Below are 144179 nucleotides of genomic sequence, written 5' to 3'. Positions count from 1 at the left end.
GAAACACCCTTTATGAGATGTTCTAGGTATCTGGGTTAAGGTTTTAATTTTGACTTTCTTAGAAATTTAAACAAACTGAAATATTCCAAGAAATATTAAAGGTGCAAAGACTCTGAAGACACTTTTAAAATATAAGTCGACCTCGCTAATAGCGAAAATGGGGTTAAATTTCTCCTAAAACTGATATTACAAAGTTGGACAATTTCAGATTTCGAAATTTTATGGATTTTTCAAGCATGCTTGGACCTGCGCCTTAAAATTGTGTCTGATTCGATGGGCAACTATATTATCTTACTCTCAATTATCAGTTCATTGTTGAACGGGTTTTGAATTATTGAAATTTTAAAAAAATTAAAGGACACATACTTTTGAAAATGAGTGTACATTTATTTTAGTGAAAGTTAAACAATGATCGAATTGACTGCCCAAGCTGACCTTATATTTGTATAAAATGTTCTCATATTACAAAATCTGTTTTTTTTCTGAGAGATATTTCAAGATGAACGAGAAAGATTTTGGAAGAAAGTAAGATTGTGAATTTGAAGAAGTTACGCAAAAATCTGCTCTAGGAAACGAATATCTGCGAGTGCCGAGAAGGAGCTAGAAAACAAAAGGATTGAAGAGGTGATAAGGTCCGGGAAAGAGGAGGGATTCGAGGTAAGATATAGTTTGAATTCATTGAGACGCGAATTTAGAAATGTCTAGCTTAACTGTTCTGCCGCAATCGCGGAATTCAACTGAATTCCCTGGAGCTAAATATTATTTACATTTTATACATTAGCTAATCTGGCAGTGTATACCCCTGTGAAAGAAAAACGAATTGTTTAAATTCCATTAACCTAGGGCCTTAAAATTTATCCGGTTGTTACGCGCGAGAAATCCTTGTTGCCATTAAACTTTGAACAAAAAGCGAAGGTTTTCGCTCGTCAAATAAGCAGTTTACCCTTCTTAATTATAACTCGCATGATAATTTAACAAAAATTGGTAAAATGACATTGACAAATTAGATAATTAACAAGACGACCGAAGGGCTCGTAATAGCAGCCACATCGTACCATACTTAACAGAAGTACAGAAAATTTGAGAGATTAGCCCCTCGATGCGCTACTGTTTTAAAATTATTTCTGAAATTTTTTTACTTCAGTTATAATTATAGTGTGAGTGAGTACCCCCAGGATGGGCATCCTTTAACAGTGGTAAAACGAAATACCCATTAAAAGAAGTACAGATAATCACAGTGAATAACCCCTCGATGCCCTAACAAAAAATGATAACCCCCTAATCCTTACTTCAATAAATGTAATTATGTTTCTTTCTTTTAAAATTCTTCTCGATTTGAGGAGAAAGACACGTAAATTCTAATAATAAACCACCACCACCACTCCTACCACAGGCTCACGGGAAAAACTATTTGCCTAAAAAGGTAAAATTTAAATCTGACTTGCTATTTGCTTAAATCGCACAAGTGGAATCGAGACGTAATAACGACCGCTTTTTCTTCGAGGTTCAATGATAACTAAGACATTTTTTTATTAAAAATTCGAATCTCGCACTCTCGCAGAATCGCACGTTTGACGCCAACGCTTTAATCTTTAGTTATCGCTTAAGTTAGGGAGGAGTAGAAAAGGAGAAGAGTTATGTTGTGAATTAGTCAACTTCAACAAGTCTGACAGTGGGAGAAAGAGCGCCACTAAAAAGTCAGGGTACTTCGGTTCCTTCTTCAATAAAAAGTAGTATTTCCAAACTAACCACGCGCCTGCGTTAGTTTCGTCAGGGATCCATGTAATTTTAGAATCAGGAATGGAGAACAAGGTAATATAGGCGCGTCAAAGGCCACGACCCCTTTTCCCTGGACGGGGCGGGGGGTATGAAAGAAGAGGCGGTCATGTTGGAGGGAGGGCTCTATGCTGGGCTATGAGTCGGACTGAAATAAAGGCTAACCGTTCTCCATTCCTGCTTCAAAAATTACATGGATCCCTGGTTTCGTGAACTCACCTAGCTAGCCAGTCAGATTATGCCGAGAGGGCTGTTCCTAGTGCCCGCATGCGGAAAAACCTGATGTCTCTGAACGTGATAAGTTCTAGCCAAGTTTTTCCGCCATCCCCATGTCTCCCTTTGTGGGGGACTTAATATTTTATCTTACTCTATGTTTTCAACCATCTATTTCTTTTACCTTTTCGTTAAAATTCTATCAAGATAGGTTAAAGACCATTAACTAAGTTGTTCCTGGCAATTAAAACAACAGTCGCACCGCGGGAAGCCTCCATTTTCTGTTTTCTTTGCTCGAGGTTTGTTTTTTTCTCTAGTTGGAATACGTCATTCGCGTCTGTATGACCTATCCCCACGGGATCCAATAGGACAGCGCAGAACATTGACGGATATGAAAGGGGTGAGGCTTATTTGTCCGCTGACACCGGCGTAAGAGTAGAAGCGTAAAATCTCGCGACTTAGGTCTTCTTATGTATATCCCTTCTTGCTCTATTCCTTTCTTTGGGAAAACTCAGGGCCAACATTACGTGAAACAAATTAAACGTTAATCTAGGATCTAAGCGGCTAAACACTTATGATGCTTTTAGGTTCGTTGGACGGAGGAAAAGGGTAGAATATTGATGACATCAAAATCAATTACAAAGGGTCAATTCGTAATTGAGTACGCGGGAGACCTTTTGACTAAGAAGGAAGCCGACGCCCGAGAATCGAAATACAGCGAAGAGGGACTAGGCTGTTACATGTACCATTTTAGGTACAACGAAAAGCCCTACTGGTGAGTGTATTCTTTCTTGTTACGTTAAACACTACTAACTAGTGGTGTGCGAGTACTCGATAAGAAATTTTCTGAGATTCGAAAAAGTTCCGAGCATGAAACCTAGGCTCAATAAATACCCGAACCTGCTTTTGGAAGGCCTATAACTCTGAAAAAGGAATGAACTAGTTATAAAAACTACTAGGAAGTCATTGTTATTAGTTAGCAGACAAAAGTTGGTGCTGATTTGCAAGTTTAAATCATAATGTCAATGTATTGTAGTCGATTGTAGTAGAGTAGTAGCTCCTAGCGGTTTCAATATTGGCAATCAAGTTTTTTTGGAAGTTAAGCTTAGAAATTTTCGTTTGGGTTTTAGATGTAAAATAGGTCAAATAAACACCCCCATAAATAGCAAATGTGTAAATGTAGTGTAAAATATCCATTAGGGTTCCCTAAATAATAAGTAGGTCAGGCACAATAATTTGTGACCTAGATTTGATTTCAAAATGTTTGGCAGTCTATTGAACCTTCAAAAAGTTAAATTTAAACTTCTATATAATTTTTGAACCATAAATGACCCATTTAAGCAAAAATAGGCCAAAGTTGTATGCAATAGGCCCAAAAAATTGGCTTCATGTATTCTTTGGTAATTTGTCGGTTTTAGCCCTTCACAACCTCTTAGGATCGATCATAGTTTTCCTTGAAAACAGGTTTTAAGGTGTCTTTAATTGTTGATTTAGAAATGACCCCAAAAGTGCCCAAAAAATGTTAGGTCGGTAGGGAACACAGTTGGCCATTCTATATTGCTTTGAAAATAGTTCCTAATAAGTTGAATCCACTGCATCATGGAGCTTTGTGACCATGACCTTGAACTTTAAATGTGTCATAGTAATAGGCCAAATTTAGGTCTCCTACCACCTAAAGTTTTGTTAGTATTAACCACCTCCCATTCTGACTTTATTGACCATAGGTCATTTTGGGTGTTAAAGACTAGAGTAGAACCATTGTCCTGATTTTTCAGCACATGTTAATTACCACTGTTCTGCTTGTACGACATGTGGATGTGGTCATGACCATTCTTTTTTGCCATTGAGTCATTGACCCCCATTTGACCTTCAGTCAGAAATGTCAGTATTGTTGATTATTGGTATTTTATTGAGGGTGTCCTTGTATGACCTCGATGACCTTTTCTCGTGGGTACAATTCCTCTGACCTGGAACATATACCTATACCACATTTTTGTGTCCTTCAACCCAATGTAAACTCAGAATATAAACAGGGAACAATTGGCATGATCCTGTTAGGGTCATAGCCCTAGCAGTAGTAGTAGGCTGTAGGCAAGGTTCCTAAAGAATAAAATAGCAGTATGGGCTTTAGGTAATTTCACACGTATTTGAAACTAAGGCCTAGAGGTCCGTGCACTCGAGCTAAAAAACTCGCGGATATTTTAAATCCTGAAGATCCTGAAGTTTTTTGTCTCTTGACAGCACGTACAAAGCTACGTTACTTAGAGACCTAGGTTTGCGCGTGCTGACAACCGATATTGTAACAGAGTATATACAGAATAAGCTGTCGTTCGAGATAGGTAGTTGCCGATCCTATAGCGTGAAAACAAATTTCCTCACGCGCAATCTTTATCCATGTTGAAACTTTAAAGTCGCACGTGCTGGCGCGTGATGCTAGGCTTCTAGCCCGTGGTTTAAAAATAACTTTTTTAAAATCTAAACAAGAAGGTTAACTTGTAGCGGATGCGCTACTGAGCCTTCACAATCACACTTAGCTAAGCTTATGTCCGGCTCCCCTTGCTCTCTAATCTTAAGTTTTTATATTAAGACTTTTTTAACCTCATCATAGATTAGTTGAACATGAGTGGGATAGGTGGCGTCTCATATTGCACCTTTGGTGCTCGCCCCCTATATTGAGCCAGGCCTATTGCTAGGGCTATATAAAGTCGGGTCAGCTGTGTATTGGAGTCAGTGTACAGTTTCATCTTGGTGCAGTCTGTTAAGCAGTCTGTTTCATTAGTCATCATGATAGTATCCTGATAGAGTGGCAGTTTATCATGGATAGTTGTTGGTGTTAGTTGAGAGTTAGTTAGCTAGTGCGGTAGGCCCTAGGCCGTATTCACCTTCTAAGCTAAGACCTGTTTAGATGTAGGGTAGATTGACCTTCTACGAGGCAATCCAGTGATATAGTCCGTTATGACTAGTCTTCACGCGTTAACTCTCTCAGTTCGTGCCATCACTCCAGTAGACCTACTTTGGGACACAAATGGCTCTACTTTAACCCTAGTAAGTGATGCTTTTAATTTAGCTACCTCCGAAAGGCACACCCCTAGTCTGGCGCTCTCACTTCCCATCCTATCACATACATTGTAAATAGCCATTATCATTTATTTCTTTAATTATCTTATGTTACAATTACTAACCCTTAATAAAGAGTTCAAACATATTATTTATTGGTTTTGAGCTCATTGTTTCACTCTGTAACCTCGCTTTTTCAGCAAATCGGTTACAAACTTAACTTAACACTATGCGTAATGAGATACTATACTGATGTAAGCGTTGTTTATGCGTTTGTCACGATTCATATTTAAATGAATGGAAGAGCGACAAGATGAATAGTTTAAGAAAGAAATTAAGTTTAATAGTTATCGAATTCAGGTTACATTGGTAAACGCGACTGCATCGTTGCAGAGTCCGGGAGCGAGGGTCCCAAAAATATACGTGAGCAAAAAAAGGTCATCCCCGCTCAGCCAAAAAAAAGGGGGAAAGGAATGAAAATACACCAAGAGGTTATCGGCCCTTTGACCAAAGGGGAATTGGCGCGGCGACTATGTCGCCATCTAGCACACACAAAAATTTTAAAGCTAACAATGGCAGAAGGTCATTTAACAACGGTGTGATGGACACACGTCGAAAATGTCAAGTTTACAGTTACAAAACCAGGCAACAACAGAGACGAAGGCTCTAAAGGTGTAATTAAAAACGTTCCACAACAACAAAGTTTCTTTCGTCCTCTGGTTCGTCTACTGGTCGCCCCAGTCGCCCCACTTGAGGACGTTCGTTGCCCTCAACTCGTCCTGCCCGACCGCGTCTCGGCCGCCGTACTTGAGGCTGGGCGGCGGGTTCTTCTCTTAAATCATCTCGGGCGGCGTGATGGTGACACATTTCTTCCGGAGTTAGCTCCTATTGGTTGAAATCGTCATCATCATGGCCTTGAAATATCGGTCGATGACCTCGTACCTGCCCAGGTACTTCGCATTATATATTTAATGTTACATGGCAATTATCCGAGATAGAAAAAATTCTCTCCATATTGTTGACTAGATTTTGAAATAAAGACATTTAATATATTGATATTAACCTTTGTTTTACTTAAGGACTATTTTCACATTAATGGAGGCTGATTTTAATAGAAAAAATATTAAAGGGACTGAAAAACAGGCTGAAGAAAAGGGTAAGACTATGGTAAATTTCATCCTGTATTGCTTACATACCTAGGAGGATTCATACCATTTACATAAGAAGGCCTGGTTTTAGACTCATTCAGTGAGTCAGGCCTCCTTGCGTAACACCTTAAGCCGGGCCTCCCGTGTAAATGGTATGAATCGTCCTAGTCTGTAAACTATGTATAAACTGAGACTGCACTATCCCTTTAAATTTTAGGCGGTGCAAAAATTGGAAAAATTTGGGTGCCATAGCCGAGGGTAGAGTATGGAATTGGCTAGACCGAGTATGGATAACTCATAAGTGAGCTTAAAATTTTACAACTCAAATTAGGTTAATGCAATGTAAAAAGCTCGTTAGGTTGCGTTATAAATTTACTTACAAATTGCGCCCTCAACTCGTCACTTTTCAGTTTTTCTTCAAGTTCCTGAAGGTCATCATTTGATGTTAAAGGAAATGAGAAGTCAAATTCCACCGCAGGTGCTTCAGACGTCAAGACATTTTTATCATTTTGAATGTGCCTCATTAAACTTTCCAACATGGACAACATTTCGTTAGAGTTTACTTTTAAAATTTCAAAATTTCGGTTCACATTTCGATACCAATCTTGATCGAATAATAAAAAATTAAATATTTTTAGCCTTGTGGAGACTTAGTTAAAACTTCTTATGTTTACCTTCTTTAACCAAAACCATGCCAGGTGTCAAATCTCGAGAACAGGATTTTTCCTTTTCGTTGCTATCTTCAGTGGGTCTTTTCATTCCAGGGTTTCGTCGCAGGTGACCTGTATAAAATTAAATATATTCTCAATCAACAAAGGTAAACAAAAAATAAATGAGTAAGAAAACTCGTTTTTGCATGATTTTCACTCACTATTTTTACTTCCTGAGCCAAACTCTTGATTATTGACGCACGTCACTCCTAAAAACGAAAGTGCATTAGTTAATTGTTTAAATTCAACATTACTTGAACCTTCAATTTGCCGTACTTTATGGAGACAAGTTGGAGTCTTTGCTAAGGGCTAATCGATCATCACAGGCTGAAGTTCTGGACATTTCAGATATGGTCTTATTAAGTAGAGTACCTTGCAGGTACATTGTCAGAATTTTTTTTTGAAGAGTTATGCAGATCGACATTAAGTTCATTTTCAGATACACTTCCTCCTTTTTGACTTGAATGCGTTGGTGAATTGACTTATAAATTAAAATAAAACTCATTATGAAAATGATTTGCAGGGTAAAACAATGAAAACTCACCAAGATTTAGGTTCTTAGTGTGAGAAGAAAATACAGGCACTTCAGGAATGGGTGAACAATGCGTTTGGTCATCGCTTTCGGATTCCTCAGAACTTGAATAGGCTTGAGAAAAACGTTTTGATGGCTTCTTTTTTCTTAAGCCTCTACCCTTATCTACACCGCTGTTTGATTCATTATTCTCAACGCATTTAATTTTCTTTACAGCAACCTCGTATGTATCTGTATTTAACCAGAATGAAAAGAACATTTAATAGGCCAGGACAGATAGGCCAAAAAAGGGCTTGACCTAGAACATTTGAACATAAAGATGAAAATTGGTACATGTGTTGTTTTTGACCCAACAAAAAATATACTAAAAGTCCCCTGCTGTAGAGCGCGAACTTTCGCCGCCATCTTGGAAAATGGCCGCCGGGAATGCCAGCTACAATGTATTCCACGTTCTTCTTCAAAAATTATGAAAATTGGTACACATAATTATTGGAAACACATGAACATCATGGCAAACTTTTACAGCTCTGTGTTCATAGTTTGGTCGCCATATTGGAAAATGGCCGCCGTGAATGCTAGGTACAGTATATTTCACCATGTTGTTGGAAAACTATGAAAATTGATAGGTATTATAATCAGAGCTGTGTGAACCTCATAGTAAAATATTGAAGCCATTAGTCAGATATTTTGGCCACCATGTTGGAAAATGGCCGCCAGCAATGCCATTTAGATAAAGTATATGGTTCAAAAATTATGAAAATTGGTAATTATTATGTTGAAGACCATATAAATATCATACTTGAATATTGAAGACGTGCTACTGATAGTTTGGGCGCCATCTTCGAAAATGACTGCTCGAAATGCCAAATATATTACTGATATATAAATTTTTTCGATATTTGTTTATTGAGTAGATGATTTTCATTAACGTAATGAACAACAAAAAATGGATATCTCGAAGTCGAAATTATCGACGCCATCTTTTAAAATGGCCACACGAAAATCATTGCCCTAAATTCTGAAAGAAAGTTATTCTAAGCTGTTATTCTCAACATGTTGATTAGAGAATATGATTTAATATGGGGTTTATACATTCTAGTGTTGTTTAAGATTAGAATCTAGACAAATATCTAACATTTCATACATATTCATCGTCATCCTGAAGATTTTTCATAATAATTGCATGTCAGAGCCCTTGATTAGGCGCTACACCTAGCTGGTGGCCTTATCAGCGCCCCTCCCTATCATATTCCAAATTTAACCTGCGGAACCGCCGTCATGGCACACGGGATCGGCCAGCGGGCCCGACAAACGCCACTTGAGCAGGTGACTGAAGCTGGACACCGTCAGCGGCGAGCCCAGTCAGGAGGTGGTCAGTGACAGGGAAGGATTAAGGCAGCAGAAGACTCGACGGGACGGGGGGGTTCTCTCCAAGCACAACAGTGCCATAAGGCCCAAATTAATAGTGTATTCGCGACCCCTAGAGGGTGGCCAATAGCGGGGGCAAAAGCGGCCCAGCAAAACCTTCACGGAATGGGGCAAGGAACGGTCTGAACCAAGGGCGAACCCAAGGAACTCCCGAAACGTCACACCGAACTCGGGCCCCTCCGCCACGACAAGTCCTTTGAGTTAAAAGAGAACACTTCTTTCATTTACATGCTGTAACTTGGTGTGGTTATGATAAGGCGTGGTTTAAAGTAATGACAGATAATCAACATCTTACAAATTTGTTGCCCTTTTTTAATGACCATATTGCATCTAAGGGAGCCATAGCTGCTGCCGAAGAGATTTCTTTTCGCTTTTTTAGGGTGATAATTGACACATACTTTCAAGTCATCATTTGATCTCGCCAAGCTTCATCCAACAACCGACGCCCCAAAACTACATTTTTGCCAAGCGTATCTTCAATTCCAACAATAGCTAGGAAACGATTTAATCCCGAACAGTGGGGATTGGTTCGCGATCGGGAAAGTCGAAGACCCATCCACACCATTCTCCTTCCGGCATCAGATGAACTTATAACACTCATTATTTGTACCTGCAGCCTGCAGAACATCTTGTGTCAAGAACTGTGAATGTAGACGATCTGGATTAGCTTGCTGGGCAATGTGTGGTCATTGTCAAGGTATAAGCCATAATAAAAAATCTTCAGGATGACGAGAAATATGAAGGAAATGTTAAAAATGTGTCTTAAATCTAATCCTTAACGACACTAGAATGTATGTACCCCATATAAAACGGTTTTTCCTAACCAAAATCCGAGTGATATGGCTTTCGTTTTCTTTTTTCCAGATTTTAGGATAGTAATATTTCAGCGAGCATTTTTCAAGATGGGTCGATAATTTAGACTCGAAAATAGTTATTTTTATGGCGTTTTATACGTTCATGAAAATCATCTACTCAATAAACAAATATCGAAAAATTTTATATATTAGTAATATATTTGGCACTTCGAGCAGTCATTTTCGAAGATGGCGCCCAAACTATCAGTAGCACGTCTTCAAAATTCAAGTATGATATTTAGATGGTCTTTAACATAATAATTACCAATTTTCATAATTTTTGAACCATATACTGTTTCTAAATGGCATTGATGGCGGCCATTTTCCAACATGGTGGCCAAAATATCTGACTAATGGCTTCAATATTTTACTATGAGGTTCACACAGCTCTGATTATAATACCTATCAATTTTCATAATTTTCCAACAACATGGTGATATATACTGTACCTAGCATTCACGGCGGCCATTTTCCAATATGGCGACCGAACTATTGAACACAGAGCTGTAAAATTTTGCCATGATGTTGAAGTGGTTCCAATTATTATGTGTACCAATTTTCATAATTTTTGAAGAAGAACGTGGAATACATTGTAGCTGGCATTCCCGGCGGCCATTTTCCAGGATGGCGGCGAAAGCTCGCGCTCTACTGCAGGGGACTTTTAGTATATTTTTTGTTGGGTCAAAAACAACACATGTACCAATTTTCATCTTTATGTTCAAATGTTCTAGGTCAAGCCCTTTTTTGGCCTATCTGTCCTGGCCTAGTTGGCCAATTTTCATTTGGCGATGCGTTTCGCTTTGCCAATTTTGATCCGTTACTTTTTGGAAACGAACAAACTTCGCCTTCTTCATCAACCCAAGCCTTTGGTACAACAGCAACACTAGCCGTTCCCAAGAAATCCACAACAAGAAATTTGTCACCTGTATTAGTCATTTTCCTGGAAAGAATTGCGAAAAATGACTTTAAATAGTGGAAACAGAAGCATAAATATAGAATAATAAAAGCAAATTAATTTAGGTGGGAAAAGCTATAATGGTTTGCAGGAATAAATGCATGCTTCAAACCCATAGCTATATCCCTACCATTCTGATGCAAAAGATCGATGAGGAGCCACTCCTCAGCAGCACCGATAATTTGGTACTTCTGGACTTTTCGCAATACGTTGGAAACTTTCCACGGCTTTAAACTTGATGAAAGACCACTAGCCTTCACAACACCAACAAGAGATGAGGCGCAAGGTTTTGAATAAAAGTCCTCAATTTTTTTTCAAATGTTCGGCCAATAATAACACTGACACCATCTTCATTCTTAGCAATGTTCTCTACTACAACATATGACTTATCTTCCACAACGCAACAGTTATCACATTCACGCACGCCTATGACAAAGCCTTTCAATTCGACTTTTTTAAATTGTGGACCACCACACCCAGGGAGAAGGGGACCAATACTGTGTGGCATTTTAAAAGCTGGACTTGCATCTTTAGGGACGTTGTGCTTCTCTATGTTTCTTTCTTCGTGTATTCGGTTAATTATTTGTTTTAAAGGTCGACCTGAATTGCTCATTTTCTTTTTGATCGTTTTTATATAGTTCTCAAATACGAAGGTGCTAAACGTGTCTAGTGAGCCGTAAGTTTCAACATCATTTGTTATGTGAGTAAGGCAATGAACGTTGTAGGAAACTAAATGTCTGCCATAGATGACTCCAAAGCTTTTGACAAAGTAATCCAACAGTTTTCTAGCGAAGTTTATCATATCAACTGATAACGTTGCAGATGCTAAAATACGAATTCCAACATGGAGACAAATATAGTGCTCATAGTATTTTTTCGCAAGTATATCTGCTAGAACAAAGGTCCTGAGTACAGCAAGAACTGTCTGAATTCGGTGGCTTTCCAATAATTAATCTCCGTTAAAGACCTAGGCTTTCTAACGAACTCTGAACAAGTTATTCCAGAAAGTGACAGAAGCCGTAAAGATACCTCCGATATCTGTGCAGGCCTCAATTTAAAGATGCTACTTATTCCTTAAATCCATAAGGTTAGCAACTTACGCTAACCCCAAGTCAAACCAAATGCATATAGTCTAACGGAAATCCTGATATCATTTTCAAGTCTGGTATTTCTTCTAATATTGAATAACCTATATGGTGTTCCTCCTCACAGTAAAAAAAGAACATTCGAAATTGAATGTTTCAGCGTTCAATACCTTGCCACTGTGGTGGTACGCCTTAGCAATCAAATATTAACGCATAAAGTGGTATTCAATTGTACACGTTAACGAAATGTTCATATTTGAACGCTAATTTTGATATTCAAAAATTCACGCTAACGAAGCATTCAGATTAGGTCAATTTGGCATTCAAATATGATTGCACTAGCATTTAAACGAGAGCGTTTTGGCGTTCAAACGAGATCGTGTTTGGCGTTCAAACGAGGTCGTGTTTGGCGTTCAATCGAGGTCGTGTTTGGCGTTCAAACGAGATCGTGTTTGGCGTTCAAACGAGATCGTGTTTGGCGTTCAAACGAGATCGTGTTTGGCGTTCAAACGAGGTCGTGTTTGGCGTTAAAACGAGATCGTGTTTGGCGTTCAAACGAGATCGTGTTTGGCGTTCAAACGAGATCGTGTTTGGCGTTCAAACGAGGTCGTGTTTGGCGTTCAAACGAGATCGTGTTTGGCGTTCAAACGAGATCGTGTTTGGCGTTCAAACGAGATCGTGTTTGGCGTTCAAACGAGATCGTGTTTGGCGTTCAAACGAGATCGTGTTTGGCGTTCAAACGAGATCGTGTTTGGCGTTCAAACGAGATCGTGTTTGGCGTTCAAACGAGATCGTGTTTGGCGTTCAAACGAGATCGTGTTTGGCGTTCAAAGGTAAGCGATTTTGGCGTCCACATGTAAGCGATTTTGGCGTCCACATGTAAGCGATTTTGGCGTCCACATGTAAGCACTTTTGGCGTTCAAACGAGAACGAATTGGCATTCATACGTAACTGTTTCGCGTTATAATAGGATTGCATTAACAATTTAACGAGAACGATTTTGGTGTGATCAATTCACGTCATGGTCAAATATTATTTTCCCGTATTAATACCCTAATTTAAGCCTCTATTCACCTAATTTACCTCATTTTAGTACCCTATTTACTGCATTTTAAGTTGATTTGACTATAGTAGTTAACCGTTGGAAAAACCAAAATATTAAGCGGCCGTTACACGCTCAATGTTTTTCGCAAATAAAGTGGGGGACATTTATAAAATTCAACATGTTATAAATTATTCGAAAGACTTTTAACTGATTGTGCAAATAAAATCTATCATGATATTCAAAGCTCAATATATAGAACAAAAATTTGAATTTTATTGGACAAATATATTGTTCATATTGCACACGCGTTCGTTCTTCGATGATTAGTACCCTTTTTGAGTGAACATACACTCGTTCTAAATAACATTCTCCTTCATTCTAGTTACAATAGTGCTCTGTTCTTGATTGACCACCCATATGGTCAAGCTAGCACAATAGTTTATTTGCCTTGGAACACTTTTTTGTTTGGTTTGGAGCGATGCGTTATTCACTTCTGAATAATGATCTGTTCGATTTACCACACCCCTTTCTTCAAGTTATAACGCCGACTTGTTCACGATTGAACTACGGTTTGCTCAATTCAGAATGCGTATTTGTCAGACTTAGAACAACAGTTTTTATATTTTTAGAACATGCAATTGTTCCTTTTAGAATCCCCACTGAGAGAAAAATGCACTGTCAAATTTACAGAAACTTACTGGAAGCATTGGATGCCAGACGTATTCAGTAATTTTTCCAGAAAAATTATGGTATTTTCAATTCCAGAATTATTTCTGTATATTTTACTGATGGTAGGTTTTGTAAAAAGTACAGAAAGTTATCCTGCAAATTTCCCATGGTTTAGTGTTATATCCAGGACAGTTTAAGTAATTTTTGTAGTAACGTTTACGTAAATGTCACTGGAAAAGGTTTGTAGATATCGCAAAAACAGTTAGGTAATTTATACATGATAATGTATTTAATTTCTATGCAAACCGCGCAGCATATTTTACAGTAAAATTTCTGCCAGTTTTGAAGGGAAACTTGGGTAATTCGGACATAATAATTTCTACAGTTTTCGCAGGAAGTTCTATGTAATTTGGACCAATTAGTTTCTATAGTTTCCGCAGAAAGTCCAATGTAGTTTGGACAAGATAATTTCCACAGTTTCCGCAGCAAGCCCTATGTAATTTGGACATATAATTTCGACAGTTTTCGCAGAATGCTCTATGAAAAAAAAGTATCTCTAGAACGTTTTTTTACTTTTTACAACATAATATTTGTGGATTGCGCAAATTAAGTTTCGTTGTAATTCCCAAGGGACTATTTCTAAAAATTTCACAGGAATTGCACTTTCCTGAAGTCCTATTTTTTACAATGTGTTGAGTAGATTAAACCTTTTTTAAATTTAATTTAATTATGAACGGTTTGAAGTGCTATTTAGGTACTATTTGGCAATAAACCACGAAATTTCATGGAAAACACAAGCATTTTATATGCAAGTTCTGTTTTCAATGCAAGGCATAAAAAACGCGCTTAATATACATGTATTAGGAGCTACTTAGTACTTATTTGCTGATGAATTATAGTCGAGCATGCAACACTTTTCATCTGTGGATAGGTGAGGGTGTGTGTTTTTTAAAATAGCATTTTATTTGCATCAAAACAACTTATTTAATTTCAAAATCCACGAACTGTATCTTAAACAATTAATATTCATTTGTGGAACCCAATAAAAAGAAGTAAAGAAAAATTCACGCTCCAAGACAACAATTAACCAAAGAAATTAAGTGCTTATCCCGCCAAAATCTTTTACACAACAGTTCTTATTTTAAATTTCATGACTAAAAATTAAAAAATAAAAATAATAAACAGTCCTTTAGAGACTAGTAAATTGTTCATCCGTTTTCGTGACACTTTTGATCTCGCATTTAAAGTACATTGTTAAATATGCTCAGATACCTAACAAGAAAAAGCCACTGTCCATAGGCACCTATTCCATCCAATCAAATTCGAAGAACTTATTTAGCAAGTGTAAAACTTTTGAATTTATTTCTTTGCCTTTCTTAGGGTTGAGCCTGGCAATGCCCGTGAAAGGATTAAATTATTTTTATGTGAATCTACACAAATTCCTTTATTAATTTCTTTATACCTTTGAAAGAATTCCAGAGTAGCCACACATTCTTCAGGGTATTCGACATTGAACATATAGTACATGGCAAAGAACATGGCTAATGCGCCAATGATTTCTTGTCCTCCGAAGTGGTCATTCACTATAATTTTATCTACCGTCACCCAGAAAGTAGAAGCACTAGCCATATTATCACCTTTCGATTAAATATCGTTATGTTTTGCTAAATCGAACGACATAGTCTTGTCAACTATATCTTACCAAATATGACCAGACAGGGATGTAATGGAATCTTCTTAATTACCTCGCTCTGAGGAGTACCAGGCTGCAAATTTTGTTGTTTTAGTTATGATTAACTCCGAGAACTTTTATCTTAATTCTGATTCACCTTACCTCGATAACTGGAAAAATAGCATCGTATTTTTCACCAAAGTGGTTCAATACCAAGGACACCACCCCCGCAACCAAAGCCTGTTTTACAGGGCTACTATCTTGAATTTTGCCCGCCGATTTTATTTCAGCCAAAATTGCTTGAGTTGAGGTCTTTTTGCTTCTGGAGAAATACTGGCACGGGAGATTACTTTTTTTCTCGAAAAAGTTAATAAATAGTTCAGGAATGTTTTTCATTGTTAACAACTCAAGGTGGATTGCCAAACCACGTAGCTCGAAGAGGAAAGGCCATTTTTCTTTAAAAGCCGAAGTTACGATCCCCTCGCTAATTTGTTTCCTTTGAAGTTTAAAACACATCTTTAGCTTAAGATCAACTTCAGCCATATTTGGATCAGCTTACATCCAGAGTTTTCTAAGCTCTACTTCCTCATAAACTTGCCGTTCCAAGTCTATTTCGTTAATTTCCACAGTTTCAAGGCGTGGACTTTTAGATAATTTAGGAGAGCATTTTGGAGACCTCTCCACTGGCGGCATCGCTCCTTCCGTTCTGCGCGACAGGTGATCTAGCCTTCCATAAAGTTGCACAACTAGGCTTTGATAGCCAGACCCAATAACTTCACCATCTATCTCGTCTTTTACTGCATTTGGAAACCTTTTGGTGAATAGTTCAGCAACTACGCGCATGTCACCCCTACTTGGCCTGCGGCATTTTTTTAAGGTATCATCGACTAATGCACGAACTAGTCGCCTTCGGGTTTTGGCATCCAGTTTTGTATTTCTTCCCAGTTTTTCTTGCGTTTGTTTGTTGAATATATTTGCCGAGATTTTGTACTTCTGTACCCATGTCTCCTACGTAGAAATAATAACCCCTTTTTTACTCTCTGTAGATACGAGAAGCAAATATTTTAAAATCTTTAAATCGCTTTAAACCGTAAAAGTGGTTTCGTGACAATTTTAAATTCAGATTTGGATATACTATCTAAATTAATGGGCATGTTCTTTGGGCGATTTCGTGTCCAAACTTTTCTTTGACATTTTACCATCCGGGCCACTGTTTTCGAGTTAAGAATGAAGTATTTTACGGATGACCCGTTAAATATAACTAAGAAATGTTAATTAAATTTAAGGGGTCATCCGTAAAATAATCCAATCTTTACTTGAGAACAATCAAACCCGAACGGTAAAATGTCATAGAACATTTTCGACTAAAAATCGCCCAAAGAACATCCCCTTTATTCTATGAACGGCTTATCAGATACACTCTGAATATAATAGGCCTAGTAAAACAATCCTTTAATATTTACACGAAAATACAACAGTTTCGACTTGAAAACAACCAATTTCAAGTATTCTTACCGGGGTAATTTGAGAAGCCTTTTCAGAATTTCCAGAGGGAGTTTCCCTCGAGTGCATAGATAAGTCAAACGAATCTACGTCAATGAGTGTCATTGCTTTATCCATGGATAATGACGAAGCTTTGGATAAATCCAAAAACATAAACGTTTGTATGCCATTTCTCAAAATTTGGTTTGTGTACTAGCAAAGGAATCGAGCCTTTTACCTTTTGTCAAACATTCTTCCCGCTGTTTTTTGGCATAAGTACAAATTTTTCTAGCTTGGACTGGTTTTAAAAACGAACATTTTAACATATTCTCATCTACTAGTTCCATGTCATTCAAGTTTTCAACTCCGAGCTCGATTAAATGATTAACAATCTGATCAACTAGGTTTGAAGGTGCTGATGGCAACCCACCTATAACCAAATGTTTAAGGCCAACATAGCTATTGTTTTCAGATGTCACAGGATTGATCGCTGTCAGATCGTGAACCAACTGAGTAAAGGGTTGAGAAGTTATAGATCCTTCCATAGTTTGAGCTGCTTCAAATTCAGCCATCTGAAAGAAATTAGTTAATCTATGGCGTGTGCGTATACTTGCAACATAACTATTTGCATGAATTTTTCCATGTATGTACATGAGAAAAGATCCTTCTGCTTTGGCAATGGTAACCGCACTGTCATAAATTGGTTGGCATTAATTCCGTTGAATCCCGATTTTTAGGGGCTCAACCTTTTATGGACAGATACAGCAACCAAGATAAGTATTTTTTTTAAATAATTGATGTTTTATAATCATGTCTTTAAACTGAAAAAATTTAATATCTGTTACTGCGGTCATTCCATTTTGTTCTCTTATCATTTACTTTTTCTAGTCTTTGTCCACGAAGACATTATTTATTAATATCTGTTCCTTCAGTCTTCATTTTAATTAAGATTGTTAAGAAACTGTTGCATTTTTAAAATCTGCACTAAGCACAAACATAAATATAGGGGAGCTTAAGCATAAGGGACCTATTATTGCTAGTTAGTGACTAATGCTTTCAGGTACCAGTTAATCAGTTATCACCAATGAGATTATTTTATCACTGAAAACATCAAATTTCCATACTAAAATTATTTTGGCCTTTCTTTATCCCCAGACTTTGAGTACTAAAATATTTAAAATAACTCTGAGGATTATCTAGAAACATTTCTACTGATATTTCAAATTCAGAAGAATCAGTCATCGTTTTGAGTCTTTCAGATGATGGCTTGGACTTATGTTACTGGTTTTCGGTTTTCGTTGTAGCAGTCTATCTGAGACAGTTTCTGCCTGACAGCATAGCCCACTCGATCCGCGCTCATGGACGCAAGCTGCTCGCGCTATAGAGAGCTTTCAGTTGGAGAAGGGCATGAGCCTCGTGACATCATTTACGCTGGGTTTAAAGCAGGAATGAAGCTGAGCCCACCCAATATGGCTACCAGAACAGCGGTAAGACTTGGGAGGGTGTGACGTACTACAATCCCATCTGAAAGCTCTCTATTTAATAATAATTGACCAGGTCACGTCGTCTGCTAAACTTAGGAATTGGACAATTATACTTTTTGAGTTAATGTCTGGACTCTGGTTACCCTTGAATTTTCTTAGTGGTCCCGTGGTTTAATTTTTAAACTGGTCATTTGCCCTGTGCCACCGCCTTATTTCCCCAACTGGACAAGGAAGCATTTCTCATAAAGGCTAATGGCCATCATTGTTGTGTAAGAGACAGCCTGGCAGCCCCGTATTTGTTTACCCTGCCCATAGCCCATCCGATCACGCGTAACACGACGCAAGTTGCAGAGGGCAGAGCAGCGTCCGTGAGCATGGATCGAGTGGGCTATGCCCTGCCTGGCCAAGTCAGCTGACTTAGGTGAAATATTCATTACTTCTTTGCGACTTAATTCTAGACATTCTTGAACGAATCATCTTGTGAACATTTTATAATACAGGCTTCTGCCGCTGGGTTTTTTTCTGAGCCAAATTTGCTTTTTAAATTTAAAAAAATTAATTTCAACCTTTTATTCCTCTCTTCCGAAATTTAAGAATGATAGTGTGTTACATATTTATCCAAAATTTATATTTATTAATTAACACACTGTACATCGCCTTAATTTGTAATTTCGCGCTTGGAAGAGGCTGAATTAAAAATATTGATTTGGTGACAGGGTTTAGTGATCGTGTGATTTAATTATTCAATTATATTACCATTAATTTAAACCAACATAGTGGTTATCGGTGGCACCAAATATAATCTGCACAGTTATCGTTGGAAAAATGGCCGTTGTTTACTGTTTTGAGGTTATGTTAGAATAAGCACTAAATAATTAAAATTTAAATTGTTAACCTATAAGAATTATTGGAAAAGCGTCATTTAAAAATATTGTATGATTTGGTGACAGGGTTTAGTGATAGTGTGATTGAATCCATCATTTATTTTACCAGTAAAAAACGTATTTTCGTAGCGGTAACTGTTGGCAACAGTCGAGAAACCAGGGAACGAACCCTTGTGCGTATTTTGCATTAATCTACTTTAAACAACAAAAATTGATTTAATTTTACCAAATTACCTAATTAGCGGCTATCGTTGGCCGATGGCACCAGGTGAAACACCTTAAAACATACACTACACGGCCAATTGGTCTCTAGTCTCTACATACAATCAGCTGTATTTAAATTTTGACCGAGGCTTAGTGAAATCAGTGAATTTAAAAATTATCGGCTAAATCCTAAATTTAAATTCTTTTGTATTAAATTATAATAAGGTTTAACTTACGAAATTAAAATAAAATGAGGACGAATTAACCCCTTCTTTTATGTGAAAAGTTAAAAAATTCGTCTTAAGCTCGACATAGCCACACGCGTTGTCTAAACAAAAATCTTCGCTTAGTCGCTCTATTAGCGGTAAAACCGCGGAAGTCCAACAGTACGTTTCTCTATGATTTTAGCTAGGATTAAACCACGTAAGTCCAACAGAATAAAAGGTCGTAAGTTTAAGTATGTGCTTAAAAGGACAAAAAGTAATACTTAATATTAATTGTTTTCAATAAAACTTCGAAAGGCACCAGTTTAATGTTCAACCTTTCATTTAAAACCATTTTCAGACCTATCGAATAAATACTCTTCAAAAAATGGTCGAGACCATTTGGCTATCACAGCAAACATTTCCCATGTTATTCCTATGGGAAAATTTCCCTTTTTTTGCCAAAATGTCTTAATTTTTTTATGGAAATGAAAACCACCCTTAGCAACTTTATTTTGTATGAAAAAAACTAATGGAGGGATCTCTTTGAAATATTAACCACATATTAAGGGTCCGAAGTTTAGTTCAGTGGAATGTTTTCAAAACAATTAATACAATACAAAAAAAGTACATCCAAAGAAAAAACCCTCCTTATACATTAAGAGCAGTATGAAGTCTTATCTAAGAGAGCGACCGCTCTCTCAGAATTTAGACCACCGTCGTATAGTTGATAGGCTTATTATTTTTTATAACATAAATACATAATTGACCCAATTTTAAACAGAATGTTTTCAGTCAAATATCGTTCACTATGGATTGCTGGACTACGCCAAATCGCATTCCATTTATGGGCGTAACGGCGCATTGGATCTCGGACATATGGACTCTGCATAACATACTTCTTGGATTTATTTATTTTCCCACGCGCCATACGGGGTTAAACATGTGTGACAGATTTTTAGAACTAGTCAATGATCGAAAGGTTACAAGGGTACGAATATTGTTTGATATTGTCTTTTAAACCTACGTACAAATTGCAGAGATCTAAGTTCCGTTAGACTGGAAACATTTAAGCAGAGTTTTCTGTGCTTGTCATGCGCAGAAAACGCGCACCGAAGTCTTTCCTTTACACATCAATATAATTTGTCGCTTACGGTAAAGGAAAACGTGTAAATAAGGTTTTTTTATACATTCGATGAAGCTTATAAAATTCTGAGCATTTCAAATTTACACCATTTGCCCTAATCACCAAGCTATAATATTAAATAATATTAGATGAAATAGGTTTCCTTAGCGGCCACTGCGCTATAAGAGTCTGTGAACTCAACGGCAAACCGGGGTCTATCTCTATTGTACGAATCCGTCCAGGGATAATAGTCGTCCAACAGGGATAGTCTACTGAGAGGTCAATAAACTGTACCTCCACAACTTCCGTCGTAAGGTACTAGAAACCACCTCGTGTTATCGGGTTCTAATCCAACAACGCGTCGCAGAGAAGGCCATTTCAGACCAACCCTAGGTTAGATTAGGACCAGGCAAGACAATTGTGTTTTTGGGTACTCCTTAGATGAAGGAATTTTCTTTTTCACACCTTTCATTGTACGACTATCTCACGTAATGTGACTAACATTATGTATGAACCACACTTCAAAAGGAAGAAAGTAGCACCAATGTTTCGTCATATGAGCATGAATAACCTTTAACACCAAATGTTATTCCGTCCATTTGGATCTAAATGAACACTGGCACGCAATAAGCACATTCTTAAAATGCTTCCATAATGTTCCGCCAACCATTGAATTCAATAATAGAAATGCGAAGAGGCAATGTAGGAAAAGCTTCATTCTCCTAATCTCTCATTCGGGAAACTCAAGCTTCATCAAACATTGCTGACTGGGCATGTCTATCATTATCCTCAATGGCCAACGAACATGTTTCTCTGTATAATCGTACATAGGTTTGCTCATTGTGTGACGTTACATGGACATCCGGTTTATTGAATTAATTTACTGACGTCGCACCGTATAGATATTGGCAATTACAATGGATAATGCCTCGAACAACGAGACATTCACCAAAGAGCTAGAAAAACGAAGTGACACTTTAGGGCTCAGATTCAACGGCGGACATCGCATTCGGTGCGTGGCGCATGTTATACAATAATCTGTAGGTGCTATACTTGATCATCTTAAAACAACACCAAAGCACGATAGCGAAGTCGATTATGGACCGGATGACGAATCCCTTATCAGCACTAATGCTAATACAATTGGTACCAGTGTTGCAAAGGTAAATACAGGTGCCAATCGTTTAGGCTTAATGAACTGTCATGGAATTTATTGTGAATGAACAAGTGCCCTTCTTGAAAGGAGTAGCCTACTATTGCATTGTCTCTTGTACAATGAAGGTCTCAAGACAGATGTTTTGTTGTGGAATTGATTTATTAAGGTCTTTTCCATTTGAAAATGCACTTAGTTAGGACATTTTATCCATTAATTCTACCATCGTTCTAATGGTCTGTTGGTTTGAGACCAAATGGACAAAATTTTGAAACCGTGCATATTTGGTCTATGGTAAATTGAAATTAGATATTTATGTAACATATTACTATATGTTACGTAGATATTAACATTATTCAATTTAGGCCAAATATACAGGGATTTAAAAAATATGTCCAACACTACCCATTAAGTCGTTTTTATAAATAGATTCGAGCTACGGTTTTGAAGATTCGATTATCCAATCTTAAAGAGGAATCATTACGTCAGTTGAATATTAATAATGGTTTGGGTGATGTTAAAATAGTACTTGACGTCAAAACAAGGTGGAATTCAACTGCTTTCATGCAAGAAAGGCACTACGTTTAAAAGCAGTAACTTGAAATGTTATGGTCTAGTCCTGCTTTCAACTAGACAAATGTTATTTTTTTCTATTTCAGTCGCTTCAGACGCTAACACAAACTGACAACGACCTCGAAACGTTTCATATGACAGAAACGGAATGGGAAAACATTGAATGTGTTAAAAGTAACATACATGACTTTTATACATTACTGCGAGAAATAATTGGTTTTAAAAACAATGAATTTTTTTGATCTTAAAGAATTTCACAGAAGCAACTCAGCGAATATCTGCAGCGAAATATCCAACCATTTCACTCCTCATGCCAATATATCACTGGCTATTGAAGAAACTGGAGTCGGCAATTGAGGATAGTAATGGTCCTCTAAAAGAAGCTTGTATATTGGCCCAAAAAAATTATTGAATTACGAAGAGTTGTCGAATACGGCAGCGACCTGGATCGCAGTAGGTGAGAAATGAAGCTGCTTGTTCGACCACTTATGGGTTCATAAAGCTTATACATATTCTACTGCCTATATACGTCTTTATTATTTGAGATCAATAGTTTCATAACGTTTCTGCAATTATTTATCATGAAAAAAAGTTCATGGCGCAATATTAATCTTCTTCATGTTGTGTCTACCTAAAATAAAATTGTAATTTGCTATAGTTTTAGATCCAACGTTAAAGCTGGATTTCTTCAAAGCCAATTACAATAAGACCAAATTAAAACAAATTAAAGATACTGTACTAAACGTTTACAACGAGTATTATGACTCGAGGAGCGAACCAATGGAGAGCGCGGTGACAGAGGGCATGGATGATTTATATTCCGTGTATCCGAAACGTCCCAAGAGACTCGTACAAGGGGCGGAGCTACTTAAATATTTTAAAGACGACCTTCTCCCACCTCAAACAAACATTCTTCAATGGTGGAAGGTATGTGGTATGTTTTTCAACCTTCAATTATAAGTACAGGGGAACTTGGGTGGTGAAATACTACAGACTTGTAATTGCGACAAAGCTAGTTTCTGGTAATTTCAGGTGAAATTGGCTTGTAGTGACCATTAAACAAATGTATATTTTCATATTTCATCTAGGCAAATGAAATGAACTACCCCACCGTCAGTAAAATGGCCAGAGATTATCTTTGTATTCAAGGCTCATCGGTTGCCGCCGAAAGAATTTTTTTTGGAGGAACAAATCTAGTTGCTCCAAAACGAGGTTCATTGAAACCTGACACTATTTCCGCAATGATGTGTCTGAAATCGTGGTGGATGTAATTATGTATGTTTAATCTTAATATTATGTACCGGCAAATAAATTGTTGTATTGGCAAAGGATGTTCCGGTGTAGTAACGTTTTTACATAGTATATTACGCAACATTGAGGAATCTATCGGATCGGTATGCTGGGACACCTATAGTTTTGAAGACTGTTTTGATCCATTAAATATAAGAAAACAAGCAGCGCATACTCAATATTTGGGCAGGTACTTGCGATAAAGGCACCAATTCTTAAAGGGATAGTGAAGGAAGACAATGAGTTATTTTGAAAAACGGTTAAAATGTGCGTCATATACATTACAACTCGCGGAAACGTACTCGTTACCTTAAAATTAGTGTTTACCTTTGCTGTTCTGCGCGTTAAGCCCAACTCTATTTTGCATGTAAGTAGCAGCAAAGGACCGAGCATTGACGTCAGTACATTTTTGTTAGGTTTCAGCCCTCCATTTTGAAAAGATGGTGGTAAATTGAACCACAAAGACCATAAAGCGCGTCTATAGGACGTAGGTAACCAGTTGGCTAAATACTAGTGAAATATTTAAAATTTAAAAAAATAATATGTTTTACATCAATGGCCGCCATTGTCAAGATTACCACGGATCAAAGAAACATATCTTAGTGCGTGCCTACTATTTAAGAGTAACCCCTTTCAAAATTTCAGCCTTTTGGTTAAAGTGGTTGGGACTGGGCGTTGATCATCTGAATTTTCACTTATATAGATATAGATTTCGCTAGAGAAATGCTTTTTCTACAAGCAATCAGTCAACCTTCTAGCAAAAGCGATAAAACTTCATCGTCCACTGATTGGTGACTGCACTCCTGTGTGTCGAGCAATTATATATACGGCAACTTCTTTACAAAATGGTACTAGGCTTAACGAGCTGAAATGGTGACCTTTACAATTAATTACAAATGAACATGAACGTTTTAGTGAGTTATCCTAATGTTTTCACCCATACTTTGGCGGCTTTATTCGACCAAAAATAACGTGTTGTCCTTCTTCCTACACGGAGCCGAAGTATATACACCAAATATTAGAAGTTTTTTTTCACATTTAATGAAATGGGTGATCAACATTGCGAATAATTTCGTGATTAATTTTCCCAAAGCGTTCTAATAAAACCTAACTGTTTATTGTTCAATAAAATAGGCCTTATTTACAAATAAATACTTAATCCAGGTAAATCTGTTACAGGAGCTCATGTTTTTATTTCTTGTTTGTTTATGAAGCACAAGGAATTAAATATTGAAAGGAACCTTATGTTTACTCCTAAATAAGATAAGGGTTGGTCGTGTTTATCCAAATAAATATTGTTTATGAACATAGTGGGATAGAACCGTTTTCTACATTGTCGATATATGTGAAAATTCTTGCTAATAGCGAGGGTAGTTCATTTATGTCTATCTATATGTTCATATATATTGTCCTCGTTATTCTATGAACAATCTTAGATAATGTATATCCGATTCCGAGCACTAGCTCTGAGGGTGTCGAGAAAAATGCGAATGTAATCCAGTTGAAAAACAATCTGGATTTCATGAGAAAGATAATTAAGCGCTACATAATAGAGCACTTTATTCAAGACCCGGTAGAGGAGAAAGAAACATATTGTCACGCTCTACTGATCCTCTTCAAACCGTGCGTGCTGAAACTGAGCTATTGGGCGATTTTGAAACATACGCCGATGCTTTCGAAAACTCGCTTTCGGTGTTGAAGGACATGAGAGAATATCACGAGAAACTCTCGGTTTCCAAAGAAGTTGAAAAGAAACGGAAGGCTTCTAAAAAGGCGAAAGAGCCAGAAACCATAATTTCGGAGGCAGAAAGTGAAGACGATGAAAATGCGCTGCAAGGGAAAGAAATTGTTATCGAAACCGAACACGCGATGGCTGATGCGGAAGCTGCCATTATAACCATCATAACTCAAAAATCGAATTAAATTTACAATTAATCATTAAAATAACAACGAAATACCTTAAATTAACATTATAAAGATATTACTAGCCCTTTATACTTAAACCTATCCCTTTAAAATAAACTAAAAAGAAATTCTTTCGTACAATAGATGAGGAACTAGCCTATCAATGTTGACACAAAACTTTCTAGAACGATCCTATACCCCTATATCCATAGTGCAAAATGAAATACCTAGCAACTAAAATACTTTCCAAGAACCCAGAGAAATGTCACGCTGATTTAGACCCCAAGCAACAAGACCTTGAGTCACTATCCTGGTACCTGGCCCGAGAAACTTCTAGAACATTTTTTTAACCCTTAAACTGACCAATCCGTATTGGGTCCCAGATTTAAAAGTTTTGCCTATTCGTTCATAACATGAATCCGCCCGGCCTCGTAATAAATATGGTCCACTATTCGCCAAACCGAAGTCAATCAACAAACGTCATTGTCCCAGAAAGCCTTGCGAGAAACTAGAAGTTATATATACGAAGTCCCTCTTGGATTTTTATTCATTTAGTTACCTTTATTTTTCGTCAATTTGAATCCCTAATTTTTGGAAGAGAATCGGAGATATTTTTTATTCATTTTGATACCTTTATTTTTCATTAATTTGAATCCCTAATTTTTCGGAAAAGAAACTCGGAGATATTTTTTTAACCCCTAAGTTGACGAAGAGAAGGAGCGCGAGTGCTCGAAATATTAAAAGAAAAAAAAAATAATAATTAACCCTTAAATCGCGAGAAAAGAAAAAAATCATAATTATCTCTTAACACGAGAAAGAAGAAAAAAGAACCCTTAACCCTTGAGAAAAATATGGAAGATTAGCAACTTGCCGTAAGAAATTAAAAACTTGAAACTATTTTGATAAACTAACTTGAAACTATGATTAAAGAACTTAGATTATGGTTAACGGATTGGTTCATTTTTAAAATCTTAATTTTCTATTTTTGAACATTATTGTCTTTATTGCATAACTGCACGATTTTAACCCAAACACCCCTAAAAATTTAAATTTGAAACTTAAAGGAGACATTCCATAGAGGTTATAAATTACAAACCTCCCTTTTGATTTTTGTTTAATTTTTTTTATTTTGACCCCTATAAAAGTGTGTGAAAATTTATGAATAAGATTGAATATTATGTTGAATATTAAAAATTGGATTAGAATTTATTTTGACTCTCAATTGACACATACCATCAAACGCGGTCACTTTTGATTCAGAAATTTTATGAGCCCCTCGTTCCCGTTAAAAGGCCTTAACTCTCCACAACTGACTGCATTCTAACATCTTGTCTAGCGTTAGCGAGGTTGAATCATAAGTGAAAAGAGGTAGGTGTTTTTGTTGCATCCTCACCCCTCTCGTAAGATGTCGAACACCCATAAACAACAAATGAAGAAAGGCGATGAATAAAAGCTTATAAATTGGCTCAGTCGGCAGGATACGATCCTTCGGAATCTTATCAATATGATGGATTTTGACATGTCTTGAAGAGAGTCAAAGTTGGTTCAATTATTAAAACCCTATATTATTTTGAGAAAATATTGAGAAAAATCGAGCAATCAAAATGACGGACATTACCCTTAACTCGTCAGATCTAGTATTATATATCGCCATTAACATAATGAAATGAAATGAAATGAAATAGAGGTTTATTGTCCATACAAAAAACTACAATGAGTTCACTGGAGTATAGACATAAAATTGAACATTTGTTTCAAGTGATTGGTAAATAGGAGACATTGGTAATTTCCGTGATTATACATATATGTAATGGATATTGTAAATGGTTTAATGCACTGAATAAAATAGAGAAAGTTAAAATCAATTAATTGAAATTAAAGCTAAATAACCTCGAATGAAGAGGATTTCGTAATGAATAGTGGTTTAATCTATAGTTTTATATCTTTTATTTTAGTGGTGTAAATATCAAACCTATCCTGAAAGATATTGCATGTTTTCTGCATCCTATAAATGGGATTTAGCCTTAGGGGTGAGGGGTAAAAAGTGAAAGATCTGCGTAGATTGGAAGGTACTAGAAAAGCCAGCTTAGACAGAAGTTCCGGTGACGAAAAATTACCTTGGACAAGTTTAGCTACAAACTGTACGTCTGCTAATTTCCAATGATATTCTAGTGTTCTTAAGCCCAAAGTATCTAATAATAAATCGTAGTTATAGACATGGTCCCTCAGGTAAAATGTACTGCAATAAGCTATGAATTTCCGTTGCACGCCTTCCAATCTATCCAGTAAATAGGCGCTGCAGCCGCTCCATACCGAGCAGCCATAAAGGATACGAGACCGGACTAAACTCAGGTAAAGTAACCGGAAGTGTTTTAGGGAGTGAAGCTTTCGAGTAAGTTTACATATAACAGCTAGTGTTCGACGGTTACGATTAACCGTGTTATTTATATGTTCCCGAAAATACAGTTCTCTATCAAAAGTGACACCAAGGTCTTTCATCGTGCTTTTTTGAGGAACTAACAAGTTATTTAGGTAAAATCTCGATTTGACCTCTCGACAAACACGTCGGGTATACGTCACGTGAACTGATTTAGCCGGATTAATCGGTATATTGTTACTATCACACCAACTAGAGATGGCATCAAGGTCGCACTGTAATAGGAAGCTATCGTGGCGGGAACTGACAACTTTACAAATTTTAATATCATCGGCGAATTGAAAAATTTTAGCGTTCTTTATGGCAAATTGTAAATCGTAGGCATATAAATTAAACATCAGAGGACCGAGTGACGAGCCTTGCGGAACACCGCAAGAAACTACATAAGAGGTAGTAGTCATAGCCCCATTACACTTAACGACGTTGACGCGATCCGATAAGTAATTAGCCATCCAACGCAATAACTTGCCATCCACACCTAGGTGTTGCAATTTATTTAATAAGAGACCATGAGACACCCGGTCGAAAGCCTTGGCCAGGTCAAGGTAAACAACATCAACCTGACCACGGCTTTCAACCTGCGGTGCCACGAAATCCAGAAAGGATGTGTGGTTCGTTGCGACACTCTTGCCTGGTAGAAACCCATGTTGGCAATCATTGGGGAAGCGTTTGAACCAGCTTTGAAAGTGCGAGTGCATTATTTTGTCAAATAATTTGGCGAATACGCACAGTAAAGAAATTGGTCGGTAGTTCTTCACATCCTGGACAGGCCCGTTCTTGTAAATGGGAACTAAAACGGCTTTTTTCCATAGAGTTGGAAATGCGCCTAGCTCTAGAGATAGGTTGAATATATGGGTGAGGACGGGAAGCAGGGGAGCTGTACAACCCTTAATAATGAAGGCCGGAATATCATCGCAGCCAGTTGAGAATTTCAAAGGTAGTGCCTTAATGGCCGCATAGATCTCAGTAGGGGATATAGTTTGACAATGGTACCCGTAGGGAACAACATTAGTAAGTTGAGAAGCAACAGCGGGATATTGTTTTGTAGCATCAACTGAAATCTTTGAAAAATGTTGGCTGAAATGTTGGCCTAAGACCTCTGCATCGGTGATATTTTCACCATTGACCTTAAGAGATATTGGCGTAGAAGCCGGTTTTAAATTCCCATTAACGTAACTCCAAAATTTTTTGGGATGGGCTCTTGCATCCGCACATATTCTAAGTGTTTCCGAGTGGCGGTCCCTAACAGTCAACCGTCGAACTACAGCCCTTAGTCTCTTAAATTCAATAAAGTCCTTTATATCCCCAGTGCGGTTTTTCTTGGTAAAGTAGTACTTTTTCCTTTTAATGGCTAATTGGAGGGCTCGAGAATACCATGGAGGAAATTTAGGGCAGAAACGGGCCTTGCTCTTAGGTATTGTAGATGCCATAGCATAATGAACTCGGTTGGTTAAATAGGTCACACAAAAATCAAGGTCTCGTGAAAGAAGAACTGCTGACCAATTTGTATCTCTAACCATTTTGTAAAGTAGTTCGTAGTCACCATTTTGAAATTTGAACCGAGAGGGAATGGCAGTATGCGATGGTGAGGCCTTTGTGTTATAAGTAAGTTGAAAGGGTGGGTGAAATTTATCTATTTTAACTAGAGGGGATGACAGAGGGACAACATTTAAACCGTTAACATTGGTTAAACAGAGATCCAATAGGTTTAAATCGCCAAGTTTAGGGGTAATTTGATTTAAATTTAAAGAAAAACAAAGTTCAAAAATATGGAGTGCTTTGGATTTTGTCACTGAGGAACAGCCCTGAGTGCCGTAATTCTCCCAGTCTACTTTTGGGAGATTGAAGTCGCCGATTATTATTATATCATTTTCAAAGTTCCTTAATTCCTGAATTAATCGATCACTATAAACTTTGTACTGCACATCATTGTTGGCTGGTTTAAAATAACCCGACCCTAGCAATAGAGAGTCGCTAGCTCCGGTTAAGATCTCTAGAAAGACGCATTCCTCACTGGCTTCTAGATCATGACGGCGAATACATTTTAGGGACTTTTTTACGGCAATCAGTGCCCCTCCTCCCCTGACGCTTACTAATTTAGGATCAGGCCGATCTGCTCTATAAACTAAATATGTACAAGGAAAATAGTCGTTAATAAATTGCGCATCCCCAAACCAAGTTTCAGTGATACAAATAACATCCAAATCCAGCCCTATGACATTATCCAAAAATTCCTGAGATTTAGTTCTTAATCCTCTAACGTTCTGGTATCCTATTGTTAGCGGTACTGTCATTAGTCAGAATTGGTAGCAGAGTTGGTTGTGAGACCGTCCTTTAGAAATTCCGACTCGTGTTTGTGATCATCACGCGGAACACCTGTAAAGTTCGCAATAATGCAGTCAGCTGGCCATATAGCAGTGTCATCGAGTGCATCAAATTCTTCTGGATTAGTACAAGTCACGTAAAAGGATGAGTGTCGCGCCTTAGGATTTTTTGGACGCAAACGGATACATTGCGCCGATGTTATCCCGTGATCTTCCACAAGGGCAGCCTGAAGATCTCCAGATAGCAGCGATTCATCCAAGAGGCTTACAAATAAAGCCTTAGGCGCCGGTTTTGGGCCACGAATCGCAACTTTCAACCGTGAAGCTGTGGCCGAACCCTTTTTTACAGGCTGCATAGGACGGGTCTGTTGAGTCGGGCGTGGTGGTTGAAGCGGCAGACCATTGCGGCTAGCCATCGCAGCAAAGGAACCCGGAGTTGGTAGAATCGGTAACTGGGCGAAGGGAAGAGCCCGTGGGTTCAACGGCTCGCTCCGTGAATCAGTGGGTTTGCCATTGGTAGTGTTGCAAGACGGTCCAGAGGCAGAAAGTGCCGTTCGTAATTCGGAGTTTTCCCGACGCAGCGTCTCCTTTTCTCGCTCAGCAATCGCAAGTTTAGTTTCCAATGCATCGACCGTAGAAGAAAGATTCACCAATTGGACTTGCATTTGGTCCAGTTTAGAACAAAGGAGATCCAGCATCGAGTCACCATCCCTAGTAAGGCTATTCACCTTCATAAGCTCATTGAAGGCCAGGTGCACCTCATTCAGCGTGACTGGTCTGGAGTCATTATCAGCAACTGGCCCCGTACCATTGGTGCTTGTCCTACGAATGGGACTTCTAGAATTCCTTGTGGTAAGTCTACAGTGCGAGCACGTATAGGAGGATTTGCTACTGCAACTCTCGTGTATTCTGCGTTTGCAATTTCCAGAGCAAAGTAAACTCTTTTGTTTCCCAAAAAACTGCCCGTCGCAGGCCTCGCAGCGATCGCTAGAGCCCGCCATCCTGTAGCAGACGACTCAACCGAAAAGCCGCTGCGGTGAGAAGTAAATGACACGAAAAATTTAAAAAATAGCAGACCGGAGGTAAACTGGAGGTATTTTTAGTAAGGTCTCAAATACAGTTACAGAAAACGTCCCGTCATGAGTCCCGCGGAACAAACAACACGAACTATCCGCAACTATGGCAAACCGCTGCCAGAATGTAGCACCAAAAATACAACAAAAACGCGAAAAATAATCCAAATTAGTGGAAATTAGGTTTAAATACCGTTTACGGAAGACGTTAGATGTCGAAATGTGGAAAAACCGGACACATAACGGAGAAAAAACCAAAAATCGGAAGCAAAAACCGGAGCGCGATCGAAGCAGTGAACTAAGACTCCACGCGTCGTCTGCTAATTGAATGTTGTTATTGGTAGTGATCCTATATAATAAGATATTGAACTTCCTGAGAAATATTATTATGAATATCGGTATGTTATTTCGACGTACAAACAATGATAAATCTATCCATACCCATTATTTAACACAATTAATTCCACAAAATGTTGAATCCCAAAAAGTATTAGCTGAGACTATTGCTGCTTTACGAGATAGCCTGAAAGACTCATTAGAAGCCCATAGAGGTTACCCTCTCCAATCTTTGAGTTCTAATGCGAGTTCGAGTTCGGAATCTGAGACCCATCAAATTAATAAGAAACGTACCCAAATGAAAGATATGCAAAAATTCCCCGAAGAAAAGGTTATTGATAGGGATGAAAACCTTAGAAGAGTCGAAAAGACTAGAAAAGAGGAAGGTAGATTAAATCCTATGTTTACATCAACCCCTTATGTCTGAATGGAAACAGGAAAGAAAGTATCCCTCCCCTCCACTATGCGTGAAGAAAAACATTTGGAAGACCCTTTTGCGACGCGAATAAAATAATTTTTCAACCCCCCTACTAACGTTACCTTGAGACCAGAGAGAGAGAAACTTTTTCCAAGAAACGAACCTATAGAGGAACCTGTACTAAATCAGACTACTTTTTTCAAGAAAAGTTGAAAAGTCCTATATTTCCTGTATATGAGAAAGAACAAGAGACGTCAAACATTCCTGATATTACTCAAATCCCTCGCGGAAAAAATTTACAAAATTCAACCCCTTAAAATAGAACTTTACCAATTCCTCAATTTACGGCAAGATTTAATGGAGAATCAAATCCTATAGAATTCCTATATAGCGCGTACGAGTATGGGATGATAACAGGTGTAACACTTAAAGAATTATTGATCCACATACCCCTAGCATTCGAAGGACAAGCAAAGAAATGGTTTTGGAAAAATATTAATCTTTTTCATACCTGGACTGAATTTGAGAATAAGTTTAAAGAAAAATATTTGGGAGATGGTTATTTCAAAATAATCAAGAGAAAAATTCAAACAAGAAGGCAAAGACCCAATGAGAGCCCTGAAGTTTATGTTCAGGATATGATAAATATTTATGATGAATTACCATCTATCCCCTCTGAGCAAAATCGATTAGACCATATAATTTTTGGATTAATGCCCGAATATGAAGCACTATTGAACTTAATACATGTACCACAGTTGATGAACTTTTAGAGGTAGTGAAGCAACTTCAACCAGTGATGGGAGTTTTACACCCTAGAAATCAAGGAACAAACGAACCCCGAAACCCCTTAATTAAAAAATTTTGCAACTATTGCAAAGAATACGGACATTTTGTTTATAACTGCCCAAATAAAAGAAGTAGACCACAAGAAGTAACATTACCCCTTGAATCGTATCTTCAATCAGCTAGGCCTAAATGCTTTGTATGCAATTCTACGAATCTCCAATCATAAAGGAAAAAAACGGAAACATTACTCAAAAGTTATTTATTTCAATAACAATTTTTACTTTAATATTTATAATCTACCAGTGGTAAGTTGTGATGAATAAAAAAAAGCATATAGTGACACGATCTACTCGCAAATGAATCAAAAACCTAAAGACGCTATAGATGGGTCCTATAGTGTGAAAGAGAGCGCGTTAAAAAATAGTAACTTCCCCCTTTCCATTCCCTCCTTCCCGAGTTTATCACCAACGTTGAAAGCTTCCGCGCAGGCGCGCTGTAGCAGATGCGGTAGAGAGCGGATCTAAACAGTGTATCCCTCTCTCTGCTTGCGCGCCAATATTGCGCAGAGCAGTAATCGCGTTACAGCTAATGCCGAGAGGAGAGGAGAGTTTTCCCACGTGACCCTACATTTCGCGTAGCCGTCTGCCTATTCACCTCACCATTCCATACCCTTCTTCTTCCATGATGAGACCTGTCCCATTGCGGTCCGTGCGGGGGATGTACGTATTTCGCGGAACGGGTTACAGCTCATAACCAGTTTCGCGCGAGTTGCACATGTCTCACGCCCGAATATTCGGTGCTTCGGCCCAGAGCATGGCCGAATATTCAGTATTCGGCAAAATCAATATTCGCGCCATCACTAATTCAAACCCCTAAAGCAACCCCTACTACTACAATCGTGACAAATGAAATAACTATGCCAGAAGATATAGAAGCAGAGAAAAAAACAAGAATTGCAAAACCTTTTTATCGAAGTGAAGAGAATGAATGAAAATTCCCGTACGGAGGATGAAACAGACGAAGAGAAAGAAGAATTGATACATAAAACCCCTACCTTTTACCCCTACGACTGGTTTTCTAATAGAAACAAGTTGATGAAGTCTTCAAGTACTCAAACCCCTATTACGGAACCGCAACGTGTAACCACGATTAAAGTAGAGGAGAAGAGACTACGACGTTGTCGACGTAACAGAAGACGTACTTCATTCATGGACCCTCAATTGCTTGCAAAGGACTCGAACCCTCCCTCATCCTTAGATAATAATCAAACGCTAGTTTTTGTCAACATTAGACATACCCCTATCCTTCGAAGACAACGACCATATGAGACAAAAACCAACGATAATGACAATCGTTTCTTCATTTTAAAACCTTCCTATACAAATTATAGAAACCGTTTTAATTACCCTCGCAATATTTTTAAAACCTTCCTATACAAATTATAGAAACCGTTTTAATTACCCTCGCAATATTTATGTCGCCAAAAATTCATCATCTGGATATCCTCGGAACAATGACCCTTATCATAAAGACAGAAGTTCTGCTACACCCCAGAAATATACAGAAATGGAATTGAGAGTTGACGCTGGAATATTCCCTACACCTACCATTGTGTAACTTGTCATACCGATGGACATCAAGAAAATGAATGCCTTAAAAATATCCCCTTAACCCTAATGAGAAATCGGAAGATACCCAGGATATTGAAATAGTTCTAATATTACTAGCCCCCATTATCAAACCCCTCATAGACGCTGGGTGAAACCGGAATTCTATTCCTTAAAGGAAAATACCTCCAGCAGGTATAGAAGATAAACATTTATTAACTCATTCATCCCTATTTTATTTTCAATCATTTAAATGATGATGATGGTAAGATGGATATGTCAAGTTCGGGGACAAACTTTTAAGACGAGGTGGGGATATATAACCATCTTAACACAAAAATCAAATTAAATTTACCATTAATCATTAAATTATTAAAAAAATACCTTAAATTAACACTATAAAGATAATACTAGCCCTTTAAACTTAAACCTATCCCTTTAAAATAAACTAAAATGAAATTCTTTCGTACAATAGATGAGGAACTAGCCCATCAATGTTGACACAAAACTTTCTAGAACTATCCTATACCACAGTATCCACAGTGCAAAATAAAATACCTAAAACGAAAACTTTTTCCAAGAACCCAGAGAAATGTCACGCTGATTTAGACCCCAAGCATCAAGACCTTGAGTCACTATCCTGGTACCTGGCCCGAGAAACTTGAAGAACATTTTTTTAACCCTTAAACTGACCAATCCGTATTTGGTCCCAAAACATAAAAGTTTTGCCTATTCACTGTTACCATGAATCCGCCCGGCTACGTCATAAATATGGTCCACTATTCGCCAAACCAAAGTCAATCAACAAACGTCATTGTCCCAGAGATCCTCGTGAAAACTAGAAGTTATATACGAAGTCCCTCCTGTCCCACCCTCAGTCGATAGCTGAACTGCTTAACGAAACTCTGTCGGCTCACCCTTAAGAAATCCTAAGACATACGGAGGAAATTTTAAATCGAAACTTTTATTTTATTCATTTTGATACCTTTCAAATTCAGGTTAGGTTAGTAATATTTTATAAATCATTTAACATTGTTAAGCCTTTTCCAAAATATTGATGTTTATCTTGATTGACTTCTCAAATAATATGCCTTTTCCAAAAGTTGCTGTTCGGTTAGGTTTGGTTTTGTTAGGAGGACGTCTCGTCCTCTTTGGGGCGGTTATACACTTCTAGTACAGTAAAACGGCTGGCTTAAAGTATTTTCATAATGAATATAACATAAAAAATAAATAAATATTAGCAATTGATTTTATTATGTCATATATTGCTGATTTATTACTATTTTGTTCTTATAATCCTTATTTCTAAAATAATAATTTAGAAAATGTTTGGATCTAGTGTTCATTTTACGTAGGTCGTAAATTGTTGTAAGTTAAATTAATTTGAATTCCAATGGGATTGTCCCATTGGACAGCATCGTAAATCCGCCGAAAGCTGTTTCGGTCGCGTTCTGCGGAAGATGTTTTACCGCAGAGGTGATAACGCAATGTTTCCGTCGTGTTTTCGGTCAAGTGGGAACTAATAGTACTGGCACTTTAGAGTTAAATCCCGACAATTTTAGGTACAAGCTGAAGTTTCGCACACAGGTAGTATTTGACTTAAAAAAAATACACTAAAAGTCCGCACCTCTAGGATTCTTGCGTCTTCGCCATTTTCTAAAAGGGCTGCCAAAAAGGAAAAAAATCCAAAAATTAAAAAAAAAATTTAAAACGGAAGTTCCTGAAAATAAATTTCCAGAGGCAAATTTATTAATGAATTCGACGTCTAAAATATTATGAACGAAAAACAAATATAGGAAACCATCTTAAAATATGGCTGGCAATTCACAAAAAGTCTTACAACTAATCTTATCATCGGTTTAGAATTTAAAATACATTACAACGATATAAAGCATATCAAAATAAGGTTTAATGGACATTTAAGTAAAGTTTTGTGAAAATGATTTACAGATAATTTTAAGTACTAAAAATTTGCTTCGATATACAGAATATAAAATGTAACAATTCCACCTAAAAACTTTTAAACATCTCTTCATCCTCTTCATTTAAAGTGATTGAATCACCGTTATCACATCTGTTTCCCCGACAGTGTGCGCACATGGCTGAGCACACAAGTCCCGCCTTTTTGCATTCGCATTTCCTTTTGAAAGATGCTTTGCACGCACAAGTTACCAGTTTTAAGAGATTATCTGGAGCTGGTGGAAGTGTTGATACAATTGGTTTTAAACCACCAATTGAGTTTCGTTGCCACACCCATTCTTCGGGATTTAAATCAATTCCTAACCATTGCTGTACTTGTAAGTACACCCTGTAGGAATGCTGTATTGCTGCCGCACATGTTGGTGTAAATTTTGTCAACTCGAACGCTGATTTGACTGATAGACGTGCCACAAACCGATTATACATGTAATGGAAGCCATTGCTCTCATTCCAGCCTGCTTAGCATGATGGCAGTTTATAGTTTTCATCAGCCACCACTCCACTGAATAAAGACACAAGATTTTTAGACTGTTTGAATGGATCGTGATCTTTTAGCCAATTAACAAGCCTTTTGGTGTCAGCCTTGTCACGTGTCTGTCTACTGTCACGAAGCTCGACATGTTGCTTAGAGGTGTTACTTGAAACCCCACTTAAATCCTCAACCGCATCAGTAATTTGAATACAAGCTGGCATGGCCTGTACCCATGTTGCTAATGTACTCTCTGTTAAACCTCTTCCTTGAGTAAGGCCACCCGTGACTTTCATGGATCGCATTAAAACCTGCTATATAGTCATTTCTGTCCAAACACCACTCCAAAAGCGATTCGAGCGCCGAACAGTGAAGAAACCGTCTCTAGTGAAGTTTTGAATTCAGGAGAAGGCATGATGTCTTTTAGGTTTTCCATCTGATGAAGATATATTTGAGCAGCTTGGCTTATAGTAAATGAGCTGCTGCATGAAAAAAAGGTAGCATTTGACGTACAGAATGAAGGTGAAGCTCCCAATCTCCAGTTCTTTCGGCTCGCACAAACATTCTCATCAATGCAACTTGTTCGTAATACTGAAGCCAGAGCATAGACGTTTCGCTTTTTTTAAGCGCCGTGATCAAGTTCGCTAGCTGATGTTGAATGTGGCAAAGTGAGGTTGAATTTTCAACATTCACAACTAACTCATCATTTTGAAGAACCTTTCAGTATAGTTCACAAACGTCTTTAAGCTCATCTTCACTATTTTCAATATCCTCTAAAAGGATCGATGTGAGTGCAAGTTGGGTGAGGTAGTGTGCTCGAAGAGCCCAAGCATAAGCGTGTCCTGTAATCATACGTTCCACGGAGGACTTGGAATAAATTATGGACCATAGTTCTAGTAAGCCACAATCGGCCATGATGTTTCCTACAGCTCCCATGAAAGACATCAGCAAATGAAATCATCCCAGTCGTGGAATAATCACGGAGAGTGGGCTCTCTTTTTCCGCTGCCATAACGATCTCTACTGATTTCATGTACAATGGCTGATCGAATGTGACGAGACAACACGTTTGACCACGAATTCGCGCTTCTTTAGCAGCAAACATTAGAGCAGTGTAAATGGTCGTTGGATTGCTTGGATCCATCGTAATGAATGCTGCAGGAATGACCTTCGATATCTGGTAAGGTGTTTCATTTGTTGAAAACGACCTTTGCATATATCCGTTCCAGCCTGGAGTGTTATTTTCTTCCTGCGTGGATCCGATAGCCCATAAATAAATCAAGTAGAGTTTTAGAAGTAACAACTTCTGCACTTGGTTCCTCATCAGTGAATTGGGCTTTCGCTTCAATTTTCGTTAGGCCTTTGACTTTTGGGTGCTTGTCGGCTTTGGGAGTTATCTTTTCTGCCTCGTTCAACATTATGTCTGTGGTTTCTGTCAGAATTCTTGGTACTGCTGTAGAAACACTGACAGCAGTTGAAGGTGTAACACACTTGATCCCGCCCATGCAATGAAATGTACCATGTCCATCGAGTGTACGAATGTTAAAATCCGTGTTGTCAAATACGAATTGCAAGTAGGCATTTTCGTCAACTATTGTGGAACCAGGGTTTCGTACCACTGCCCTTTCAAATCGAAGAACCTCTTTGTAGGTTGAGCACAATCCAAGATTTGATAAAATATCTATGACATGTCTAGATCCATAATTGCGGTGAAGATGAACCCCCAGACCAATTTGTACAGAAGAAACAAAGGACCGAGGACGAACCGCGCATATAATTGCTTGCTCCAGGGAGATAGACTTTTTCAGGCTACCTTTTCTATAAATAGGCGAAGGGAATTTGGAATTAGTTCTGGATTGCTCCTTCTAATTTCATTTTCGCTGGGATAGATAGCAGTGTCGTAAACTTTTAACCTAATGTTTTCACGAATAATATTAGCGGCAGCTTAAACAATTCTAAGGCGTTCTTCGTGATCATTCTCTGATCTTTGGCTGTGCCAAATATCTAGTAAAATGTGGTTGACCTTTTCTTTGTATGTTACTATGGTTGGTTTTGGTGGCTGGTCAGTAATATAAATTCTATCTTCAAATGCTTCAGACAGTTTTCGTCTAAAATGTGCCTCGGTGTAACATAACTCTTCGTGGCAATTTTCTTGCAATTTGTCAAAGAGCTCTTTAAGAGTATATATTGACATTCGTTATTATTGGAAATATAATCGCAAATTTTGGAAAATGCATTCGCAGCAGCTGAGTATTGAGGCCTAGTGCATGTAGATTCTTTTGATGCCTGACGTGTACTTCTACCAAAATTTCTGTGACAAGCGGAGTGGTAGCGAGCTTCGGCAGCTACCAGGTCTATTTTGTCACCGATTCTACCGAGAACTTGAGCTCCCCATTCGTCGTTGCGATTCAAGGCAATTAACTTAATCGTGCCAATAATTTCAAGGGTACTCGATTACTTCGCTAATTTTGCTTCTGTATTTTGCTGGTTTCTTGATTTCTTCACTTAGGTCAGCGTTCCTTCACAAAAAATGCACAGTTTTTAAAATCGAAAGTGTTGATCGTTGACCTTAGACATGGAGCTGAACTTGTTACAGATTTTGAAGTTGATGGTAGAGAAGTTTTTGCAATCGAGGTAGAAGGCGTATATTCTTTTGTGTAAAGTCACATTTTCCAAATTAACTATCTTCTGGTCGAGTTCATCTTGTCTTTTAACGCTGGCTTCAATGATCGTACTTAAGCCTCGAAAGACGCAAACTGTTTCCCCTATATCCAAGCTTGAGCCACAAATTAGGCAGTCCATTGCAGCTGGTCGGACTAGCCAAGTTAGTAGGTTGGCAAAATCCCCGGAGCCGTTAGCAAATCAAGCTTTCGGGGTCGCAAGCCACGGTGAAAGTGGCCGGTCGCAAAATATTTCTTAAAAATAGATCTGAGACACTAAAGTGGTGAAACTAGTACATAGCAATAAAACTAGGCATAAACGTTGAATTTCGGGCTTTAAATTTCGTCTCTAGTGCTTAACAAAAACCGTTTGTTCCCACGCTATGCAATAGACCAATTATTAAATTCCTCCAGAGAAGCAAACACAGGAAGAGAAGGTTTTTTATCTCGTTCCAAGAGGCAACGCCAGACGGAACCAAAGTTCACTATACGCGGGAGGCTATAGCCAACTCGCACTGCCTCTAACGGCGCTTCATGGTGCGAGAAAAGAAAACAAACTGTCACTGTGTGTTCGTTTCACTGGATGTAATTTATGGATTGGTCCATAAAGTCTTTATGTGACTCAGAGTAATAAAAACGGTTTATAGGCACAATAAATCAATTCAAACTAAAATTCTTATACAAAGAATACAAAGAAACGTCGAACACGCATGCGTTGAAGTTTCGATGCCAATTTGCAAATGAACTCTGCAGCCTCATTTAATTTTTTACACGTTAAAATCATTAAAAAATTGTATTTGCCTCTGGAAATTTATTTTAAGGAACTTTCGTTTTAAAAATATATATATTTTTTTAAATTTTTGGATATTTTTACCTTTTGGCAGCCATTTTAGAAAATGGCGACGACGCAAGCATCCTAGAGGTAGGGACTTTTAATATATTTTTTGCTACGTCAAATACTACCTGTGTGCCAAATTTGAGCTTGCACCTAAAATTGTTTGGGTTCGGGCCATTTTTAATTTATCGGTCCTGAGCTATAAGCTTTAGTACAAAATTCATGAGCCGGGAAAATGCTGCCTAAACTACAGTTAACAATTTTATCCACAGTTCAATTTTTTGCCTACATGAATATGCCAGAATTAACCCATAATAAACCATAAGTAACATTTCGCAATTCTAAGGGAGCGGTAGCTCCCTTAGATAAGGCCTGATGACGGCTTTAATGTATAAGGAAGGTTTTTGGATTGGTTTTAACTTTTTTCGTATTAAGTTTATTGTTTCGAAATTTTTCTACTGAACTAAAATCCGGGCCCTTAATATGTGGTAAAAATTTCAAGATGATCCACCTAATAGTTTATTTTATAAAGCATAAAGTTGCTAAGGGTGGTTTTCATTTCCATAAAATTAATCACAGATTTTGGCGAAAAACTAGAGAATCTCCATAGAAATAACATGGGAAATTTTCCAAACTTACCCATTTTGTAACTACCCTTACAAAAATAACTATACGTTTGATAGATTTGAAAACGGTCTTAAATGAAAGCCCCATTTTTAAAGTGGGCGCCAATTTTTGTTTCATTAAGAAAAACAAAGTTTAAGTATTGTTTTTAATAGTTTTAAGTGCCTGCTCCGAATTACGTGGTTTACCTTTAAACTGTGGAACTTAAGACTTTTTTGCTTGGGTTAAGTAATAAGGAAAGTCATTCTAGGACTTACGTCGTTTTACTTCGGATAATCAAATTTGTAGGGCAATTAGCTAGCTTAATTGCCATTATAACTATTGCGCGTCCAACTAATTTAGTTGCGAAGTACAGATTAAACTTAATTGAACAAAATAAGCAATTAAAGATAATTACCAATTATAGGTAATTAAATTTTTACACGAGTCTAAACTATAACATCTGTTTGTGTACAAGTCTACGGAATCTGTTTAAGCGCAGACCTACAGAATATTTTTGTGCAAAGGAGTATAAATTCTCTTTGTGCAGAGGCCTATGCAATCATTTCGTGCACAGACCTATGCAATCATTTCGTGCACAGGCCTATGGAATATTGTTTTACACAGCCTCTGGAATATTGTTTTACACAGGCCTATGGAATATTGTTTTACACAGCCTCTGGAATATTCCTTTACACAGGCCTATGGAATATTGTTTTACACAGGTCTACGGAATGTTTTTGTGCAAATCTGCATGGAATCCTTTTGAGTATAGGAGTATGGAATCTTCTGTGCACAGGTCTATGGAATTTTTTGTTCATGGGTCTATGGTATATTTATGTGTACTAGTTTGAAGAATCTTTATGTGCACACAAGTCTGAAGAATCATTATGTGCACACAAGTCTGAAGAATCTATGTGCACACAAGTCTGAAGAATCATTAAGTGCACACAAGTCTGAAGAATCTTTATGTGCACACAAGTCTGAAGAATCTTTATGTGCACACAAGTCTGAAGAATCTTTATGTGTCCAAGTGAAAAATCTTTATTTGCACAGGTCTACGACTTCTGTTTGTGCACAGGTCTACGACATCTGTTTGTTCACAGGTCTACGACCTCTGTTTGTGCAAAGGTCTATGGAATCTGATTTTCTCATTTCTATGACATCTGATTTGCTCATTTCTATGACATCTCTTTTTGCGCAAGTCAATAACATTTGTTTATGCTTAAGTCTAAAACATCTGTTTGTACACAAGCCTAAAACATCTGTTTGTACACAAGCCTAAAACATCTGTTTGTGCACAAGTCTAAAACATCTGTTTGTACACAAGACTAAAACATCTGTTTGTGCACAAGTCTATTCCATTTGTTTGTGCACAAGTCTAAAGCATCTGTTTGTGCACAAGTCTAAAGCATCTGTTTGTGCACAAGTCTAAATCATCTGTTTGTGAACAAGTCTATAACACCTGTTTGTGATCAATTCTATAACACCTGCTTGGGAACAAGTCTATAACACCTGTGTGTGAACAAGTCTATAACATCTCTTTGTGCACAAGTCTATAAAATGTGTTTATTCACAAGTCTATGACACCTGTTTGTGCACACGCGAGTGACTTCTGTCTGAGCAAAGGTCTACGGAATATTTTTGAGCACGGGTCTACGTATTATTTTTGTGCAAATGGGTATGGAATCTTTTTGAGCATAAGGGTTTGAAATCTGTTTGAGCATAGGGGCATTGAAAATGTTTGTGCATAACTCTATGGAATCTGATGTGCACATGTCTATAACATCCCTTTTTGGGCAAGTCTGCGACGTTTCTTTGTACACAAGTCTGTGATATTTTTATGCATTGGTGTACGGAATATTTTTATGCACAATTGTACGGAAATTTTTGTGCACAGGTGTACGAACTGTTTTTGTTCACAGGTGTACGGAATATTTTTGTGCATAGGTGTATGGACAATTATGGTGAAAATGGATTTGGAATATTTTTGTGCACAGGTGTACGGAATATTTTTGTGAAAATGGATACCGAATAATTTTATGCACAGGTGTACGTAATAGTTTTGTGCACAGGTGAACGTGATATTTTTGTGCAAATGGGTAAGGAACATTTTTGAGCATAGGGATATGGAATGTTTTTGTGCAGAGGTCCATGGATTATTTTTGTGTACAGGTATATGGAATGTTTTTGTGCAGAAGTCCGTGGAATATTTTTGTGTACAGGTATATGACTCATGTTTGTGCACAAATCTATAGAATGTTTTGTACACCGGTCTAGGACATATGATTGTGCACAAGTCTATCGCATCAGTTTGTGCAAAAGTCTAAGGTATGTGTTTTTGCACAAATATTTGACATCTATTTTTGCACAAGTCTATGGTATCTGTGTGTACAGGTCTACAAAATATGTTTGTGCACAAGTCTGAAGAATCTTTATGTGCACAAGTCTACGGAATCTCTTGTGCAAATGTCGATGACATCTCTTTTTGAGGAAGTATGAAATCAGTTTTTTACACAAGCATATGACATCTGTTTGTGCACAAGTCTATAACATCGGATTGTGCAAAAACGTGTGACTTCTGTTTGTGTACAAGTCTGTGGAATCTATTTGTGCACGAGTCTACGTAATATATTTGTGCGCAAATCTATGGAATCTGTTTATGCGCTAGTCTACGGCATCTGTTTGTGCACGGGTCTACGGAAAATGTTTGTGCAAATGGGTGTGGAATATTTTTGAGCATATATGGGTATGGAATGTTTCTGAACAGGTCCAAGGCATGTTTTTGTGCACAGGTCCATGGAATATTTTTGTACACAGGTCTATGTCACATGTTTATACAAAAGCCAATAGAATATTTTGTGCATAGGTCAATGGAATCGTTTTGTGCACAGCACAGTTTTATGAAATATTTTGTGCGCAGGTCTAGGGAATATTTCTGTGCAAATGGTTATGGAATAGTTTTGTGCTATGGGTATGAAATCTTTATGTACACAGGTCTATGGAATCTTTATGTACACAGGTCTATGGAATCTTTATGTACACAAGCATATATAATGTTTTGTGCACAGTTCCATGAAATATTTTGTGCAAATCTCCATGAAATCTTTTGTGCACAGGTCTATGGAAACTTGATGTGCACAAGTCTATAGAATGTTTTTTGTGCACATGTCTATGACTTCTGTTTGTGCACAAAACTATGGAATCTGGTTTGAACATGTCTATGACATCTGTTGTGCACAAGCCTGTGACTTCCACTTGTGTACAAGTCTACGCAATTTGTTTGTGCACATGGCTACGGAATCTGTGCACAGATCTCCGGAATCTGTTTGTACACAGGCCTACGGCATCTGTTTGTGCACAGGTTTACGGAATCTGTTTCTTTACAGGTGTACGGCATCTGTTTGTGCACAGGCCTACGGCATATTTTTTTGAGCACAGGTCTAGGGAATCTTTTGTGCACTGTTTTATGGAATCTCTTTGGGCACAGGTCTATGGAATCGTTTTGTTCAAATGGGTATGGAATCGTTTCGTGCAAATGGGTATGAAATTGTTTTCTGCAAATGGGTATGGAATCTTTATGGAAACAGGTCTATGACTTCTGTTTGTAAACAAGTCTAAGACTTCTGTTTTTGCACTAGTCCGTGGATTCTGATGTGCACATATCCTTGACATCTCTTATTGCGCAAGTCTATGATGTATTTTTTTGTGCAAGTCTATGACATCTGTTTGTGCACAACCCTGTGACTTCCGTTTGTGTCCAAGTATCCGGAATGTTTGTGCACATGTCTACGGTATCTGTTTGTGCACATGTCTACGGTATCTGTTTGTGCACAGGTCTACGGAATATTTTTGTGCACAGGTCTACGGAATATTTTGTGCACAAGCCTACTGAATCGGTTTGTGCAGAGGGCCAAGGAATCTGTCTTTGCAAAGGCCACTGCATCTGTTTGTGCACAGGTCTAAAGAATCTTTATGTGCACAAGCCTACGGAATCTCTTGTGCAAATGTCGATGACATCTCTTTTTGAGGAAGTATGAAATCAGTTTTTTACACAAGCATCTGTTGTGCACAAGTCTATAACATCGGATTGTGCAAAACCGTGTGACTTCTGTTTGTGTACAAGTCTGTGGAATCTATTTGTGCACGAGTCTACGTAATATATTTGTGCGCAAATCTATGGAATCTGTTTATGCGCTAGTCTACGGCATCGGTTTGTGCACGGGTCTACGGAAAATGTTTGTGCAAATGGTTGTGGAATATTTTTGAGCATATAGGGGTATGGAATGTTTCTGAACAGGTCCAAGGCATGTTTTTGTGCACAGGTCCATATGGAATATTTTTGTACACAGGTCTATGTCACATGTTTATACAAAAGCCAATAGAATATTTTGTGCATAGGTCAATGGAATCTTTTTGTGCACAGTTTTATGAAATATTTTTGTGCGCAGGTCTAGGGAATATGTCTGTGCAAATGGTTATGGAATAGTTTTGTGCTATGGGTATGAAATCTTTATGTACACAGGTCTATGGAATCTTTATGTACACAGGTCTATGGAATCTTTATGTACACAAGCATATATAATGTTTTGTGCACAGTTCCATGAAATATTTTGTGCAAATCTCCATGAAATCTTTTGTGCACAGGTCTATGGAAACTTGATGTGCACAAGTCTATAGAATGTTTTTTGTGCACATGTCTATGACTTCTGTTTGTGCACAAAACTATGGAATCTGGTTTGAACATGTCTATGACATCTGTTGTGCACAAGCCTGTGACTTCCACTTGTGTACAAGTCTACGCAATTTGTTTGTGCACATGGCTACGGAATCTGTGCACAGATCTCCGGAATCTGTTTGTACACAGGCCTACGGCATCTGTTTGTGCACAGGTTTACGGAATCTGTTTCTTTACAGGTGTACGGCATCTGTTTGTGCACAGGCCTACGGCATATTTTTTTGAGCACAGGTCTAGGGAATCTTTTGTGCACTGTTTTATGGAATCTCTTTGGGCACAGGTCTATGGAATCGTTTTGTTCAAATGGGTATGGAATCGTTTCGTGCAAATCTGTATGAAATGGTTTTGTGCAAATGGGTATGGAATCTTTATGGAAACAGGTCTATGACTTCTGTTTGTAAACAAGTCTATGACTTCTGTTTGTAAACAAGTCTAAGACTTCTGTTTTTGCACTAGTCCGTGGATTCTGATGTGCACATATCCTTGACATCTCTTATTGCGCAAGTCTATGATGTATTTTTTTGTGCAAGTCTATGACATCTGTTTGTGCACAACCCTGTGTCTTCCGTTTGTGTCCAAGTATCCGGAATCTGTTTGTGCACATGTCTACGGTATCTGTTTGTGCACATGTCTACGGTATCTGTTTGTGCATAGGTCTACGGAATATTTTTGTGCACAGGTCTACGGAATATTTTTGTGCACAAGCCTACTGAATCGGTTTGTGCAGAGGGCCAAGGAATCTGTCTTTGCAAAGGCCACTGCATCTGTTTGTGCACAGGTCTAAAGAACATTTTTCTGCAAATGGATACGGGATATTTTTGTGCAAATGGATATGCAGTACTTTTGTGCACTGGTGTACGAGATATTCTTGAGCATATTTTTGAGCATAGGGGTATGGAATATTTTTGTGCAGAGGTCCATGGAATCTTTTTGTGTACAGGTATATAACATCTCTTTTTGCACAAGTTTATGACATCTGTTTGTGCGTAAGTCTATGACATCATTTTGTGCGCAAGTCTATGACATCAGTTTGTGCTCAATTCTAAGGGATCTGTTTGTGCACAATTCTAAGGGATCTGTTTGTGTATAATTCTAAGGGATCAGTTTGTACACAATTATATGACATGTGTTTTCACAAGTCTATGTTATCTACGAAATATGTTTGTGCACTCAGGGTGACCACAAATAACCTTGTAATAGTTATAGGAAAATAGGAAATTTACAATTGATTTACAGGAAATTATAGGAGACTAGCTGTTACCCGCGGAATCGCTTGAGTGTAGTAAGAACTTCCATCAAGTATGGGTACATTTTACTGATTCGACTAATATTTTTGTAGCATCCTAGGAGCGAAGGCACTCGGCGTCGCCCATCAGCTCGTCGGGACATTTTTTATTACTTTACACGCAGACATTCTATAAAGAAAGGTTTTTAAATATCTGGCCGCCATTTAAAATGATGGCAACAAATCGATCCCGAAAGACCAAGACCCGTCTATAGGTTAAAGGAATCCAGTGTACTAAATATTTGTGAAATCGGTTGAAACTCACGGACTTTCTTACAAAGAGAAGATTTGTTACATTTCTGGGCGCCATTTATGAAGATGGCGGCGGATTGGAAAAATCTTTCTTAGTACGCGCCTACTACTTACGAGTAACGTTCCTCCAAATTTTCAGCCTACTGGGGCCAGCGGTTTGGGCTGGGCGATGATTATCAGTCAGTCTGTCAGTCAGTCAGGACTTTGATTTATATAGATATAGATGTATAATTAAAAAAACAGGAAAAGACAAGAGAACTACTCTTGAAAAAATAGCAAAATATATGTTGCAAATGCTTTGAAAGTAATAAGACAAGATTTACAAAGGAGCTTTGGTTTAATTATAACCATAATTTCGTAAGATATGTTACATAAATTTGTCACTGGAAACTGAGAGCTTGTCTCGAAGTGACGTAAATGAAACGTCATAGATTCTCGTAAAGCGACGCCTGATGAGGCCCTGTCAAAGGCTTAGTACAGACTAAATAGGAAGATGGAGTAGAGAATCGCGTGTAGTCAATTCTCGCGTCGTTATCGAACTAGCTCTCATTAAGTCTCTAGCATTTCGAAATATAGGAAGTGTCATACTTATGGAACGTAATCTTAGAAACATATGCTATAACTTTAAAACATCACAGACTTCCCTGACAAATATTTTTAGAGGCTTCCATAGCTTTGGTGATATATAACAAAACCAAAAGTGAGAGCGCACAAAATATCTACAATTTCAAAAAATAGGAAAATATAGGAAAATTATCGAAATTATAGGAACTAATAGGAAGTAGTGATGCCGCGAATATTGATTTTGCCGAATACCGAATACCGAATACCGAATATTCGGCCATGCTCTCGGCCGAAGCACCGAATATTCGGCCACCGAATATTCGGGCGTGAGATATGTGCAACTCGCGCGAAACCGGTTATGAGCTGTAACCCGTTCCGCGAAATAGGTACATCCCCCGCACTTACCGCAATGGGACAGTTCTCATCATGAAAGAAGAAGGGTATGGAATGGTGAGGTGAATAGGCAGACGGCTACGCGAAATGTAGGGTCACGCGGGAAAACTCTCCTCTCCTCTCGGCACTAGCTGTAACGCGATTACTGCTCTGCGCAAAATTGGCGCGCAAGCAGAGAGAGGGATACACTGTTTAGACATGGAAGAACTCGCGTAGTTCTTCCATGGTTTAGATCCGCTCTCTACCGCCTCTGCTACAGCGCGCCTGCGCGGAAGCTTTCAACGTTAGTGACCAGGGTGGGAAATAAGGATATTTTTAAAACTGGACACTGGGCCAGCGACCCCCCCTGGCCTGGAATGAAAAACCTGTCCCATGACCATTGACCAGGGTGCGTCGTCTGCTAAACTAAAGAAGTGGGTAATTTTTCAACGCGCTCTCTTTAACACTATAGGACCCGTCTATAGCGTCTTTAGGTTTTTGGTTCATTTGCGAGTAGATCGTATCACTATATGCTTGTTTTATTCATCACAACTTACCACTGGTAGATTATAAATATTAAAGTAGAAATTGTTATTGAAATAAATATTTTTTGTGTAATTTTTCCGTTTTTTTCCTTCATGATTGGAGATTCGGTATTCGGCCGAATATTACGAAATATTCGGCCGAATACCGAATACGAAAAAAATGGCCGAATAGGCCGAATACCGAATAGTAACCGAATATTCGTGGCATCACTACTTCCTGGAAGACATCCGAAAATAGGAAAAATTATAAAATTAAGGAAATGTGGTCACCCAGCGCAGGTCTATGGAATATGTTTGTGCACAGTTGTATAGATTATTTTTGTACACAGGTCTACGTAATAATTTTTTAGCCTAAGTCTTCGGAATCTATTCGTATTATTGCATCCACTATGCTTTGCACGTGAAAACGACGGGAAGGCAATTTGAGTTGGACTGGGCGTTGAAGCAATCAAGATTAATACTTCTATAATAGATGGTTAGGGCCTTGTTAGTTCAAACGTGGTAACTAATATACGCGCAACACCACAAGACTTAAATGGAGCGCCTGCTTTTCAGTATACGTTTTAAAATACTAGTTTCTAAACAGTTTTAATTCATATTAAGACTGAAGTGGCAGATATTAATAAAAACTGTCTTTGTACACAAATACGCGAAAAAGTAAGAGATAAGTGTAGAAAATTAATTGTTTGAAGTAACAGATATTCAAATTTTCATTTTTGAAGACGTGATTATAAAACATCAATTATTTGAAAAAATTTCTTATCTTAGTTTTTTTCACAAAAATTTCAGAGAAACTACCTTGATACTACTGTTTATTTTCTAGAAACATTTGCTTCGAGGAAGTTCAAATACTCGGATATCTGAAAAATAGAGCTAGAATTATTTATTTTTATATTTCAAAATTGAAAATATTGCGAACCGAAAATTACATTCGCCCTTTGACTATGATGTAGTTATTAGAGTCAAAATATCTGTAGCTTTGAGCGATATACAACACGTCAATTTTTGAAACCTCGAAAACTTTAAAATAAACGAACACGTTTTGTTAAGTTTTCATGCTTGTTTTATTTTGTCTGCTATCAACAATTTTCTGCCCATTTTATTCTCCTTATAGGCCCGAATACTCAAACTAGCTCTAAATTTTAAAAACAAAATAAAATGCATACGTTTTCTATTTTTAAAATGATGCACATGATTAAGGATAAAATATTTCACTTAAGGAATTTTGGTGAAAAAAACTAAGATAAGAAATTTTTTCAAATAATTGATGTTTTATAATCACGTCTTCAAAAATGAAAATTTGAATATCTGTTACTTCAAACAATTAATTTTCTACACTTATCTCTTACTTTTTCGCGTCTTTGTGTACAAAGACAGTTTTTATTAATAAAAACTATGTCACTATTCACTAAATTAGAAAGGTTAACAAAGGTCTGTTTCTGAGTAAAACATCATTACCGCCAAAAAATGTGTCTTGTCAAACACTGTCGTAGAAGCGACCATTTTTAAGGCAAAGCCAGTCGCTATAAACACCAAGGAGTATAATATGTTTTTATAGTTACCTGGAACTTTCTTATTCTGTTTCCATGTAAATGCCCTTGGGGTTAAGCATTGCGGATATTTGAAATGTTATACTTATTGTAATTATGTTGCATATTTTTTACCAAATTTCTCCTAACTCATGATCGTTGGATCAAACGCAACAGAGACTGAAGAAGGAAAGATAGCAAAACCCAGTCTTGGCCATGAAAAAATTAGAATACCATTGCGAATTGCCTCTTGGCCGTAATTAAATTTAACCTTTCTGGCCAGTCCCTAACTACTTTGACCTCAATCTACACGACCTTTATTCGACCATTACTGGAATCAGCCTCTTGCCTATGGAACCCCTATCGTGTTCGGGACATAACCCTCCTGGAGGATGTTCAAGCCCGGGCTTCAAAGATCTCGTATTTGCTGAAAGCCTTTAGGCGAGAAGACAGACTGAGGTCCCTAAACTGGCAATCTCGAGTTCGAGTGCACTTCCTATACAAGTTCGTAATGCTGGAGACTTGCAGCTCGAGCTAGTTCGAGAACGACGGTGGTTAATTTTGCAATCCATCTTATTATTATTTAGTCTGCATTACTCAGCCTTTGACAGCAGCGCCTCACCACCAGGCGTCGCTTTACCCTGAATATATGACCTACTTCACTCGCTTCATGACGAGCTATAATGTTTAACCAGTTACTAACTTATCGATGAACATGATCTTATGAACTTGTGTTGTTAATAATTGGTACTTTAGAAGGAACTAGTTTAAGAAGTACTTTTTTATTTCTAATTATTTTGCAGATATGCGAGTTCCTTCTGTGTATTTTACAAAAATGCACCCCAAAGTTTTTACCTCTCCGAGTGACGTATGTCACGGAGAGGTTCTAATTTCGACGTGTCTGTCTGTCTGTCTGTCTGTCTGTCCGTCTGTCCGTTGTTATACCCACGTGACCGCGTTCGCAGTTTGCAAATCGGAGCAAACGTGTATTCAATTTCCAGACCGCATTTACAGTCCCGGAAATTGTATTCCACTTACAGGCTATTACTCCATTGCCTGTCTAACAACTCTGTTCATTTGTCCACCCCTCATGGACACCAGTCTGAACTTACTAGCTTCTAAACACCACCATCTTCTAGTCTTTCGCCCATTCCACATGGACACCAGTTTCTACTTACTGGCTACTAAACACCACCACCTTCTCGTCTTTGTCCATTCCACATGGACACCAGTCTGTACACCTGGCTTCTAACAGCACCATCTTCTAGTCTTTCGCCCATTCCACATGGACACCAGTTTCTACTTACTGGCTACTAAACACCACCACCTTCTCGTCTTTGTCCATTCCACATGGACACCAGTCTGTACACCTGGCTTCTAACAGCACCATCTTCTGGTCTTTGTTTTTGTCCATCCCACATGGACACCAGTCTGTACACCTGGCTTCTAACACCACCATCTTCTGGTCTTTGTTTTTGTCCATCCCACATGGACACCAGTCTGTACACCTGGCTTCTAACACAACCATCATCCTTAAGGTTAAGACATACGCGGCGATCGGCTAGGGTTACGAGAAACGTCTAGCCTTCCAATGGAGGGGTCTTCCTCCAAGGTTCACGCAATTGCGATGTTCTTATCTACAGCTGCGGTTCGAATCCTTTATATACTACCTATTTTAGTAAGGCGAAGCAACCGGCGTATGCTTCATTTCAAACGCCAATATTAGTCAAGTATCTCAAGAATGTTTAATTGTTCTTTTTTAAAGCGATGTAACGTTCAATAAGGCGAATAACTAACGAAAAAAATATTAAATATTAATTATATTTATTTTAATATTTAAGATAATCTTGTTTCTCAATTCAAAATTAATACGGAAAGAGTTAAAAAGCAGTCTATGTTATTGTCTGTGTGTGTCCGTCCGTTATTACACTAGTGCCGCAGTGCGCTGCGTTAGAAATTCGTTTTGCTTTGATGTGTAAAGAAATCCTGCAGAACCATAATATTCCCTTTATCCTTAATATAAAGTGAATATGATGAAATATTTTTCGTAATTATGATGCATTTAGTGCTTTTGTAGCTTTAAAGCTCTGTTTCATTTTGATATTCCAAAGAATTTTTTTAATATTATTATTTGAAATGGCTGTTTATATATTACTTAAGCTATACTACATCTGTTTATAGCATAATCCTTGGTTTAGTGATTTCATGAAGAAAACTAAGATCTAGACTCCGGCGGGCATATCTAGTATTACTTGCAATAAGCTTAGTGAAATATAGAGTAAATAATTGAGGCCTGAGGTGAAGTAAGCTTTGGGTTTTGATTTTCGTGTCTGAAATGAAGAGACATCAACGGTTCAGAGTGAGCCGAAAGTTAAATACACTCTTAATTAATCAGGTTAAGATTTTATAATAGAAGAAAAGATGATGGTGGCAATTAGATTAGTAGGGCTAAGCTACAGAGTTTTTATTTTCTTTATGGTGCGCATTGACTATCAGTGCGTCTAGCTACAATTTATCTTTGGTATTATTTAACGTTAACACTCATGTTGGCAAACTAAGAATATTGTTGAGGTGAGACGAGACGATAGTGTTTACACTGCTAACCAGTTGTGAATGTAGCTATCAGAATATAGGGTAAACAGCTGAAGCGTAGACTTCATTTCCTGTTCTTTTTGCCATTAACTGATTTCCATGTGTCCAAGATTTATCCTTATTGGAAGTAAAATGTCGTCTGCTTTACTGTATATTCGCTATGCTTGAAATACTGCTTCAATATTTCGTAAATTTTTACTTCAAAAAAGAGAAATAATTCCATATCTAGGTAAATAACTTTGTAGTAGTAGACCTCTTGACTCGGAGAGGTAATATTTTGGTTTTCCCAACTTGTTACTACTGTTTTTAAACGCTACTCGACGTAACTCCAACTACAAAGTTTTAAAAACGTGGCTGCTAAAAGGGTTAAAGGAGGGCGTTGATGACAAGTTGCCACTCCTCGCTATTCAAATTATTAAAGAAGTTATAAAGGTATTTATAACATGGATAATAAATTAATAATATTTTCAAATTGAAGAAAAATAAAGGAAAACTTCAGCTAACATAACTGATTACGCCTTCAAAGAACGGAATCCTTTTTCTAAACATATAAAAGGAATTAAACATAAAAATTAAATTAATAAATTACATTAGCATTTAATTAGTTATAAAAAATCCAGGACTACTGCGCTGCCATCCGCCATTGCATGTTTGTAGCGTCTGCTAAATCGAACTTACCTTACCCTTACCTCTCTCGGCCTGTGAGAATTCAACCAATTCCGTTTGGGGTAAGAGAGGTTCGATTTAGCAGACGCCACTAAAGCAGACGCCACGGATGGCGAGGCAGTAGTCCTTGATCGTTTTTAAGAATAATTGAATGTAATTGAATTATCATATTGTAATAAGAGATCATTTACTTATTTCATTTTAATATTTGCTTCCTTTTATATGTTTAGAAAAAGGCCGTTCTTTTAAGGCATAGTGTTTTGTTACCTGCACTTTTCTATTAAATGCGATGCTAATTAATAGATTAATGGCGTCACCAATGAAATTCTGGCCTCTGTTAAGAAAGTGGAGCTACTTGAAGTAATCAACCAGTTTTTTCTCGAGAAGGAAATAAACAGTTCAGCGACTGATGTCTTAAATATTCAAGTAGAATGTTTAAATTTAGTCTCGGGTAAATACCGAGTTTTATTATTCCTATAAAATCCTTTGTTTTTCAACCTGTTCTATATTATTCCTATAAAATCCTTTGTTTTTCAACCTGTTCTATATTATCCTATAATTTCATCATTTGGAGATTTTCGTGAACGTTTCATTATGCGGACTGGTCTTATAGTTACTAGAAGCCTAAGTTCATAAGATATGTTCCGTTCCAGAAGTTTGTCACTGCATGTTACAAACTGGAGCTTGTCATGAATAGATTCTCGTAAAACGACGCATGGTGAGTGGGGCGCTGCTGTCAAAGGGGGCTTAGTAAAGCAGACTAAATATGACATGGATTCCGAAGTTCTGCAAAATTAACCACCACCACCGAGTGTAGGCCTAATCAATTCACTCGCTTCCGTCGTTTTGATTATTTTTTTAGTTCTTTGCCAAAATATAGAATCCCGCAAGGTCGTAGCCCAAGGATTAAATAGTTTTATTACCGCGGTTTTCGAGCCGAAATTGATTTTTAATTGCCATAATAAGAAGTGCGAACTGGGGTAATTACGGCGTAAGGTATTGCAAAATTCTAAAATTTAATTGTTCATTAATTCTAGCATGGTCATTGCTCTTCAAGCATCTTATATATTAATTAACGCCAGGGATATCTTCACGCCTGAGGTTCAAGAACTTCTAAGAAAATTTAACGAAGTAAGTCAAAGGTTTTTTTTTATTTTAAGCAATGCTTAAACCAGGGTTCATGGAAACCTGGAAATACATTTTTGACTAAAAACTCTGGGAATTTTAAACGATTTTCCTAAAATTCAGGAATATTATACGAGCATTGTTGGTCCTATATCTTCCTAAAAAACACTTTTTTTCCTATAAAATCCCATGATTCCGGGGGAAAAAATCCAATTTTTTTCCTTTAAGGAATTTAAATTTTTGGCTGGGCTCCCTGGCATTTTGTTACCTATGATTCTGAATTTTATTACAATTTTCAAATTTATATTAAGGAAAATGAATTGGAAAGCCTATTAGCTTTGGATCTATCTAACAATTCACCTGCTGTCCTGAGGTCTGCGTCATCACGCTTGATTTCCGTCATGGAAAACTCTCAACCCACGTCACTTAATTATCTGTACGATAATTATTTATATTCATTGAAACTCTTAAATTCAATTTCAACTTGAATTATTTTCTTTTCGTTTCAGGGCAATTCTCCAAAAGGTAATTGAAAACAACTCCGAAAATTCCAATGATTCCTCGCTCTCTAGGATCAGTCCTTATTTATCAAATTCAACAATTGAAGATGATTTCTCTAATGAAGTAAGTCAAGCTTAAGTTTATAAGTGATATGTTCCTTCCATATGTATGAGTGCACTTCCTATACAAGTTCGTAACGCTACTGAGAGACTTACAGTACTCGAGATAACTAGTTCGAGGGAGAACGACGGAAGCGAGTCAATTGACTAGGGCTACACTCGGTGGTGGTGGTTAATTTTGCAGGACTTCCGCATCTATGTCCTATTTAGTCTGCATTATTAAGCCTCCTTTGAGAGCAGCGCCCCACTCACCAGGCGTACGTCGCTTTACCCTGAATCTATGACCTACCTAGGCCACTTCGTGAGAAGCTCCAGTCTGTACCCAGTGCCCAAACTTTGGAATAAACGTATGACGGAGAGAACTTATGAAATTTCAGAGAACTTAAGATCTAGAGGTGAAAGCGCGCGTTTGAAAAGATCAGTCACGAACTGTAGAGCGCGACAATTAAAAAGGGGTTTAGTAAATTAGTGATCATCTGTCACTCGATGTATCGCCATTTGGCCTCGCGCTATTTTGTATATTTCATTCAGTAATAATTAAAGGAAAAGGGCAGCTTGCATAACTGATTATACTTTAAAAGAACTGCTTTTTTTCTAAATATAAGTGGAATTAAATATTTTTAAAAAAAATAAATGACAATCTTACTACAATATGATAATTAGGGGATTTAATTAGTCTTAAAAACGATCAAGGACTACTGCCTCGCCATCCGTGGCGTCTACTTTAGTGGCGTCTGCTAAATCGAACCACTTCTTTCCCCCCCTCTACGTCTCTTTCCCTCAGCCTGTGAGAATTCAACCAATCCCGTAGGGGTAGGAGGTTTGATTTAGCAGACGCCACTAAACCAATGGCGGATGACGAGGCAGTAGTCCTTGATCGTTTTTAAGACTAATTAAATCCACTAATTATCATATTGTAGTAAGATTGTCATTTCTTTTTTAATATTTTCCTAAGAGAATAGTCCTCCTTTTAAGGGCTAATCAGTTATGTCACCTTAACATTTCCTTTACTTTCTAAAAACTAGATGATGCTAGCGAAGAGAGATTCTTTACTGGCGACGAGAGTATTAAGAAAAGGACGCGGGGGCGATGGACTATTGCGTGGCTGTATGAGGTTAAATTTTCATATTTTATTTTTATTATTTCAGGATGTAAGCGTAAGTATAAGAGAACATTACGAAAGGCGACTCCACGAAAACTATGTGAGTTAAATTTTCTTTACATTAGCTCGTATGTGCTAGGAGTTGAACGTGAAAGAAAAAATACTTCAGTCAAGTCCTTTCTAAGTGGATTCTAATTGATTTCAGCTTGAAAAGGAAACGCTCACGAAAGCGTATTTTAGTTTGGAACTTGCGCTTAAAGATCAAATGAAATTACTCGCGAGGTACTCTTCGCAGCAAGTGCAAAGCAGCTCTGAGGTGAGTTTCCCAACTATCTCCATTGGTGTGAGTGAGATAAGTGTAGACTACCGAATGACTTTACTGTCCCTTTATTGGCTTGAACTACTGAGTGGAAAAAATTCTTCTTTCGCTCTCGAGATCACTTATGTTCTATATTTTCCGAGTTGTCTGCTCGTCTCGTGGTGCGTGTTATAACGTTTTCCAATGGGATCGACCGAGAGCGCTCGGAGATCGCTTCGTCATCGCTTTACCTCGGAGGAACTGATCTAGTTGCTCCCAATGAAAGACGAAAGTATTTTCAGAGCGGTTTTGTGACGTCATCAGACTTTCTCGTGTCGGGGCGGTTGCGATCAATCCGGGAGCGACTGGATAGATGGAAGACGCGCCTCGGTCTCGGAGCCGCTCGTGTTTTTCCATTGAAAATTATCTATACCCTCAACTCTCTACTATCGATTTCTATTCTAAGGGGACGTCAGCACGGAGTTCACTATCCAGTTCAACTATATACTTTGTTGTTCTTAATTCTAGACGGCACGTTTAATCCATGAACTACAAGATAGTATTGGAAAGCGCGCCTCGCTTGAGGACCAAAGTTCCATGTTACGCGAAGAAGTGAGGGCGCAAGCCCGAGAAATAAAAATTAAAGATTCCCATATTGAAGAGCTTGAAACTCAGCAAGTTTGTATGGACATAATTGTAGATTATAGAAAGGTTTTAAGTCAGTCTCAGGGTTCGAACAGAACCTGGATAAGTCAGGGATATGAAATAATGGGGGAAAAGTCAGGGATTTAAAGCTGTTTTTTTAAAAAAAAGTCGGGGATTTCGTTAGGTATGTCATACTACGATTGCTTCGAGTAATGCTAAATAAATATGGGCCGTCAGGGATAAGCTGCGTGAAAAACGGGGGATTTTCCATATAAAGATTTTGTCCGAACCCTGAGTCTGCCCAAAGACTATTAAATACGGGTGGCGCGTGGTTCTTTTAGGACAGCGTCTCTCTAGCGCCGCGCCGTGCCGCGCCGCGACCGATATTTAAACTTTTTCGTCGATTAAAACCATGGCCATAACAAAAGACTTAGGAGTCGAATTCAGTTACGGGACTCTCTGCTAAGGGAGCTGCTGACAGCCGATGCCTTTAGAAGAACATGTGTTTTTAGCTTATAATTTTTCCAGTCCTGTTTTTAATAGTCTTGGTACTTCACGGGAATTCAAATGATATTAGCTTCTAGTTTCATCTAAGCGTTAAACGTTAATTCAAGTATTTCTTTAATTAAATAAAGATTGGAGGAATTAAAGGCCCAATGCAAGAAATTGGATTCCGATAATAAAGAACGCATTTTAGGCTACGACACTAAATATGCTGGGTAAGTGCGCTTAATTTGAATTGGAATTTATACGGCACCGTAGTCCTCCCAGCATCCTGAGCGGTTAGGTAGGGTCGTACCGGGCAAAATTGTAAAGGACGCTCCTGGCTCTATCTTAAAAATAGAAGATAGTTCTCGTACAAATAAAATGGCGCTACGCGGTAGCACTGGGAGAGATACGGTGCCGCAGGTCGCCCATCATCATTTCCAATCCATCTCAACTCCCTTATCCCTGAAAATAGTACTGATAAAATAATAGGCTATTTAGGCCCAAAATTTGGCCTTGAATAGCTCACCAAATCATGTACACTATATAAGCCCAAAATTTTGGGCCTAAATAGAAGCAGCTTTTTTATAGTTAGAAAGTAATTAGCTTTTAAATACCTGAAAAGTGAAATAATTAATGGTTTAAAACATAAGTTTATAAGATTAAGTATGACACTTCCTATACTTCGTAATGCTAGAGACTAAAGCATGGTTTTCACTTGACCGAAAAAAACTGCTTTGCAGCTGGACGTCAAATGTCAGATAAGTTTTTTACGTTGCCGCCCAGCGGCAGCGGCAGCGTTATAGCGTTTTCACTTAGCGTACACAGTTCCCGCGCATAACGGAACCAAGGCTTACCAGACAAAAACTGAACATTGCACTAATTGCGGCCCATCTATTGCCTTTCTTTTTTGGTCTTTGTAATATTTGTTTCCCACATCTTAAAGATATGGAAGGTTCCGAACCTCTTCAATAAAACTTTCGGCATTCTCAGCGATAGTAACTGACTCGATTAGGAACTAAATAAAAAAAACATGGCGGACCGCGGACGTCCTCTTGCGTGGTTGAAAATGACGTCACGACTCAAGCTTATTGCTGATTGGCTCGCGCAGAGCGTTAACGGTGAACGCGGCCGAAAAAATAGAGAGCTAACTCAACGTAATTTCTGTCCAGCGTAACCGAAAAAAGCCGGCGGAAATCACGCAGTCGACGGTATAAATTTAACTTCCGGCGTTAGACCGTTCACACTACGACTGAATTTTGAGTTTGGCGGAAGATAGTTTTGGGTCACGTGACAGATTTGAGTGGTTTTTATTTTGCACTCTGAATTGGTATCTTTCTTCCCCCCCTTATCGCGTAGAACGTACCAGAAGGGATATTTTCTAACTTCCTCAATAAAGTCTTCGTTATTAACCTTTAATCTCTTTTTATTTCCATTAGTTTCATTTTTCTTTCTTTGAGGCATGTTTCCGATAAGCCTTAGTCAACCACAAAAAAATGGCGGCTATAAATCTATCTCGCGTACGTGTGCGCTCTTGAAATTTATGGCGTTGCCTGTGGAATAATTTGATTGGCTGCGACACCGAAAAAAATAGAACACCACTTACACCCGGCCAAACGACAATTTCGTCGGGCGTAAAGATTTTTTGGTCGAACCCCTTCCCCAGTAACAAAATCGACGTTGGACCGACGCAGTCGGATCGAGGTCCAACCAACACTGACGTAAAAGCGTCGGTAAACTATCATTTCGACCGTCGAAATGTCCTATCCCTTTAAGCGTCGGCCCGACTTCAGGTCATACAAATTTTGCCAGCACTTTAACCGACTCTAAAAAGTAAGCGTGCCCAGCTCTTACCTTATCAAACAAGAAGTTGGCTTTGTTATCTGGTTATGGTCGGATTATTAATCTAATTGCGGTCGGCTTTATCGACTGTTATTTGTCGGATTTATGGCTTGTTTGTGGGCGTTTTTATGGCTTGTTTGTGGTTGGCTTTATGGCTTGTTTGTGGTCGGCTTTATGGCTTGTTTGTGGTCGGCTTTATGGCTTGTTTGTGGTCGGCTTTATGGCTTGTTGTGGTCGGCTTTATGGCTTGTTTGTGGTCGGCTTTATGGCTTGTTTGTGGTCGGCTTTATGGCTTGTTGTGGTCGGCTTTACGACTTGATTATGGTAGGCTTTACGACTTGATTATGGTAGGCTTTACGACTTGATTATGGTAGGCTTTATGGCTCTTTTATGGTTGGCTTTATGGATTGTTTATGGTCGGCTTTATGGATTGTTTATGGTCGGCTTTATGGATTTTTTATGGTCGGCTTTATGGATTTTTTATGGTCGACTTTTGGCTTGTTTATGGTCGGATTTAAAGCTTATTTATGGTCGGCTTTCAGGTTGTAGTTACTGTCTTCAAAACACCACTTTCATCTGGCATTCTGTCCATCCCACATGGACACCAGTGTGTACTTACTGGCTTCCACTCCTTCATCATCGTTAAGGTTAGCGATCGGCTAGGGTTACAAGAAACTTCTAGCCTCCCAATGGTGCAGTTTCCACCAAAGGTTCACGCAATTGAGCTGTTCTTATCCATTACTATGATTCGAAACCTTATGTACCGATTTGAGTAAGACAACAATGGGCGTATGTACCGATTTGAGTAAGACAACAATGGGCGTATGCTTCATTTCAAACGTCAATATTAGTCTAGTCTCTCAAGAATGTTCAATAGTTATTTTTTAAACGATGAAACGCGCAATAAGGTTAATAATTATCGAAGAGAATATATATAATATTAATTATATTTATTTTAATGTTTAAGATAATGTTAAACCGTTGACACACTAGTGCACATTGATAAAACGCATTTTATTTGGTAAGGAGTCGAGCAGCCAACATAATCCTTCATTACATTAACCGAATTAAAATGTAACTTTCAGACTACTCTATTCTATTGTTCTCAAGGCCGACTGCAAAGCGGAGTTAGCAACTGAAGTTGGATAAGAGTCGGATTTCCGTTGTAAGTGCCAACTAGACCATAAACCGACGAATCTACCTCGAACCGACTCAAACGCGGGAGCTTCATTATAACGAAATTTGAAATGTTTAGTATTGATCGGTAGGTAGTCGGATATGCCGACCTCTCCACCCTTGTTGTTAATTTGATAAAAACCCATGTTAGTTGGTAAGGAGTTGAGCAGCCGACCTAATCCTTCCTTACACCAACCGACTTAAAATGTAATTATCAGCCAACTCTATTTGTTTGTTCTCACGGCCGACTTCAAAGCGGAGCTGGTATCTGAAGTTGGATAAGAGTCGGACTTCAGTTGTAAGTGCCGACTAGACCATAAACCGACGAATCTACCTCGAACCGACTCAAACGCGGAAGAAGCTTCATTATAACTATTCTCTAGTATGATCGGTAGGTAGTCGGATATGCCGACCTCTCGTCCCTTGTTGTTATTTTGATAAAAACCCATGTTAGTTGGTAAGGAGTTGAGCAGCCGACCTAATCCTTTCTTACACCAACCGACATAAAATGTAACTATCAGCCAACTCTATTTGTTTGTTCTCACGGCCGACTTCAGAGCGGAGCTGGTATCTGAAGTTGGATAAGAGTCGGACTTTAGTCGTAAGTGCTGACTAGGCCATAAAGCGAAGAATCTACCTCGAACCGACTGAAACGCGGAAGAAGCTTCATTACAACTAAATCTGAAATTTTCAGTGTGATCGGTAGGCAGTCGGATATGTCGACCTCTAGACCCATATTGTTAACTTTTAAGCGAGGAACACACATGCGTAAAACTTTCACGGAATCGTACTAAAAACTCGTAAACGTAAACTATTTTCTATTCCGTTTACATTTACGTTTCTGGATCTGAATCGCACTTGAACACGTAAACGCAAACGAAAAACTTAATTTGCGGTGTTGAAATTCGAAAACAGTTACATCTATCATATGTCTCTTACGGTTAAAAAGGATTAGCCGCGGACCTTTCATATGCTCATAGAGGAGACCGAGGGTTGAAATCATTGCTACGAACCTGATCAACTGTACCGTGCCCTAATGGTTTGCCAAATAGTTCGTTCGAAAATCATATCATTAAAATAAAAAAAAATTGTCAAAAAGAAAACTTCTAAACTTCCCTAAAATTGCCCCAAATCAGAGCTCTTCTACGATCTGCTTTTTTTCTCTGCCATTTTTGCCCAAAACCTCATACGGATCCGAGCATCTGATTGGCTGGAGCTTAGCGTAAAATGTTTTACGACGGAAAAAGTTGAGACAATTTCAACTCTCTTTTCTAGTACGTTTCCGTCGAAGTTTTTTGTACGTTTACGTTTCAGTTTACGTTTCTGTCGAACTTTTACGCATGTGTGTTCCTCGCTTTATTTGAAAGAAACGCGTGTTAGTTGGTAAGGAGTCGAGCAGCCGACCTAATCCTTCATTACATTAACCGACCTAAAATACAACTATCAGCCAACTCTATTTTATTGTTCTCACGGCCGACTGCAAAGCGGAGTTGGCAACTGAAGTTGGATAAGAGTCGGATTTTAGTCCTAACTACCGACTAGACCATAAACCGACGAATCTACCTCGAACCGACTCGAACGCGGAACACTCGTGTTACTGGGGTTTCTGCCAGGTTTTCCGTCGAGAGGGAATCTAGCTTTAGTCAGCATTACTAAGCCTATGATAGCAGCGCCTCACCAGGCGTCGCTTTACGAGAATCTATGACCCGCGTCACTTCATGACAAACTCCAGTTTGTAACGTATCTTACGAACTTATGGTTAAAATTAGTAACACGCAACGATAAAGTGTCATGCCACTGCATGGTCATGCGTAGAAATGCTTCTAAAAAACTGATTTTAAATTAGCATAGGGTTTTTTTGACGCCTTAAAGCTAGATTCCCACTTGACCGAAAAAAACCGGCGGAAATGACACAGCCGACGGTAGAAATTTTAACTTACGCCGGCGTCCGGCGGTAGACCGTTCACACTACGACTGAATTTTGAGTTTGGCGGTAGATATTTTTGGGTCACGTGACAGATTTGACTTTTTTTCCACAATATCTCTTTCACACTCTGAATTGGTATCTTTGTCCCCTTGTCGCTTAGATCGTACAAGAAGGGATATTTTCTAACCTCAGTAAACTCTTCCTTATTGACATGTAATCTGTTTACTTTCATTATTTTCATTTTTGTTTCTTTGTTGCATGTTTCCGATAACGATAAGCCTTGGTTAACCACAAAAAAATGGCGGCTATCAATCTATCTCGCGTATGCGTGCAATCTTAAAATTTATGACGTAGTCAGTGAGGTAATTTCATTGGCTGAGACACCGGCGTAACGCCGAACACGACCGAAAAAATAGAACACAACTTACGCCCGGCCGAACGGAAATTCCGTCGGGCTCGGCGTAAAGAGTTTTCGGTCGAAGCCCCTTTCTGCCGGGTTTCCGTCGTGTTTTATGTCGAGTGGGAATCTAGCTTAATAGTATTTATGTACTTTGTCAGGCTTGAAAATGTGGGCAGACAACTCGGTAAGCAAAACGGAGATAAGGACAAATTAATCAAAAGTAAGTCAAAAACGGAGATTCTTAAATACTCAAGGTTATAAATTATTTAGCGGAACCGCCTCTATTTTTTTAACAGGCCTTACTTCAAAGTTTAATGATCCACAAGAGAAAGTAAGTTGATATGTTTCGGTTGTTTATATCTAAGACCATTGAACACGGATGAACTGAACAAAGTATAAGCTAAAACGGACCCCGTTCTTCTATTGGCATGGCCTCTCGTCGCCCCTAGCGGGAGAGTCCCGAAACTTAATTCGACTCGTAAGCCTTATGGCTGTATGGTTTGAGTCGAAAAAATTTCAATATTGGTCGGGGCGTGACGGTTTAAAGGAGCTGCCCTGAATGAACCACGCCTCGTGTCTCAGTTGTGACGTCAGTGCCTAGGTGAAACGTCCAGGGATTAGTTTCTTCAGTGAGCGGCGGCCATGTTTTTTACCGCTTTGGTTCTATGAGTGAAGTCACACTAAGGCTTCTGAGATAGCTCTTATGGTCTTAGGTGCGCTCATCAACATAAAATTGACAAAATAGAACAAGTTTCAATATTGGTCGCAGGGTGGCGGCGCTAGAGAGGCGCTGCCCTAAAAGAACCACGCGCCTCCCGGCCGTATCTCCATTCTAGTCCACCCGTGTTGAATGGTCTTAGTTTATATTTTCTCCGCGGAATTGTCAAGTTAGAAGTATAAATTGAATAGGCTGACGTGACGTGTGATCCTTTTATTTTGATATTTTTGCAGTTAGAGATGAAAAATGAGGAATTGAAGAAAAATAAAGAAAAAATGCGTGAAGTGGGACAATTTATGCCTCAAAACTCTTAACATACCGTTTTAAATATTTATCATTTAAAAACATATTTTTATGAATTCCACCTTTAATGTTCCATATTTTTAAAAATTAAATAGTTTTTTACCGGAGGTGTGCGAGTCCTGATTTTTAGGTTGCGAGTCCATGTGTTCGTAGTGGAAAACTGGACTTGCCGGGTCCATAGTTGGGCACTATCATATCATTTGATAGTTTTACCACTTGATACGATAGAAAACTAAATCTGCTCCAATCAAAGTATCAATTTTGATAGTTATTTTCAAGAAAAATTTGAATTTTAATGATCGATTGAGTTTGATAGCTTAGAAAGTGCAATCGAAGTTGATATGACTCATTGATTCGTTGAAATCTTCTAGAGAAAAATATCGATTTTCAACGTGATCTGGCTACTAACCCCATCTTTTAGAAATCATAAAAAATGATAGCCATTATTCCTTGAGAAATATATTGATTTTTTGAGTGATTTTATTTGGCGACATCTGTTTTCTGATTTCATTTTAAAAAGTTTATGAACTAATCTTTGATAGGCAATTTTGATAGTTATTAAAATTTCTAGAAAGATAAGTCGTTTTTTGAATGATATCGAAGTTTTTAATATATTTGAACGTTAGAAAGCGTAGGTTTATTCTATAAGAAGATTCTGTACTTGGTGGTCGTTATAACCCTCTCAAATAAATAAATAACAAGGCGACCCAAGGGCTCGTAATAGTAGCCACAACGCACGGCGGGATTCAACTGTATTTCGAGCAAGTGAGAAACCGCTGCATAAGATACAACCATGATACCATTGTAAGACAAGCACATTTTTCTCACTACGCGACGCTAGTGTTTTTATTTTCACCTCTCTGCCTCGCTGTTCGGGAGGAACGGTACCGTTTCTAGCTTGTAAAAATACTTCATAGATGATGGCCGGCGCGAGGTAGGGCGAAGTGAACTTCGTGTAAAGTAATATAATTCTGATAATCGCCAGCACCCTTTCTTCGCCTGCCACCGGATCGCCAGCACCCTCTTCGTCTGCCACCGGATAGCCAGCACCCTCTTCGTCTGCCACCGGATAGCCAGCACCCTATGCGCCTGCCACCGGATAGCCACCACCCACTTCGCCTGCCACCGGATCGCCAACACCCACTCCGCCTGCCACCGGATCGCCAACACCCACTCCGCCTGCCACCGGATCGCTAACACCCACTCCGCCTGCCACCAGATCGCCAACACCCACTCCGCCTGCCACCGGATCGCCAACACCCATTTCGCCTGCCACCGGATCGCCAACGCCCACTTCGCCTGCCACCGGATCGCCAACAACCTCTTCTCCTGCCACCGGATCGGCGACACCCTCTTCTACTGCCACCGGATCGGCGACACCCTTTTCTCCTACCACCGAATCGCCTACACCCTCTTCTCCTGCCACCGAATCGCCAACACCCTCTTCTCCTGCCACCGGATCGGCGACACCCTCTTCTCCTGCCACCGGATCGGCAACACCTTCTTGTCCTGCCACCGGATCGCCAACAACCTCTTCGCCTGCCACCGGATCGCCAACACCCTCTTCTCCTGCCACCGGATCGCCAACATCCTCTTCTCCTGCCATCGGATCGCCAGCACCCTCTTCATCTGCCACCGGATCGGCAACGCCCATTTCGCCTGCCACCGGATTGCCAACGCCCATTTCGCCTGCTACCGGATCGCCAACACCCTCTTCTCCTGCCACCGGATCGCCAACACCCTCTTCTCCTGCCACCGGATCGCCAACACCCATTTCGCCTGCCACCGGATCGCCAACGCCCATTTCGCCTGCCACCGGATCGCCAACGCCCATTTCGCCTGCCACAGGATCGCCAACACCCACTTCGCCTGCCACCGGATCGCCAACACCCACTTCGCCTGCCACCGGATCGCCAACACCCTCTTCTCCTGCCACCGGATCGCCAACACCCTCTTCTCCTGCCACCGGATCGGCGACACCCTCTTCTACTGCCACCGGATCGGCGACACCCTTTTCTCCTACCACCGAATCGCCTTCACCCTCTTCTCCTGCCACCGAATCGCCAACACCCTCTTCTCCTGCCACCGGATCGGCGACACCCTCTTCTCCTGCCACCGGATCGGCAACACCTTCTTGTCCTGCCACCGGATCGCCAACACCCTCTTCGCCTGCCACCGGATCGCCAACATCCTCTTCTCCTGCCACAGGATCGCCAGCACCATCTTCATCTGCCACCGGATCGCCAACGCCCATTTCGCCTGCCACCGGATCGCCAACGCCCACTTCGCCTGCCACCGGATCGCCAACACCCTCTTCTCCTGCCACCGGATCGCCAACACCCTCTTCTCCTGCCACCGGATCGGCGACACCCTCTTCTCCTGCCACCGGATCGGCAACACCTTCTTGTCCTGCCACCGGATCGCCAACAACCACTTCGCCTGCCACCGGATCGCCAACACCCTCTTCTCCTGCCACCGGATCGCCAACATCCTCTTCTCCTGCCACCGGATCGCCAGCACCCTCTTCATCTGCCACCGGATCGCCAACGCCCATTTCGCCTGCCACCGGATTGCCAACGCCCATTTCGCCTGCTACCGGATCGCCAGCACCCTCTTCTCCTGCCACCGGATCGCCAACACCCATTTCGCCTGCCACCGGATCGCCAACGCCCATTTCGCCTGCCACCGGATCGCCAACGCCCATTTCGCCTGCCACAGGATCGCCAACACCCACTTCGCCTGCCACCGGATCGCCAACACCCTCTTCTCCTGCCACCGGATCGGCGTCACCCTCTTCTACTGCCACCGGATCGGCGACACCCTTTTCTCCTACCACCGAATCGCCTTCACCCTCTTCTCCTGCCACCGAATCGCCAACACCCTCTTCTCCTGCCACCGGATCGGCGACACCCTCTTCTCCTGCCACCGGATCGGCAACACCTTCTTGTCCTGCCACCGGATCGCCAACACCCTCTTCGCCTGCCACCGGATCGCCAACATCCTCTTCTCCTGCCACAGGATCGCCAGCACCATCTTCATCTGCCACCGGATCGCCAACGCCCATTTCGCCTGCCACCGGATCGCCAACGCCCACTTCGCCTGCCACCGGATCGCCAACACCCTCTTCTCCTGCCACCGGATCGCCAACACCCTCTTCTCCTGCCACCGGATCGGCGACACCCTCTTCTCCTGCCACCGGATCGGCAACACCTTCTTGTCCTGCCACCGGATCGCCAACAACCACTTCGCCTGCCACCGGATCGCCAACACCCTCTTCTCCTGCCACCGGATCGTCAACATCCTCTTCTCCTGCCACCGGATCGTCAGCACCCTCTTCATCTGCCACCGGATCGCCAACGCCCATTTCGCCTGCCACCGGATCGCCAACGCCCATTTCGCCTGCCACCGGATCGCCAACACCCATTTCGCCTGCCACCGGATCGCCAACACCCATTTCGCCTGCCACCGGACCGCCAACACCCATTTCGCCTGCCACCGGATCGCCAATACTCATTTGCCTTTCACCGGATCGCCAACGCCCATTTCGCCTGCCACAGGATCGCCAACGCCCATTTCGCCTGCCACCGGATCGCCAACGCCCATTTCGCCTGCCACAGGATCGCCAACACCCACTTCGCCTGCCACCGGATCGCCAACACCCTCTTCTCCTGCCACCGGATCGCCAACACCCTCTTCTCCTGCCACCGGATCGGCGACACCCTCTTCTACTGCCACCGGATCGGCGACACCCTTTTCTCCTACCACCGAATCGCCTTCACCCTCTTCTCCTGACACCGAATCGCCAACACCCTCTTCTCCTGCCACCGGATCGGCGACACCCTCTTCTCCTGCCACCGTATCGGCAACACCTTCTTGTCCTGCCACCGGATCGCCAACACCCATTTCGCCTGCCACCGGATCGCCAACACCCATTTGGCCTGCCGCCGGATCGCCAACACCCATTTGGCCTGCCACCGGACCGCCAACACCCATTTCGCCTGCCACCGGATCGCCAACGCCCATTTCGTTTGCTACCGTATCGCCAGCACCCTCTTCTCCTGCCACCGGATCGCCAACGCCCATTTCGCCTGCCACCGGACCGTTAACGCCCATTTCGCCTGCTACCGGATCGCCAGCACCCTCTTCTCCTGCCACCGGATCGCCAACACCCATTTCGCCTGCCACCGGATCGCCAACGCCCATTTCGCCTGCCACCGGATCGCCAACGCCCATTTCGCCTGCCACCGGATCGCCAACGCCCATTTCGCCTGCCACCGGATCGCCAACACCCTCTTCTCCTGCCACCGGATCGCCAACACCCATTTCGCCTGCCACCGGACCGCCAACATCCACTTCGCCTGCCACCGGATCGCCAACACCCTCTTCTCCTGCCACCGGATCGGCAACACCCTCTTCTCCTGCCACCGAATCGCCAACACCCTCTTCGCCTGCCACCGGATCGCCAACATCCTCTTCTCCTGCCACCGGATCGCCAGCACCCTCTTCATCTGCCACCAGATCGCCAACGCCCATTTCTTCTGCCACCGGATCGCCAACGCCCATTTCGCCTGCCACAGGATCGCCAACACCCACTTCGCCTGCCACCGGATCGCCAACACCCTCTGCTCCTGCCACCGGATCGCCAACACCCTCTTCTCCTGCCACCGGATCGGCGACACCCTCTTCTACTGCCACCGGATCGGCGACACCCTTTTCTACTACCACCGAATCGCCTACACCCTCTTCTCCTGCCACCGAATCGCCAACACCCTCTTCTCCTGCCACCGGATCGGCGACACCCTCTTCTCCTGCCACCGGATCGGCAACACCTTCTTGTCCTGCCACCGGATCGCCAACAACCTCTTCGCCTGCCACCGGATCGCCAACAACCTCTTCGCCTGCCACCGGATCGCCAACATCCTCTTCTCCTGCCACCGGATCGCCAGCACCCTCTTCATCTGCCACCGGATCGCCAACGCCCATTTCGCCTGCCACCGGATTGCCAACGCCCATTTCGCCTGCTACCGTATCGCCAGCACCCTCTTCTCCTGCCACCGGATCGCCAACACCCATTTCGCCTGCCACCGGATCGCCAACGCCCATTTCGCCTGCCACCGGATCGCCAACGCCCATTTCGCCTGCCACCGGATCGCCAACGCCCATTTCGCCTGCCACCGGATCGCCAACACCCATTTCGCCTGCGACAGGATCGCCAACACCCACTTCGCCTGCCACCGGATCGCCAACACCCTCTTCTCCTGCCACCGGATCGCCAACACCCTCTTCTCCTGCCACCGGATCGGCGACACCCTCTTCTACTGCCACCGGATCGGCGACACCCTTTTCTCCTACCACCGAATCGCCTTCACCCTCTTCTCCTGCCACCGAATCGCCAACACCCTCTTCTCCTGCCACCGGATCGGCAACACCTTCTTGTCCTGCCACCGGATCGCCAACACCCTCTTCGCCTGCCACCGGATCGCCAACACCCTCTTCTCCTGCCACCGGATCGCCAGCACCCTCTTCATCTGCCACCGGATCGCCAACGCCCATTTCTTCTGCCACCGGATCGCCAACGCCCATTTCGCCTGCCACAGGATCGCCAACACCCACTTCGCCTGCCACCGGATCGCCAACACCCTCTGCTCCTGCCACCGGATCGCCAACACCCTCTTCTCCTGCCACCGGATCGGCGACACCCTCTTCTACTGCCACCGGATCGGCGACACCCTTTTCTACTACCACCGGATCGGAAACACCCTTTTCTACTACCACCGAATCGCCTACACCCTCTTCTCCTGCCACCGAATCGCCAACACCCTCTTCTCCTGCCACCGGATCGGCGACACCCTCTTCTCCTGCCACCGGATCGCCAACAACCTCTTCGCCTGCCACCGGATCGCCAACACCCTCTTCTCCTGCAACCGGATCGCCAACATCCTCTTCTCCTGCCACCGGATCGCCAGCACCATCTTCATCTGCCACCGGATCGCCAACGCCCATTTCGCCTGCCACCGGATCGCCAACGCCCACTTCGCCTGCCACCGGATCGCCAACACCCTCTTCTCCTGCCACCGGATCGCCAACACCCTCTTCTCCTGCCACCGGATCGGCGACACCCTCTTCTCCTGCCACCGGATCGGCAACACCTTCTTGTCCTGCCACCGGATCGCCAACAACCACTTCGCCTGCCACCGGATCGCCAACACCCTCTTCTCCTGCCACCGGATCGCCAACATCCTCTTCTCCTGCCACCGGATCGCCAGCACCCTCTTCATCTGCCACCGGATCGCCAACGCCCATTTCGCCTGCCACCGGATTGCCAACGCCCATTTCGCCTGCTACCGGATCGCCAGCACCCTCTTCTCCTGCCACCGGATCGCCAACACCCATTTCGCCTGCCACCGGATCGCCAACGCCCATTTCGCCTGCCACCGGATCGCCAACGCCCATTTCGCCTGCCACAGGATCGCCAACACCCACTTCGCCTGCCACCGGATCGGCGACACCCTCTTCTCCTGCCACCGGATCGCCAACAACCTCTTCGCCTGCCACCGGATCGCCAACACCCTCTTCTCCTGCAACCGGATCGCCAACATCCTCTTCTCCTGCCACCGGATCGCCAGCACCATCTTCATCTGCCACCGGATCGCCAACGCCCATTTCGCCTGCCACCGGATCGCCAACGCCCACTTCGCCTGCCACCGGATCGCCAACACCCTCTTCTCCTGCCACCGGATCGGCGTCACCCTCTTCTACTGCCACCGGATCGGCGACACCCTTTTCTCCTACCACCGAATCGCCTTCACCCTCTTCTCCTGCCACCGAATCGCCAACACCCTCTTCTCCTGCCACCGGATCGGCGACACCCTCTTCTCCTGCCACCGGATCGGCAACACCTTCTTGTCCTGCCACCGGATCGCCAACACCCTCTTCGCCTGCCACCGGATCGCCAACATCCTCTTCTCCTGCCACAGGATCGCCAGCACCATCTTCATCTGCCACCGGATCGCCAACGCCCATTTCGCCTGCCACCGGATCGCCAACGCCCACTTCGCCTGCCACCGGATCGCCAACACCCTCTTCTCCTGCCACCGGATCGCCAACACCCTCTTCTCCTGCCACCGGATCGGCGACACCCTCTTCTCCTGCCACCGGATCGGCAACACCTTCTTGTCCTGCCACCGGATCGCCAACAACCACTTCGCCTGCCACCGGATCGCCAACACCCTCTTCTCCTGCCACCGGATCGTCAACATCCTCTTCTCCTGCCACCGGATCGTCAGCACCCTCTTCATCTGCCACCGGATCGCCAACGCCCATTTCGCCTGCCACCGGATCGCCAACGCCCATTTCGCCTGCCACCGGATCGCCAACACCCATTTCGCCTGCCACCGGATCGCCAACACCCATTTCGCCTGCCACCGGACCGCCAACACCCATTTCGCCTGCCACCGGATCGCCAATACTCATTTGCCTTTCACCGGATCGCCAACGCCCATTTCGCCTGCCACAGGATCGCCAACGCCCATTTCGCCTGCCACCGGATCGCCAACGCCCATTTCGCCTGCCACAGGATCGCCAACACCCACTTCGCCTGCCACCGGATCGCCAACACCCTCTTCTCCTGCCACCGGATCGCCAACACCCTCTTCTCCTGCCACCGGATCGGCGACACCCTCTTCTACTGCCACCGGATCGGCGACACCCTTTTCTCCTACCACCGAATCGCCTTCACCCTCTTCTCCTGACACCGAATCGCCAACACCCTCTTCTCCTGCCACCGGATCGGCGACACCCTCTTCTCCTGCCACCGTATCGGCAACACCTTCTTGTCCTGCCACCGGATCGCCAACACCCATTTCGCCTGCCACCGGATCGCCAACACCCATTTGGCCTGCCGCCGGATCGCCAACACCCATTTGGCCTGCCACCGGACCGCCAACACCCATTTCGCCTGCCACCGGATCGCCAACGCCCATTTCGTTTGCTACCGTATCGCCAGCACCCTCTTCTCCTGCCACCGGATCGCCAACGCCCATTTCGCCTGCCACCGGACCGTTAACGCCCATTTCGCCTGCTACCGGATCGCCAGCACCCTCTTCTCCTGCCACCGGATCGCCAACACCCATTTCGCCTGCCACCGGATCGCCAACGCCCATTTCGCCTGCCACCGGATCGCCAACGCCCATTTCGCCTGCCACCGGATCGCCAACGCCCATTTCGCCTGCCACCGGATCGCCAACACCCTCTTCTCCTGCCACCGGATCGCCAACACCCATTTCGCCTGCCACCGGACCGCCAACATCCACTTCGCCTGCCACCGGATCGCCAACACCCTCTTCTCCTGCCACCGGATCGGCGACACCCTCTTCTACTGCCACCGGATCGGCGACACCCTTTTCTCCTGCCACCGGATCGGCAACACCCTCTTCTCCTGCCACCGAATCGCCAACACCCTCTTCGCCTGCCACCGGATCGCCAACATCCTCTTCTCCTGCCACCGGATCGCCAGCACCCTCTTCATCTGCCACCAGATCGCCAACGCCCATTTCTTCTGCCACCGGATCGCCAACGCCCATTTCGCCTGCCACAGGATCGCCAACACCCACTTCGCCTGCCACCGGATCGCCAACACCCTCTGCTCCTGCCACCGGATCGCCAACACCCTCTTCTCCTGCCACCGGATCGGCGACACCCTCTTCTACTGCCACCGGATCGGCGACACCCTTTTCTACTACCACCGAATCGCCTACACCCTCTTCTCCTGCCACCGAATCGCCAACACCCTCTTCTCCTGCCACCGGATCGGCGACACCCTCTTCTCCTGCCACCGGATCGGCAACACCTTCTTGTCCTGCCACCGGATCGCCAACAACCTCTTCGCCTGCCACCGGATCGCCAACAACCTCTTCGCCTGCCACCGGATCGCCAACACCCTCTTCTCCTGCAACCGGATCGCCAACATCCTCTTCTCCTGCCACCGGATCGCCAGCACCCTCTTCATCTGCCACCGGATCGCCAACGCCCATTTCGCCTGCCACCGGATTGCCAACGCCCATTTCGCCTGCTACCGTATCGCCAGCACCCTCTTCTCCTGCCACCGGATCGCCAACACCCATTTCGCCTGCCACCGGATCGCCAACGCCCATTTCGCCTGCCACCGGATCGCCAACGCCCATTTCGCCTGCCACCGGATCGCCAACGCCCATTTCGCCTGCCACCGGATCGCCAACACCCATTTCGCCTGCGACAGGATCGCCAACACCCACTTCGCCTGCCACCGGATCGCCAACACCCTCTTCTCCTGCCACCGGATCGCCAACACCCTCTTCTCCTGCCACCGGATCGGCGACACCCTCTTCTACTGCCACCGGATCGGCGACACCCTTTTCTCCTACCACCGAATCGCCTTCACCCTCTTCTCCTGCCACCGAATCGCCAACACCCTCTTCTCCTGCCACCGGATCGGCAACACCTTCTTGTCCTGCCACCGGATCGCCAACACCCTCTTCGCCTGCCACCGGATCGCCAACACCCTCTTCTCCTGCCACCGGATCGCCAACATCCTCTTCTCCTGCCACCGGATCGCCAGCACCCTCTTCATCTGCCACCGGATCGCCAACGCCCATTTCTTCTGCCACCGGATCGCCAACGCCCATTTCGCCTGCCACAGGATCGCCAACACCCACTTCGCCTGCCACCGGATCGCCAACACCCTCTGCTCCTGCCACCGGATCGCCAACACCCTCTTCTCCTGCCACCGGATCGGCGACACCCTCTTCTACTGCCACCGGATCGGCGACACCCTTTTCTACTACCACCGGATCGGAAACACCCTTTTCTACTACCACCGAATCGCCTACACCCTCTTCTCCTGCCACCGAATCGCCAACACCCTCTTCTCCTGCCACCGGATCGGCGACACCCTCTTCTCCTGCCACCGGATCGCCAACAACCTCTTCGCCTGCCACCGGATCGCCAACACCCTCTTCTCCTGCAACCGGATCGCCAACATCCTCTTCTCCTGCCACCGGATCGCCAGCACCCTCTTCATCTGCCACCGGATCGCCAACGCCCATTTCGCCTGCCACCGGATTGCCAACGCCCATTTCGCCTGCTACCGTATCGCCAGCACCCTCTTCTCCTGCCACCGGATCGCCAACACCCATTTCGCCTGCCACCGGATCGCCAACGCCCATTTCGCCTGCCACCGGATCGCCAACGCCCATTTCGCCTGCCACCGGATCGCCAACGCCCATTTCGCCTGCCACCGGATCGCCAACACCCATTTCGCCTGCCACCGGATCGCCAACACCCATTTGGCCTGCCGCCGGATCGCCAACACCCATTTGGCCTGCCACCGGACCGTTAACACCCATTTCGCCTGCCACCGGATCGCCAACGCCCATTTCGTTTGCTACCGTATCGCCAGCACCCTCTTCTCCTGCCACCGGATCGCCAACGCCCATTTGGCCTGCCACCGGATCGCCAACGCCCATTTCGCCTGCTACCGGATCGCCAGCACCCTCTTCTCCTGCCACCGGATCGCCAACACCCATTTCGCCTGCCACCGGATCGCCAACGCCCATTTCGCCTGCCACCGGATCGCCAACGCCCATTTCGCCTGCCACCGGATCGCCAACGCCCATTTCGCCTGCCACCGGATCGCCAACGCCCATTTCGCTTGCCACCGGATCGCCAACACCCATTTCGCCTGCCACCGGACCGCCAACATCCACTTCGCCTGCCACCGGATCGCCAACACCCTCTTCTCCTGCCACCGGATCGGCGACACCCTCTTCTACTGCCACCGGATCGGCGACACCCTTTTCTACTACCACCGAATCGCCTACACCCTCTTCTCCTGCCACCGAATCGCCAACACCCTCTTCTCCTGCCACCGGATCGGCGACACCCTCTTCTCCTGCCACCGGATCGGCAACACCTTCTTGTCCTGCCACCGGATCGCCAACATCCTCTTCTCCTGCCACCGGATCGCCAGCACCCTCTTCATCTGCCACCGGATCGCCAACGCCCATTTCGCCTGCCACCGGATTGCCAACGCCCATTTCGCCTGCTACCGTATCGCCAGCACCCTCTTCTCCTGCCACCGGATCGCCAACACCCATTTCGCCTGCCACCGGATCGCCAACGCCCATTTCGCCTGCCACCGGATCGCCAACGCCCATTTCGCCTGCCACCGGATCGCCAACGCCCATTTCGCCTGCCACCGGATCGCCAACACCCATTTCGCCTGCCACCGGATCGCCAACACCCATTTGGCCTGCCGCCGGATCGCCAACACCCATTTGGCCTGCCACCGGACCGCCAACACCCATTTCGCCTGCCACCGGATCGCCAACGCCCATTTCGTTTGCTACCGTATCGCCAGCGCCCTCTTCTCCTGCCACCGGATCGCCAACGCCCATTTCGCCTGCCACCGGATCGCCAACGCCCATTTCGCCTGCTACCGGATCGCCAGCACCCTCTTCTCCTGCCACCGGATCGCCAACACCCATTTCGCCTGCCACCGGATCGCCAACGCCCATTTCGCCTGCCACCGGATCGCCAACGCCCATTTCGCCTGCCACCGGATCGCCAACGCCCATTTCGCCTGCCACCGGATCGCCAACGCCCATTTCGCTTGCCACCGGATCGCCAACACCCATTTCGCCTGCCACCGGACCGCCAACACCCATTTCGCCTGCCACCGGATCGCCAATACTCATTTGCCTTTCACCGGATCGCCAACGCCCATTTCGCCTGCCAAATGATCGCCAACACCCACTTCGCCTGCCACCGGATCGCCAACACCCTCTTCTCCTGCCACCAGATCGCCAACACCCTCTTCTCCTGCCACCGGATCGGCGACACCCTCTGCTACTGCCACCGGATCGGCAACACCTTCTTGTCCTGCCACCGGATCGCCAACACCCTCTTCGCCTGCCACCGGATCGCCAACACCCTCTTCTCCTGCCACCGGATCGCCAACATCCTCTTCTCCTGCCACCGGATCGCCAGCACCCTCTTCATCTGCCACCGGATCGCCAACGCCCATTTCGCCTGCCACCGGATCGCCAACGCCCATTCCGTTTGCTACCGTATCGCCAGCACCCTCTTCTCCTGCCACCGGATCGCCAACGCCCATTTCGCCTGCCACCGGATCGCCAACGCCCATTTCGCCTGCTACCGGATCGCCAGCACCCTCTTCTCCTGCCACCGGATCGCCAACACCCATTTCGCCTGCCACCGGATCGCCAACGCCCATTTCGCCTGCCACCGGATCGCCAACGCCCATTTCGCCTGCCACCGGATCGCCAACGCCCATTTCGCCTGCCACCGGATCGCCAACACCCACTTCGCCTGCCACCGGATCGCCAACACCCTCTTCTCCTGCCACCGGATCGCCAACACCCTCTTCTCCTGCCACCGGATCGGCGACACCCTCTTCTACTGCCACCGGATCGGCGACACCCTTTTCTCCTACCACCGAATCGCCTTCACCCTCTTCTCCTGCCACCGAATCGCCAACACCCTCTTCTCCTGCCACCGGATCGGCAACACCTTCTTGTCCTGCCACCGGATCGCCAACACCCTCTTCGTCTGCCACCGGATCGCCAACACCCTCTTCTCCTGCCACCGGATCGCCAACATCCTCTTCTCCTGCCACCGGATCGCCAACGCCCATTTCTTCTGCCACCGGATCGCCAACGCCCATTTCTTCTGCCACCGGATCGCCAACGCCCATTTCGCCTGCCACAGGATCGCCAACACCCACTTCGCCTGCCACCGGATCGCCAACACCCTCTTCTCCTGCCACCGGATCGCCAACACCCTCTTCTCCTGCCACCGGATCGGCGACACCCTCTTCTACTGCCACCGGATCGGCGACACCCTTTTCTACTACCACCGAATCGCCTACACCCTCTTCTCCTGACACCGGATCGGCGACACCCTCTTCTCCTGCCACCGGATCGCCAACAACCTCTTCGCCTGCCACCGGATCGCCAACACCCTCTTCTCCTGCAACCGGATCGCCAACATCCTCTTCTCCTGCCACCGGATCGCCAGCACCCTCTTCATCTGCCACCGGATCGCCAACGCCCATTTCGCCTGCCACCGGATTGCCAACGCCCATTTCGCCTGCTACCGTATCGCCAGCACCCTCTTCTCCTGCCACCGGATCGCCAACACCCATTTCGCCTGCCACCGGATCGCCAACGCCCATTTCGCCTGCCACCGGATCGCCAACGCCCATTTCGCCTGCCACCGGATCGCCAACGCCCATTTCGCTTGCCACCGGATCGCCAACACCCATTTCGCCTGCCACCGGATCGCCAACACCCATTTGGCCTGCCGCCGGATCGCCAACACCCATTTGGCCTGCCACCGGACCGCCAACACCCATTTCGCCTGCCACCGGATCGCCAACGCCCATTTCGTTTGCTACCGTATCGCCAGCACCCTCTTCTCCTGCCACCGGATCGCCAACGCCCATTTCGCCTGCCACCGGATCGCCAACGCCCATTTCGCCTGCTTCCGGATCGCCAGCACCCTCTTCTCCTGCCACCGGATCGCCAACACCCATTTCGCCTGCCACCGGATCGCCAACGCCCATTTCGCCTGCCACCGGATCGCCAACGCCCATTTCGCCTGCCACCGGATCGCCAACGCCCATTTCGCCTGCCACCGGATCGCCAACACCCACTTCGCCTGCCACCGGATCGCCAACACCCTCTTCTCCTGCCACCGGACCGCCAACACCCATTTCGCCTGCCACCGGATCGCCAATACTCATTTGCCTTTCACCGGATCGCCAACGCCCATTTCGCCTGCCAAATGATCGCCAACACCCACTTCGCCTGCCACCGGATCGCCAACACCCTCTTCTCCTGCCACCAGATCGCCAACACCCTCTTCTCCTGCCACCGGATCGGCGACACCCTCTGCTACTGCCACCGGATCGGCAACACCTTCTTGTCCTGCCACCGGATCGCCAACACCCTCTTCGCCTGCCACCGGATCGCCAACACCCTCTTCTCCTGCCACCGGATCGCCAGCACCCTCTTCATCTGCCACCGGATCGCCAACGCCCATTTCGCCTGCCACCGGATCGCCAACGCCCATTCCGTTTGCTACCGTATCGCCAGCACCCTCTTCTCCTGCCACCGGATCGCCAACGCCCATTTCGCCTGCCACCGGATCGCCAACGCCCATTTCGCCTGCTTCCGGATCGCCAGCACCCTCTTCTCCTGCCACCGGATCGCCAACACCCATTTCGCCTGCCACCGGATCGCCAACACCCATTTCGCCTGCCACCGGATCGGCGACACCCTCTTCTCCTGCCACCGGATCGGCAACACCTTCTTGTCCTGCCACCGGATCGCCAACATCCTCTTCTCCTGCCACCGGATCGCCAGCACCCTCTTCATCTGCCACCGGATCGCCAACGCCCATTTCGCCTGCCACCGGATTGCCAACGCCCATTTCGCCTGCTACCGTATCGCCAGCACCCTCTTCTCCTGCCACCGGATCGCCAACACCCATTTCGCCTGCAACCGGATCGCCAACGCCCATTTCGCCTGCCACCGGATCGCCAACGCCCATTTCGCCTGCCACCGGATCGCCAACGCCCATTTCGCCTGCCACCGGATCGCCAACACCCATTTCGCCTGCCACCGGATCGCCAACACCCATTTGGCCTGCCGCCGGATCGCCAACACCCATTTGGCCTGCCACCGGACCGCCAACACCCATTTCGCCTGCCACCGGATCGCCAACGCCCATTTCGTTTGCTACCGTATCGCCAGCGCCCTCTTCTCCTGCCACCGGATCGCCAACGCCCATTTCGCCTGCCACCGGATCGCCAACGCCCATTTCGCCTGCTACCGGATCGCCAGCACCCTCTTCTCCTGCCACCGGATCGCCAACACCCATTTCGCCTGCCACCGGATCGCCAACGCCCATTTCGCCTGCCACCGGATCGCCAACGCCCATTTCGCCTGCCACCGGATCGCCAACGCCCATTTCGCCTGCCACCGGATCGCCAACGCCCATTTCGCTTGCCACCGGATCGCCAACACCCATTTGGCCTGCCGCCGGATCGCCAACACCCATTTGGCCTGCCACCGGACCGCCAACACCCATTTCGCCTGCCACCGGATCGCCAACGCCCATTTCGTTTGCTACCGTATCGCCAGCGCCCTCTTCTCCTGCCACCGGATCGCCAACGCCCATTTCGCCTGCCACCGGATCGCCAACGCCCATTTCGCCTGCTACCGGATCGCCAGCACCCTCTTCTCCTGCCACCGGATCGCCAACACCCATTTCGCCTGCCACCGGATCGCCAACGCCCATTTCGCCTGCCACCGGATCGCCAACGCCCATTTCGCCTGCCACCGGATCGCCAACGCCCATTTCGCCTGCCACCGGATCGCCAACGCCCATTTCGCTTGCCACCGGATCGCCAACACCCATTTCGCCTGCCACCGGACCGCCAACACCCATTTCGCCTGCCACCGGATCGCCAATACTCATTTGCCTTTCACCGGATCGCCAACGCCCATTTCGCCTGCCAAATGATCGCCAACACCCACTTCGCCTGCCACCGGATCGCCAACACCCTCTTCTCCTGCCACCAGATCGCCAACACCCTCTTCTCCTGCCACCGGATCGGCGACACCCTCTGCTACTGCCACCGGATCGGCAACACCTTCTTGTCCTGCCACCGGATCGCCAACACTCTCTTCGCCTGCCACCGGATCGCCAACACCCTCTTCTCCTGCCACCGGATCGCCAGCACCCTCTTCATCTGCCACCGGATCGCCAACGCCCATTTCGCCTGCCACCGGATCGCCAACGCCCATTCCGTTTGCTACCGTATCGCCAGCACCCTCTTCTCCTGCCACCGGATCGCCAACGCCCATTTCGCCTGCCACCGGATCGCCAACGCCCATTTCGCCTGCTTCCGGATCGCCAGCACCCTCTTCTCCTGCCACCGGATCGCCAACACCCATTTCGCCTGCCACCGGATCGCCAACACCCATTTCGCCTGCCACCGGATCGGCGACACCCTCTTCTCCTGCCACCGGATCGGCAACACCTTCTTGTCCTGCCAACGGATCGCCAACATCCTCTTCTCCTGCCACCGGATCGCCAGCACCCTCTTCATCTGCCACCGGATCGCCAACGCCCATTTCGCCTGCCACCGGATTGCCAACGCCCATTTCGCCTGCTACCGTATCGCCAGCACCCTCTTCTCCTGCCACCGGATCGCCAACACCCATTTCGCCTGCAACCGGATCGCCAACGCCCATTTCGCCTGCCACCGGATCGCCAACGCCCATTTCGCCTGCCACCGGATCGCCAACGCCCATTTCGCCTGCCACCGGATCGCCAACACCCATTTCGCCTGCCACCGGATCGCCAACACCCATTTGGCCTGCCGCCGGATCGCCAACACCCATTTGGCCTGCCACCGGACCGCCAACACCCATTTCGCCTGCCACCGGATCGCCAACGCCCATTTCGTTTGCTACCGTATCGCCAGCGCCCTCTTCTCCTGCCACCGGATCGCCAACGCCCATTTCGCCTGCCACCGGATCGCCAACGCCCATTTCGCCTGCTACCGGATCGCCAGCACCCTCTTCTCCTGCCACCGGATCGCCAACACCCATTTCGCCTGCCACCGGATCGCCAACGCCCATTTCGCCTGCCACCGGATCGCCAACGCCCATTTCGCCTGCCACCGGATCGCCAACGCCCATTTCGCCTGCCACCGGATCGCCAACGCCCATTTCGCTTGCCACCGGATCGCCAACACCCATTTCGCCTGCCACCGGACCGCCAACACCCATTTCGCCTGCCACCGGATCGCCAATACTCATTTGCCTTTCACCGGATCGCCAACGCCCATTTCGCCTGCCAAATGATCGCCAACACCCACTTCGCCTGCCACCGGATCGCCAACACCCTCTTCTCCTGCCACCAGATCGCCAACACCCTCTTCTCCTGCCACCGGATCGGCGACACCCTCTGCTACTGCCACCGGATCGGCAACACCTTCTTGTCCTGCCACCGGATCGCCAACACCCTCTTCGCCTGCCACCGGATCGCCAACACCCTCTTCTCCTGCCACCGGATCGCCAGCACCCTCTTCATCTGCCACCGGATCGCCAACGCCCATTTCGCCTGCCACCGGATCGCCAACGCCCATTCCGTTTGCTACCGTATCGCCAGCACCCTCTTCTCCTGCCACCGGATCGCCAACGCCCATTTCGCCTGCCACCGGATCGCCAACGCCCATTTCGCCTGCTTCCGGATCGCCAGCACCCTCTTCTCCTGCCACCGGATCGCCAACACCCATTTCGCCTGCCACCGGATCGCCAACGCCCATTTCGCCTGCCACCGGATCGCCAACGCCCATTTCGCCTGCCACCGGATCGCCAACGCCCATTTCGCCTGCCACCGGATCGCCAACACCCACTTCGCCTGCCACCGGATCGCCAACACCCTCTTCTCCTGCCACCGGATCGCCAACACCCTCTTCTCCTGCCACCGGATCGGCGACACCCTCTTCTACTGCCACCGGATCGGCGACACCCTTTTCTCCTACCACCGAATCGCCTTCACCCTCTTCTCCTGCCACCGAATCGCCAACACCCTCTTCTCCTGCCACCGGATCGGCAACACCTTCTTGTCCTGCAACCGGATCGCCAACACCCTCTTCGTCTGCCACCGGATCGCCAACACCCTCTTCTCCTGCCACCGGATCGCCAACATCCTCTTCTCCTGCCACCGGATCGCCAGCACCCTCTTCATCTGCCACCGGATCGCCAACGCCCATTTCTTCTGCCACCGGATCGCCAACGCCCATTTCGCCTGCCACAGGATCGCCAACACCCACTTCGCCTGCCACCGGATCGCCAACACCCTCTTCTCCTGCCACCGGATCGCCAACACCCTCTTCTCCTGCCACCGGATCGGCGACACCCTCTTCTACTGCCACCGGATCGGCGACACCCTTTTCTACTACCACCGAATCGCCTACACCCTCTTCTCCTGCCACCGAATCGCCAACACCCTCTTCTCCTGCCACCGGATCGGCGACACCCTCTTCTCCTGCCACCGGATCGGCAACACCTTCTTGTCCTGCCACCGGATCGCCAACAACCTCTTCGCCTGCCACCGGATCGCCAACACCCTCTTCTCCTGCAACCGGATCGCCAACATCCTCTTCTCCTGCCACCGGATCGCCAGCACCCTCTTCATCTGCCACCGGATCGCCAACGCCCATTTCGCCTGCCACCGGATCGCCAACGCCCATTTCGCCTGCCACCGGATCGCCAACGCCCATTTCGCCTGCCACAGGATCGCCAACACCCACTTCGCCTGCCACCGGATCGCCAACACCCTCTTCTCCTGCAACCGGATCGCCAACATCCTCTTCTCCTGCCACCGGATCGCCAGCACCCTCTTCATCTGCCACCGGATCGCCAACGCCCATTTCGCTTGCCGCCGGATCGCCAATACTCATTTGCCTTTCACCGGATCGCCAACGCCCATTTCGCCTGCCACCGGATCGCCAACGCCCATTTCGCCTGCCACCGGATCGCCAACGCCCATTTCGCCTGCCACAGGATCGCCAACAACCTCTTCGCCTGCCACCGGATCGCCAACACCCTCTTCTCCTGCCACCGGATCGCCAGCGCCCATTTCGCCTGCCACCGGATCGCCAACGCCCATTTCGCCTGCCACCGGATCGCCAACGCCCATTTCGCCTGCCACCGGATCGCCAACGCCCATTTGCCTTTCACCGGATCGCCAACGCCCATTTCGCCTGCCACCGGATCGCCAACACCCATTTCGCCTGCCGCCGGATCGCCAACACCCATTTGGCCTGCCACCGGATCGCCAACACCCTCTTCTCCTGCCACCGGATCGCCAACACCCTCTTCTCCTGCCACCGGATCGGCGACACCCTCTTCTACTGCCACCGGATCGGTGACACCCTTTTCTCCTACCACCGAATCGCCTACACCCTCTTCTCCTGCCACCGAATCGCCAACACCCTCTTCTCCTGCCACCGGATCGGCAACACCTTCTTGTCCTGCCACCGGATCGCCAACACCCATTTCGCCTGCCACCGGATCGCCAATACTCATTTGCCTTTCACCGGATCGCCAATACTCATTTGCCTTTCACCGGATCGCCAACGCCCATTTCGCCTGCCACCGGATCGCCAACGCCCATTTCGCCTGCCACCGGATCGCCAACGCCCATTTCGCTTGCCACCGGATCGCCAACACCCATTTCGCCTGCCACCGGATCGCCAACACCCATTTCGCCTGCCACCGGATCGCCAATACTCATTTGCCTTTCACCGGATCGCCAACGCCCATTTTGCCTGCCACCGGAGCGTCAACGCCCATTTCGCCTGCCACCGGATCGCCAACACCCATTTCGCCTGCCACCGGATCGCCAATACTCATTTGCCTTTCACCGGATCGCCAACGCCCATTTCGCCTGCCACCGGATCGCCAACGCCCATTTCGCCTGCCACCGGATCGCCAACGCCCATTTCGCTTGCCACCGGATCGCCAACACCCATTTCGCCTGCCACCGGATCGCCAACACCCATTTCGCCTGCCACCGGATCGCCAATACTCATTTGCCTTTCACCGGATCGCCAACGCCCATTTCGCCTGCCACCGGATCGCCAACGCCCATTTCGCCTGCCACCGGATCGCCAATGCCCATTTCGCTTGCCTTAGGATCGCCAACACCCATTTCGCTTGCCTTAGGATCGCCAACACCCATTTCGCCTGCCACCGGATCGCCAACACCCTCTTCTCCTGCCACCGGATCGCCAACACCCTCTTCTCCTGCCACCGGATCGGCGACACCCTCTTCTACTGCCACCGGATCGGCAACACCTTCTTGTCCTGCCACCGGATCGCCAACACCCTTTTCTCCTACCACCGAATCGCCTACACCCTCTTCTCCTGCCACCGAATCGCCAACACCCTCTTCTCCTGCCACCGAATCGCCAACACCCTCTTCTCCTGCCACCGGATCGGTAACACCTTCTTGTCCTGCCACCGGATCGCCAACCCCCTCTTCGCCTGCCACCGGATCGCCAACACCCTCTTCTCCTGCCACCGGATCGCCAACATCCTCTTCTCCTGCCACCGGATCGCCAGCACCCTCTTCATCTGCCACCGGATCGCCAACGCCAATTTCGCCTGCCACCGGATCGCCAACACCCATTTCGCCTGCCTCCGGACCGCCAACGCCCATTTCGCCTGCCACCGGATCGCCAACACCCATTTCGCCTGCCACCGGATCGCCAATACTCATTTGCCTTTCACCGGATCGCCAACGCTCATTTCGCCTGCCACCGGATCGCCAACACCCATTTCGCCTGCCACCGGATCGCCAATACTCATTTGCCTTTCACCGGATCGCCAACGCCCATTTCGCCTGCCACCGGATCGCCAACGCCCATTTCGCCTGCCACAGGATCGCCAACACCCACTTCGCCTGCCACCGGATCGCCAACACCCTCTGCTCCTGCCACAGGATCGCCAACACCCACTTCGCCTGCCACCGGATCGCCAACACCCTCTTCTACTGCCACCGGATCGGCGACACCCTTTTCTACTACCACCGAATCGCCTACACCCTCTTCTCCTGCCACCGAATCGCCAACACCCTCTTCTCCTGCCACCGGATCGGCGACACCCTCTTCTCCTGCCACCGGATCGCCAACGCCCATTTCGCCTGCCACCGGATCGGCAACACCCTCTTCTCTTGCCACCGGATCGCCAGCACCCTCTTCATCTGCCACCGGATCGCCAACGCCCATTTCGCCTGCCACCGGATCGCCAACGCCCATTTCGCCTGCCACCGGATCGCCAACGCCCATTTCGCCTGCCACCGGATCGCCAACGCCCATTTCGCCTGCCACCGGATCGGCAACACCCTCTTCTCCTGCCACCGGATCGGCGACACCCTCTTCTCCTGCCACCGGATCGCCAACATCCTCTTCTCCTGCCACCGGATCGCCAGCACCCTCTTCATCTGCCACCGGATCGCCAACACCCTCTTCTCCTGCCACCGGATCGCCAACGCCCATTTCGTTTGCTACCGTATCGCCAGCACCCTCTTCTCCTGCCACCGGATCGCCAACGCCCATTTCGCCTGCCACCGGATCGCCAACGCCCATTTCGCCTGCTACCGGATCGCCAGCACCCTCTTCTCCTGCCACCGGATCGCCAACACCCATTTCGCCTGCCACCGGATCGCCAACGCCCATTTCGCCTGCCACCGGATCGCCAACGCCCATTTCGCCTGCCACCGGATCGCCAACGCCCATTTCGCCTGCCACCGGATCGCCAACACCCACTTCGCCTGCCACCGGATCGCCACCACCCTCTTCTCCTGCCACCGGATCGCCAACACTCTCTTCTCCTGCCACCGGATCGGCGACACCCTCTTCTACTGCCACCGGATCGGCGACACCCTTTTCTCCTACCACCGAATCGCCTTCACCCTCTTCTCCTGACACCGAATCGCCAACACCCTCTTCTCCTGCCACCGGATCGGCGACACCCTCTTCTCCTGCCACCGTATCGGCAACACCTTCTTGTCCTGCCACCGGATCGCCAACACCCTCTTCGCCTGCCACCGGATCGCCAACACCCTCTTCTCCTGCCACCGGATCGCGAACATCCTCTTCTCCTGCCACCGGATCGCCAGCGCCCATTTCGCCTGCCACCGGATCGCCAACGCCCATTTCGCCTGCCACCGGATCGCCAACGCCCATTTCGCCTGCCACCGGATCGCCAACACCCATTTTGCCTGCCACCGGACCGTTAACACCCATTTCGCCTGCCACCGGATCGCCAATACTCATTTGCCTTTCACCGGATCGCCAACGCCCATTTCGCCTGCCACCGGATCGCCAACGCCCATTTCGCCTGCCACCGGATCGCCAACGCCCATTTCGCCTGCGACAGGATCGCCAACACCCTCTTCTCCTGCCACCGGATCGGCGACACCCTCTTCTACTGCCACCGGATCGGCGACACCCTTTTCTCCTACCACCGAATCGCCTTCACCCTCTTCTCCTGCCACCGGATCGGCGACACCCTCTTCTCCTGCCACCGGATCGGCAACACCTTCTTGTCCTGCCACCGGATCGCCAACACCCTCTTCGCCTGCCACCGGATCGCCAACACCCTCTTCTCCTGCCACCGGATCGCCAACATCCTCTTCTCCTGCCACCGGATCGCCAGCACCCTCTTCATCTGCCACCGGATCGCCAACGCCCATTTCTTCTGCCACCGAATCGCCAACGCCCATTTCGCCTGCCACAGGATCGCCAACACCCACTTCGCCTGCCACCGGATCGCCAACACCCTCTGCTCCTGCCACAGGATCGCCAACACCCACTTCGCCTGCCACCGGATCGCCAACACCCTCTTCTACTGCCACCGGATCGGCGACACCCTTTTCTACTACCACCGAATCGCCTACACCCTCTTCTCCTGCCACCGAATCGCCAACACCCTCTTCTTCTGCCACCGGATCGGCGACACCCTCTTCTCCTGCCACCGGATCGGCAACACCTTCTTGTCCTGCCACCGGATCGCCAACAACCTCTTCGCCTGCCACCGGATCGCCAACACCCTCTTCTCCTGCAACCGGATCGCCAACATCCTCTTCTCCTGCCACCGGATCGCCAGCACCCTCTTCATCTGCCACCGGATCGCCAACGCCCATTTCGCCTGCCACCGGATTGCCAACGCCCATTTCGCCTGCTACCGTATCGCCAGCACCCTCTTCTCCTGCCACCGGATCGCCAACACCCATTTCGCCTGCCACCGGATCGCCAGCACCCTCTTCTCCTGCCACCGGATCGCCAACACCCATTTCGCCTGCCACCGGATCGCCAACGCCCATTTAGCCTGCCACCGGATCGCCAACACCCATTTCGCCTGCCACCGGATCGCCAACGCCCATTTCGCCTGCCACCGGATCGCCAACACCCACTTCGCCTGCCACCGGATCGCCAACACCCTCTTCTCCTGCCACCGGATCGCCAACACTCTCTTCTCCTGCCACCGGATCGGCGACACCCTCTTCTACTGCCACCGGATCGGCGACACCCTTTTCTCCTACCACCGAATCGCCTTCACCCTCTTCTCCTGACACCGAATCGCCAACACCCTCTTCTCCTGACACCGAATCGCCAACACCCTCTTCTCCTGCCACCGGATCGGCGACACCCTCTTCTCCTGCCACCGTATCGGCAACACCTTCTTGTCCTGCCACCAGATCGCCAACACCCTCTTCGCCTGCCACCGGATCGTCAACACCCTCTGCTCCTGCCACCGGATCGCCAACATCCTCTTCTCCTGCCACCGGATCGCCAGCGCCCATTTCGCCTGCCACCGGATCGCCAACGCCCATTTCGCCTGCCACCGGATCGCCAACGCCCATTTCGCCTGCCACCGGATCGCCAACGCCAATTTCGCCTGCCACCGGATCGCCAACGCCCATTTCGCCTGCCACCGGATCGCCAACACCCATTTCGCCTGCCGCCGGATCGCCAACACCCATTTGGCCTGCCACCGGACCGCCAACACCCATTTCGCCTGCCACCGGATCGCCAACGCCCATTTGCCTTTCACCGGATCGCCAACGCCCATTTCGCCTGCCACCGGATCGCCAACGTCCATTTCGCCTGCCAAAGGATCGCCAACACCCACTTCGCCTGCCACCGGATCGCCAACACCCTCTTCTCCTGCCACCGGATCGCCAACACCCTCTTCTCCTGCCACCGGATCGGCGACACCCTCTTCTACTGCCACCGGATCGGTGACACCCTTTTCTCCTACCACCGAATCGCCTACACCCTCTTCTCCTGCCACCGAATCGCCAACACCCTCTTCTCCTGCCACCGGATCGGCAACACCTTCTTGTCCTGCCACCGGATCGCCAACACCCATTTCGCCTGCCACCGGATCGCCAATACTCATTTGCCTTTCACCGGATCGCCAATACTCATTTGCCTTTCACCGGATCGCCAACGCCCATTTCGCCTGCCACCGGATCGCCAACGCCCATTTCGCCTGCCACCGGATCGCCAACGCCCATTTCGCTTGCCACCGGATCGCCAACACCCATTTCGCCTGCCACCGGATCGCCAACACCCATTTCGCCTGCCACCGGATCGCCAATACTCATTTGCCTTTCACCGGATCGCCAACGCCCATTTTGCCTGCCACCGGAGCGCCAACGCCCATTTCGCCTGCCACCGGATCGCCAACACCCATTTCGCCTGCCACCGGATCGCCAATACTCATTTGCCTTTCACCGGATCGCCAACGCCCATTTCGCCTGCCACCGGATCGCCAACGCCCATTTCGCCTGCCACCGGATCGCCAACGCCCATTTCGCTTGCCACCGGATCGCCAACACCCATTTCGCCTGCTACCGGATCGCCAACACCCATTTCGCCTGCCACCGGATCGCCAATACTCATTTGCCTTTCACCGGATCGCCAACGCCCATTTCGCCTGCCACCGGATCGCCAACGCCCATTTCGCCTGCCACCGGATCGCCAACGCCCATTTCGCTTGCCTTAGGATCGCCAACACCCATTTCGCTTGCCTTAGGATCGCCAACACCCATTTCGCCTGCCACCGGATCGCCAACACCCTCTTCTCCTGCCACCGGATCGCCAACACCCTCTTCTCCTGCCACCGGATCGGCGACACCCTCTTCTACTGCCACCGGATCGGCAACACCTTCTTGTCCTGCCACCGGATCGCCAACACCCTTTTCTCCTACCACCGAATCGCCTACACCCTCTTCTCCTGCCACCGAATCGCCAACACCCTCTTCTCCTGCCACCGAATCGCCAACACCCTCTTCTCCTGCCACCGGATCGGTAACACCTTCTTGTCCTGCCACCGGATCGCCAACCCCCTCTTCGCCTGCCACCGGATCGCCAACACCCTCTTCTCCTGCCACCGGATCGCCAACATCCTCTTCTCCTGCCACCGGATCGCCAGCACCCTCTTCATCTGCCACCGGATCGCCAACGCCAATTTCGCCTGCCACCGGATCGCCAACACCCATTTCGCCTGCCTCCGGACCGCCAACGCCCATTTCGCCTGCCACCGGATCGCCAACACCCATTTCGCCTGCCACCGGATCGCCAATACTCATTTGCCTTTCACCGGATCGCCAACGCTCATTTCGCCTGCCACCGGATCGCCAACACCCATTTCGCCTGCCACCGGATCGCCAACGCCCATTTCGCTTGCCTTAGGATCGCCAACACCCATTTCGCTTGCCTTAGGATCGCCAACACCCATTTCGCCTGCCACCGGATCGCCAACACCCTCTTCTCCTGCCACCGGATCGCCAACACCCTCTTCTCCTGCCACCGGATCGGCGACACCCTCTTCTACTGCCACCGGATCGGCAACACCTTCTTGTCCTGCCACCGGATCGCCAACACCCTTTTCTCCTACCACCGAATCGCCTACACCCTCTTCTCCTGCCACCGAATCGCCAACACCCTCTTCTCCTGCCACCGAATCGCCAACACCCTCTTCTCCTGCCACCGGATCGGTAACACCTTCTTGTCCTGCCACCGGATCGCCAACCCCCTCTTCGCCGGCCACCGGATCGCCAACACCCTCTTCTCCTGCCACCGGATCGCCAACATCCTCTTCTCCTGCCACCGGATCGCCAGCACCCTCTTCATCTGCCACCGGATCGCCAACGCCAATTTCGCCTGCCACCGGATCGCCAACACCCATTTCGCCTGCCTCCGGACCGCCAACGCCCATTTCGCCTGCCACCGGATCGCCAACACCCATTTCGCCTGCCACCGGATCGCCAATACTCATTTGCCTTTCACCGGATCGCCAACGCTCATTTCGCCTGCCACCGGATCGCCAACACCCATTTCGCCTGCCACCGGATCGCCAATACTCATTTGCCTTTCACCGGATCGCCAACGCCCATTTCGCCTGCCACCGGATCGCCAACGCCCATTTCGCCTGCCACCGGATCGCCAACGCCCATTTCGCCTGCCACCGGATCGCCAACGCCCATTTCGCTTGCCTTAGGATCGCCAACACCCATTTCGCCTGCCACCGGACCGCCAACACCCATTTCGCCTGCCACCGGATCGCCAATACTCATTTGCCTTTCACCGGATCGCCAACGCCCATTTCGCCTGCCACCGGATCGCCAACGTCCATTTCGCCTGCCAAAGGATCGCCAACACCCACTTCGCCTGCCACCGGATCGCCAACACCCTCTTCTCCTGCCACCGGATCGCCAACACCCTCTTCTCCTGCCACCGGATCGGCGACACCCTCTTCTACTGCCAACGGATCGGTGACACCCTTTTCTACTACCACCGAATCGCCTACACCCTCTTCTCCTGCCACCGAATCGCCAACACCCTCTTCTCCTGCCACCGGATCGGCAACACCTTCTTGTCCTGCCACCGGATCGCCAACACCCATTTCGCCTGCCACCGGATCGCCAATACTCATTTGCCTTTCACCGGATCGCCAACGCCCATTTCGCCTGTCACCGGATCGCCAACGCCCATTTCGCCTGCCACCGGATCGCCAACGCCCATTTCGCTTGCCACCGGATCGCCAACACCCATTTCGCCTGCCACCGGATCGCCAATACTCATTTGCCTTTCACCGGATCGCCAACGCCCATTTCGCCTGCCACCGGATCGCCAACGTCCATTTCGCCTGCCAAAGGATCGCCAACACCCACTTCGCCTGCCACCGGATCGCCAACACCCTCTTCTCCTGCCACCGGATCGCCAACACCCTCTTCTCCTGCCACCGGATCGGCGACACCCTCTTCTACTGCCACCGGATCGGTGACACCCTTTTCTCCTACCACCGAATCGCCTACACCCTCTTCTCCTGCCACCGAATCGCCAACACCCTCTTCTCCTGCCACCGGATCGGCAACACCTTCTTGTCCTGCCACCGGATCGCCAACACCCTCTTCGCTTGCCACCGGATCGCCAACACCCTCTTCTCCTGCCACCGGATCGCCAACATCCTCTTCTCCTGCCACCGGATCGCCAGCACCCTCTTCATCTGCCACCGGATCGCCAACGCCCATTTCGCCTGCCACCGGATCGCCAACACCCATTTCGCCTGCCACCGGACCGCCAACGCCCATTTCGCCTGCCACCGGATCGCCAACACCCATTTCGCCTGCCACCGGATCGCCAATACTCATTTGCCTTTCACCGGATCGCCAACGCTCATTTCGCCTGCCACCGGATCGCCAACACCCATTTCGCCTGCCACCGGATCGCCAATACTCATTTGCCTTTCACCGGATCGCCAACGCCCATTTCGCATGCCACCGGATCGCCAACGCCCATTTCGCCTGCCACCGGATCGCCAACGCCCATTTCGCTTGCCACCGGATCGCCAACACCCATTTCGCCTGCCACCGGACCGCCAACACCCATTTCGCCTGCCACCGGATCGCCAATACTCATTTGCCTTTCACCGGATCGCCAACGCCCATTTCGCCTGCCACCGGATCGCCAACGCCCATTTCGCCTGCCACCGGATCGCCAACGCCCATTTCGCCTGCCACCGGATCGCCAATACCCATTTCGCCTGCCACCGGATCGCCAATACTCATTTGCCTTTCACCGGATCGCCAACGCTCATTTCGCCTGCCACCGGATCGCCAACACCCATTTCGCCTGCCACCGGATCGCCAATACTCATTTGCCTTTCACCGGATCGCCAACGCCCATTTCGCCTGCCACCGGATCGCCAACGCCCATTTCGCTTGCCTTAGGATCGCCAACACCCATTTCGCCTGCCACCGGACCGCCAACACCCATTTCGCCTGCCACCGGATCGCCAATACTCATTTGCCTTTCACCGGATCGCCAACGCCCATTTCGCCTGCCACCGGATCGCCAACGTCCATTTCGCCTGCCAAAGGATCGCCAACACCCACTTCGCCTGCCACCGGATCGCAAACACCCTCTTCTCCTGCCACCGGATCGCCAACACCCTCTTATCCTGCCACCGGATCGGCGACACCCTCTTCTACTGCCACCGGATCGGTGACACCCTTTTCTCCTACCACCGAATCGCCTACACCCTCTTCTCCTGCCACCGAATCGCCAACACCCTCTTCTCCTGCCACCGGATCGGCAACACCTTCTTGTCCTGCCACCGGATCGCCAACACCCATTTCGCCTGCCACCGGATCGCCAATACTCATTTGCCTTTCACCGGATCGCCAACGCCCATTTCGCATGCCACCGGATCGCCAACGCCCATTTCGCCTGCCACCGGATCGCCAACGCCCATTTCGCTTGCCACCGGATCGCCAACACCCATTTCGCCTGCCACCGGACCGCCAACACCCATTTCGCCTGCCACCGGATCGCCAATACTCATTTGCCTTTCACCGGATCGCCAACGCCCATTTCGCCTGCCACCGGATCGCCAACGTCCATTTCGCCTGCCAAAGGATCGCCAACACCCACTTCGCCTGCCACCGGATCGCCAACACCCTCTTCTCCTGCCACCGCATCGGCGACACCCTCTTCTACTGCCACCGGATCGGTGACACCCTTTTCTCCTACCACCGAATCGCCTACACCCTCTTCTCCTGCCACCGAATCGCCAACACCCTCTTCTCCTGCCACCGGATCGCCAACGTCCATTTCGCCTGCCAAAGGATCGCCAACACCCACTTCGCCTGCCACCGGATCGCAAACACCCTCTTCTCCTGCCACCGGATCGCCAACACCCTCTTATCCTGCCACCGGATCGGCGACACCCTCTTCTACTGCCACCGGATCGGTGACACCCTTTTCTCCTACCACCGAATCGCCTACACCCTCTTCTCCTGCCACCGAATCGCCAACACCCTCTTCTCCTGCCACCGGATCGGCAACACCTTCTTGTCCTGCCACCGGATCGCCAACACCCATTTCGCCTGCCACCGGATCGCCAATACTCATTTGCCTTTCACCGGATCGCCAACGCCCATTTCGCATGCCACCGGATCGCCAACGCCCATTTCGCCTGCCACCGGATCGCCAACGCCCATTTCGCTTGCCACCGGATCGCCAACACCCATTTCGCCTGCCACCGGACCGCCAACACCCATTTCGCCTGCCACCGGATCGCCAATACTCATTTGCCTTTCACCGGATCGCCAACGCCCATTTCGCCTGCCACCGGATCGCCAACGTCCATTTCGCCTGCCAAAGGATCGCCAACACCCACTTCGCCTGCCACCGGATCGCCAACACCCTCTTCTCCTGCCACCGCATCGGCGACACCCTCTTCTACTGCCACCGGATCGGTGACACCCTTTTCTCCTACCACCGAATCGCCTACACCCTCTTCTCCTGCCACCGAATCGCCAACACCCTCTTCTCCTGCCACCGGATCGGCAACACCTTCTTGTCCTGCCACCGGATCGCCAACACCCTCTTCGCTTGCCACCGGATCGCCAACACCCTCTTCTCCTGCCACCGGATCGCCAACATCCTCTTCTCCTGCCACCGGATCGCCAGCACCCTCTTCTCCTGCCACCGGATCGCCAGCGCCCATTTCGCCTGCCACCGGATCGCCAACGCCCATTTCGCCTGCCACCGGATCGCCAACGCCCATTTCGCCTGCCACCGGATCGCCAACGCCCATTTCGCCTGCCACCGGATCGCCAACGCCCATTTCGCCTGCCACCGGATCGCCAACACCCATTTCGCCTGCCGCCGGATCGCCAACACCCATTTGGCCTGCCACCGGACCGCCAACACCCATTTCGCCTGCCACCGGATCGCCAACGCCCATTTGCCTTTCACCGGATCGCCAACGCCCATTTCGCCTGCCACCGGATCGCCAACGTCCATTTCGCCTGCCAAAGGATCGCCAACACCCACTTCGCCTGCCACCGGATCGCCAACACCCTCTTCTCCTGCCACCGGATCGCCAACACCCTCTTCTCCTGCCACCGGATCGGCGACACCCTCTTCTACTGCCACCGGATCGGTGACACCCTTTTCTCCTACCACCGAATCGCCTACACCCTCTTCTCCTGCCACCGAATCGCCAACACCCTCTTCTCCTGCCACCGGATCGGCAACACCTTCTTGTCCTGCCACCGGATCGCCAACACCCATTTCGCCTGCCACCGGATCGCCAATACTCATTTGCCTTTCACCGGATCGCCAATACTCATTTGCCTTTCACCGGATCGCCAACGCCCATTTCGCCTGCCACCGGATCGCCAACGCCCATTTCGCCTGCCACCGGATCGCCAACGCCCATTTCGCTTGCCACCGGATCGCCAACACCCATTTCGCCTGCCACCGGATCGCCAACACCCATTTCGCCTGCCACCGGATCGCCAATACTCATTTGCCTTTCACCGGATCGCCAACGCCCATTTTGCCTGCCACCGGAGCGCCAACGCCCATTTCGCCTGCCACCGGATCGCCAACACCCATTTCGCCTGCCACCGGATCGCCAATACTCATTTGCCTTTCACCGGATCGCCAACGCCCATTTCGCCTGCCACCGGATCGCCAACGCCCATTTCGCCTGCCACCGGATCGCCAACGCCCATTTCGCTTGCCACCGGATCGCCAACACCCATTTCGCCTGCTACCGGATCGCCAACACCCATTTCGCCTGCCACCGGATCGCCAATACTCATTTGCCTTTCACCGGATCGCCAACGCCCATTTCGCCTGCCACCGGATCGCCAACGCCCATTTCGCCTGCCACCGGATCGCCAACGCCCATTTCGCTTGCCTTAGGATCGCCAACACCCATTTCGCTTGCCTTAGGATCGCCAACACCCATTTCGCCTGCCACCGGATCGCCAACACCCTCTTCTCCTGCCACCGGATCGCCAACACCCTCTTCTCCTGCCACCGGATCGGCGACACCCTCTTCTACTGCCACCGGATCGGCAACACCTTCTTGTCCTGCCACCGGATCGCCAACACCCTTTTCTCCTACCACCGAATCGCCTACACCCTCTTCTCCTGCCACCGAATCGCCAACACCCTCTTCTCCTGCCACCGAATCGCCAACACCCTCTTCTCCTGCCACCGGATCGGTAACACCTTCTTGTCCTGCCACCGGATCGCCAACCCCCTCTTCGCCTGCCACCGGATCGCCAACACCCTCTTCTCCTGCCACCGGATCGCCAACATCCTCTTCTCCTGCCACCGGATCGCCAGCACCCTCTTCATCTGCCACCGGATCGCCAACGCCAATTTCGCCTGCCACCGGATCGCCAACACCCATTTCGCCTGCCTCCGGACCGCCAACGCCCATTTCGCCTGCCACCGGATCGCCAACACCCATTTCGCCTGCCACCGGATCGCCAATACTCATTTGCCTTTCACCGGATCGCCAACGCTCATTTCGCCTGCCACCGGATCGCCAATACTCATTTGCCTTTCACCGGATCGCCAACGCCCATTTCGCCTGCCACCGGATCGCCAACGCCCATTTCGCCTGCCACCGGATCGCCAACGCCCATTTCGCCTGCCACCGGATCGCCAACGCCCATTTCGCTTGCCTTAGGATCGCCAACACCCATTTCGCCTGCCACCGGACCGCCAACACCCATTTCGCCTGCCACCGGATCGCCAATACTCATTTGCCTTTCACCGGATCGCCAACGCCCATTTCGCCTGCCACCGGATCGCCAACGTCCATTTCGCCTGCCAAAGGATCGCCAACACCCACTTCGCCTGCCACCGGATCGCCAACACCCTCTTCTCCTGCCACCGGATCGCCAACACCCTCTTCTCCTGCCACCGGATCGGCGACACCCTCTTCTACTGCCAACGGATCGGTGACACCCTTTTCTACTACCACCGAATCGCCTACACCCTCTTCTCCTGCCACCGAATCGCCAACACCCTCTTCTCCTGCCACCGGATCGGCAACACCTTCTTGTCCTGCCACCGGATCGCCAACACCCATTTCGCCTGCCACCGGATCGCCAATACTCATTTGCCTTTCACCGGATCGCCAACGCCCATTTCGCCTGTCACCGGATCGCCAACGCCCATTTCGCCTGCCACCGGATCGCCAACGCCCATTTCGCTTGCCACCGGATCGCCAACACCCATTTCGCCTGCCACCGGATCGCCAATACTCATTTGCCTTTCACCGGATCGCCAACGCCCATTTCGCCTGCCACCGGATCGCCAACGTCCATTTCGCCTGCCAAAGGATCGCCAACACCCACTTCGCCTGCCACCGGATCGCCAACACCCTCTTCTCCTGCCACCGGATCGCCAACACCCTCTTCTCCTGCCACCGGATCGGCGACACCCTCTTCTACTGCCACCGGATCGGTGACACCCTTTTCTCCTACCACCGAATCGCCTACACCCTCTTCTCCTGCCACCGAATCGCCAACACCCTCTTCTCCTGCCACCGGATCGGCAACACCTTCTTGTCCTGCCACCGGATCGCCAACACCCTCTTCGCTTGCCACCGGATCGCCAACACCCTCTTCTCCTGCCACCGGATCGCCAACATCCTCTTCTCCTGCCACCGGATCGCCAGCACCCTCTTCATCTGCCACCGGATCGCCAACGCCCATTTCGCCTGCCACCGGATCGCCAACACCCATTTCGCCTGCCACCGGACCGCCAACGCCCATTTCGCCTGCCACCGGATCGCCAACACCCATTTCGCCTGCCACCGGATCGCCAATACTCATTTGCCTTTCACCGGATCGCCAACGCTCATTTCGCCTGCCACCGGATCGCCAACACCCATTTCGCCTGCCACCGGATCGCCAATACTCATTTGCCTTTCACCGGATCGCCAACGCCCATTTCGCATGCCACCGGATCGCCAACGCCCATTTCGCCTGCCACCGGATCGCCAACGCCCATTTCGCTTGCCACCGGATCGCCAACACCCATTTCGCCTGCCACCGGACCGCCAACACCCATTTCGCCTGCCACCGGATCGCCAATACTCATTTGCCTTTCACCGGATCGCCAACGCCCATTTCGCCTGCCACCGGATCGCCAACGCCCATTTCGCCTGCCACCGGATCGCCAACGCCCATTTCGCCTGCCACCGGATCGCCAATACCCATTTCGCCTGCCACCGGATCGCCAATACTCATTTGCCTTTCACCGGATCGCCAACGCTCATTTCGCCTGCCACCGGATCGCCAACACCCATTTCGCCTGCCACCGGATCGCCAATACTCATTTGCCTTTCACCGGATCGCCAACGCCCATTTCGCCTGCCACCGGATCGCCAACGCCCATTTCGCCTGCCACCGGATCGCCAACGCCCATTTCGCTTGCCTTAGGATCGCCAACACCCATTTCGCCTGCCACCGGACCGCCAACACCCATTTCGCCTGCCACCGGATCGCCAATACTCATTTGCCTTTCACCGGATCGCCAACGCCCATTTCGCCTGCCACCGGATCGCCAACGTCCATTTCGCCTGCCAAAGGATCGCCAACACCCACTTCGCCTGCCACCGGATCGCAAACACCCTCTTCTCCTGCCACCGGATCGCCAACACCCTCTTATCCTGCCACCGGATCGGCGACACCCTCTTCTACTGCCACCGGATCGGTGACACCCTTTTCTCCTACCACCGAATCGCCTACACCCTCTTCTCCTGCCACCGAATCGCCAACACCCTCTTCTCCTGCCACCGGATCGGCAACACCTTCTTGTCCTGCCACCGGATCGCCAACACCCATTTCGCCTGCCACCGGATCGCCAACACCCATTTCGCCTGCCACCGGATCGCCAATACTCATTTGCCTTTCACCGGATCGCCAACGCCCATTTCGCATGCCACCGGATCGCCAACGCCCATTTCGCCTGCCACCGGATCGCCAACGCCCATTTCGCTTGCCACCGGATCGCCAACACCCATTTCGCCTGCCACCGGACCGCCAACACCCATTTCGCCTGCCACCGGATCGCCAATACTCATTTGCCTTTCACCGGATCGCCAACGCCCATTTCGCCTGCCACCGGATCGCCAACGTCCATTTCGCCTGCCACCGGATCGCCAACACCCTCTTCTCCTGCCACCGCATCGGCGACACCCTCTTCTACTGCCACCGGATCGGTGACACCCTTTTCTCCTACCACCGAATCGCCTACACCCTCTTCTCCTGCCACCGAATCGCCAACACCCTCTTCTCCTGCCACCGGATCGGCAACACCTTCTTGTCCTGCCACCGGATCGCCAACACCCTCTTCGCTTGCCACCGGATCGCCAACACCCTCTTCTCCTGCCACCGGATCGCCAACATCCTCTTCTCCTGCCACCGGATCGCCAGCACCCTCTTCATCTGCCACCGGATCGCCAACGCCCATTTCGCCTGCCACCGGATCGCCAACACCCATTTCGCCTGCCACCGGACCGCCAACGCCCATTTCGCCTGCCACCGGATCGCCAACACCCATTTCGCCTGCCACCGGATCGCCAATACTCATTTGCCTTTCACCGGATCGCCAACGCTCATTTCGCCTGCCACCGGATCGCCAACACCCATTTCGCCTGCCACCGGATCGCCAATACTCATTTGCCTTTCACCGGATCGCCAACGCCCATTTCGCCTGCCACCGGATCGCCAACGTCCATTTCGCCTGCCAAAGGATCGCCAACACCCACTTCGCCTGCCACCGGATCGCCAACACCCTCTTCTCCTGCCACCGGATCGCCAACACCCTCTTCTCCTGCCACCGGATCGGCGACACCCTCTTCTACTGCCAACGGATCGGTGACACCCTTTTCTACTACCACCGAATCGCCTACACCCTCTTCTCCTGCCACCGAATCGCCAACACCCTCTTCTCCTGCCACCGGATCGGCAACACCTTCTTGTCCTGCCACCGGATCGCCAACACCCATTTCGCCTGCCACCGGATCGCCAATACTCATTTGCCTTTCACCGGATCGCCAACGCCCATTTCGCCTGTCACCGGATCGCCAACGCCCATTTCGCCTGCCACCGGATCGCCAACGCCCATTTCGCTTGCCACCGGATCGCCAACACCCATTTCGCCTGCCACCGGATCGCCAATACTCATTTGCCTTTCACCGGATCGCCAACGCCCATTTCGCCTGCCACCGGATCGCCAACGTCCATTTCGCCTGCCAAAGGATCGCCAACACCCACTTCGCCTGCCACCGGATCGCCAACACCCTCTTCTCCTGCCACCGGATCGCCAACACCCTCTTCTCCTGCCACCGGATCGGCGACACCCTCTTCTACTGCCACCGGATCGGTGACACCCTTTTCTCCTACCACCGAATCGCCTACACCCTCTTCTCCTGCCACCGAATCGCCAACACCCTCTTCTCCTGCCACCGGATCGGCAACACCTTCTTGTCCTGCCACCGGATCGCCAACACCCTCTTCGCTTGCCACCGGATCGCCAACACCCTCTTCTCCTGCCACCGGATCGCCAACATCCTCTTCTCCTGCCACCGGATCGCCAGCACCCTCTTCATCTGCCACCGGATCGCCAACGCCCATTTCGCCTGCCACCGGATCGCCAACACCCATTTCGCCTGCCACCGGACCGCCAACGCCCATTTCGCCTGCCACCGGATCGCCAACACCCATTTCGCCTGCCACCGGATCGCCAATACTCATTTGCCTTTCACCGGATCGCCAACGCTCATTTCGCCTGCCACCGGATCGCCAACACCCATTTCGCCTGCCACCGGATCGCCAATACTCATTTGCCTTTCACCGGATCGCCAACGCCCATTTCGCATGCCACCGGATCGCCAACGCCCATTTCGCCTGCCACCGGATCGCCAACGCCCATTTCGCTTGCCACCGGATCGCCAACACCCATTTCGCCTGCCACCGGACCGCCAACACCCATTTCGCCTGCCACCGGATCGCCAATACTCATTTGCCTTTCACCGGATCGCCAACGCCCATTTCGCCTGCCACCGGATCGCCAACGCCCATTTCGCCTGCCACCGGATCGCCAACGCCCATTTCGCCTGCCACCGGATCGCCAATACCCATTTCGCCTGCCACCGGATCGCCAATACTCATTTGCCTTTCACCGGATCGCCAACGCTCATTTCGCCTGCCACCGGATCGCCAACACCCATTTCGCCTGCCACCGGATCGCCAATACTCATTTGCCTTTCACCGGATCGCCAACGCCCATTTCGCCTGCCACCGGATCGCCAACGCCCATTTCGCCTGCCACCGGATCGCCAACGCCCATTTCGCTTGCCTTAGGATCGCCAACACCCATTTCGCCTGCCACCGGACCGCCAACACCCATTTCGCCTGCCACCGGATCGCCAATACTCATTTGCCTTTCACCGGATCGCCAACGCCCATTTCGCCTGCCACCGGATCGCCAACGTCCATTTCGCCTGCCAAAGGATCGCCAACACCCACTTCGCCTGCCACCGGATCGCAAACACCCTCTTCTCCTGCCACCGGATCGCCAACACCCTCTTATCCTGCCACCGGATCGGCGACACCCTCTTCTACTGCCACCGGATCGGTGACACCCTTTTCTCCTACCACCGAATCGCCTACACCCTCTTCTCCTGCCACCGAATCGCCAACACCCTCTTCTCCTGCCACCGGATCGGCAACACCTTCTTGTCCTGCCACCGGATCGCCAACACCCATTTCGCCTGCCACCGGATCGCCAACACCCATTTCGCCTGCCACCGGATCGCCAATACTCATTTGCCTTTCACCGGATCGCCAACGCCCATTTCGCATGCCACCGGATCGCCAACGCCCATTTCGCCTGCCACCGGATCGCCAACGCCCATTTCGCTTGCCACCGGATCGCCAACACCCATTTCGCCTGCCACCGGACCGCCAACACCCATTTCGCCTGCCACCGGATCGCCAATACTCATTTGCCTTTCACCGGATCGCCAACGCCCATTTCGCCTGCCACCGGATCGCCAACGTCCATTTCGCCTGCCACCGGATCGCCAACACCCTCTTCTCCTGCCACCGCATCGGCGACACCCTCTTCTACTGCCACCGGATCGGTGACACCCTTTTCTCCTACCACCGAATCGCCTACACCCTCTTCTCCTGCCACCGAATCGCCAACACCCTCTTCTCCTGCCACCGGATCGGCAACACCTTCTTGTCCTGCCACCGGATCGCCAACACCCTCTTCGCTTGCCACCGGATCGCCAACACCCTCTTCTCCTGCCACCGGATCGCCAACATCCTCTTCTCCTGCCACCGGATCGCCAGCACCCTCTTCATCTGCCACCGGATCGCCAACGCCCATTTCGCCTGCCACCGGATCGCCAACACCCATTTCGCCTGCCACCGGACCGCCAACGCCCATTTCGCCTGCCACCGGATCGCCAACACCCATTTCGCCTGCCACCGGATCGCCAATACTCATTTGCCTTTCACCGGATCGCCAACGCTCATTTCGCCTGCCACCGGATCGCCAACACCCATTTCGCCTGCCACCGGATCGCCAATACTCATTTGCCTTTCACCGGATCGCCAACGCCCATTTCGCCTGCCACCGGATCGCCAACGTCCATTTCGCCTGCCAAAGGATCGCCAACACCCACTTCGCCTGCCACCGGATCGCCAACACCCTCTTCTCCTGCCACCGGATCGCCAATACCCTCTTCTCCTGCCACCGGATCGGCGACACCCTCTTCTACTGCCACCGGATCGGTGACACCCTTTTCTCCTACCACCGAATCGCCTACACCTTCTTCTCCTGCCACCGAATCGCCAACACCCTCTTCTCCTGCCACCGGATCGGCAACACCCTCTTCGCCTGCCACCGGATCGCCAACACCCTCTTCTCCTGCCACCGGATCGCCAACATCCTCTTCTCCTGCCACCGGATCGCCAGCGCCCATTTCGCCTGCCACCGGATCGCCAACGCCCATTTCGCCTGCCACCGGATCGCCAACGCCCATTTCGCCTGCCACCGGATCGCCAACGCCCATTTCGCCTGCCACCGGATCGCCAACGCCCATTTCGCCTGCCACCGGATCGCCAACACCCATTTCGCCTGCCGCCGGATCGCCAACACCCATTTGGCCTGCCACCGGACCGCCAACACCCATTTCGCCTGCCACCGGATCGCCAACGCCCATTTGCCTTTCACCGGATCGCCAACGCCCATTTCGCCTGCCACCGGATCGCCAACGTCCATTTCGCCTGCCAAAGGATCGCCAACACCCACTTCGCCTGCCACCGGATCGCCAACACCCTCTTCTCCTGCCACCGGATCGCCAACACCCTCTTCTCCTGCCACCGGATCGGCGACACCCTCTTCTACTGCCACCGGATCGGTGACACCCTTTTCTCCTACCACCGAATCGCCTACACCCTCTTCTCCTGCCACCGAATCGCCAACACCCTCTTCTCCTGCCACCGGATCGGCAACACCTTCTTGTCCTGCCACCGGATCGCCAACACCCATTTCGCCTGCCACCGGATCGCCAATACTCATTTGCCTTTCACCGGATCGCCAACGCCCATTTCGCCTGCCACCGGATCGCCAACGCCCATTTCGCCTGCCACCGGATCGCCAACGCCCATTTCGCTTGCCACCGGATCGCCAACACCCATTTCGCCTGCCACCGGACCGCCAACACCCATTTCGCCTGCCACCGGATCGCCAATACTCATTTGCCTTTCACCGGATCGCCAACGCCCATTTCGCCTGCCACCGGATCGCCAACGTCCATTTCGCCTGCCACCGGATCGCCAACACCCTCTTCTCCTGCCACCGCATCGGCGACACCCTCTTCTACTGCCACCGGATCGGTGACACCCTTTTCTCCTACCACCGAATCGCCTACACCCTCTTCTCCTGCCACCGAATCGCCAACACCCTCTTCTCCTGCCACCGGATCGGCAACACCTTCTTGTCCTGCCACCGGATCGCCAACACCCTCTTCGCTTGCCACCGGATCGCCAACACCCTCTTCTCCTGCCACCGGATCGCCAACATCCTCTTCTCCTGCCACCGGATCGCCAGCACCCTCTTCATCTGCCACCGGATCGCCAACGCCCATTTCGCCTGCCACCGGATCGCCAACACCCATTTCGCCTGCCACCGGACCGCCAACGCCCATTTCGCCTGCCACCGGATCGCCAACACCCATTTCGCCTGCCACCGGATCGCCAATACTCATTTGCCTTTCACCGGATCGCCAACGCTCATTTCGCCTGCCACCGGATCGCCAACACCCATTTCGCCTGCCACCGGATCGCCAATACTCATTTGCCTTTCACCGGATCGCCAACGCCCATTTCGCCTGCCACCGGATCGCCAACGTCCATTTCGCCTGCCAAAGGATCGCCAACACCCACTTCGCCTGCCACCGGATCGCCAACACCCTCTTCTCCTGCCACCGGATCGCCAATACCCTCTTCTCCTGCCACCGGATCGGCGACACCCTCTTCTACTGCCACCGGATCGGTGACACCCTTTTCTCCTACCACCGAATCGCCTACACCTTCTTCTCCTGCCACCGAATCGCCAACACCCTCTTCTCCTGCCACCGGATCGGCAACACCCTCTTCGCCTGCCACCGGATCGCCAACACCCTCTTCTCCTGCCACCGGATCGCCAACATCCTCTTCTCCTGCCACCGGATCGCCAGCGCCCATTTCGCCTGCCACCGGATCGCCAACGCCCATTTCGCCTGCCACCGGATCGCCAACGCCCATTTCGCCTGCCACCGGATCGCCAACGCCCATTTCGCCTGCCACCGGATCGCCAACGCCCATTTCGCCTGCCACCGGATCGCCAACACCCATTTCGCCTGCCGCCGGATCGCCAACACCCATTTGGCCTGCCACCGGACCGCCAACACCCATTTCGCCTGCCACCGGATCGCCAACGCCCATTTGCCTTTCACCGGATCGCCAACGCCCATTTCGCCTGCCACCGGATCGCCAACGTCCATTTCGCCTGCCAAAGGATCGCCAACACCCACTTCGCCTGCCACCGGATCGCCAACACCCTCTTCTCCTGCCACCGGATCGCCAACACCCTCTTCTCCTGCCACCGGATCGGCGACACCCTCTTCTACTGCCACCGGATCGGTGACACCCTTTTCTCCTACCACCGAATCGCCTACACCCTCTTCTCCTGCCACCGAATCGCCAACACCCTCTTCTCCTGCCACCGGATCGGCAACACCTTCTTGTCCTGCCACCGGATCGCCAACACCCATTTCGCCTGCCACCGGATCGCCAATACTCATTTGCCTTTCACCGGATCGCCAACGCCCATTTCGCCTGCCACCGGATCGCCAACGCCCATTTCGCCTGCCACCGGATCGCCAACGCCCATTTCGCTTGCCACCGGATCGCCAACACCCATTTCGCCTGCCACCGGACCGCCAACACCCATTTCGCCTGCCACCGGATCGCCAATACTCATTTGCCTTTCACCGGATCGCCAACGCCCATTTCGCCTGCCACCGGATCGCCAACGTCCATTTCGCCTGCCACCGGATCGCCAACACCCTCTTCTCCTGCCACCGCATCGGCGACACCCTCTTCTACTGCCACCGGATCGGTGACACCCTTTTCTCCTACCACCGAATCGCCTACACCCTCTTCTCCTGCCACCGAATCGCCAACACCCTCTTCTCCTGCCACCGGATCGGCAACACCTTCTTGTCCTGCCACCGGATCGCCAACACCCTCTTCGCTTGCCACCGGATCGCCAACACCCTCTTCTCCTGCCACCGGATCGCCAACATCCTCTTCTCCTGCCACCGGATCGCCAGCACCCTCTTCATCTGCCACCGGATCGCCAACGCCCATTTCGCCTGCCACCGGATCGCCAACACCCATTTCGCCTGCCACCGGACCGCCAACGCCCATTTCGCCTGCCACCGGATCGCCAACACCCATTTCGCCTGCCACCGGATCGCCAATACTCATTTGCCTTTCACCGGATCGCCAACGCTCATTTCGCCTGCCACCGGATCGCCAACACCCATTTCGCCTGCCACCGGATCGCCAATACTCATTTGCCTTTCACCGGATCGCCAACGCCCATTTCGCCTGCCACCGGATCGCCAACGTCCATTTCGCCTGCCAAAGGATCGCCAACACCCACTTCGCCTGCCACCGGATCGCCAACACCCTCTTCTCCTGCCACCGGATCGCCAATACCCTCTTCTCCTGCCACCGGATCGGCGACACCCTCTTCTACTGCCACCGGATCGGTGACACCCTTTTCTCCTACCACCGAATCGCCTACACCTTCTTCTCCTGCCACCGAATCGCCAACACCCTCTTCTCCTGCCACCGGATCGGCAACACCCTCTTCGCCTGCCACCGGATCGCCAACACCCTCTTCTCCTGCCACTGGATCGCCAACATCCTCTTCTCCTGCCACCGGATCGCCAGCGCCCATTTCGCCTGCCACCGGATCGCCAACGCCCATTTCGCCTGCCACCGGATCGCCAACGCCCATTTCGCCTGCCACCGGATCGCCAACGCCCATTTCGCCTGCCACCGGATCGCCAACGCCCATTTCGCCTGCCACCGGATCGCCAACACCCATTTCGCCTGCCGCCGGATCGCCAACACCCATTTGGCCTGCCACCGGACCGCCAACACCCATTTCGCCTGCCACCGGATCGCCAACGCCCATTTGCCTTTCACCGGATCGCCAACGCCCATTTCGCCTGCCACCGGATCGCCAACGTCCATTTCGCCTGCCAAAGGATCGCCAACACCCACTTCGCCTGCCACCGGATCGCCAACACCCTCTTCTCCTGCCACCGGATCGCCAACACCCTCTTCTCCTGCCACCGGATCGGCGACACCCTCTTCTACTGCCACCGGATCGGTGACACCCTTTTCTCCTACCACCGAATCGCCTACACCCTCTTCTCCTGCCACCGAATCGCCAACACCCTCTTCTCCTGCCACCGGATCGGCAACACCTTCTTGTCCTGCCACCGGATCGCCAACACCCATTTCGCCTGCCACCGGATCGCCAATACTCATTTGCCTTTCACCGGATCGCCAACGCCCATTTCGCCTGCCACCGGATCGCCAACGCCCATTTCGCCTGCCACCGGATCGCCAACGCCCATTTCGCTTGCCACCGGATCGCCAACACCCATTTCGCCTGCCACCGGATCGCCAACACCCATTTCGCCTGCCACCGGATCGCCAATACTCATTTGCCTTTCACCGGATCGCCAACGCCCATTTTGCCTGCCACCGGAGCGCCAACGCCCATTTCGCCTGCCACCGGATCGCCAACACCCATTTCGCCTGCCACCGGATCGCCAATACTCATTTGCCTTTCACCAGATCGCCAACGCCCATTTCGCCTGCCACCGGATCGCCAACGCCCATTTCGCCTGCCACCGGATCGCCAACGCCCATTTCGCTTGCCACCGGATCGCCAACACCCATTTCGCCTGCCACCGGATCGCCAATACTCATTTGCCTTTCACCGGATCGCCAACGCCCATTTCGCCTGCCACCGGATCGCCAACGCCCATTTCGCCTGCCACCGGATCGCCAACGCCCATTTCGCCTGCCACCGGATCGCCAACGCCCATTTCGCCTGCCACCGGATCGCCAACGCCCATTTCGCTTGCCTTAGGATCGCCAACACCCATTTCGCCTGCCACCGGATCGCCAACACCCTCTTCTCCTGCCACCGGATCGCCAACACCCTCTTCTCCTGCCACCGGATCGGCGACACCCTCTTCTACTGCCACCGGATCGGCAACACCTTCTTGTCCTGCCACCGGATCGCCAACACCCTTTTCTCCTACCACCGAATCGCCTACACCCTCTTCTCCTGCCACCGAATCGCCAACACCCTCTTCTCCTGCCACCGAATCGCCAACACCCTCTTCTCCTGCCACCGGATCGGTAACACCTTCTTGTCCTGCCACCGGATCGCCAACCCCCTCTTCGCCTGCCACCGGATCGCCAACATCCTCTTCTCCTGCCACCGGATCGCCAGCACCCTCTTCATCTGCCACCGGATCGCCAACGCCAATTTCGCCTGCCACCGGATCGCCAACACCCATTTCGCCTGCCTCCGGACCGCCAACGCCCATTTCGCCTGCCACCGGATCGCCAACACCCATTTCGCCTGCCACCGGATCGCCAATACTCATTTGCCTTTCACCGGATCGCCAACGCTCATTTCGCCTGCCACCGGATCGCCAACACCCATTTCGCCTGCCACCGGATCACCAATACTCATTTGCCTTTCACCGGATCGCCAACGCCCATTTCGCCTGCCACCGGATCGCCAACGCCCATTTCGCCTGCCACCGGATCGCCAACGCCCATTTCGCCTGCCACCGGATCGCCAACGCCCATTTCGCTTGCCTTAGGATCGCCAACACCCATTTCGCCTGCCACCGGACCGCCAACACCCATTTCGCCTGCCACCGGATCGCCAATACTCATTTGCCTTTCACCGGATCGCCAACGCCCATTTCGCCTGCCACCGGATCGCCAACGTCCATTTCGCCTGCCAAAGGATCGCCAACACCCACTTCGCCTGCCACCGGATCGCCAACACCCTCTTCTCCTGCCACCGGATCGCCAACACCCTCTTCTCCTGCCACCGGATCGGCGACACCCTCTTCTCCTGCCACCGGATCGGCGACACCCTCTTCTACTGCCAACGGATCGGTGACACCCTTTTCTACTACCACCGAATCGCCTACACCCTCTTCTCCTGCCACCGAATCGCCAACACCCTCTTCTCCTGCCACCGGATCGGCAACACCTTCTTGTCCTGCCACCGGATCGCCAACACCCATTTCGCCTGCCACCGGATCGCCAATACTCATTTGCCTTTCACCGGATCGCCAACGCCCATTTCGCCTGTCACCGGATCGCCAACGCCCATTTCGCCTGCCACCGGATCGCCAACGCCCATTTCGCTTGCCACCGGATCGCCAACACCCATTTCGCCTGCCACCGGACCGCCAACACCCATTTCGCCTGCCACCGGATCGCCAATACTCATTTGCCTTTCACCGGATCGCCAACGCCCATTTCGCCTGCCACCGGATCGCCAACGTCCATTTCGCCTGCCAAAGGATCGCCAACACCCACTTCGCCTGCCACCGGATCGCCAACACCCTCTTCTCCTGCCACCGGATCGCCAACACCCTCTTCTCCTGCCACCGGATCGGCGACACCCTCTTCTACTGCCACCGGATCGGTGACACCCTTTTCTCCTACCACCGAATCGCCTACACCCTCTTCTCCTGCCACCGAATCGCCAACACCCTCTTCTCCTGCCACCGGATCGGCAACACCTTCTTGTCCTGCCACCGGATCGCCAACACCCTCTTCGCTTGCCACCGGATCGCCAACACCCTCTTCTCCTGCCACCGGATCGCCAACATCCTCTTCTCCTGCCACCGGATCGCCAGCACCCTCTTCATCTGCCACCGGATCGCCAACGCCCATTTCGCCTGCCACCGGATCGCCAACACCCATTTCGCCTGCCACCGGACCGCCAACGCCCATTTCGCCTGCCACCGGATCGCCAACACCCATTTCGCCTGCCACCGGATCGCCAATACTCATTTGCCTTTCACCGGATCGCCAACGCTCATTTCGCCTGCCACCGGATCGCCAACACCCATTTCGCCTGCCACCGGATCGCCAATACTCATTTGCCTTTCACCGGATCGCCAACGCCCATTTCGCCTGCCACCGGATCGCCAACGCCCATTTCGCCTGCCACCGGATCGCCAACGCCCATTTCGCTTGCCACCGGATCGCCAACACCCATTTCGCCTGCCACCGGACCGCCAACACCCATTTCGCCTGCCACCGGATCGCCAATACTCATTTGCCTTTCACCGGATCGCCAACGCCCATTTCGCCTGCCACCGGATCGCCAACGTCCATTTCGCCTGCCAAAGGATCGCCAACACCCACTTCGCCTGCCACCGGATCGCCAACACCCTCTTCTCCTGCCACCGGATCGCCAACACCCTCTTCTCCTGTCACCGGATCGGCGACACCCTCTTCTACTGCCACCGGATCGGTGACACCCTTTTCTCCTACCACCGAATCGCCTACACCCTCTTCTCAATCCACCGAATCGCCAACACCCTCTTCTCCTGCCACCGGATCGGCAACACCTTCTTGTCCTGCCACCGGATCGCCAACACCCATTTCGCCTGCCACCGGATCGCCAACACCCTCTTCTCCTGCCACCGGATCGCCAACATCCTCTTCTCCTGCCACCGGATCGCCAGCACCCTCTTCATCTGCCACCGGATCGCCAACGCTCATTTCGCCTGCCACCGGATCGCCAACACCCATTTCGCCTGCCACCGGATCGCCAATACTCATTTGCCTTTCACCGGATCGCCAATACTCATTTGCCTTTCACCGGATCGCCAACGCCCATTTCGCCTGCCACCGGATCGCCAACGCCCATTTCGCTTGCCTTAGGATCGCCAACACCCATTTCGCCTGCCACCGGATCGCCAACACCCTCTTCTCCTGCCACCGGATCGCCAACACCCTCTTCTCCTGCCACCGGATCGGCGACACCCTCTTCTACTGCCACCGGATCGGCAACACCTTCTTGTCCTGCCACCGGATCGCCAACACCCTTTTCTCCTACCACCGAATCGCCTACACCCTCTTCTCCTGCCACCGAATCGCCAACACCCTCTTCTCCTGCCACCGAATCGCCAACACCCTCTTCTCCTGCCACCGGATCGGTAACACCTTCTTGTCCTGCCACCGGATCGCCAACCCCCTCTTCGCCTGCCACCGGATCGCCAACATCCTCTTCTCCTGCCACCGGATCGCCAGCACCCTCTTCATCTGCCACCGGATCGCCAACGCCAATTTCGCCTGCCACCGGATCGCCAACACCCATTTCGCCTGCCTCCGGACCGCCAACGCCCATTTCGCCTGCCACCGGATCGCCAACACCCATTTCGCCTGCCACCGGATCGCCAATACTCATTTGCCTTTCACCGGATCGCCAACGCTCATTTCGCCTGCCACCGGATCGCCAACACCCATTTCGCCTGCCACCGGATCGCCAATACTCATTTGCCTTTCACCGGATCGCCAACGCCCATTTCGCCTGCCACCGGATCGCCAACGCCCATTTCGCCTGCCACCGGATCGCCAACGCCCATTTCGCCTGCCACCGGATCGCCAACGCCCATTTCGCTTGCCTTAGGATCGCCAACACCCATTTCGCCTGCCACCGGACCGCCAACACCCATTTCGCCTGCCACCGGATCGCCAATACTCATTTGCCTTTCACCGGATCGCCAACGCCCATTTCGCCTGCCACCGGATCGCCAACGTCCATTTCGCCTGCCAAAGGATCGCCAACACCCACTTCGCCTGCCACCGGATCGCCAACACCCTCTTCTCCTGCCACCGGATCGCCAACACCCTCTTCTCCTGCCACCGGATCGGCGACACCCTCTTCTCCTGCCACCGGATCGGCGACACCCTCTTCTACTGCCAACGGATCGGTGACACCCTTTTCTACTACCACCGAATCGCCTACACCCTCTTCTCCTGCCACCGAATCGCCAACACCCTCTTCTCCTGCCACCGGATCGGCAACACCTTCTTGTCCTGCCACCGGATCGCCAACACCCATTTCGCCTGCCACCGGATCGCCAATACTCATTTGCTTTTCACCGGATCGCCAACGCCCATTTCGCCTGTCACCGGATCGCCAACGCCCATTTCGCCTGCCACCGGATCGCCAACGCCCATTTCGCTTGCCACCGGATCGCCAACACCCATTTCGCCTGCCACCGGACCGCCAACACCCATTTCGCCTGCCACCGGATCGCCAATACTCATTTGCCTTTCACCGGATCGCCAACGCCCATTTCGCCTGCCACCGGATCGCCAACGTCCATTTCGCCTGCCAAAGGATCGCCAACACCCACTTCGCCTGCCACCGGATCGCCAACACCCTCTTCTCCTGCCACCGGATCGCCAACACCCTCTTCTCCTGCCACCGGATCGGCGACACCCTCTTCTACTGCCACCGGATCGGTGACACCCTTTTCTCCTACCACCGAATCGCCTACACCCTCTTCTCCTGCCACCGAATCGCCAACACCCTCTTCTCCTGCCACCGGATCGGCAACACCTTCTTGTCCTGCCACCGGATCGCCAACACCCTCTTCGCTTGCCACCGGATCGCCAACACCCTCTTCTCCTGCCACCGGATCGCCAACATCCTCTTCTCCTGCCACCGGATCGCCAGCACCCTCTTCATCTGCCACCGGATCGCCAACGCCCATTTCGCCTGCCACCGGATCGCCAACACCCATTTCGCCTGCCACCGGACCGCCAACGCCCATTTCGCCTGCCACCGGATCGCCAACACCCATTTCGCCTGCCACCGGATCGCCAATACTCATTTGCCTTTCACCGGATCGCCAACGCTCATTTCGCCTGCCACCGGATCGCCAACACCCATTTCGCCTGCCACCGGATCGCCAATACTCATTTGCCTTTCACCGGATCGCCAACGCCCATTTCGCCTGCCACCGGATCGCCAACGCCCATTTCGCCTGCCACCGGATCGCCAACGCCCATTTCGCTTGCCACCGGATCGCCAACACCCATTTCGCCTGCCACCGGACCGCCAACACCCATTTCGCCTGCCACCGGATCGCCAATACTCATTTGCCTTTCACCGGATCGCCAACGCCCATTTCGCCTGCCACCGGATCGCCAACGTCCATTTCGCCTGCCAAAGGATCGCCAACACCCACTTCGCCTGCCACCGGATCGCCAACACCCTCTTCTCCTGCCACCGGATCGCCAACACCCTCTTCTCCTGTCACCGGATCGGCGACACCCTCTTCTACTGCCACCGGATCGGTGACACCCTTTTCTCCTACCACCGAATCGCCTACACCCTCTTCTCAATCCACCGAATCGCCAACACCCTCTTCTCCTGCCACCGGATCGGCAACACCTTCTTGTCCTGCCACCGGATCGCCAACACCCATTTCGCCTGCCACCGGATCGCCAACACCCTCTTCTCCTGCCACCGGATCGCCAACATCCTCTTCTCCTGCCACCGGATCGCCAGCACCCTCTTCATCTGCCACCGGATCGCCAACGCTCATTTCGCCTGCCACCGGATCGCCAACACCCATTTCGCCTGCCACCGGATCGCCAATACTCATTTGCCTTTCACCGGATCGCCAATACTCATTTGCCTTTCACCGGATCGCCAACGCTCATTTCGCCTGCCACCGGATCGCCAACACCCATTTCGCCTGCCAACGGATCGCCAATACTCATTTGCCTTTCACCGGATCGCCAACGCCCATTTCGCCTGCCACCGGATCGCCAACGCCCATTTCGCCTGCCACCGGATCGCCAACAACCATTTCGCTTGCCTTAGGATCGCCAACACCCATTTCGCCTGCCACCGGACCGCCAACACCCATTTCGCCTGCCACCGGATCGCCAATACTCATTTGCCTTTCACCGGATCGCCAACGCCCATTTCGCCTGCCACCGGATCGCCAACGTCCATTTCGCCTGCCAAAGGATCGCCAACACCCACTTCGCCTGCCACCGGATCGCCAACACCCTCTTCTCCTGCCACCGGATCGCCAACACCCTCTTCTCCTGCCACCGGATCGGCGACACCCTCTTCTACTGCCACCGGATCGGTGACACCCTTTTCTCCTACCACCGAATCGCCTACACCCTCTTCTCCTGCCACCGAATCGCCAACACCCTCTTCTCCTGCCACCGGATCGGCAACACCTTCTTGTCCTGCCACCGGATCGCCAACACCCATTTCGCCTGCCACCGGATCGCCAATACTCATTTGCCTTTCACCGGATCGCCAACGCCCATTTCGCATGCCACCGGATCGCCAACGCCCATTTCGCCTGCCACCGGATCGCCAACGCCCATTTCGCTTGCCACCGGATCGCCAACACCCATTTCGCCTGCCACCGGACCGCCAACACCCATTTCGCCTGCCACCGGATCGCCAATACTCATTTGCCTTTCACCGGATCGCCAACGCCCATTTTGCCTGCCACCGGATCGCCAACGCCCATTTCGCCTGCCACCGGATCGCCAACGCCCATTTCGCCTGCCACCGGATCGCCAACACCCATTTCGCCTGCCACCGGATCGCCAATACTCATTTGCCTTTCACCGGATCGCCAACGCTCATTTCGCCTGCCACCGGATCGCCAACACCCATTTCGCCTGCCACCGGATCGCCAATACTCATTTGCCTTTCACCGGATCGCCAACGCCCATTTCGCCTGCCACCGGATCGCCAACGCCCATTTCGCTTGCCTTAGGATCGCCAACACCCATTTCGCCTGCCACCGGACCGCCAACACCCATTTCGCCTGCCACCGGATCGCCAATACTCATTTGCCTTTCACCGGATCGCCAACGCCCATTTCGCCTGCCACCGGATCGCCAACGTCCATTTCGCCTGCCAAAGGATCGCCAACACCCACTTCGCCTGCCACCGGATCGCCAACACCCTCTTCTCCTGCCACCGGATCGGCGACACCCTCTTCTACTGCCACCGGATCGGTGACACCCTTTTCTCCTACCACCGAATCGCCTACACCCTCTTCTCCTGCCACCGAATCGCCAACACCCTCTTCTCCTGCCACCGGATCGGCAACACCTTCTTGTCCTGCCACCGGATCGCCAACACCCATTTCGCCTGCCACCGGATCGCCAATACTCATTTGCCTTTCACCGGATCGCCAACGCCCATTTCGCATGCCACCGGATCGCCAACGCCCATTTCGCCTGCCACCGGATCGCCAACGCCCATTTCGCTTGCCACCGGATCGCCAACACCCATTTCGCCTGCCACCGGACCGCCAACACCCATTTCGCCTGCCACCGGATCGCCAATACTCATTTGCCTTTCACCGGATCGCCAACGCCCATTTCGCCTGCCACCGGATCGCCAACGTCCATTTCGCCTGCCAAAGGATCGCCAACACCCACTTCGCCTGCCACCGGATCGCCAACACCCTCTTCTCCTGCCACCGCATCGGCGACACCCTCTTCTACTGCCACCGGATCGGTGACACCCTTTTCTCCTACCACCGAATCGCCTACACCCTCTTCTCCTGCCACCGAATCGCCAACACCCTCTTCTCCTGCCACCGGATCGGCAACACCTTCTTGTCCTGCCACCGGATCGCCAACACCCTCTTCGCTTGCCACCGGATCGCCAACACCCTCTTCTCCTGCCACCGGATCGCCAACATCCTCTTCTCCTGCCACCGGATCGCCAGCACCCTCTTCATCTGCCACCGGATCGCCAACGCCCATTTCGCCTGCCACCGGATCGCCAACACCCATTTCGCCTGCCACCGGACCGCCAACGCCCATTTCGCCTGCCACCGGATCGCCAACACCCATTTCGCCTGCCACCGGATCGCCAATACTCATTTGCCTTTCACCGGATCGCCAACGCTCATTTCGCCTGCCACCGGATCGCCAACACCCATTTCGCCTGCCACCGGATCGCCAATACTCATTTGCCTTTCACCGGATCGCCAACGCCCATTTCGCCTGCCACCGGATCGCCAACGCCCATTTCGCCTGCCACCGGATCGCCAACGCCCATTTCGCTTGCCACCGGATCGCCAACACCCATTTCGCCTGCCACCGGACCGCCAACACCCATTTCGCCTGCCACCGGATCGCCAATACTCATTTGCCTTTCACCGGATCGCCAACGCCCATTTCGCCTGCCACCGGATCGCCAACGTCCATTTCGCCTGCCAAAGGATCGCCAACACCCACTTCGCCTGCCACCGGATCGCCAACACCCTCTTCTCCTGCCACCGGATCGCCAACACCCTCTTCTCCTGTCACCGGATCGGCGACACCCTCTTCTACTGCCACCGGATCGGTGACACCCTTTTCTCCTACCACCGAATCGCCTACACCCTCTTCTCCTGCCACCGAATCGCCAACACCCTCTTCTCCTGCCACCGGATCGGCAACACCTTCTTGTCCTGCCACCGGATCGCCAACACCAATTTCGCCTGCCACCGGATCGCCAATACTCATTTGCCTTTCACCGGATCGCCAACGCCCATTTCGCCTGCCACCGGATCGCCAACGCCCATTTCGCCTGCCACCGGATCGCCAACGCCCATTTCGCTTGCCACCGGATCGCCAACACCCATTTCGCCTGCCACCGGACCGCCAACACCCATTTCGCCTGCCACCGGATCGCCAATACTCATTTGCCTTTCACCGGATCGCCAACGCCCATTTCGCCTGCCACCGGATCGCCAACGCCCATTTCGCCTGCCACAGGATCGCCAACACCCACTTCGCCTGCCACCGGATCGCCAACACCCTCTTCTCCTGCCACCGGATCGCCAACACCCTCTTCTCCTGCCACCGGATCGGCGACACCCTCTTCTACTGCCACCGGATCGGTGACACCCTTTTCTCCTACCACCGAATCGCCTACACCCTATTCTCCTGCCACCGAATCGCCAACACCCTCTTCTCCTGCCACCGGATCGGCAACACCTTCTTGTCCTGCCACCGGATCGCCAACACCCTCTTCGCCTGCCACCGGATCGCCAACACCCTCTTCTCCTGCCACCGGATCGCCAACATCCTCTTCTCCTGCCACCGGATCGCCAGCACCCTCTTCATCTGCCACCGGATCGCCAACGCCCATTTCGCCTGCCACCGGATCGCCAACGCCCATTTCGCCTGCTACCGGATCGCCAGCACCCTCTTCTCCTGCCACCGGATCGCCAACACCCATTTCGCCTGCCACCGGATCGCCAATACTCATTTGTCTTTCACCGGATCGCCAACGCCCATTTCGCCTGCCACCGGATCGCCAACGCCCATTTCGCCTGCCACCGGATCGCCAACGCCCATTTCGCCTGCCACCGGATCGCCAACGCCCATTTCGCCTGCCACCGGATCGCCAACACCCATTTCGCCTGCCACCGGATCGCCAATACTCATTTGTCTTTCACCGGATCGCCAACGCCCATTTCGCCTGCCACCGGATCGCCAACGCCCATTTCGCCTGCCACCGGATCGCCAACGCCCATTTCGCTTGCCACCGGATCGCCAATACCCATTTCGCCTGCCACCGGACCGCCAACACCCATTTCGCCTGCCACCGGATTGCCAATACTCATTTGCCTTTCACCGGATCGCCAACGCCCATTTCGCCTGCCACAGGATCGCCAACGCCCATTTCGCCTGCCACCGGATCGCCAACACCCATTTCGCCTGCCACCGGATCGCCAATACTCATTTACCTTTCCCCGGATCGCCAACGCCCATTTCGCCTGCCACCGGATCGCCAACACCCATTTCGCCTGCCACCGGATCGCCAACACCCATTTCGCCTGCCACCGGATCGCCAATACTCATTTGCCTTTCACCGGATCGCCAACGCCCATTTCGCCTGCCACCGGATCGCCAACGCCCATTTCGCCTGCCACCGGATCGCCAACACCCATTTCGCCTGCCACCGGACAGCCAACACCCATTTCGCCTGCCACCGAATCGCCAATACTCATTTGCCTTTCACCGGATCGCCAACGCCCATTTCGCCTGCCACCGGATCGCCAACACCCATTTCGCCTGCCACCGGATCGCCAATACTCATTTGCCTTTCACCGGATCGCCAACGCCCATTTCGCCTGCCACCGGATCGCCAACGCCCATTTCGCCTGCCACCGGATCGCCAACGCCCATTTCGCCTGCCACCGGATCGCCAACGCCCATTTCGCCTGCCACAGGATCGCCAACACCCACTTCGCCTGCCACCGGATCGCCAACACCCTCTTCTCCTGCCACCGGATCGCCAACACCCTCTTCTCCTGCCACCGGATCGGCGACACCCTCTTCTACTGCCACCGGATCGGTGACACCCTTTTCTCCTACCACCGAATCGCCTACACCCTCTTCTCCTGCCACCGAATCGCCAACACCCTCTTCTCCTGCCACCGGATCGGCAACACCTTCTTGTCCTGCCACCGGATCGCCAACACCCTCTTCGCCTGCCACCGGATCGCCAACACCCTCTTCGCCTGCCACCGGATCGCCAACACCCTCTTCTCCTGCCACCGGATCGCCAACATCCTCTTCATCTGCCACCGGATCGCCAGCACCCTCTTCATCTGCCACCGAATCGCCAACGCCCATTTCGCCTGCCACCGGATCGCCAACGCCCATTTCGCCTGCTACCGGATCGCCAGCACCCTCTTCTCCTGCCACCGGATCGCCAACGCCCATTTCGCCTGCCACCGGATCGCCAACGCCCATTTCGCCTGCCACCGGATCGCCAACGCCCATTTCGCCTGCCACCGGATCGCCAACGCCCATTTCGCCTGCCATCGGATCGCCAACGCCCATTTCGCCTGCCACCGGATCACCAACGCCCATTTCGCCTGCCACCGGATCGCCAACGCCCATTTCGCCTGCCACCGGATCGCCAACGCCCATTTCGCCTGCCACCGGATCGCCAACGCCCATTTCGCTTGCCACCGGATCGCCAACACCCATTTCGCCTGCCACCGGACCGCCAACACCCATTTCGCCTGCCACCGGATCGCCAATACTCATTTGCCTTTCACCGGATCGCCAACGCCCATTTCGCCTGCCACCGGATCGCCAACGCCCATTTCGCCTGCCACAGGATCGCCAACACCCACTTCGCCTGCCACCGGATCGCCAACACCCTCTTCTCCTGCCACCGGATCGCCAACACCCTCTTCTCCTGCCACCGGATCGGCGACACCCTCTTCTACTGCCACCGGATCGGCGACACCCTCTTCTACTGCCACCGGATCGGTAAGCCATGGAAACTGTGCCTGGGCGGATTGATTCTGACATGGATATCCACTCAAATCTGGTTTATGGGTTGAAGGATGCAATGGATCATCTAGTAGTTGGTTCCCAACGTCCGCGGTCTTCAAATCACGTAGTTCTATAGGTTTGGTATCTGGTCGACCTTGCAGCCTCGGGACCCAGCAGGCATGAGTGAAATGTACTCTAGAATTAGATGAAACGCTTTTTAGGTGAGCACTAGTTGTGTGACGTGTTAAGGTTCTAACTCGAGAAAGAGCTCGACCGACGCTTATACGCTGGGATTGTTAAGGACGAAGGTCTAATGACCTTGCTGTTCCATGGTTAGTCTCTTGTCAGCACAGCCTTGTCTCGTTCGTCAATCCTACACAAACAGCATAAAATTACACTTCATTTACATCCCAATATCATGAACATGTGTCACATCTGCATGGTACTCTGCTACAATAGGTCGTAATATCATCAAGAGAAACCTGATATATCATTACTTTGTATTTACCACATTTATCATTACCGTTCCAATCATCTATAGGTTCCATGTTGTTATTTACCGACCTTTAGGGACACGTCCGACCAGGGAAATTCACCACTGGAGTCAAAGGGGTTTCGTTAGTTGTAACATGCTATTGGATGGGATTACGACAGTAATTTTACGAGTGTTAAACTCTCAACAAACGAGGGTGTAAATTTTTAGACCACTAAAAGTGTACCTGGAACCATTAATTGTCTATGTCATCGGGTTTTTAAGGCACCTAGTAATATTGATTGATGCACTTTTTGTTACTAACATCGGTATTCAGTTCGAGCTAGTTATATTGTTGCAAGATGAAATAAACGCTGGAATACAGTTATTTCCATATATCCCCCTCCCCCTGTGGGCCCCAAAGGATGGTGTCAGAGGCCTTGTCGTGGCGAGGGAACCCGAGCTTTGGCGCATTATGCCTGGTCGCGAACTGTCTGACACCGGCACGTAAGTAATAGCCGGAATACTATAGCTCAGGGGCCATGGTCGACGTAGGCAAACGTATAGTTTGGAATACAACATACGAAATGATGAATGTGATTTAGTAAATCCAGGCAACGAATAGTTCCAGGTATCATTTATATATTCCAAACTATTCAATATGTCTAGTGAAAGGCTTATCCCTCACGCGATTCATAATCCTATCCTGTGGTATGTTACATTTAACAAAAATAATTTCACTCGCATCGGGACATCCTGACAGTTTCGATAACCCTTACATGACTGATGTAGATGGATTGTTACCATTTAAAGGCATAAACGTGTAGCTATGGTTGGTAACACGTCTTGCAGAATTAACACGCGGTTGATATAACACGATACCATGGATAAAGAATGCGCGTGAGGAAATTTGATTTCACGCTATAGGATAGGCAACTCCTTATCTCGAGCTACAGCTTATTCTGTATATACTCTGTTACAATATCGGTTGTCAGCACGCGCAAAGCTAAGTCTCTGTGTATGTACGCTAGCCTTGTACATGCTGGCAAGAGACGGAAAACTCGCGGATATTTGAAATCCTGAAGATCCTAAACGTTTTTTGTCTCTTGACAGCACTTACAAGGCTAGGTTACATAGAGACCTTGCTTTGCGCGTGCTGACAACCGATGCTCTAACAGAGTATATACAGAAAAAGATGTCGCTCCAGAGAGGGAGTTGCCTATCCTGTAGCGTGCAAACAAATTTCCTCACGTGCATTCTTTATCCATGACGATACTCATGAAAAATAAATAAAAGACTTTACATTCCAGATCAATCAAGGCTTGTCTTGTTCTCCTGCCTGCATTTAGCAGCTCATTATCATCATCACCATCACTGGCTTCATCGTCGTCCTCATCATCAAGGTTTCTTACCACCTTTGGATTTGGTACAGCTGCAATGGAATAATTTTCTTTAACACTCATGTTACATATATATAAAACTAATTAAAATGTGTCTATTGAAGGGATTTTCCTGCATGATGACCATTGTGACTACTTTGAATTATTAGCAAACAATAGGGCATGTACAATTGAGTTCTAGGAAATTAAAGGACTAAAGGTGCATGTTCAAAGGCGCATGTTGAGGGTATTTGTAGCGAGAAGAGGGTATTTTTAGCGAGAAGCGGAACGTGCGATATTTTGTTTCTCGCCAAGAAATTTTCCTTTTCTCGCTATCGCTTGCGCTAGCGATACTGTTTTGCCAACCGTTTTCATGTGCGCGATAACCGTTTTTTTCAGTAAATATTTTACATTCGTTTTCTAAATAATAAACATTTTAGCTGAAGAAAACACCTATATCACAAAAATACGTACCAGGCCTATTCATCTCCACTTTCGTCGCTACTTCCATCGATTTATTCTCTTTAAATCTGTGTGGCGATAAGCTTCATATAATGTCTCTTTTTCTAACTAAATCTATCAACTTTTGTTTCTTTTCATCAGAAACCCTTTTATTCTCAGCTCAAATTAGTCATATATTTTCGTTTATTAAGAATTGTTTACCCATTTTTATATTCACTTTTAAAACTCGGAATAATTAGGCTTAAAACGTAGACTTTTAAGTCTCACGCTGCACTTAAAACACGCGCCCAAGTTTTCGACGTTATTGGCTACGAAAAACATTAAGCGAGAATGAAAAACGCTTAGCGAGAATATCTAATTGAATCTGATCGGAGCGGGTAGCAATGTTTTTCCCCGCTCGCGGCTTTTACTCGCACCCGCAAAAAATATTGCTTTAATGAAAACGGTTGCTCGCGGAGCGGGTGCGAGAATTTTTAGTTTTTTCTCGCACCCGCTCGATTTTTACCCTCAACACGCTCCTTTGAAAATGCACCTTAAGTGTTTAAAACCTAGGAATATAAAGGAGATTCATAGTGAATTTATTGGAAAATTGAAGACTAAATCAAACACTGACACATGACAAAGGAAATAAACATGAACTAAGAAAAAAGGTAGATCACATGGTTTCTCTCATAGAAAACTATACTAAAACGAAACACAGGCATTCAGTTGAGGACACGACAACTAAAATGAACTCGATAATTAAACGTAATTTACCGTCTTCTGCAGGCATTTCTTCGCCCAACAAGAAGTTGTGAAGGAGGCAGCAAGCACTTATGATATCATTCACTTTCTCAGGCTTGTAGCACAAGACTCCTCCGGACGAATCCAAACATGGAAATCGCATTTTCAAAATTCCATTGACCCTTTCTATAACGTTGCGACCTAATGAACAAAAATGTTGATGTCAATGTGTGTGCCTTTGCAAAGCCTTGCTCTGTAGCTCCTGCTTTAAATAAAGAAACTCAACAACAAATTGGCACAATATTGAAGTGTTATATATTATTTACGTAAAAATTAGTAGATTAATAAACATCAATTACCTGACATGTGACGTTGGTTGTACCGCTGCTCATTCGGCGTTCTGGCTTGACGAAGGGGGGTCATCAAATATGGCTGAAGAGGATAGCCACTGTCTCCAAGAAGATAACCTTCAGGCATTTTATGAGCCTTAAAATCTTCCAGCACGCCACCAATCACGGCTCAGAATCCAAAATAGTGGCGAAAGCGTCTCCGCCACTCAGAATAGAGAATCTAATTTCGCTCCGGACCAATGAGCGAGGAGAATCCAAGTGGGCGCGGAAGGCTGAGCATGCCAAAAATTAAAAAATCTCTACTTGATCTAAAGATACTCTAAATTAAACCTACAACAGTAAAAAACATTGGTTACTCGCTATAAAAATAATTGTGCATTGCCCAAAAGTAATCAGTTTCAATCATGCCTCGAATCACGGAAAGACAACGTGTCGAAATTATCACGCTGAGAAGACAAGGATGGACTTGGGATGAAATCGCCAATCGTGTTGGGTGTTCCAGTAGAGGTGCTCGTTACACGTTTTCTCGATATGAAAGGTTCCGAAGGGTTCAAGTAAGGTTTTGTTTAGTAATGTCGTTATATTCGATTACGTAAGGTTAGATGAGTCTTAAGGTGATTTGTTTAAAATGTAGGACTTGGATAGGACTGGTAGACCAATCGTTGGCAACGCTGGAGAGACTAGGGCTCTAATTCGTGACGCAACTAGCAACAAACACCTTTCAATAAGAACGCTAAGGGATAGGTGGCACAACGACACTGGTGTCAACGTTACACCGGGAACCGTTTGGGACAAATTAAAGAAAGCGGGAATAAGGAGACGTCGATCGGCCAATAAGCCATTTATAACGCCGAAACACAAGCACGCTCGTCGGGAATTTTGCCAGGAAATGTTAACTTGGCCACGGGAAGATCTAGAAAGGTTCATTCTCTTTTCGGATGAAAAAGTAAACATAATTCATTGGTGGTATTATACGATTAATTGTAATTTATTTTGCTTTTGCCATTTAATAGTCCTTTCAAAGTTCGTCCTCTTCACCGGTGAAATGGTTGACGAGTAGGGCAAACCAAATATATGACCCGAATGTCGTAAATCACACTTAAAGGAGCGGACGTTTTAGCGTCAATGTTTGGGGATGCATTGGCGATGGCAGGGTCGCCATATTGCACCCGATTGAGGGACGTCTGAACGGACACACCTATATTGAGGTGTTGAGAAACGCCATGCTTCCCTCCGTGGCCGCGATTTATGATGTTGAAGAGCGAAACCGGTAAGTATATTTGCACTATGCTATGGAACTTGCTGATTAAGCTCCTATTTATATTTCAGCCTGTGGTTCCAACAGGACAACTGTCCGGCGCACAATGCCCGAATTGTGGCCAACTTTCTGGAGAACGAAGGCATCGACGTGTTGGAATGGCCTCACTCGCCGGACCTCAATCCCATTGAACCATGTGGTCACACATGGTTAAAAACATGGAAAAGAGAATTCCGGCGAGTCGAGAAGATCTTCTGAACATGGTTATGGCTTCCTATAACGCTTTGCCTCCTGAATTTATTAGAAAGTTATGTCTGTCGTTCAGAAAAAGGTTACAAATGTGTTTGCTCGTTAGGGGCAATTCACTGCCGTATTGATTTTCGTACGTTTTTTATGTCAATAAACTGATTCTTGGTAAACTCTGTCATTTATTTCGCCACATTATTACTAAATGTCAGTTTCAAACACTCGAATATTTAAAATCTTTCTCGCTTTTGATGTTAACATACTAGGTAATTAAAAACGCACGTGTCTAAACAGAAACAAATGCAAAAGTAAATATTATAGACTAATTTACAGATTTCGCTTCCCATATTCATCTTTGTCATACTAGCAGGCCTGTCCCGGTTTTGCATGGGGTAAAATAGGGTAGTAAGTGGGAAACTTTTCCGCCGAAGATGTTCCGCTCGGAAAATTTTCCGGAAAATTACCGAGCTATATTTTTCCGGACCATTTTCCGTATTTTTCCGCTACCAATTTTTGAATTAAAGCAGCCAAGTAGCGCTTTTTCAATCGATTTATTTTTATCTAAACAATATATCCCGTATTACCGATTATGTCTTAGGGATAGCTGTTGTCGAGGTTACGGCGGTTGATGTAATCAGTTGTCGAATTTTAAAGGTTTAGTCGTGAGGTGTTATGTGCGATGGAACGTGCCCATTGTAATAAGTATCGACAGATGTGATTTAAAGTTATTGAATTTTAAAATTATGAACTTGGTTTATAGAAATGCCCATGTTACTAAGGGATAGACATCACAGGTGGGCCTACCAATAAACGGTTCCCATTTCCACCCAGCCTCCCCTGCAGGTTGCTGAAGAATTCAACGCTTAATTTTCCGCTGAAAATAGCGCTTAGTTGAAACCCCGCCTCAAATTCTCTCTTTTCCCTTCCAAGTTTATACAAAAAGAGTGAGAGTGCAGTGTCATTAATGAAGAAAATAATAGGAGGAAACCCCCTACATGGGATAATTCTAGGCACCGGTTTAACATGTTGCATTGTCACATAATATGCAAATTCGGACAATCCTAATGTTATGCTTTTTAATAAACTATAATATCTCGTAAACTATTAAAGATAATAAGAAAATATTGACACTTTCTCAATATAAACCGACCCCGCTGATGTCGAAAATCATATTCATTTTCTCCAAAAGTTTGGACATTTGTGGCTTTTTAAGCACGTGCTTCAACTTTTATCAGAAAGTTGAGTCTTATTTGATGGGAAACAACATAATTTATGATAGTCTCAAGTTTCAATTCACTGCGATAAACGGTGTTTGAATTATGGACGAATTCCGAAAAAAAACCAACGGGCAAAGACTTTTATAACAGACTGTACCTGTTTGGTCCAGGTTGACGAACGTTATGCAAGATATCGCCAGCAATTATATCTCTAGAAATCGCATTTATCACATTTCCATCCGCATCGTCAGTGTCAGCGAATTCAGGAGGTGCGTACATTTGATGGTTTGTAGGCTTGACCATTTCATCAGACAACATGAAATTAGGACCATGCAAGCCTTTATGATCTCATCGATATTTTTGGGCTACCTATAATAGGGGTTATGAATATTCTCCATCCGGCTACCATTATTCCAAAAGTGTTCTATATAACACGACGAGCCCGGTACATTCTGAAATTGTACAATTTCATCGCGTGGTTTAAATATCTTTCTGGATATGGGCGCTAAGGTTTTCCATATGAGGGAAAGCTTCATCACCAACAAAAATAAAGTAAGTTAGTACTAGTTCCGAATTGGGCACTACGCTTAATTTTAGTAAATTAAGTTCCTTATTGCGTAGCTTAATTCCGAAATTAGAAAGGGGAAAATACCCCCATCATTCTGGCTTCCGAAATTGCCGATATACACTATTTTGAACCGATAATGGGAGTCGCACTAAGCTCATGAGAATTATACTGAATTTGCTCTTGTAATTGAAGAATTTCGAACCACTTTTAGCTGGACATTCGATTTGTACGTGTTTCCCATCTACTGGTCCCAGACAATTTGGTAAATCCCATGTATCTTCAAAACCAGATGCTATCTCGAGCCATTCATTGGCTTCGGAAATTGTAGGTATGTAGGAGAAAAAACCACCCACACTCCTTGACACGATTCTTATTTTGCATAACGTAGATCATCCTAGCCGAAAACCAAAGGAGAGGCTAACTTGAGTATCACCGTTACCTAGAAATCTATTTACACAATTAAATCTGTAAGTGATAGGTTAGCTAAAATTAAGAATTACCCATAAATACCGTAGGATGAGCGCGAGTCTTTCAGCAGCAGAAACAGCTTTTTGAAACTTAGTATTATCATAAGGTAATGACTTCATATCCTGGGAAGTATTGGACACAAACCATATCCGCAACCATTTCTGTTAACCAACATGTTATTACGTCCGATCACCACGCCACCTACGGCGCTTCTCTCATTTTGAGTTGGCAGGCTGATTTGCACGCCAGCAGCGGGCAAGTAACGAAACTTTAAGGTGTGTCTTGTGGTTTGAGGTAACGAATGAGAAACGGTGACAAGAAGAGCTGTTTTAATATAGTCTGCTAGAAAATTCCGATCAAATTAGAGTAGGGTCCTAGGCCCACGGAGTGCAATGGATTTTTAGAAAGTTCTAGACAGTATTAGTTGTGATAGTAATAAAGAATTACATATTACGTCAAACAAAAAGAGATTTAATTATCACAAGCATATTATACAATCAGAAAAGTTTAGATTTTATTTGGAAAAGTTTCAACTTTTTGCAATGGACGAGTGTGAAGTATTCAGTTATCTCCAAAAGGGCAATGGTATTAGAACGGAGTTCATTTTCGATTTGAGTGAAGAGGATGATCCTGAAGCCAAAGATGTGATGGAGCTTTTAAATTTTTATATGTGCAGCCTTTATAGTTAAGTGCGTTTCGGTTTATCACTTTATTTGGTATGGTTTTAGCCATTTGGTCTAATATGATGACTGAGAACGTTAGATATGTTCACTGCACTCCTGAGACTGATGTTAACAACTGTGAAACGAGCGATGATGTTTTAAATTCAACTTTGATAGGGAATTATGATGATTTGAATTCATCTGTGATAGTGAATGAATCTGAATTAAATGTGCAATCACAAAAGCCTAGAGAAATTGTAGTCAGCCCATCGAACTTCAAGGAAGAAACATTGAGTGGAATTCTGAGACTGGGCGGGGGAACAATTAATTAATTTAAAAGAATCTAAACGTTTGACTCTAAGGACTATATTGCTATAGAGGAAAGTGTACAGGTTGTGCTTTAAAGTTTCACTAAGTGATAAAGAAAAAAAGCCCAATTACCAACGGAGTTGAAACAGCAGGATCGGGGTGGAATGTTTTTCCCGAAACTCTCATTAAGGGCCTTTGTTCAAGAAGTGAATAATACAGTCATACTCTCTGCAAATTCATCGAAAACATGGGCAAAATATGATAAAAGTAGTGCTTTAAACCGAACACAGTTATCTGATTTGTGATCCGAACAGATCAAATATCTTTGGTTGACTTCAGCTATCAGTTAAACAGTTGAGAGCCATTTTCACTTCAGATCAGATGCCTTTTTGTGATACGCATTCGGATCACATCATATCTGAGATAAAAACGAGATTGTAGACATTTGAATCAGATATCTGTGGCATCGGACGTAGTTTCGGATTAATACCTTTTATGAATTTAAACGCTTGAAATGTATTCATAACGCATATACTTCAAAAAACATCCAGACAAATTGCGTATTTGTTGTAGGTTGGATGTCGAGGGATTCGGAATCCCTCGACATCCAACCTATCTCGGAGGAAAACAGTTCAGTTTATTTTCCCAAACAATTGACTTGGTACTAGTAGAAATGTGAGATGGTAATTTACCAAATTTCCGTAATTTTATAATGGTAAGGGTTATCAATCATTTTTGAAATTTTTCTGCTAAGAGTATACAAACCTCTGGGAGTGAAACCAGTGTACTAGCCTTCCAGAGACTAAAACAATGTCCTTTCTTACTTCGGATTCCCATTTTCTTCGATTTCCCGTTCGTTCATGCGGCTATTCTAGCTTAAAATAGTGGTTCACACATCCTCATATTGTTAGTCACTTAAGTAGTGTTTACTTGAAAGCCGGGCCAAGTAGTCACACGCACATGCTAGTGCTCTGTTATTTGGGTCAAGGGTTCATTTCGCATTAAAAGTTGATTTTATATTTAAATAATCAACTATTTCTGTATTTACGTCTAAATGGACTCTTCAGGCGCCAGCTAGCTCTAAAAATCGTTAGTTAAGAGTTCAGATTAGAAAGGCCACGGCTGCCGTTTTGGTAGCAAAAGCCGCAAAATCATGTAAAGCACCTTATATAGTGCTCACAATTCAATGCTGTTTAAATTTAATTTACTGTAAGCACGTAAAATATAAATGACCAAATTTAGTGACTGAACTGTCATTCTGGTTTTCCCAAAATTTGAATCAGTAATTTACCGGGTAAGTTACCGTTTTGCCTGCTGTTCCTAGAAGCAGGCAATTATTTTTGTGGCACAAATTTATTCAAAATCACAACATTGGTTGCGATTTTAATTTATTCCACCTATTTAATAAAGATAATTTCGCAGAGTACGCACACCGCGGTACAACGTAAACAAACGTGACGCTTTTGGGAAGAGTACAAAACTTATGTTTTTACATTTTAATTTCTTTGAATCACTCTCACAATTGCCAAACGCACAAATCTTTAATTTTCCTATTTTTAATTATTTTATTAAACTCTTTTTTTAAATTGATGCAAAAAAAATTAAATTTGTCCCAATGCTTAGCGAAATGAGACCAAGCGGCCATTTTACTTGTTTACATTGTACCGTCTTTCTCCAAGACCTTGTCGTCTGCTAGCTTTTTTTCTTTATTATTTTGGTACACTTTAGCAAGAAAACTTTAACATGCGATCCGCCATTAAGATTCTGGTCCATTATATAGAAGGTTCATGGTCTAAACTTCAGTCCGACTCATTGCCCAGTATAAATCCAATCCCTTCAACTCGTATCGAAAAATTTAAATTATCTAATTGGCTCACTTAAACTACGTTTTGATGACGTTGCTGACGGAGACGACCAAAAATATATCGTTGCTTTTTACCTCTGTCGCAATGACCAGCCTCATCTTTCATACCCCTCCCCCCGGCCCCGACTCGAGGAAGGGTGTCGTGGACTTTGACGTGCGCAAAAAGTACCCTGTTCTCTATTCCTGCTTCTAAAATTACATGAATCTATGTATCTCTGTCCAGAGTCTCTTGACTAAATAATTGAAGGTTTTAATGTGTAGTGGAATGGTTGTACATGTAATCAGTGTATAAAGTTAAACACGGATATCTGTAAAATTATAAAGATATCTGAACAGATATAAGATTAGAAATCGTTCAGATAGCGCTAGGTCAGATGAAAATTATCACCTTATCGGATCAGATTTAATAACTGAAAGTAAATACGACGTTCAATGAACTGTTGACGATTTTGCGGGAAAGATATCGCAATCAGATGTCATAAAAGAAGAAACAGTTCATATTTTTAAGCACTAGATAAAAGTAAGAAAATACCGGGTATTAAAAAAATGGTGGCAGGATAGGAGAACAGTGGGTTCTACGAGTGATTTTGAGTCGAAAATGTACTGTGACATTTTTTCCTAAGGGCCACACCCTAAACAAGTTATGATTGGAATGTTTTACGGATGACCCCATAAATTTAAGAAAGGAACTGAAAGACGATGCTAATTTAATTAAGGGGAAATCCATAAAACACTCAAATCGTAACTTGACAACGTTGGTCCTTAGTTCAAAATGTCTTGGAACATTTTCGACTCAAAACCGTCCACTGTACTTCGGTTCTACCATACTTTTTGAAACCTCCTGTATTTTATAAGGTGTCACTTGTGCTAATATGTAATAATTAACTAATGTTGCACTAATATTAAGGTTTGTGTGGGCAATGTCAAGGCGAATAGTATTATCAAGAAACTCTTCATGGAAGGTGTGGTGACATAGAGAAACATTTGTTTTACAAAAATAAACATTTGTTTTACAAAAATAAATTGGCAATTCATATCTAACATATCGTGTTGTCTTTCATTTCCTGCTTTAAGAAGTACCCAATTTTGGTTCTGTTCAATAACAGAATAAGCGTGCAAGTGCTTAGAAAAACTTTCAACTGCGAATATTGTACCAACAATGATTAGTGGCATATGTATATGGAATATGAATTTAATTTTCAAGAAAAATTTAATTTCATTCCTTTCAGTTTCGAAAATGATCAAGCAATCTTTTATATAATGTACATTATAAAAAATTGCATTTGTAGATGAGTAAACGTTTTCTGGAAAATCTTCAGAGAGGAGTGGCTTTAAGTTGTCGGGCAAGGCATCTTTGCAGATAAATTTCCCCGCTGTTGTAGTTTGTACACCGTAGGGCTGTTCATCTATCATGTTATAACACTGTAAGTACTGGTTTCGATGGGCCAATGTTTTAGTAAGATTTTTGCAATTATTCGAAATTTTTGCAATTTTTTTGAAATATCTGTGCTTAGCCTCGAAACGAAGGCAAGATAGGGTTTTTAGAGGCCCATTATTAATAAAAGCTTTCGGATAGTGTATTAAATAGTGAAATTTGGGAGTCATAATTTCACTACCGAACACCCGAAAAACTGAATCTAAAAATAGTTCTATCATATTTTGAAGTTTAGGGAAGAAGGATTTATGTAAATGATTTGCATATATGTAGTCAACAATTTCTCTAAGTTGAATATAAACATCCCATTTAAGGTCATTGTCCCCTGGCAAATACTCAAAACAGAGGAAAGGTTGCAGTCGAAATAGACAAAAGATCTCGCTTGCGGAACCTTTTAAACGCCCTTCACCCATTATTGCAGCTCGATATGGGTTTCGGTTCTACTAGTTTCACTTTTCCCAAATCGGAAAGATTTTATGATGTCATTGAGAACATCAAGATTCAAATTAGTGTTGAGAAACATATGATTCAATATTTGCTTTAAAATGTTTGGGATAACACCTTCTTTTAAATCGTACATAGGATCTGGTGGTAAATTTTGTGTAAGGTCAAAACCAGAGATGTTCATCAAAGGACTTTCAAATCTTACTCCATAAATAGATTTTTCACTCGGAAGTCTAGCAATACTTTGCTGATGGTATAGATGGCGATCTAACGTTCTTAATTGTAGTTCATTTTCTTTGATTTTAGTCGAAATGTTTTCCTTAAAATAATGCAAAATCTGCATATTTTTCCCGAACTAAAGGAGGCATTAAATCCGCCAAGTTTATGGAGTCCAAGGTTGTCCCCCGAAAAAATAGCAACAGTGGCTGTTAAAAGAATGGCCCGATTTTCAATTGTTATGCCTTCCCTTGACATTACATTAAGATCAAAAATAAGGGGTGCGAGCACTTCGTGCCAGCCAAAAACGTCAACGTCGTTCGAGTTCGCCAAAAATAGTAAATGTATATCGCTTAGTTTTGATCTATATTTGGCCTTCAAGTTGAAGACTGAAAAATAACAGCTCAAAATTTTGTGTTTGCCGCGTTTTGAGCCAAGCGGATTCACTTTGTCGAATTCGTCGAGATAAATTTGAAGCTGAAGCGTGTTTTGATTAAAGCTTGTGTTTTGTACAATAATTTTTTTTGCAATGTCTCCTTGAAGAAAATGACCGATACCTTCATGTGGAATCATAATGAAATCTTCATGTTTACCCGCTTGTTCATCGAAGGAGTAAAGTTACTGAATAACTTTAATTATAGGAACATAGTGAAAATAGCTTTTTTCTTCCTTGTTCAATGATTCCGTAAATGTGTATTGTATTGGTTCTATTAATCCGTAGTCAGACTTAATCACTGCGTTAATTTTATACTTCGAATTTAAGCTTTCAAAAGCACTTTAAACTTCTATATTTTTTGAAAACAATTCACGTTCTTCAATACTAATGTTTTTTGAACGAATGACACTCAACACATTCTCCTTATTCATTGTTAATAGGTGTTCACAAAAAATTAATATATCATTCGTTAATGCTTCCACAACAGTCCGAGGCAAATGGTGCGCTTCGCGGTATTTCAGAATAATTTTTAATAGAGTTTCACGAACTTCAGACGGTTTTAATTGGCGTTCATCCCTCGGGCCCAGCTCAGGGTCGTCAATTTGTGGGTCCTCAACATTTTCTATATTCGTGTCATTTTGATCCTGTTGCACAAAACCAGATGAATCGTCTATTTCTCCAGTTGTATCATTTAGAAATCCGTAATGTTTGTCTCAAGTGTCGATGATATGATTTTATTTTATTAAAAGCCCTTCCAAAATTTTCAAGGCCACAAACAACTTTAAAATTTGGATCGTGTGAATGCTTATTTTGCATGTGAGTTAAAAGCGTCCCAAATTTCTTTGAATGAAAGGTGCACCTTACACAGCTATACAAACCAGAATTCGCCATAGTTTCCTTGCTAAATTACCAACGTTAATATTCTTGCTACCAGGATAGTAAGGAAATCTTCAATCTTTTACCAAATATTAGGAAACTTCGAAATATTCTTTTGAAAGTAAAGGTAAGATCAGAAAATCTTCAATAAAATAGGAATGGTTAAAAGGACGGTGAAAAAAAATTATATACATTTATACATTTCTCAACTAAGTCTAGGCCCTCTCTACATAGTGAAACCTGCAAAAAATATATCCCAATAATTTTTAAAATCGAAATTAGTTTCAATTTTTTCCCATATTCTGCATAAATTTTCAGACCAATCACGCAACGCCTTGTCTCACCCTTTATAATATTTCATGGTCCCATGGGCAAGCACCACGTATATATCGTCCTAAATTGCGCTTTACTTGACTGATCACACTACTATCAACAATGTCTTAACTTGTTTTGGTTTTAAAATATTTTTGAATTTAGTCTTGTTTCTTTCAATAGCAGAAATGCAGATAGTAAAAAAATCGATTAAAAAAGTTCATTTTCCTCTTCATCCTCCCTTTTATGGAGTTGGTTGGACCGTCGACTGGATGACAGTGCCTTCCCTCCCCACGGATTCCTGACCCACAACACGAAACTCAAAGGCGAAAAAAAAAACTGGGACGGGGTGAGTTACTGTAAGAAATATAACCTCAAGAGGGGGTCAGAAATTCGCCTGAAGGTCACCTTTAGCAGTGAAGTTAATTTCTTGGAACTTTTCAATGTTATAGGGATGTTAGACTAAAGGATTAGATCTCCCCATGGCCCAGCCAAAGCCATTCCTGTATCGAATCGTTAGGGAAGAGAGAATTGAAAATCATTTACATCCTACCATCCTGACCTGCCAATCCCTTTTTGTCGTTAGTAGTTACGCGCGGTGTTAATTTTTCCAGATTGTTTCAAAAATAATTTATCGGAATTCGGAAAATATTACGGCCCCCTTTACTAAAGTTGAAATGGAAGACAAAAGTATCGTCTTGTTACTGTGCTTTGGCAAAGAGTAAAGACGAAAAAATTGAAGTTATGGACAACAGCTATGCTTCATTTTTGGAATGCCTGAAGAGTGACGCAACGTTAGAAGAATTTTCTGGTCCAGATATCATTCATCAAGTATGAGTTTTTATTCATAAATTTTGGCATGATAAAGACTTCTGTCGCATGTGATGCCTGTTTTTACTTGCTTTTCTTCATCTGCCGTTATCAGATTGCAAAACGTATGCAATATACCATTGGTCCAAGGGGGGCGACGCTGGCATTTTAGTGTACGGAGTACGGTGTTTTGAGATTTGGACTCTTATTTCAGAAATCTTGAAATCCTTTACTAGATTAAATATTTTTAGATTTTGACTAAGATTTCTGTATTTTATAAAGATTTTGAGTAAGATTTCTGTATTTTATAAAGATTTTGAGTAAGATTTCGGTATTTTGAAGGAGATTTCCAGATTTTGATGGACATTTCAGATGTTTTATGGGATACTTACTTCTTGATGTAATGGTTTAGATTTCAGGATTTCTTGATTTTAAGGTTTTAATTTCGAAATTTTTAGACTTTTTAAATTGCGAGTGAGATTAAGAGATTTTAAAGATAGATTTCACGTAAAGTCTACGGGTTTTGACCAACGTCGACCCCCTCGAATTGGTTTTAATACACTTTCCAGGCACTATTGAACTGCATTTGAAAAAAATTAGAATATTCGTGGAATTTCCACAAAATAACGTGCTGCTCTTCAAACCCGCAGGCCAAAATTTAAAATCCTTTTTACTCCTTAGTATCATCTTTAAAACAAACATGAAATTTATATATCAATATGTATGTACCCATGCAGGTGTTTGATGAAGAATTTAAAGAATTCATTGATATGGATCAAAACAGCTTAATTGAAAACAAAACAAAAATATATTTTGCTCATAAAGTAAGGATACAATTTTTGTTAGAAAGTTGTTGCATTTGTAAAAGGTGGGCGGTGCTCTTGCTCGGACTGGAAAGGCGAAAAAAATAACCGGCGAGGGCAGGCTTCAAATAAGGACTTTTTTCAAACTGGTCCTCCAGACTTCTGACCCCTGGGGTCTTGAGAAAACTAGTCCCAAGGACCAGTTCCCCTTACTGAAAGTATTCAAGCGGCGCTGGAAGCATTAGGTCAATTAGAGGAACATGGTCTATAAAGAGTTGCACCGCCAAACGTCCGAGGGGGCTCCTTTAAGATGAAAGTACTAAAATATTATATTTCAAGAACAAGCGTCAATGTGACGAAAGTGATGTTCAGTAGGAAAAAAGGCCAAAGCTTATTAATACTGAACAAACACTTGATTCAATTGTCGCAATAACAGAAACCTCAACTGCAAACTCTGAAATGGTTGGTAACTCCATAAGGGATGAGGTAAAAGGCACTTAAAGGGAGGTTGGGAAGGAAATTCAAGCGAATTTTTTACCGTTTCCTCTTCTAATTCAATTTATTCACGGAAATTATGATGTCCTTTCCCAATGCACTGATAATGCTAGGAAATTCACGCATGTCCAGTTAAGCTCAATAGGAAAGAGTTAAATTTTGATATAGGCTTAGCGCAGTGATAGCGGATTGTATAACCCTTTAGAAGTAATGCAATGTTACATCTTCAAGCTAACAAAATATCCCCATGAATAAAAAATCACTTTCATTTTCTTTACCCTTTCCTTAAATGAGTAAGACTTAATTCAAGATTCCTACTATGCAACTAAAATTAAAATTTTCAGACCATAGATTTGGATAAAACTATCAATAGTGAACAAGAATTGATAGCCTGGTAAGTTTAATTATGAAATTTATGCATAAAGAACCATAAATATTTCATCCAGATAGTGAAATGAATTACTTTTTCCTTAAAGGAAAAGCACTCCCTGAAACTATTTAAATGTGTTATATATTTTAAAAACAATAAAAATCTTAAATACTTCCAATCGGAACTATCTACAATGCTTAAGCAGATATTTCCTAACGTAAATTTGACGGCCACTTATTGTTGCTTGTCCTGTTCCTAAGCTCAGGTGGCGAGACTTCACTAGTGACCTTAAAGAAACCCTTAGGAAATGGTAAAAATGATCTATATTGTGCAATACCGATGCTAGTTTTCTAAGGCTATAAAAGACTATTGACGCCTATTCGTCGTTTTTCCTGTAAGTTAAATGCTCGTAACGTCTAAACGATTGTAGATAGAAGTAAGTATAGTTCCATGGAAAATAGTTATAGTTTTTAATGACCTGTAACACGTATTTAAACAATTTTCGACTGGGGGATAAGACAGCAACTTGACCCCCATTGTATTCTTGGAATCTTAGGTTATATAAATAGAGGGTAGATTAGGTTAAATTAGGCCAAGTTAGGTTAAAATAGGCTAGGCTAGAAGTAAAAATGAGTTAGGATTAGGTGTGTCAAGCTCTATAAAATGGTTGTCATGACATTTCATTCTCCCTTTAACGGGTCTGCTCTATAATGTTTGAACCATATTCATTAAAATAGCATTGCAATAGGGTTGCAGAAAATCTACCACAAACTATTGGGACATGCTCAAGGACAGAATTCTCATTAAAATATACACTTCCTGACCTACCTGCGATTTTTAAAAATAGTGCGCAGTACAATGCTCTAGAAGCGGACGGGAAAAAAGTATGAACAGAGAACTTGTAAACATCTTGTTCAGCGATTGTATCAAGAGATTTGGTTTGTAAGTATAACAATTGTAATTTTTTAATATGTATATGAATATAATTGAGTCAAATGAGCAGATACCCATATCAGAAGATAGTAGCTGAAAGATTGGTAATGGAATATCCACATCTCAAATCTCAACCTGGAGAAGGCCAGTTAAGGAGTTAGTCTTAGCCTCTTAAATTTGAAAACTAGATCACAACATTTTAAATTTCCCCAAAGTGTTCTAATAAGTTAAAAAATTAATACATTAATTTAAATTTGATGAAAGGGAATTATTCCAATATATATTGACTTTCTATCAACCAAATTGCACCAATTTTTTCTAAGTAATTGCATTATCATCTACTCTAGTGGTTAGTTAAATCATGCAAAAATATAATTTTAAACATTTGAACCAAGTGGATATATAAAAGAAATCCCAACTTTAATTGGATTTAAATTAAAGCGAAAATACATTTCTTTAATGTTTCAAAGGCTCCTTAAAGGGATAATGAAGTAGAACCATCCAATTAAGTATGTTAAAATTTGCATAAAAATTGGAATAAATCGTCAAAACTTTCACGTTAGTTTAAAATTAATTATCAAAATTGTGATTTGAGTTCAAGAAACCTTGAATGACATTCAATTAATGGCGTTTTGGCTATTTCAAAGGAGAACACCAATCTATATATAAGCTTTAGATAGGGTGGTGTGCTCCGTGAAGTTGTGGCTGAAAAAGGTTCATTATGCATTATTAAAATTTCGTTGAAACTAGAGTTGGACTTAGCGAGCCTAAATTACATTTTGATAATAAATGAGCCCGAAAGTTTTAATGCAAATTTCAACGGCCTTGATCGATCATTTATAGTTCTAATTCATGGTGGCTTTAAGGTCTGAAACCTTTAATTTAAAACAAAATTTTGGAAAAGCCCAAAAATTTCAAGCAACAAAATCCACGCTCCTGTTCCCATCCTTGCTAACATTAAAACAATTTCTCATTGCAAAATGCCACAATATAAATAAAATGTAATTTTTATTTAATTTTGTACAGGATAACCGGCATGCTAAGTTGGTATTGAAATTCAAGAATTTTCGATATAGCTTGAATAACATTGAAATTGAGAACGAACACAAAAAAAAATACGGAAAAGCCTCTTATAAAAATGATGACCCACGAGAAGGCTCCGGGAATAGTTCTATTGTGAACGTAGTCAGAGTTAATGTAATTTTTACGTTTTCACGCTTATTTCATGAACAGATTCGGGATTATAAGAACTGTTGGGTATAGCTTTACTCTTTGGTATCATCTTTGAATATTTTACTGAAAAATATCGTCTAACGTGACTAAAAGTATACAGTGTAACAGGGCAGACTCACATTGTCATTTCCTATATTTTTTAAACGATACTTGTTGGCGTGGCGAACGTAAATATGACGTATGCAAGAAACCGCTTAGACTTTAGCTTTCGCCCTTTGCTCTTATTATCCGGTATCTGTTCTTGCTTTTTTAGAACACAGCAGATTTTGATAGGTTCGAAGACGAAGAAAGCATTGCTGTGAATAAATGTCATATTGTTTCAGAAATGAAAAAAAAAACGAGATGACTGTGTCTTAATTGACTCAAAAATGGACAAGACAATGGGAGACCGAAGAAAATTAATTGAAAGTAGTAAATTGGAGGATGTACTTAAAGAGTACCCAGCACTTTCAGACATGAGACAAGTAAAGACTGTTTACTAATACATAAAAATTATGAATACAAAGTAAATGCATAGTATTTATTCCCTAAAAGATTATGTTGGAATTCGAAAGGATTACAAAATTAACTTGAAAGAGAAACTCGAAGGAGCATTGGAGAAATTTTCCGAAAAGATTTGGACCATGACTAAAAAGGACGAGGGGGTAACCACTACGTGAAGTAGGTGTACGTTTGGTTTCGAAATATTTGCAGTATGAAAAAAATACCGAAAAGTAATGTGAAGTATATTCGTAATATTGAAATATTGCAAAGTATGGTGTATTAAGTGTAATACATGTAATTCGAGGAATATACTGAGAATATGAAGAGTATAATGATAATATTCGAAGTATTTCGCGAATCCTTACGAATATTAAGAATCTTAGTGTAATATTTTATAAAATCGAGAAGTCTCGCAGTATTTTATGTTTTCATCCCATATTATAACCGTGGGAAACAGATTGTCTTGGATTTTAGTCCAAATTACGGAACTTTCTCACTATACTAGTTCATACTATAACCATCTTAACACAAAAATCGAATTAAATTAACAATTAATCTTTAAATTAACAACGAAATACCTTAAATTACCCCTATAAACCTGATATTACCACTTTAAACATAAACCTATCCCTATAAAACAAACTGAAAAGAAATTCACGGTTTCCAAAAATAACTACAATGAAAGAGGAAATAGCCCATCAAAATTGACAGCAAACTGTCTAGAACTATCCTATACCACAGTATCTACAGTGCAAAATGAAACACCTAGCAACGAAAACTTTTTCCAAGAAACCAGAGAAATACTACGCTTATTTAGACCACCAAGCAACAAGACCTTGAGTCACTATCCTGGTACCTGGCCCGAGAAACTTCTAGCACATTTTTTTAACCCTTAAACTGGCTGCTTGTTACAGCTGGCTTATACGTGTTACAGTGTTAAATTTAATTACATTGCTCAGTTTGATTCTAGCCTAGGCTTCTTAGCTGCAGTGACCAGTTCAGTTTTGTTGGGTCTTGAAATTGGAGCTATAGTATCTTCCCGTCACTAATATTTCTTATCTTCCTTTTTAAAATATTTTCAAGGATATTGTTAAGATAATAGTAACTTTTCGGTTCCTTTAGAGGTCTGGCATGCCACTCGCCAGTTGTTTTGGAATAATAATAAGCAAACTCCTCCTTTAGTGTTTCACTTGTGACAATCTCGGTTAAGGTTTTTCTATCAACGTTAAAATTGTGATCCAGCGCTGCAAGCCGAGTCCTGGCTTCCATTATGTTGAAATCAAAGTCTTGCTGCATGCTACAATATTTATTCATAAGGCTATGATAACTTTCAAGTTCCGAAGTGTGGGAATACATATTGATTTGGCGTATGTCTTTCTGTAGCCTTTTATCATATTGTCACGCCCTCATCGGACGGCTACGTGAAAAAGACAGACAGGGAAATATGTCCAATAAGACACCCCAAAAGTGCTCGTCACTCCTCCCGCTAGGTATAAAAGGCAGCCCGGCTCAACGCCAGAATGATCTCTGCTACGGAGGTAAAAGGGACTAGCGCTGAATAAGCGAAGCCTTTCTACGAGGTTGGATTGCCGGCTGGAAAAGCTAGCTCGTACCTTTTAGGCCTAGTTAGGGTAGCGGGAACGTAAAGGTCCTGTCCCTCGCAAAGCCTTCTCCGTTCCTTATGGGAGTATTTCGTACCGTCGCGTTCACGGGTCTTTTACACGCGTCCGTCCAAGTCTTTCTTTATATACGGCATATTGTATATTTACCGCTCATAATCAAATAAAGTAATTAAATGGAAGTTAGAGCTCCGTCTCGTTTCTAATTCCTACATAACAATATACAAGTTTTCCAAGAGCGTAGTATGAATCACCTTCTGGGTTCAGCCATATTTTTCTTTCTCGTTCTTCTAAACTCAGCTCTCTGTGACCACATTTCTTGATAGTTTTAAAATTGGGAAACTCATAAAGGAGTGATTTCCACATGTCAACAAGCTTTTCAGGATCTTCTTCGCAATGCTCTCAGCAATACCAAAGATGTCGGTTAATTGTTTTTAACCAAGGTTTGAGTTCAGAATTCTCTTTGTTTTGGAGTGAGCATTTAATTTAGTCGTGATTTTGTTGTTAAGATGCCATACATCGAACTGGTGATTTATGTTCGGGTGCTCTTCTCTGAGATATTTTCTCATCTGAATATGTCTATCAGTTGTCATTTGGTATATGACGAGCTCAGATTGCTGCACATGATACATCTTTTTAAACCTTCAAGTTCCATATTAGTGGATTTGAACTCAACTTCGGATTTTTGAACTATCCCAAAATGTATAACTTGGTTTGATTTTTGATCCATAAGACTATAAATACCATACTTTGCCGAATGGCAGGCGAATCGCATCGTCCATCACCAGATACTTTGATCAATTCCCTCCCTGAAAGTTCATCACACATGGAATACTGTTCCTCCTGTCATGCCAAATTAATTTCTGGTATGACAAATTGACGTTGAATGTAATAATACGTAGTTTTGCTTATGTTTTTCATGCCCATGTACTCTAAAACTATATTAATTCGATGATATGTGGCTCCATAAAGTAGAATAGAAGCCGCGATTAGCAGATTCCCACATGGCATTTTCCCAAGCATCGGCTTTGATTTCCACACATTGTCATGCCCGTCTATACAATTAAACCATACTGTTAGTTGACTGCCTTCATTCTCTGATTTCCGTACAGTGCTTGTATCGACAACATTCAAACAAGAACTGTTCTGGCATATCAATTTTCGTAAGTGATTATTCAATTGACTTTCAAATACAATATATTTTTGCTCTTTAACGAGGCTTTGTTCTGAAACATCTATGCTAACAAATGAGCCATCACAGATAGAATCATCACTTTCTTCATAGCATGGCTCATAATATGTTTCATTTTGATTGACTGTTGAAATATTTTCACTTGTGTTTGACACATTAAATGATGATATTGGTGAGAAATCAGTATTAAAGGCAGGAGCGGCCAATCGCTTCCTATTGGGGGTTGAAACGGAAAATGGTGGTTGTACTTTCTTCATGTAGAGATGATCATGTATCACATTCTTCGATGATTTTTCACTTTCGAGAGCTAACCATTCTTTTACGTCATCGTCTGAAAACGCATCTGAACCAAAATCCATTTATGTTTTTATATTGGATTCGTGGATCTCAACCAATGCATCAGTCTGGGTATTTTGTGTCTAAACCAAAACACAAGTCTGGGTATTTTTGTTATCAACAAAAACGTAAGTCTGGGTACCAACAGTAGCAGTCAAGCCTATTGATGCACTGCCCTCCCCTCGTTCAATATTATCCTCCGCAACAGGTTCAATGTCATTTTCAATAATAGGTTCGATTGAAGCATTTGTAAAATTAAAAATGGTCGGATGTGAGCCCCGAATAAGTTTATTCTTCGTAATATTTTAAAATTATTATTTTTGTAGGTTTTAAAGCATGCCCTTTCCAAATAAAGTATTTTCAAAAGTTGGGTTGCCTTTCTCTTTAATTTTCCCTTTTTAAAACGATGCAACGCGCAATAAGGTGAATAACTAACAAAGAAAATATATAATAAAAATTATATTTACTTTAGTATTTGAGATATTCCTGTTCCTCAACTCAAAATTATAACAGAAAGAGTAAATAAGCAGTCTATGGGAGTGTGTCTGTTACCTCGTACGCAGCTGGCAAATCGGAGCAAACGTGTTCGCTAGGTTTATGAAAGTATTCTAATATTTCAATAAATGCACTTTGCGTAACGTTTTGTGTTCAATATTTTTGTACTTTTTCTTTACTAAAATTAAATTATTAATTTTATTTGAACTTATTTCTATATTATCACTTTAACTGTAAAACATTTAAGTACTTTCATTTTTTAATACTTCAAATTTCACACTTCGAAACAAACTTTTTTAAGTGATAACCTTCTTTAAGACGTACAAAAGTATTTTTTAATAATTAAGTCACTTAAGTCCCGCTTTATCGTTACTCTTGAAGATATTCGCAAAGGCAATTATAAAAAGTAGTACCAAAAAAGGGTTAAGATAAATTTTTGATATTAATGACGGTGGTATTTCAAAATATTTTAATTATGATAAGTATATCTTATGATTTTTTAAGTTACCTTATTTTAAAAATAGGGACTTTAACAAGGTTTATGAAAGTTTTCCAACATTTCTATAAATGCACTTTGCGTAAACTTTTACGTTCTTCATTTTTGTACTGTCTTTTACATCAATAAAATTAGTAATATTATTTGAACTTTTGAAACACATTTTTATAGTACACTTGGAATTTAGAACATTTGGTGCATTTAACAAATCTTTTATTAAACTAAATACTTTACTTTTATTACTTTTAAATTTTTTAGCTCAACACAAAGTAATTAAAATGACTACTAAAATAGTCTTACAACTTGATAAGTATTCTTTTAAGTCATAAAAATTTGCATCTTCTTTTTTTAAACGAGAACCTTCTATAACACTTTCAAAAGTAATTTGAGATGAAAAAGGTTAAGTTTGCGCGTTATTGTTTCTCTTGATGAAATTCGTAAAACTTACTTAAGTCGCTCTGGGAATTGTAATGAACATCCCGACAGTGCTTACCAATTTATCCTAAAACAACTCCATACTTGTTAAAAATAGCGCGTTTATCTCCTATTTCGGAAGTTAGAGGTAGTGTGACAAAATCCAAGGATTTGCTTAATTTCGCGTATAACTCTGTTAATAGCCGACTTTTATTAACAAAGGCCTATTGGTAGAAAGCTACGGGTTGGTATTTTTCATTTGTTTTCGTTTTTTTTTTGAATAATGTAAGGCAGTTTTTTAGAAGTAATACTTTTAATGACAATATATTTGTCTTTGTCTTATTTACAGTGTTTTGTAAAGTATTTTTCTACTTTTTTATCACAACACAAAGTAACATTTTCAAAATAAGGGTTTTGGTTGATTTCATACCTAGCATGAGATTTTTTAAAAATTGAATCACAATTTAGCATATTTTCGAGATATGGGTTTTTACCTCTCCGAGTGTCGTATGTCACGGAGAGGTTCTGTAACGATCGTGTGTGTCTGTGTGTGTGTCTGTGTGTCTGTTGTTACACCCACGTGACCGCGTTCGCAGTTTCCAAATCGGAGCAAACGTGTTCGCCATTTCCGAACTGCTTTCACAGTCACGGAAATGGCTCCTCTTTTTGAGTTCTCACACCACTATATTCTGGTTTTTGTCCATCCCACATGGACACCAGTCTGTACTTACTGGCTTCTAATCACCACCATCTTTTGGTCTTCGTCCATCCCACATGGACACCAGTCTGAACATACTGGCTTCTAATCACCACCATCTTCTGGTCTTCGTCCATTCCACTTTGACACCCATTCCACTTGGACACCAGTCTGTACATACTGGCTTCTAATCTCCACCATCTTCTGGTCCATTCCACCTGGACACCAGTCTGTACATACTGGCTTCTAACACCACCATTTTCTGGTCATTGTCCATCCCACATGGACACCAGTCTGTACACACTGGCTTCTAACACCACCATCTTCTGGTCTTTGTTTTTGTCCATCCCACATGGACACCAGTCTGTACACCTGGCTTCTACACCACCATCTTCTGGTCTTTGTTTTTGTCCATCCCACATGGACACCAGTCTGTACACCTGGTTTCTACTCCATCGTCATCGTTGGGTTTAAGACATTCGCGGCGATCAGCTAGGGTTACGAGAAACGTCTAGCCTCCCTAGGGTGGGTTGTCCACGATAGGTTTTCGCAATTGCGGTTGTTCTTGCTTTTAGCTGTAGTTCGACACCCTTATATACTACCTATTTGAGTAAGGCGAAGCAACCGGCGTATGCTTCATTTCAAACGCCAATATTAGTCAAGTCTCTCAAGAATGTTTAATTGTTCTTTTTTAAAACGATGTAACGTTCAATAAGGCGAATAACTAACGAAGAAAATATTAAATATTAATTATATTTATTTTAATATTTAAGATAATCTTGTTTCTCAATTCAAAATTAATACGGAAAGAGTTAAAAAGCAGTCTATGTTTTTGTCTGTGTTTGTCCGTCCGTTGTTACAGTAGTGCGCTGCGTTAGAAGTTCGTTTTGTTTTGATGTGTAAAGAAATCCTACAGAACCATAATATTCCCTTTATCCTTAATACAAAGTGAATATGTGGAAATATTTTTCGTAATTATGATGCAATTAGTACTTTTGTAGTTTTAAAGCTCTATTTCATTTTGATATTCCAAAGATTTTTTTAATATTATTATTTAAAATGGATGTTTATATATTACTTAAGCTATACTACATCTGTTTATAGGATAATCCTTTCTAAAGTGAATACAAACACAACGCTTCTATGTTGGTCAAATGAATTTTTATTTGTCAATAGGTCTAGTGAACCAAAAAGTAAACGCTTGGTTTTCGTTTCTGTAATGCAGAGACATTAACGGTTCAGAGTGAGCCGAAAGTTAAATACACTTCTAAATAATTAGGCTTAGATTTTATAAGCATGGTGGAAATCTGGGCCGCGTTCAGCAGAGCCCAGCGCTGTTAGCAGTGCCCTACATAACGGAAATTTGTTTTTGAATTTTGACGTCACGGTGGTTCGCGCTGAGCTAGCGCGGTCTTCAAAGAAAATAGTCGGCTTTTTGGATAACGTGACGTAAAACGCGTAGTTCTCAGCTTGGCGAAAAAACCATGGATGAATTAATACAAATAGCTCTATGGGACTATAGCTATTTAATTGGCGTGAAACCAGTTGATCACGCGAGAATTTTAAGAGATATGTTAGTTTCTAATTTTAATTATAAAAGTTGTTATCTATCTCTATAAATATGTTATCATACAATTTTTGTTAAGCCTTGGTACCTTGCACGCTTTATTGCGCTAGCGTCATTTATAAAACGCCGATGACCGGAGAAAAGCTATGACGACAGAGCTCACCGGTAAACATTTCCAAAATCCGCTGTCTTTTTTGGTGAGCTCTGCTGAACGCAGCCCAGACCAGTGAAAGGTCTGATAGTAATAGGATAATAGCTTCGTGTTTTCATGCTTTTTATGGTACGCATTTACTTTCAGTGTGTGTAGCCACAAATAAGCTTTGGTGTTATGTAACGTTAACTGTCATATTGACAAACTAAGAAAATCGTTGAGGTCAAACGAGAGGATAGTGTTTATATGGCAACCCTGTTGTGA

General features: G+C 46.6%; 1 protein-coding gene and 1 long non-coding RNA gene across 2 annotated transcripts; one reads left to right on the top strand and one right to left on the bottom strand.

Annotated features, from left to right (window-relative positions):
• Window positions 1-52691: 52691 nt before the first annotated feature.
• LOC149676412 (uncharacterized) lies at window positions 52692-53152 on the bottom strand. The gene is made up of 2 exons (XR_016366754.1): window positions 53055-53152; window positions 52692-52972 (listed from the first exon to the last, which is right to left on the bottom strand). It is a non-coding gene; the product is annotated as an uncharacterized LOC149676412 (long non-coding RNA).
• Window positions 53153-53502: 350 nt separating this feature from the next.
• Window positions 53503-119221, top strand: LOC149676411 (uncharacterized). Its single transcript, XM_089838724.1, has 17 exons — window positions 53503-53508; window positions 53825-53972; window positions 54384-54501; window positions 54559-54652; window positions 54958-55082; window positions 55156-55270; window positions 56415-56468; window positions 56574-56684; window positions 57195-57340; window positions 57947-58030; window positions 63301-63362; window positions 63439-63473; window positions 68920-69027; window positions 70882-71519; window positions 118666-118777; window positions 118934-119103; window positions 119152-119221. Exons 1-17 carry the CDS (start codon window positions 53503-53505, stop codon window positions 119219-119221), a joined length of 2196 nt encoding a protein of 731 aa, XP_089694850.1.
• The last annotated feature ends 24958 nt before the right edge of the window (window positions 119222-144179 follow it).

Source organism: Phalangium opilio, unplaced genomic scaffold (genome assembly GCF_054372755.1).
Source record: "Phalangium opilio isolate 3A_F unplaced genomic scaffold, DU_Popi_V2 ptg000046l_1, whole genome shotgun sequence".
Lineage (NCBI taxonomy): Eukaryota > Metazoa > Arthropoda > Arachnida > Opiliones > Phalangiidae > Phalangium > Phalangium opilio.
This window is presented reverse-complemented; position numbering and strand designations above follow the sequence as displayed.

Excerpts from the sequence above, each read along its gene's own strand:
- LOC149676411 (XM_089838724.1), top strand. Across the intron at positions 54,502-54,558 it reads AATAAGAAGTGCGAACTGGG|CATGGTCATTGCTCTTCAAG; the intron begins GTAATTACGGCG and ends CATTAATTCTAG. Across the intron at positions 55,271-56,414 it reads AAGATGATTTCTCTAATGAA|GATGTAAGCGTAAGTATAAG; the intron begins GTAAGTCAAGCT and ends TTATTATTTCAG.